Source organism: Lynx rufus, unplaced genomic scaffold (assembly GCF_022079265.1).
Source record: "Lynx rufus isolate CCGP_SWC_20201006 ecotype Redwood Valley unplaced genomic scaffold, mLynRuf1.p SCAF_9, whole genome shotgun sequence".
Classification (NCBI taxonomy): Eukaryota; Metazoa; Chordata; class Mammalia; order Carnivora; family Felidae; genus Lynx; species Lynx rufus.
In genome coordinates, this window is record NW_025814897.1 from 89614399 (window position 1) to 89758577 (window position 144179).

A 144179-nucleotide genomic window follows, 5' to 3' on the forward strand; every position below is an offset into this window, starting at 1 on the left:
TCCCTTCATAATCTCTGATTTACAAGGTAGTGCACTAACTGCTGAAACACAAAGTCTTTAATTAGTTCCTGTCCATAGGTGACTGCTTTTCCAACTGGAGTAACGGAAGGCAAATTTGGGGATTTTTCTCACTCCCCAAGTACTGATCTTACAGATGATTAAGTGTTCGCCCTTTTTCCCTGCAGCCCACTCAGATAAAAGCCAAGACCACCCCTACGAAAACATTTCCAAGGAGAGAAGTTTGAAAATATAATTTTGACAAAAAAAAAAAAAAAAGAATTAGCATCACCCAGGGATTAGGGAGCTGGCTTGAAGACCACACAGGAAGTCAGAGATTAACTCACAATTGACTGGATATTCCTTTTTTTTTTCTTTTTTAAAAGTTTCACCTTTTATTGCTGTGGGTAGCATATTGCATATGCACACTTTTTAGAAATTGTTTTGTTTTTTTGTGACCACATGTTCTTTAAAAAAGTTTTTTTAATGTTTATATTTATTTTGCGAGGGAGGGGCAGAGAGAGAGGGAGACACAGAATCCCAAGCAGGCTCCAAGCTCTGAGCTGTCAGCACAGAGCCCTGAGGCGGGGCCTGAACCCATGAACCTCGAGATCACGACCTGAGCTGAAGTCAGACGCTCAACTGCCAGAGCCACCCAGGCGCCCCTATGACCGCATGTTCTTGTAAATAACTTGCCTGGCATTTAATTTCCACATGTTAAAACAGGGACATCCACTGTCAGGGACTTTGTAGAAAGCCTCTGAAGAAAACCAAAACATGTATCTATGGAATCTTGAATTCTGAGTGTGAAGGGCATGGTGGTTGTGAGAATCAGGTATTTGGGGGCACCTGGGTGGCTTAGTTGGTTAAGCGTCCAATTCTTGATTTCGGCTCAGGTCATGATGTTGTGGTTCATGAGATCTACAGGCTCTGATCTGATAGCACAGAGCCTGCTTGGGATTCACTCCCCCTCTTGTTGTCCCTCCCCTGCTCATGCTTTCTTTCAAAATAAATAAATAAACTTAAGAAAAAAAGAAAATGAGGTATTTTTATTATTTGTTTATTATTTGTTTTATTCTTTGTTTATTCTTTGTTTATTATTTGGAGTTATTTAACACTACTAAGCAAGTAAAATACCAAATGGATGTAATTAAAATAGCTCAGTCAGAGCTTGTCTGGGGTTGTCCTTACACATACTTTTTTTTTTTTTTTTTTAAAGGGGAGAGGTGTTTAGAGCATTCCAGTATCAGTAAGCAGTGAATCACTCGTAAGAACTGGATGAAATGAAGATATTCGGAAGAGTGTTGGGCCAATGCACCATTTTGGTATTCATCTTCAATAGAGTTCTGAGCAAAAGAAGAGGTTCAGGCATAGAGGCTTTCTTCTTTATACTTCGGTAGGGTTGGGATTGGCCAGGGGATAACATATTTCACTGTGCTGACTTTAATAGGATAAGGTGTTGGCTAATACGATAACAGCATGAGAGGAGATTTAGGTGATCTCAGGGGCTTGGGGCAGGGGGAATGAAACCAGTCACTAAAATGACAGTCTAATGATATAAGAACGGGACCAGCTGAGGGGGTGCAAAAACCTTACCCGAAGCAGCGGACTTAGAAATTCTACACTGTTCCCTCTCAACTTCTAGATGTTTTTCTGAAATGAAATGTACCATGGTATGAATCTTACTAAACCCAGGTCATCTCTTTGGAACAGGTGAAGGGGATAGAAGTTGACGTCACAGGTGGAAGGGAAAGACAGGTGAGGTTATGGGGAAGCAGTTATCACCTATTTATACCACAGGTGAGTCTGGTGAGATGGAGTTAGATCAGAGTTTGAATCCCAACTAGGCCAACTTCGGGCTGGGTAAACTTCAACAGGTTTCTTCACCTCTCTGCACATAGGTTTCCTCATGTGTGTAGAATTCAAATGTCTAAGGGGCGCCTGGGTGGCGCAGTCGGTTAAGCGGCCGACTTCAGCCAGGTCACGATCTCGCAGTCTGTGAGTTCGAGCCCCGCGTCAGGCTCTGGGCTGATGGCTCGGAGCCTGGAGCCTGTTTCCGATTCTGTGTCTCCCTCTCTCTCTGCCCCTCCCCCGTTCATGCTCTGTCTCTCTCTGTCCCAAAAATAAATAAACGTTGAAAAAAAAAATTTAAAATATAGAATTCAAATGTCTAATAATTGAAGAGCTATCACCCATGTAATTAAGAGACACCTGTTTCTTCTAGGAATACAACATTTATTTCTACAAGTCCCCCACACACAGGTTGGTCTCAAATGCAAGCTTCCGTGTCCTCCACAGGAGTAGCAAGGAGTGTCTTCTGCCTTCCGGCAGTAGCATCTGGAGATGCCTTCCATGTGTTGCTAACCACAATGGGAAGACAGCACCAAAGCCAGTAAGTCAGCCCTCAAGATGATTCAGAGTTCTGGGGTAATTTATTATACACTCGTAAACAACGAATGCATTATTTTATTATGATGCGTGAGGTGCTTCTGTAAGAGAAACCTGAAATGTTGGAGTGGCTTTGGAACTGGACAGTGGGGGAAGCTGGAAGGACTTGGGAGAGAGTGTCAGCGAAAGCCCTTAAAGTCTTGAAGAATCTGTGAGTACAATCCTGATGGCCTTTGAGAAGGCTGTAGATGAAGGCTTTAGGGGAAATAAGGAAAAGGTTATTGAAAACTGGAGGAGAGGGGTCCTTGTAACACAGTGGCAGGAAGTTTAGCAACACTGTCATCTGGAGGGATGCAGAAAGTACAAAATGTGTCTAATTAATGGAGTGTTCTAGCTCAGTATATTTCCAGGTAGAGTGTTGAAGGTGCTGACTGATGTCTTCTTCCTTATTATAGCAAAATGTGAGGAGAAAAATCTAAAGAAGGACGAAAAAGAAGCCCAGAACTTGCTAGACTAGAAAATTCCCATCTTCTCTGGATGACGAATAATGCTGAAATGAAGAAATGGTTTCCACTCAAAAATAAACTCTAGGATACTTCAAGGAGCACATCATCAAATAATGGATCTGACAGTGTGGCTATAGAACCCATTGTTCAGACCTCAAAAAGATCTACAGCAGTGACTCAGAGAGAATCATTCAGACAAACAACAGGGATTCAAAGAAGCTGATGAGTGTTGTGCCTCAGCAGTTTTAGCAGAGGGACTCTCCAGAGTAGAGAAGGGCTTATCCCAAAGAGAAGGGTATGGGTATGGCTTCTGTCCAATGGAGTGGTGCCTCAATTACATTCATAGGAAACTCACAACATTTTAAAAGAGTTGTATTGAGAAATACAGAAATACTGCCAGCATGGACTAGGGGGACAGAGACAGTACAAAATGAAAAGGGGTCTTTCGGCCCCCTAAATTCTACTCGCAGGAAGCAGACTGATAAATTACTTAGCTGCACACATGGCTACTTTTCACAGAAAAGTTAAGATGACTCAGAAAGTGGAATGAAGAGCCCACAAGGTAAAGTCAAAAGCCATAGAGAGCCATTCCCTGGCATAAGTAGGACTGAGCTCTAATCAAAGAATTTCTAACATGTGTCCAACCGGATTATAGGATTGCTGTGGACCAGTGACTCCTTTGTGTCTCCTGTCTTTTCTCCTTTTTGAACTGGAGTGTCTGTACCAGTTATCCTAAGCCTGTCCCACCATCGTTAAGTTGGCAGTGTGCAGAAACATAATTATTCAGATGAAGGGGAACTATACTTGAGAGGAGCTGCATTTAAGACACTAGAAGCTTCCTCCATAGCTGCAGCTGATTTAAATGATAAAATTCTGGACTTTGAGCTGATGATGTAATGGGTCGAGACTTTTGGGCACCTTGGGAGGAAGTGAATGTGAATTGCATTTGAGAGAGATGTGAATCATTAGGGGTCCGAGGGTAGAACATGGTAGCCAGCATCAAAAATGACCCAAAGATCCCCACTTCTTTAAAAATTTTTTTTTCCCAATGTTTATTTATTTTTGGGACAGAGAGAGGCAGAGCATGAACGGGGGAGGGGCAGAGAGAGAGGGAGACACAGAATCGGAAACAGGCTCCAGGCTCTGAGCCATCAGCCCAGAGCCTGACGCAGGGCTCGAACTCACGGACCGCGAGATCGTGACCTGGCTGAAGTCGGACGCTTAACCGACTGCGCCACCCAGGCGCCCCAAAGATCCCCACTTCTTGATATTTATGCCCTTGTGTAGTATCTTCCCACAATGAATAGGGCTGATCTCTGTAACTAACAGGCTATGTCAGAAATGATGATGTGTGACTTCTGAGCTTAGAGCCATAAAAGACATCCCATCTTCTACCTTGCCCTCTCTCAGATCACTTGCTTTGGGAGAATTCAACTACCATGTCACGAGGACACTCAAGCAGCCCAGTTGAAAGTGGTAAGGCTTCCTGCCAACAGCCGAATAAGTGAGCTGTCTTCGAAGCAAATCTTAACATTTCTGGTCAAGGCTTTAAGTGACTATAGCCCCAGGCAACATCTTCACTGAAATCTCTTAAAAGATTGTGAGTTAGACCACCTAGCTAAGCGACTGCCATATTCCTGGCTCACAGAAATAGTAGGAAATCATAAATGTTTACTGTTTTAAGCTGCTACTTTTTGTGGTAATTTTCTAAGCAAAAACATTAATATAACAAAGTTTCTATCTCTGGATGCTCCCAAAGATTCCTGGGGAATCAGACCATTCTGATTTCTGTGCTGAGGGGGACAGAAGGTCCATCTCATGGAGTCAACCACACCCCATTACCAGAACTTTATGAAGTCCCTTTTTAACAATTCCAACAACTTCTGCCTCTAAGATCCTCTTATCGCAGAGAGTTCAAAGAAAGATTGTGAAATGTTAGATACTGAACTGCACAGTATGATCTTTTAACTTTCCCTCAGATAAAGTTAAGAACAAACAACAACAACAATAATGACAACAAAAGACACACGTCCCTCTCCACCAAAGACCCTGGACACAGAAATGTTCTCTTAAGACATTAAAAAATTGTTTTCACTGAAAAAAATATTTTCTAGCTGCGATAACATTATGTTTGTATAGGCAGCTGTTTCTTTTAAGCCTGGGGTGGTGGAAATTAGCAAGCAGGAAACACTATTCACTAGGTATACTATTGCTGATATTTGAGTTGACATTTGTTGACTTTTTTTTTTTTTCAGAATGATGCATCAATCCCTGTTTCAAATGCAGGCACAGAAATGATTTCCAAAGAAATGAACTGGAGAAAGTAGAAATGCGTATGGAATTGGAATAAAACAAACCTTCCTTCTGATCCCCCCCCACCCCCACCAAAATTCTATACAATTACTCTGAGGTTAAAAAAAAAAAAGATTTCAAAAACATAAGTCTTGGACAAAAGCTGCACACAAATGAAGCATACATTACATATGTGAAGACATTAAAAATGATTTTAAATGATTTTTACCTCACCCCATGCCCTGGCATTTTGTGAAACTCAAATGGAAATCCCAGCTCAAAATTATAGAAGTGAACAACGGAAAACAAACACCATTCCATTCCCCTCCATTCTGTTCAACCATACCTCAGCCTCTCCCTGGATTAGATCAAAATGTCCTTTTCCTCTCCTACATACAAAACAAAAGCTCTTAGTCTTGGAGAGACTTAGATATGGGGTAGAGGTTTAAGGGGGGGGTGCTTATACTACCAGCGTCTAGCCAATAATGCCTAATGCGTTAAAAATATGGTTAAAACTTCCTTCAAATATGGGCAACTAAATAGAATTTGAGCCAATAATAATAGTTAAAATGTAGTGACTACTTCTACAAGGCAGGCACCTTTACATTTCATCCACAAAGGAGCCCCAGCAGGTAGAGATTACCATTATTTCCACTTTATGTATGTTTTTAAAAAGCGAAACACGGAATGATCAATTAACTTCTTCATGATCACAAAGCCAATAAGTTGTAGTACTGAGAATTGGGAGCCCTCCGGCAGTGGATCTTCCAAAACTAGCTTTTAAAATGACACGAAAAGATCTGGTCCAATTCTTGGCACTTCAGAATCGGTTAATAAATAACAGTCCCTTTCATTTCTCTTGAATCCCAGTCTGGACCTGGGCGGTCTCCTAACATAAAGCAAAATGACTGCACGTTGGAACTCTCACTGGACAAATCCTCTCTCCTCACTTGCTTCACCTGACATCTCAGCCAAACCCAAGGCAAGCAAGCTCTCAGGAAAAAAAAGGCATTCAGGTTGCCACCCTAGAGATTCTGAGCCCCAGAGAAGCAGGAATGCAAATAGACTTTGCAAATAGACAAAGTATAGTATTGCTGTGGATCGAAAGTGTCTGTTTGCCCAGCCTGACTCTGAAATTCCCTGAGCCTGAAAGAACAAACACAACCCTTCCGGGGGCCCTCATAAAATCCCAAGCGGTCAGGTTCGGTCTGGTAAACAACACTCAGTCCTAGCACCTGGCGGAACACGGGGCGGTGGGGACTGGGACCGGCGGCGACCAACTGGAAGGACAGAGACTGAAATCAATACCCACTTACACCTGCCTAGCGGCCTTGAAAAGTCAGGTTGACACCTACAGGGAGGGACCCTGGGAGGCGGGGCCCGATTCCCGCCTCGGGAGTGAGCGGGAGACCTCCTCCATCCTCCCCCTCCATCCGGGGCTGCCGAGCTCCCCCCATAGAACGCGGAAAAGGGCCCTTGCCACTTTAAATGACTCAGGAAGTGAAAAGAGACCGCTGACAGGGAAAGGGAAAGCAGAACCGGGGCGGCGGGGCTGGCGGCGCGGCGATCTCGCCCGGGGCAGCGCGAGGCAGGAAGGCGCGCGGCGCGGGGGCCGACGGGGGCGCGGGGCCGCCGCGCCGGAAGTACCCGCGCCGCGGGAGGAAGCGCAGCGGGCGCCGAGCGGCGGAGCCGGCGGGAAGGCCCCTCGCTCCTACGCCTGGCGCGAGCGGGCGGCGGCGGCGCCGCGGCCCCAGGCCTGTCCCGAGACCCGGCGCGGCCAGTTCCTGGGACGGGACCCCTGCGGGGAGGAGGACGGGAGGAGGCCCCGCGGCGAGCTCGGAGGCCCAGCGGCCTGGGCCGCGTCACCGCAGCCACATGGCCTCCGGAGTGGGCGCGGCCTTCGAGGAGCTGCCGCACGACGGCACGTGTGACGAGTGCGAGCCAGACGAGGCCCCCGGGGCCGAGGAAGTGTGCCGAGAGTGCGCCTTCTGCTACTGCCACCGCCACGCCGAGGCGCACAGGCAGAAGTTCCCCAGCCACCACCTGGCCCAGTACGTCCACGGCGCCGCCCCGGCCTGGACCGCTGACGCCCCCGCGCAGGGCGACGCGAAGGAAGATGCCCAGGCCAAGGTGGAGAATGAGAGGGATGTAGAGAGCGAGGTGGGGGAGGAGAGCGAGTCCGAGGAAGACAGTGAATCCGAAGAAGAGAGCGAGACGGAGGAAGAGAGTGAGGATGAGAGCGATGAAGACAGTGAAGACGACAGTGAGGAAGAGATGGAGGATGAGCAAGAGAGCGAAGCAGAGGAAGACAACCAAGAAGGAGAATCTGAGGCCGAGGGAGAAACGGAGGCAGAAAGCGAATTTGACCCAGAAATAGAAATGGAAGCGGAGAGAGTGGCCAAGAGGAAGTGTCCGGACCATGGGCTAGATTTGAGCACCTATTGCCAGGAAGATAAGCAGCTTATCTGTGTCCTGTGTCCGGTCATTGGGACTCACCAGGGCCACCAGCTCTCCACCCTAGATGAAGCCTTCGAGGAACTAAGAGTAAGTATTGGGAGTTGAGAGCGTAGGTCTAGAGGTCAGGACACCTGGGTGTCAACTCAGGTGGCCCACTTGTGGCCACGTTCGCTTTCACCGTAATCCTAAAAGCCAGTCTATGCAACTTGTTGGGAGCAGTGCTTATTCCCCCTTTTTGGTTGAACTCCTTTGAGAATCAGATGAAAGTTCTGGACTCTGACCCAAGGGAAATATATGTACACACAAAGCTTAGTGTACACTTTTCTCTGGAAAAATTGCAAGCCACTGGTCCCTGGATCCCAGGTGAAGCATTCCTTGGGAGTTTTGACTCCGTGTAAGCCAGTTCCCACAACGTCACCTTGTTGAGCCCAGTGCCTTGACTTGGTAAGGCCGTCTCTTTGCCTGCTTGAAAACACGGGAATCTGTGGTTTGGCCAGATGAGTCCAGGTAGTTCCTCTGTAGTGAGGAGACCCTCGGAGATGGTGGTATCCTATTAAGGTCATACGCACCCTGAGTTTCTTTTAGGTTCTTCATGTGTGATACTTATTTGGAAAGGAAGATGAGAGGTTGGAGGCAAACTTGGAATGCAAGTGGGAGTCCCTGTGTGCTCCGTCTTGATGGGAGGGCAGGACCTTCTATTTTTGTACCTTGCTAGTCCCCTGGACGTGTTTGGAAAGTAGTAGACATTAATCAATATTTGCTGGGCGAATGGATTTGCAAGTGATTTGCCTTTTATTTATATTGTGGTTATTTACAGCCAGTGAGAGAAATCGCTGGAGTTAACTAGGGAGGAAACCAAATGATCAAGTTATTAGTGAATGTTGTCATATTATGATGACTGGTTTCCTTAAGCAACCTTGCAATTGCTGGCAATGGAATAACAAATACTTGGTTAATGAGTATCTCTTTTATTGAGATTTTCCCTTTTTTATTGTAAAATATGCAGTGTGTGAAAACGTGCACAGTCTAACAAGTCATTATAGAGCAAATTCTGATGTGACCTCTATCCAGATTAAGACATAGGATATTAGTAGCAATATTGAAGCCCAGTGTCCTTTCCAATTATAACCAGTTCCCATTCCCAGTAACCATTATCCAACTTCTGAGGTGATATTTCCTTGCTTATCTATCCATGCATCCATCCATCCATCCATCCATCCATCTGTCCACACATTCTTAAACTTACTTGAACTTGACACAATTGATATATCATTATTGTGCATTCTTTTGAGTTATGCTTCATTTTTTCAACATTGTGTTTCTGAGATTTGTCCCGTGGGTGGCTGTGGTTTGTTCGTTTCCATTGTTGTGTAGAATTCCATTTTATGACTGTGCCACAAGTTACCTGTTCTGTGAGTGATGGAAATTTGACTTAAAAATTCTGGAGTTTCTGCCTATCATAAACAATGTTGGTATGGACATTCTTGTTCAAGTCTCGTGGTGCATATCTGCATATGCTTAAGTGGAATATAAACCTAGGAGTTAGGTTGTCCGGTCACAGACTGTGCATATCTTAAATAATACCAGATGTTGCCAATTATTTTCCAAAGTGGTTGTACCAGTTTACATTGCCAGGAAGAGTATGTGAAAATTCCTGTTGTTCTGTATCTTTAGGACTTACTATTATAGAATTTAAAATTTTTGTCAATTTTGTGGATATGTGATAGTATCTTCATGTGGTTTAAATTTGTATTCCTCTAGTTACTGAGGACTTTGTGTATCTTTTGTATTTCTCCTTTGGTGAAATACCCTTTCAGTTTTTTTGTTCGTATTTCTATTAGGTTGTCTTTTTCTCATTAACTTATAGGCGTATTCATGTATTTCTTTGACTTCTTTGTTGTTTATATGGGTTGAAAATATCTTCTCTGTTTTTTAAATTCTGTCTTGGGTAGAAGTTGTTCATTTTAATGTAGAATTTATCAATAATTGCCTTTATTGTTAGTGCTTTTGTGTTTTATTTCACTTAGTATTGATTTCTGTGTGGCGGAAGTAAGGACTCTATTTCATTTTTTCCCTATACAGGTAGCCAATTGCTCTAGCAGCATTTATTGAAAAGTCTGCCTTTTCTACATGGATTTGCTATACTACCTGCCTATATGTGTGTGAATGTGTTTCTTGGGTCTTCTATTCTGTACCATTGATCTGTTAGTGTATCCCTGTGTGAAAAACATGTTTTCTTAGTTATCATAGCTTTGTAACAAGACTTAATATCTGGTAGAGCAAGTCCTTCCACTTTGTTCTTGTAGATGGGTATCTCAGCCAGTCTTGGCCTTTTATATTTCTTAGAACAAACTGTAGCTTGCAGGACATTTTTTGTATTGCATTTAGTTTATAAAGCAATATATGAAGAATTAACATCATTACAAGATAAAGTCTTCTGGTATGTTTATTTTGGTCTAAATTGCTTCATGATAAAGTTTTATAGTTTTTTTTTTTCTGAAAGATCTTGTACCTCATTGTGAAATTTATTCCTGGACACTTAAAACTTTATAGTATTGTAAAAAAATTAAATTTTTAAAAATGTTTATTTACTTCAGAGAGAGACAGAGCATGAGCGGAGGAGGGGCACACACACACACACACACACACACACACACACACGCACGCACACGCACGCGCGCACACACAGAACAAAGCAGGCTCTAGGCTCCCGAGCTGTCAGCACAGAGCCCTACACGGGACTGGAACTCACAAACTGTGAGATCCTGACCTGAGCCGAATTTGGATACTTAACCAACTGAGGTGCCCCCCAAAACTTGTTTTCTAATTGTATATAGGAGTATGATTAGCTTTTATGTATTGATTTTTGTGTTAAAATGTCTGCTAAATTCTCTTAAATATTCTAATAACGTGTAGATTTATTCTACATACATGACCTTATTATTTGCAAAGAGAGACACTTTTTGTTTATTTCCAATCCTTCTATGTGTTTTTTCTTGCCTATTGCTTCAGATAGGACCTCCAATATAATGTTGAATGTAAGTAATAGTGGGTATTGTGGTCTTGTTCTAATTGATGAATAATTTACAACATTTCACAAATAAGTGTGATAATATATTTGTATATTATATATATCACAGATATATTTCATCAGATTAAGAAATTTCCCTTTTTTTTTTTTAATGTTTATTTGAGAAAGAGACAGAGAACAAGCAGGGGAGGGGCAGAGTGAGAGGGAGACACAGAATTGGAAGCAGGCTCCAGGCTCTGAGAGCCCGACGCGGGGCTCGAACCCACAGACTGCGAGATCATGACCTGAGCTGAAGTCGGCCGCCCAACCGACTGAGCTACCCATGTGCCCCAAGAAAGTTCCTTTTTAATCCTAGTTTAAAAATTTTTCTTAATATTGAATGGATACTGAATTTTGAATGGTTTTCTTGCATCTATTGGGATGTTCATGTGATTTTACTTTTTTACTATGTTGATGTGGTGAATTATATGAATTGATTTTTTCAATTAAATTTAAAAAAGTAATATGTTCACATGTCTCAAAAGTCTCTTGTTCACCCTTGTACTTTTCACGTGGTGCCCCCCCCATGACTATTGGTAACCACTTCTATTAGTTTCTTGCTAAGTTTTCAAATGTTCTTGTATTTGTACACAAAAACACAGGGGTGTGCATATATATGGTCTTATTTCCATCCCTTCATGTCATTATTATTATATTTTACAATTAAAGCAACATTGCATTTGTGTGAGAAACACAACTTGGTCATGATGAAATATCTTTATGTTTTTAAATTTGGTTCATTAATAATTTACCTGGATTTTTTCACATATTTATGGGAGAAATTAGCTTATAAATTTTTTTTTGTACTGTCCTTACGAGATTTTGCTATCAAAGTTATGTTGGCTTCACGAGTTGTCAGCACAGAGCCTGACACAGGGCTCAAATCCATGAACTGTCAGATCATGACCTGAGCTGAAGTCAGACACCTAACCAACTGAGCCACCCAAGGTGCCCCCTTTCTATGGTATTTTTGATTATGGATTCAATTTCTTTAATGATAATAGGTCTGTACAAGTTGTCTGTTTTTCCTCAGGTCAGTTTTGAAAAGTTACGTTTTACCATAAGTTTGTTCATTTTGTCTCACTTTTTAAATGTATTAATATAAATTTGTGAATCATATGCTCTTATTGTCTTTCTTCATATTGTAACTATTCTCTTTATTCCTTTGAGAACAGTGAATATGTTGGTCATAATCTGTTTTTGATTATTCTAGTATGTGAAGACTTTGTGGATCCAGTATGTGAACACTTTGATGGTGTTTTTCATGTTTATTTCCTTTTGTGCTTTTTTATGTCTGCATAGCTTCTCAATGCCTTTGAAAAATTATTTGTGGTGATTTCCCAAGCCTTGGCACGAAGCTGTATTCTTCGGCATGAAGCTATACTCTTCGAAAGAGGATTTGAATTTGCTTGTGCAAAGGCCTGAGGGTACAATTTGTTTAGAACCCCCTTAAACTAAATTAATTGCTTGAGATCTCCTGGACCAAATTTTTAGGAGGTACCTGCCCACGTTTACAACTTCTTAAAGATTCTACTTTCATCCATTCCCACAGCTCCTCACCCCCTTTTGTTCAGCTCCAAGGCAACACTCCCACAGTCCCCTTTGGAGGGTGAGATAGTGAAAGGTTTACTTTAGTTTGTCTTTACTCTAGGATTTTACTCTTTGGCAGTTGTGAAAGCATCCCAGGTCTATGTGGATAGGGTCTCTTTTAAATGTCTCACTCGGGGAAACCTGGCTGGCTCAGTTGGTAGAGCATCTGACTCTTAATCTCAAGGTCATGAGTTTGAGCCCTACGTTGGTATAGAGATTACTTTAAAAAATAAAAATAAAAATAAAATGTCACTCTGAGCATGTCATCAACTTTGCTTTCTCTTACCTTCTCCTCACTTTGCACCCCCATTCAAATGTACAACGCATTTTATTTCGGATCAGTGAATGTGCTCAGATCAAGAGCTGCTTCCCAGGGACACCCTGGTAGCTCAGTCACTTAAGCATCGGACTCCTGGATTTGGCTCAGGTCATGATCTCATGGGTTCAAGCCCTGGGTCGGGCTCTGTGCTGGCAGCACAGAACCTGCTTGGAATTCTCTTTTTCCCCCTCTGTCTGTCTCTCCCCCACTCACACTGTCTCTGTGTCTTTCAAAATAAATAAAACAAAAAACAAGAGCTCCTTCCTGTACTCTTCTTATGTTAACGTTGGAGTATTGCTAACTAAACTATGGACATTATTACAGTTCCACCAGTTTTTCCTTTAATGACTTTTGTACCAGGATCCTGTGGTCACATTACATTTTTTGCTTTTGATGACCTTGATAGTTTTGAGGAGTGCTAGTCTGGTGTTTTGTACAATGTCTCTTAGTTTGGATTTGTTTGATGTTTTTCACATGGTGAAACTGGAATTAATGGGGTTTTGGAGGATATAAATTATCTCTTTTGCTTTGCTTTTTTACTTAGTATGTCTGGGAAATAATAGATAAATCTGTTTGTTTATTTATTTACAGCTATATATACTCTGTTGTATGTCATTTGTTAAATTCTTTTTTTAAAATATTTTTTAAGTTTATTCTTGAGAGATAGAGAGAGACAGAGCATGAGCAAGGGAGGGGGAGAGAGAAGGGGAGACACAGAATCCGAAGCAGGCTCCAGGCTCTGAGCTGTCAGCACAGAGCCCGACGCGGGGCTTGAACTCCCCGAGAGAACGCGATCTCACGAACCGCAAGATCACGACCTGAGCTGAAGCTGGACGCTTAACCGACTGAGCCACCCAGGCGCCCCCATTTGTTAAATTCTTAGTTTATAATGTATTTTTCAACTCTAGAATGCTTACTTGTTTATTTTTAAAAGATCTTTTAAAAGTTCTTTTGGGGTCTGATTTTATGTCACATTTTCATAATTCTTCTCATGTCTCATGATTTTTCATCTAATACTAGATATTGTGTTTAAAAGAACTGGGGACAGTAGTATTTTCTTTTTTGTCCCTCAGAAGGGGTATATGCTATTTATTCTATTAGGCAGCTAGGATGAAGGGCTAATTATTTTGATCCAGTAAATATTTGAGCTTGATCAGAGCTTAGTTACAGCTTTAGTTTCAGTTCACTCTGGTTTCAGATGTTTTGAGGCCAATGCACATTTGCTTATTGGAAGAGAGTAAGGCTCTTGGAATATTAAAAGTAGCATAGCATGGGGGCACCTGGGTGGCTCAGTTGGTTAAGTGACCGACCAACTTCGGCTCAGGTCACGATCTCTCAGTTCCTGAATTCCAGCCCCACATTGGGCTTTGTGCTGACAGCTCAGAGCCTGGAGCCTGTTTTGGATTCTATGTTTCCCTCTGTCTCTGCCCCTCCCCCACTCACACTCTGTCTCTCTCTCTCTCTCTCTCAAGAATAAAGATTAAAAAAAATTTTTTTTTTTTTTTAAGTAGCACAGCATGGGGCGCCTGGGTGGCTCAGCCGGTTGAGCGTCTGACTTCGGCTCAGGTCACGATCTCACGGTCCGTGAGTTCGAGCCCCGTGTCGGGCTCTGTGCAGACAGCTAGGAGCCTGGAGCCTGCTTGAAATTCTGTGTCTCCCTCGCTTTCTGCCCCTCCCTCACTCATGCTCGCGCGCGCTCTCTCTCTCTCTCTCTCTCTCTCTTTTCGTCTCCCTCTGTCAAAAATAAATAAACATTAAAAAAATATTATAAAAGTAGCACTGCATGATGATGGTGCGAGAACAGGATCCATGTTCCACTGCATTCATTCATTCAGCGAGTATTTATGGAGTATAGGCCAAGGACAGGTGCTTTCTAAGTATTGGGGATATAGCAGTGAGCGGTGGAAAAAGTCCCTATATCTGTTGCAGCTAAGAAAATAGAGAAAAACAGATAAGCAAATATACATGTAATAAGTGTTGTAAAGAAAAATATAAAACAGTGCAGGATTAGAGAGGGACAGAAATTAGCTTTGCTGCTTGCTTTTTGACATTGGGCAAGCTGTGTAACAGTTTGGCTATACTTCTGTATCTCTAAAATGGGTATAAAGTTATGAAATAAAGTAAAATCGGATTTGGGGGCATCTGGATGGCTCAGTCGGTTAAGCGTCTGACTTCAGCTCACATCATGATCTTGCAGTCCGTGAGCTCGAGCCCCGTGTGCTGACAGCTCAGAGCCTGGAGCCTGCTTGGGATTCTGTGTCTCCCTCTCTCTTTGCCCCTCCCCCGCTTACACTCTGTCTCTCTCTCAGAAATAAATAAATGTTAAAACATTTTTAAAAATAAAATATGATTTTGATGTGAATAAAATGGTTTAGCTTGTGATAAGACACTTTAACAATGCTTAACACATTGTAAGTTCTCAGCAAATGTTAGCTGCTATTTTTATTATTAATATAAGGAATGTAGTGAAATATACATCCTGAGTTGAGAGGAGTTTGTATAATATATGTTTTGGTAGCTTCATGCCTAGCCAGGCTGTGAGTGTCTGGTGTTGGTGGTAGAAGGCCAAATTGTTGCCAAGGGTTGCTGACACTTAGAGGAAAGCAAACTTAAGAATAGACAGAGAACCAAGGCGGTTGTCAAGCAAGAGGGGACTGAGGAGAGGTTATTGGAAGGCTAGGCCAAAAGAACTAAAGTGAACACTTTGAAGGGACAAGATTAACACCTAGTCCCTGAAGTGATTTTTAAAGTCTTGCCTTTTCTCCTATGCTGTATTTATTTCCATTTGGATCTAGAGGATTCTGTCTTCAAAGAATTTTGTGGGTCCAAATTTGAATTGAACATGTGTTCCAGCTTTATCATAGAAATATAGTTAGTTACACAGCCCAAATTATGATCTCTCATCTGGGTCATAAAATCTCGTCCAGATATGCAGGTTTCTCTTACCATAATTTCTGGCCCTGAAAATGGGTCATTGGGTCTGACAAAGGAACTCGATCTGGCTTATGGATTTAGTCACATGAAAATTCTTATATTGTCAAGGGGATTTGCATTCATAGCTACGTTAATGAATCATTTTTGTTAAACAAAGAAGTGCAATTAGATATACTCAGAATTCTAGACCAGTAGTTTAAAAAATTGAACACAACTTACAGTAGGGGAAGTGTGCTTTATACTGTAACCTTGCTTAGACACACGCACATACACACTCCTTTAACTAACTCAAATGGAACATGTATGGCTTACCAGATATGATGTTTTCTGTTTTTGTTCTGTTCTGGATTCTCCTGCTAAGTTGATTGTATTGCACATTAATGGGTTATGTCCTGTGACTTGAACAGTACATGTCTAGCTCACTCGAGGATCACTGAGGAAAAGGTAAGTTATAAAATGGCTGAGACAAGTGGTGCAGAGTTCAGCAAGTGCTTATGAGCATCTGTAGAATTCTTTTTTTTAAAAATTTTTTTTTAATGTTTATTTATTTTTGAGACAGAGAGAGACACAGCATGAGCAGGGAAGGGGCAGAGAGAGAGGGAGACACAGAATGTGAAGCAGGGTCCAGGCTCTGAGCTGTCAGCACAGAGCCCGACGCGGGGCCCAAACTCACGAACTGTGGGATCATGACCTGAGCCGAAGTCGGATGCTTAACTGACCGAACCACCCAGGCGCCCCTAGAATTCTTAATATGGCTTTATTATGGATAGATCAAAGGATTTGAAGCCACACCCTCTGCCCTGGAGTGTGTCTTTAAGATGGGTATTTGGGGAGAAGAATGTTGGGTTAAGTGACATTGGGAACAACTGCAGAGAAGAGCTGGTGAAGGGGCACTAGTAGTGGAAGGTTAGAAGGATATACGCATATGCTCAGAACAGCTGCGGCTCTGGAAGGCCTGGAGTTGGAGGTAGTTCACTGCTACATCCTATAATGGTGCATGACTCCGGCTCTCCAGTCAGCTCATAAGAAGCAGCTCTGGTAGGGAGGCAGAAGCTTGAAGGTCTGCTGAAATGGACCTGTTTATATTATTTTTAATTCTCTGAAAGATTTGGAATATCTTTTTTTTCATTTTTAATATTTTATTTATTTATTTATACATACGTTTATTTATTATTGAGAGACAGAGCATGAGCATGGGAGGGACAGAGAGAGAGGAGGAGACACAGAATCTGAAGCAGGCTTCAGGCTCCGAGCTGTTAGCACAGAGCCTGATGCAGGGCTTGAACTCACAAACCCTGAGGTCATGACCTGGGCTGAAGTCAGAGAGAGTGCATGCACACGAGCGGGGGAGGGGCAGAGAGAGAGGGAGACAGAATCTGAAGCAGGCTCCAGGCTCTGAGCCGTCAGCACAAAGCCTGTCGTGGGGCTTGAACCCACAAATCACGAGATTATGACCTGAGCTAAAGTCAGATGCTTAACCGACTGAGCCACCCAGGCACCCTGGGGCTAACTTCTAATAAAACCATGAAGCATTAGCTGTGTAGTGGTTCAGTGTCTTATTTATTTGTTTAGAATAAGACAAACTAAGATTAAGGTAAAGAGAATGACTTCCTACCAGTTCCACCCCAGTGGTTCGTTCTGTGAAAAGTTTGTGAGAGGCCTGTAGTTCTGGGATTCCCTATATGAGTCTGTCCTCCAAAATGTACTTTCTGACGCTGTAATAAGTCTTAGAGTTCTGCAGTGAAGAGGACTGACAGGGCCCCAGCTTTCATGGACTTTACTCTCTAGCTGGGGAGAAAGAAAGGTAATTTTGGATGGTAGTATGTAGTATGAAATCTTTGTCAAGTCATAGTAGTCAAAGAGTTAGTGGCATGGCAGCAGAGGGTTATATTTTGATGAGGTAGTCATGGAAGGCATCTGTGGGCATATGACATTTGGGCAGAGACCTGAATTTATGAGATCTAGGGAAACTCTTCTGTTGTGTTACCAATTGAGTACTGCTTTTGCAAAGTTCAGTGATTCGTAGCAGATATGATTGCTTTGGTTCATATAAATTTTCATAAAGGGATAGTGACTCTTGAAGTAAGAAGAATAACATTATTCTAGCAGTTGTAATGTTCTGTTAGCACAGAGAAAATATTACCCTATGGAGGGAGTATGAGCTTATGGGGATCCCTTTTACAACACTTTATTAGGGGATTCAACATCCCCTAAGGCAGTGCTTCATTAAAGAGAGCCTGGAGGGCTTCTGCAGGGTTAAATGCAGGGAAAAAGCCATCTCAGTGTGTCCTGTTAAAGAAATGGACTTTTTGTGCATGAAAGAATGAAAATTATACCTTGTGATATAAGAATTAAAAAAAATTCCAGGAGAAGAGTGGTTAAGGTAGAAGGAATGGTGAATGCAAAGGTTCTAAGGTAGAGGTGAACTTGGGGTATTGAGGGACAACAAAAGGTCCTTATGAAGTAGAGTGGAGTGAAAAAGGAGTAGAAGGTGAGGTCAACAAAGTAAACGGTGTGTTCCTTACCTCGGTGCCATGTTTCTGAATCATCTGTGGAGGTGATTGTTTAGAAAATGCCTGGATTGGCTCTATCCCAGCCAGTTAAATCAAATCAAAATCTCTGGGAATGGTCAAGTATTTTGTAGAATGTCCTTTACTCGGATTTGTCTTGTGTTCGTCTCGTGATTAGACTGGAGTTAGTAGTTTCGGGAAGGAAGACCGCAGAGTTAAGGGTACACACTATCAAGATGACTTATCACTGTTGGTGTCTGGGAGACAGAATGGATTAATAGCTGGCAGTTATATAATAGGTGCCAGGCACTGTTCTAAGCTCTTTATATATATTAAATTGATCCTTGTAACAACCCTGGAGGTACATTATTATCTCTATTTTAAAGAAAAATGAAACTTAGTCATAGAGAGTTCATATAACTTGCTCAGAGTCCTACAGTTGGAAAGTGAGCGAGCTTGGCCAGGAGTCTTAACAGCTGACTCTTCACAGAAAAGGTCCAGGCTTCTCCTTTTCTTTCTCCCAAGAATCCAGTGCCCTTTTTCTCTTCCCTGACCTTTCAATCAAAAAGGAATGGGTTGGGGTGTTTGGGTGGCTCAGTTGATTGAGTGTCTGACTTGATCTTGGCTCAGATCATGAGCTCATGGTTCGTGGGATCGAGCCCCACATCTGCACTTTCAGTGCAGAGCCTGCTTGGGATTCTCCCTCTCTTTCTCTCAAAATAAATAAATAAACTTTACAAACAAAACCAGAAAACAAAATAGAGTGGGTTAATGGGCATTTTACATTTTTAGATTATTGCTTTTCAGGGTAAAGTTGCTGATGCAGTAGTCTTATAGTTCTTAAACCCCTCTGAGAATTAAGGACTGTGTGCCTGTGGCACCAGCTTCTCTTAACTAGAGCCTGTAGCATGGAAGTCGCCCTGCCTATTCACTGGTGCACCCACTTCTCTTCCCTTGCGTCCGACCCAGGACTGAGAAGCCAGAGGTGGATCTGTGTCAGTGCTCATTGTGTCTTCTGCTTGAAATAACAGTTCAGCCTGAGATGACCAGCTCAGTTTCACATTCCTGTCCCTGTTGGTTATTTTAATATCCAGAGCCAGAGTCTAAATGTATGTGACAGGAAGAAGCACAGATGCTCACGGACCTCTCAGAAGAGGGGAAAGAATATATACAAGGAATAGGTGAAATGAAAGCTTTAGTCCTGATATGTGGGGTAGAGATGAGAATGGGGGAAGAAACAGAACTGTGGCCCTAGGAGACTTAAATCCTTTGTATGTGTGTTTTGTTTTTGGGGTGTGTGTGTGTGTGTGTGTGTGTGTGTGTGTGTGTGTATCACTATGATCAGGATCAAGCCAACATGGCATCAAAGAAAAAAAAATACCAATATTGATACCCTTTTCAGATGTCACAAAATAAATCAAGAATGAAAAAAACAAAATTCTTCAAATATGCTAAAGCTCTCTCCATAATGTAGGCCAAATAACCATATTCTTATTCAGCATTTCATTATGTGCTAAACTGAGTTCAGATGTGTTTAGATAGTTTTGATCAGGTAGCAGGGTAACCCTTTAACTTCAGTAAAAGATTAAAGGAGACATTCATTTTAATGTGTACAAACTATAGCATATAGTTAGCTTATTGTTAAAGACTGGTATTTTTAAGTTAATCTTATTTATCTGAGTAATTTTTGAGTCATTTTGGTGAGCTGTATGATGTATATTGAGAATAAAGACAAGTTTTTGACATTAGGAAGCTTATAGTCTAGTAGGAGAGATAGTCTTCATGTGCTTGTTTGTGTGTAAATGTTAGAGGAGAGGTACAAATAGTATGCTATGGGGGCTCAAAGAAAAGAGAAATTAATTTCATCTGTAAGCATGGAATTAGGAAAGATGTCTTGGCAGAAGTGGTATTCGAGGTGGAAAGGATGGATAGGATTTTACTAGGTAAATACAGACTAGATACTGTTGGGTACCCCTCCTCTATATTCCCATAGCAACAGCCTATGCACATTTACTGTGGTATTAAATACCGTACTGTATCAGTGTTATATCTTTTCATGTCTAATGTGGGTTATAAACTCTTCTAGGGCCACTCTTCTATGTTATTTATCTTTGTGTTCCCAGTACCTAGCACAGTGCCTGTTGAGTAGTAGATGTACATATAATATTTGGTAAATACATGATATGAAATATCTAGTCCTAGGGTGTCAATGAAAAACTGAAAGAGACAGTATTGCATGATTTAGTATATCAGTGTTTCCATTAATTCAGCTGCATCTAAAATAATGAAATAATTTGGAAGAATCCCAAATAATAGCAAAATCCAAAATAAAAGATAGATGTTTATTTCTCCCTGTGTCAAAGGGATGTGGATGTAAGCAGTCTAAGGCTAGTATGGAGGAACTGTGAAGTTATTAGGAATCTAGGCTGTTTCTAGCTCTGCTCTGCTACTTTTAGGGTGTAGTCATTGTCATGGACCAAGGTGACTGCTGGTGTTCCAGCCAGCACATCCACGTTCCAGGATAGCAGGCACAGGAAGGTGAAGAAGGGAACGCCTCTCCATTTTAAGGAAACCCTCTAGAAGTTGTATACATTGCTGCTTATGTTTCACTGGCCAGAATTCAGTCCTGTGGCCTTATCTAGTTGCAGGGGAGATGTTTTCTCTAGGCTGTGTCCAGCTAAAAGCTGGGGTCTGTTACTAAGGGAAAATGGGACAATAAATATGAAGGGCCAAGCAGTCTTGCATCAGTTGGCTTTGCAGTCTGTGCGTTTGAGTACTTACTAGCTGTGTCGTGTTGGATAATTCACTCAGTGTCTCTGAGTCTTGGTTTCCTCGTCTGTAACATGGGCATAATAATTGTTTCTCCTTATTGGGTTATAGTGAAAAATAAACAAAGATCATACATGTAGAGAGGCTAGCATAGTGCCTGGAATATAATAAGCCCTCAGCAATTGGTAGCTCTTATTCTTATTACCATTATAAAGCCATCTAAGGTTCCGTTCTGAGTTCAATTCCAGACCGATTAGTCTGGCAGCAGTAGAAGTTCTGGACACCCAAGTTTCTTTGGGTGAAAAGTGTTCAGCCTCCTCTCCTTCTGCTCCTTCTGCCTGCTCTATTCTGGTGGCAAGATAGTCTGGTGAAAACCTTATCTTTGAGAAGAGGCTCCTGTATGTTTCAGTGTCCTGCTGGTGCCTTATGCACTAGCTAACCAAAACACAGCTGGTAGGTCTAATTTTAGGTTCACAAGTCTTGCTGGTTGTCCTCTTTAAATTCTGTTTTACATTCTGAACTGTGGGAAATTTTTATAGAAGCAGAGGGGAGGCAGAGGCAATACACCCTTTACTTTCTGGTTAGAAAATAGCCTCCATTTTCTCTCCAGTAGGGGAGAGGTAGTGTAGGCACCCCTCTGCTCTCCTCTCTGTTCTTTGGGTCAGCCTGAACCCTGGTGGGACATAACCTGTGTTGAGTGGTAGACTCTGACTTAACGTGCACGAAGAATGAAAATGCTAATCTTTGGCTGAGGTTATAAAACTAAGGCGGTCTAGAAACTCTTGTCTGCTGTTGAATTTTGAGGCTCTTTCTGGAGATGAGAATATAATAATAATAGTTACTGAGTGGTTTTAGGTCAGGTGCTTTTCATTCATTATTTCAGTTGATCTCGGTACAACTCCCACAATAAGTTATATTATGGTTCTCATTTTACAGATGAAAAAACTGATACTCAAAGAGCTTGAGCTTTGCAGAAGGTCACCTAGCTAATAAGTAGAAGGACTAGCATTTGAATCCAGGTCTGATACCAAAGTACATGTTCTTTCCACCACCTCCTGTTGCCTCTACTCCCACGTTTTAATTATTCCCACTTACATTTAAACTTGAATGTTGTACCAGCACATTCTGATGTTTACCTTCTGTATGAAAGCATTTAATACTTTCTGAGTATTCTAAAACTGTTCTTTCTCTTCTATCTGAAGTTTTCCTCTTAGATATTTTACAGAGTATTTTGATTAATAACAGATCATTTTGTCATTTTTTTTCCATTTATCACTTCTCGAGTCTGGTACTTGGTACTTCGTAGTCCCTCAGTATGTTGTTATTCAATTAATAATAACAAACAACAGTAACTAAAACTTATTGAGAACTTAGTATGTGTCAGGTTCCTTACTATAAGCTTCCCACGTTATCTTATTTAATTTTTACCACCGTTCTTTGAGGTAGAGTACTTATTGAGATGTTTTTATGTAGAGTTTAAAGTTAGTGGCATGGTGATTTTTTTCTTTGCTCTATTCGTTTAATCAGGTGTGGAGTATTTTTGGACAGCAGGGAATTTAGCAGTAAGTAGTTCTAAGTCCCTGCTCTCATGGAGCTCGTATGGTATGAGCAAAACAGACATGAGGAAGTTCAACAGTAAACAGTATTTCAAATAATGATAAATACTGTGAATAAGAAACTAGGAGAAGGAGAGGAGACTGACCAGGATGGGGAATGAGAAGGAGGCTATTTAAGGATCTGAAGAGTTTTTCGAGGGTAGTGACTTGGGTAGAGTTAGAGCCAGTGATGGGAAGATCTGGGGGCATAGTGGTTTATGTGGAGGGAGTAGAATGTGAGGAGGCTCGGTACCAGAATAAGCTTGCTGGGAAGATAAAAAGGATGGCTGGAGAATAAATGAGTAAGGGTAGGGGATGAAGGAACAATAGTAACAGATAAGGTCTGATTACCTTGATGAGGTAGGCCATGATGAGGATTGAGTGCCATAGACTGTTTAAGAAAGGGTGTGAGCAACATGGCCTGTGTTCTTACAGTTTCACCACGGTGTCTGTGTGGAGAACGGCTGGTAGGGTATCGAGAACGGGGGCGGTGTTACTGCTTGGCCCGATGAGTAGTGTGGACGGTGAAGAGTAGTTGGAGGCGGCAGATGTTCTAGAGTTAGGTTTAGAAAGACTTGGTGGTGGGTTCCTTAGACCAAGAAATAATTTTGGATCTGAGCAACTGTATGAAGGTGGTCGCCCAACATAGGAGTGGACTTGGAGCTGGAAAATCAAGTCATGTTGAAGACAGTAAAGAATTTTTATGCATGGCGTGGTGATACAAAAACTCAGCTTTATTTCCTTTTGACAAGACTTTGCTTTCTGATTTGACTCCTTAGGAGGACTTGTTGTATATTCTGTCTTTAGTCCTCTTCCACTGTTTTTCCCAAAAAAACTCTTTTTGTAAAAATAACAAAGTTGGGTTGATTTTTTTTTTTTTTTTTAAAGCATGTTACCAACACAAGGCCAGTGGGATAGGAAAAAAACCAAAACAGCCAGCCAGTGTGCTTTCTGAACTTGGTATCTTCTGATTTTTTTGTAATGCAGAAGTCAATACTTAGGAACCAGTTGAGGATGTTTAAGTGATTAACATTTGCATTTCTACTGACAGATTGTTCTTTTGGTGTCCAGCTGGTTATTGGCATTAGACTAGACTAACTCCCATAAAACTACAGAGATACTTCTTGTCAAGAGACAAAAGTCAAGAGATACTTCTTGCTCTGATGCCGCTTTCACCTACCATATTCCACCTTTGTTTCTGCCCTTACACTTTTTCAAAGGACATTTACATTAGAATGAGCTACATTATTTTTTTATTTTGGAGGTGACTGGATGGACATGTGTTGATGAGGTGTTCTCAACCCCTGTGAAGAAAGACCTCCCAACTTTTGGTGTTCAAATACAAGGACCCTTAGAGGTAGAGAACTTTCCAGTGTTGTCTCCAGGGATAGCCACTTCAGATGTCTGCATGACCAGGAAGGTAATGTAAATGAGAGAAGCCAATGAGGGTGACTATGGCAAACTGGAGAGAGCTTGCCTGGTAGAAGGCAGATAGCTGCTCCTTACTCAGCCGGTTGCTGCCTTATGAGAATGGAAGCCCAGTATAAATCAGGTCTTTTAGATTTTCCAAAGAAGCTAGGATCATGTTTTGTCCTCGACAGAACACGATTCTAGCTTATCTCCTGATTTTTAAATGCTGGCAACTAATTTAAAATTCCCAGTATGCTATGTGGGATAACACTCTAAAAAGTAAAAAAAAAAAAACAAAACAAATTCTGTAGGCTGCAGGCTACAAATTTGTAGATTCTGATTTGGTCCATATTCTTTATTCACATATTGAGAAACAGAAACCCAAAGATATAAAATGACTTTCCCAGGCTCACGCTGTAGTTAGTAGCAGAAGTAGGACTAGAACCTGGGTCTTCTTTCTTTGTGTGCAATTGTCTTTGCACTAGGAAAGTTAAACTTTTTTGGTGCTCTGAGGAAAACTAAGCCCCTTTCCCTAGAAAAGTGCATGTACATTCCAAATTTTGCATACAATTTTAGGGATTTCTAACTCCCTGGAATCTTTACATGAACACAGGTAAAGAAACCTCTCTAGTACCTGCTGATTCATATGTTTGCAGTATAAGGGGAACAATGCCCTAGTATTTATTTAAGCAAACTCATGTAGAGAGGTACTTAAGCTGTAGGCCTATCCTCCCTCCGTCACTCCCGCCTTTATGGATACTAAATCTTAAATAGACAATAGGAATACGTTTAGCTAAATGTAAGACCCTTCCTACTACTCTCTGCAATACCAGCACTTGCAGTCTTTTCTTTCGGGTCTTTTACATACATACATAGCGCCCATAAAAAGTAATAGTTTTGTTTGTTTTTAAATAAATGATAGGTATACTGTGTTCCTTTTGCAAGGTTTAAAAAAAAAAAATCATTATGTCTTGCCTTGAATCCCAGTATATAGTAGAGTTCCTAGTTTCACCAAAGCCCCTCATCGCTTCATATTATCAGTTTTTTAAGTTTATTTATTTATTTTGAGAGAGAGCAAGTGCACATGTAGAGAAGAAGCAGAGAGAAGAAAACAGACTCTCAAGCAGGCCCTGTGCCATCAGTGCAAAGCCCAATGTGGGCCTGACTCCGGAACCACGAGATCATGACCTGAGCTGAGCTCAAGAGTCTGACGCTTAACCCACTGAGCCACCCAGGCACCCCCAGAACTTTTTTTTCAATGTGATGAATAAAAAATATCTTAATTGCAAGAAGTTTGAGCATCTTTTACATCTTTTCAGATGTTTATTAGCCATTCTACATTTCTGTTATGTTCTTATCCTATGTTTGGATTTCTCTGGGGCATATTTGACTTTTACTTGTTTATAGGAATCCCTTTTGTATTTTCTTATGTATTTTTGACACCAATCTCTTCTGTTATATATATATATGTATATATATGTATGTATGTATATCTCAATCTTTTTCATTTGAATCATTCTGATCCTGGTTTTGCTACTGACTAACTTTGTGATTTGGGGGCATCATTTGGGTATTCATTTGACTTCCACAGAACCATTTTTTCACCATTGTAAAGTGAGAACGTAGCACCTCTTAGTTGCTGTGTCACTGTGAAATGCCATTGACAAAGTGTATGAGTCGTGTGATTTTTGGGTTCCTCATGTGATTTCCACGAGCCATTTTCTTGGCTGTGAAGTGTGAGTATACTAGTTTTTAAGTTCATTGTGAAATGCCAATGAAAGAGCATATGAAAGTGCTTTGGAGAGTAAAGAACACCTTCCAGTGTAAGGCATTTTTCCTTTCTTTGGCTTTATTATGACTCACCCCTATGAGCTGACTTTTCTGAAGGATGTTACATTTCCACAGATTGATCAAACTCTTAAGAGTCGGGTGTCACAACATAGCAATTGTCTCTTTGTGTTCTACATTCTTTCAGGGAAGGAAAGAGATGTGTAAACAAGATATGCTTACATTGAACTCCTGTGTTCTTGGAAGGTATTGGGTGGGATGGAGGTGGAGGGGAGCAGTATCAGGAGACTCTCACTTTGCCACTCAAAATGCCTGCTGAAGGAGTGACACAGTAGAATCTGGCCATTTATGGAACCAGGTATCTACAGGGTTAGAATTAGCCTGCCTATTCTTACCGTTATGGTCCACTTCTCAAATAGAACACAGCTTCATAGGCAGTAGTTCTATCCCCCCACAGTAGGGAAGTATGAGGGTATAGTTTCCTATCCTGGTTACCTTTTGCAAACAGATGATCAACTAAAACATACTACCCTATGCTTTGGGGACATGCAAATTCAAATGCCACCTCAGACCTAGATAACCCTGTGTTTCTACCCTACGTAGCATACTGTAGAGGGCCCTTCCTTTCGCCATCCCCTTCGTGACTACTCTCCCAAGTATCCAGGACTCAAGAATTACCTGATGAAATATCTTGAATCTGCTTTCGAGGCCTGTAGAGCCTCTTTCTGAGTCTGTTCCTCCGAAGATGGATCAAGCTGTTAGATTCTACCCCTGAATGTGTATAACTAGATCCCAGATGTGGCCAAGGGTGACTCCTTGAGAGAGATGTTCCCAGAGCTTGGGTGCACTAGTTTTCACATCTGTGCACAAGGCTTTTTCAGGTGCAGGAAGGGACTGGTGTGTGGGGAAAGAAACGAGGTGAATCTGGGGCCAGGGTCTTCCACTTGGACTTTTGCCCCAGCCTTGCAGCTGTTGGGGGCAGGTCTGCCCAGAGGAGCCTCTCCCTTCTAACCATCTGCTTATTTTATGGGGGGGGGGGGAGGAAGCCATTGGGTCATGTTTTCTTCACCACCCATTTAGAGGCTGAGTATAGCTGGCTCAATATAGACCCCAGTTAATCTCTGAGAATAATTCTCAAAAAGAGTGGGGTGGGGGTGGAATGGGTGAATTTCCTGAAAGGAGAATATCTGTGCATCTTCCTCTGTCTCTCCCCTGGGTAGGCAGTGCTGCTGATGCTTGGTGAAGAGGAGGAAGGATTCTGCTGACACACTGTATTTTTATGAGAGAAGGCTAAGGGTTCCCTTATCTCTCCACACAAGGCACGTCTGCCTGCAAAGGGGCTGTCTGCTTCTTAGGGATTCCTTCGTCGTTCCATTTCTTTTCTGAATGTTTTAAGGCACAGTTTTGGTGCATTCCTTTCTGTTGTCTAGAGCCGGGGGGGAAGTCATAATATATCAGGGCTCTTGCTTAAGAGCTTAAATTGGGCGCTGGCAGCTGGGATGTGGGGGAAGAGAGCTTTCCAGGGACAAGTGACCTGCTTGTTCAGCCAATGAGAAGCAGGTTAGAGAAATGATATCACCAGACAGACTTTATTGTTTGATCATCTCATAAAAGCAGGATTGTGTCTGGCGACTTAACCCTTTTTTAGGTATTTCGGTCTCACCCAACTCTCTGGTATGTGACCTCTGGATTCCTTTTCCCAACTGTCTGCTGTGAGACCACAGAGATTAAGGATTTAAATTGGTGATGAAATTTGGAGAGTTGTGAACCATCATTTTAAAACTACAAATTATTAAAATTTAGAACCACAGCTAGGATGGAAATGTCAACTACTCTGTGTTTAGAGAGCACATCTAAAGCAGATACCAGTCTAGTCGTATTACACCAGGCTTTTACTAGATAGACTTGGAAGAGAAAGAGAGTTAGAGGGGAAAAAACATTGAGCCTTTAGTCTATTTTAATCTACTTAAAGGGGTCTTACTAAGTATTTCCTGTTTTAGAGGAATTGGAATTGGTTCTGCAAATTTGGAAAATATCACTGATTCTGAGACCAATTTTGAGTAACAGATATTTGTAGTGTTTGTTTATATTGTACCTCTTTATTATCCTTTTCCCCATAAAAATGACCGTCATTTTACTTCCTCATGCTTCCTTTTCTTCACTGGTAAAATGCGGGTGATGATCCTACCATATCCCACAAAGGAGTTGAGATAAAATAAGCTAATTTATGTGATTTTAGAGTGTGCTACACATGTATTATAATTAGGTCATTCATTTTTTTCAGATTGCATATTCGTTCATTTGTTCAGTAGACTTTTTCAGACCCTTCTTGATGCTGGGCATAGATGCAGAGATGGATGTAGTTCTTACCCTTAAGGAGTTTAAAACATTATGAGGCAGATAGACAACAATAATAAAAGTGTCTCATGTATCTGTTGCATTTACCATGTTCCAGGTCCTTTTCTAAGCACCTTAACATATACTAGTTCATTTAATCTTGATATAACCCCATGAAGCAAGTATTGTTATTAGCTTCGTGTTATAAAGGTAAAGAAATAGAAGCGTAGAGAGGCTAAGTTGCCTTGGGTCACACAGCCAGTGGTAGAGTTGGGACTTGAGTCCAGGCTGTGTGCCTGTAGAGTCCATTCACTGAGTCTGTGTTGACCAACACAGTACTTACTAGCTATCTATAGTTTTCGAGGGCTTGAAATGTGGCTTGTCCAAATTGAATTGGGCTGCATTTGTGAAATACACACTAGATTTCGAAGACTTAGTATGAAAAATATGTATAAAATATCTCATGTTGAAATTACATGTGCAGTGATAATATTTTGGGTATTCTGAGTTAAATATACTAGAATTAAGTTCAATTTATTTTTGTGGCTACTAGAACTCTTTTTTTTTTTTTTAACATTTATTTATTTTTGAGAGAGAGAGAGAGACAGTATGAGCAGTGGAGGGGCAGAGAGAGAGAGGGAGACACAGAATCTGAAGAAGGCTCCAGGCTCCGAGCTGTCAGCTCAGAGCCTGACACGGGGCTCAAACTCATGAATCGCGAGATCATGACCTAGGCCGAAGTCTGAGCTTAACCAACTGAACCACCCAGGCCGCCCCTGTGGCTACTAGAACTCTTAAAATTACATATGTGGCTTGCATTTATGGCTTACATTACATTTCTCTTGGATTGTGTTACTCTAATCGTTCTAATGAAATAACAATAGTAATAGACATTTACTGAGCACTTACTAAGTGCCACATACTGGGCAAATACCTTTACACTGTTCTAGTGAAGTCTCAAAATAATGCTGCTTATTATCCCCATTTATAGAAGGGGAGAAGGTTTTGAGAAAGTAATTTATCTGAGGTTAGTCAACTAGTTAATGACAGACCCCAAATTTGAAACTTACATGTCTGACTCAAAAGCCTGTACTCAACAGCACACTGTAATACCATTTGAAATCTCGGGGCATTTTCTTTGTTTTTATTTTTACAAGAATATTTAATACTGCATACTTCTGTAATTGGCATGTAGAAGTTCAAAATAAAAACCACTAAGTCATAAAATGGACATCCCAGATCAAAATCTCTTTTCAGACCCTCAGCCCTCAGTGAGCACTGGCGCAGTTGAACCCTAAGATGAAGCAATGTGTCAGCCTGTACAAATTGCATTTAGTTTTCATTCCAGTAGTTCTCTCAGGTCAGTGGGCAATTTATGTCCCGACCCTCTTTGTCCAATAGAGGAAGAGGGACAGTGCAGCTTTCCTTAGTCGTTTAGTTCTCTTGGCTAATAAGAAGAAAAAATTGCTTTCCATTTCATTGTCCCATGAAATGCTATTTGTGTTTGAAAGAGCAACAAAACTCTGTCTAATGACCCCTGACTTTTCTTTCTTCTAGAGCAAAGACTCTGGCGGACTGAAGGCGGCTATGATCGAGTTGGTGGAAAGGTTAAAGTTCAAGAGCTCAGATCCTAAAGTAAGTATTATTTTGGAATTGATCTGGTATTGGTACTCCAAGTATTTCGTTCTCCTTGAGCTAAGTTCTAGGGATGTTAATGATCATCTATCTGAACGTCGCATCAAGATCTAATTAAGTCTGCCTATCAGAAGCATTGTTCTCATATGCCTAGAGATAAGTCATCTGTTTTTTCCCTTCTCTGTTTTATGACTTACAACACATAATCATTAATTGTTTTCTCTGAACTGCAGACAAGTGCATTTTTTTTTAATTTTTTTAATGTTTTTTATTTATTTTTGAGACAGAGACAGAGCATGAACGGGGGAGGGGCAGAGAGAGAGGGAGACGCAGAACCGGAAGCAGGCTCCAGGCTCTGAGCCATCAGCCCAGAGCCTGACGCGGGGCTCGAACTCACGGACCGCGAGATCGTGACCTGAGCCGAAGTCGGCCGCTTAACCGACTGAGCCACCCAGGCGCCCCGACAAGTGCATTTTTAATCTTCCTTTAACAGGCCTTTGAGACTACTGTCCTTTGTGCCCATTTAATTCAGCCAAAGGCATCCGAGGTACTGATCAGCTTAATGCTGGGGACTGGAACAGGCTCCAGACTTTTCCAGTTGGTGTTCAGCACTCGCGTCTTGTCTCTCTGCCACTTACAGGAACCAGCTGCCACCGCGAATGCTTTTGTCCTCATGACCTCGAGTCTGGTCTGGGAAATGGTTTCAGCTTCCCAGCTTTCTTTGCAAGATGTTAGGAGCGGTAGGATTGATATTCTGGGAGATTCCATACCAGGGTGGGGGTGGACTGGGAACTGAACATGCCGGAGGGATTATGACTAACACAGCCTCCCTTCTCCTACCCGGAGACTTACTGTGGCACTACTTGGTATCGATGCCAGCTGGCTCTCCTGACAGTCAGAGCCTCTCACAATTAAATAGGGAAAAGAGCACAATTATTTTGTTTCACGTTTTGTATCCCCCACCTTTTTTTTTTTTTTTTTTAATTTAAAGTTCTTCATATGGTGAATAGACTAGCATTTTTTGAGTACCCACTGGGAGCCAGACACTGTGCTGGGAGCCTGACATTCCTTTTTTAAAAATTGTGGTACAGGGGCACCTGGGTGGCTCAGTTGGTTAAACGTCCAACTTCGGCTCAGGTCATGATCTCACGGTCCGTGAGTTCGAGCCCCGCGTCGGGCTTTGTGCTGACAGCTCAGAGCCTGGAGCCTGTTTCAGATTCTGTGTCTCCCTCTCTCTCTGACCCTCCCCCGTTCATGCTGTCTCTCCCTGTCTCAAAAATAAATAAACATTAAAAAAAAAAATTTAAAAAAAAATTGTGGTACAATATACATAATGAAACTTACCCCTTTAACCATTTTTAACTGTATGGTTCAGTCTCATTAAGTACATTCACATTGTTGTCCAACCATCACCACCACCGCCGTCCATCTCCAGAACTTCTTCATCATTCCAAACTGAAACTCTCTGCCCATTAAATGCTTCTTATTCCCCCTGACTTAAATTCTTGTGATTTTTGCAACAACCTGGTAGAGTAGCTTATTATTCCCATTTTATTGATAAAGACACACTGAGGCTTAGGGAGGTTAGGGCCATTTGCCCTGAATCTAGTATAATTTAAAGCTGCGATTCATACTGACTCCAGTAGCTGTGCTCTTTCTTTTATGTCATGCTGCAGACCAAGCCCTGGGATTCACCTCCTTTCTATCCTCTAATCACATTGTGCCTCGATTTTCTAATCAGAAACACTATCAGGGCAGAGTCACAGACAATGGTAGGCTTTTCAAAAGGTGGCTGTGGTCCTGAATCTGCAAAATAATTTTCATATAGCATCGACAGCATTGGAACATTGGTAATATCTCTTATCTTCTGGTATAGTTAGGGTTCCAGAGATAGAGAGGATCTTGATAGAAAAATATTGGGGTAGCCTTCATCAATTTTCTTAGCTCAGAGTAGAAAGACCCCTGGTATGAGTAGTTTTCCTTAAGTGAAGATGAGCTAATTAATTATTAAAGATTACTGAAAGCTTTTTTTTTTTTTTTTTAACTGAGTTTCTCTGGTTTCTGGGGCAACGTCTATCCTGAAGGAGACAACTGTGTTTTCTGTTTCTGCCACACCCACATGCTTGTGGGCAGTGATGGAGCAAGAGGATGTGTACAGATTACATTGAGTGGCTTCTGTGCATGATGATAATACAAGTAAAGTGCTTTGGGGTCCTTTATGGATGCATATAGTGCTTCTAATGGGAAGCTTGCCAGAGGTGAAAAAATTGAGTGGTCCCATGGGAGCAACTCCTGGAAGCCTCAGGATTTTCCCATGATGCATCATAAGCTAAAGGATATTTGTTAGGACCAGACTTGATCTTGGATATGTGCATACACACTCACCTCTTTTATCTTCTCTTTATCTTGTCCCAGATTATTTCCACCAATCTATTTTATTTTCAAGCCCCATTCCAGTTTCCCATATACATATGCTATATGGACCCAGAGCTAGCTTGAAGAAGGACCACTGTAATTGCAGAATGAATGTCAGATCACTAAGGGGGGTGTGTGGGAAATGGGACACTATGTATATAATTTTTGCAACAAATAAATGGGACACTATGTATATAATTTTTGCAACAAATAAATGGGACACTATGTATATAATTTTTGCAACAAATAAATAGTCGTCTTCCGAGAGAAGTTTTTAGTTTGTTCTGCTTTCCCTCAGAACTCCACCATATCTTTTTTAAGTTGGCCTATTTAAGAGGGACAGAATCTCTCAGGCTTTATGACCTGTCATTTCCTGGCACAGGAGCTTTTCATAGAAGCACTGATTTGAGTCATGGAGCACTGAGCACTATCTCTGCCTCACTTCCTCTAGAATTCCCTAAAGCATCACAAAGCTTCATTAGTCCAGACACTGAAATCTACAGGGGACTGAGTTAATTTTTACCTCTGAGTTTTGTCAGAGAGGAGTGGAAGATGACTAGATTAACCATTTTTTAAAATTATAAAATAATATATGCTTATAGATTAAAAAATACAGATATCCATAAAGGAAAAGTCAAGTGAATCTCCCCCAAGCTAACCACTACTAACAGTTTGGTGTGTAACCTTCTAGACAGTTTTTCCATGTGGAAATATACTTCTAAGATTTTTTTTTACAAGAAATATATTATACCTGTGGTTTTATTACACAGAATATCTTGGGTATACTTCTGTGTCAATAATGTAGACTTAATTATTCTGAATGAGAAGCCTCATTTTGTCCAAAATATTTGTCCGATGACCCTTTTTCTTTCAGACCAGTGGTTCTTAACCTTTAATGTTTTAAAAATCACCTGGAGGACTTATAAAATACAGAGTGCTGGGCCCACCCCCCATGGTTGCTGATTCAGTGGGTCTGTGGTGATTAGAGACTATGGTGGACCTTAGTGATTTTCCTTCCCTCTTGTTTTGATTTTTTTTCATTCCTTTCAGCAGATGGCCAGAAGAGCCCTTATAAATAAATCTAAGCGATTTCAACTTCAAAAAAAAAAAAAATGAGATACATAAAACTTCAGACTTAGAAAACAAACAAATTGAGCTGAGGGGGCAGAGGAGAGGAGAGGGAGGTACACCGAGGCTGCCTGAGAGGACAGGATTCCTGTAAGGCACCATGTCCAACAGAGGAACACCAAGGCCCGAAAGAGGGAGAAGAGTTCTGGTCAGGATTTAAGAGGGTGACGGAGGCTCATGCCATGGTACAGGAGTGGGCTGAGTTCTAAAACCAGAGGACATCAGGGGACACCAAATTCTAGCCACTAGGGGTGAGCCTGAGGACAGGAATCAGAGCCAGTGGCGGTTGGGAAGTAAGGCACAGAACCCGATTAAGTTGTGTGCATGCATGTTGCTATGGTGAGCCCTGTTTTAAGGGTGCATATCTCCGGGGATCTAGAACTTTGTTTACAATGGAAAGAGACTATTTTTAGTAACAAGCAATCTTTAGTTTGTTTAATTGGAAGTGGTCTTTTAAATAATAAGGCATCCTGATGTGTTTGATACGAACCAGTTTGCAAACAAATTTTTTTTCCGTCCTACTTTTCAGAAACATTTATTGCACAAAGCAGGATTTTTATCTGTAGATTTCTTATATTTATGTTAGACTTCAGGGAAATTAAAACATGTAGTTAATCGTGTGTGTGTGTGTGTGTCCGTGTGTGTGTGTGTCCGTGTGTCCATGTGTCCGTGTCCATCCACACCTGGATTTTTAACAGCTTGAAAGCATTCTGAGTTCTTCACAGCTCTCCTATGAAGTGACTATGCAATAATCTTTCATAGTCTACCCAGAAGAAACTAAAACTCAGAAAACACATTGATTCCTTTCCCTTTCTTCCCCCTGTCCAGCCTCTCAGAAAGCATTGAACCAAAAGGATAACATGCTAAACTCAGTCCAACTAACCTCTTATTATGCAGTTAATAACAGCCACTCTATTAGTGGCTTTCTCTATTAGTATTGATTGCTTTTCTTTCCATCTAAGATGCGCTGTTCATTGTTTCCTATGTCTGGTGTGCTTGAAACAAGTAGTTAAAAACACAGTTGTGTCTCAAAAAAATCATACTAATCTTTAAGAAGTTATTCTCAAAAAAGTGCCTTAAACTCAAGCCAAATGGCTCACATTCTTTCAGACTGGAGTGGGATTAAACATGGGAGCTAGCCATACTAAGACTGCCTAAAGCATAACAGGGTTTTTTTTTGTTTGTTTTTTGGTATTTTCTTCAGTTTCTAAAGGTGTTCGTACTAAAGTGTGAAACCAAAGAATTGTCTGGCCACGTGAAATTAAATATATCTGAGAATTGTCCTATTTTTAGTTAGCATTTACATAGCATTTTATAATTGCAAGAGAACTTTGCAGTCCATTTTAGTAGCTGATATCATTGAATGGAACATAGCCCAGTCCTTCACTCTACTGTGCTAATCAGACTCTTGTTAAAATGGTAGGTTTGGCATGTACAAATAGAAATGGATGTAAGCAAAATCTAACTTAAATTCCCGTTGTTAGTGTCTTGTTATTCACCAGGGTCAAGCCAGGTCTCGGTGCTGTTCCTTGCCCTGCCCTAAGACAGAAGCATTCACTGGGACAGTGTTTATTCAGCCAACTGAAGCAGAGAATTGAGATGCCTCAGTTATCAAGATGATTCATTCAAAAGTGATTCTTTGGTTGGAAAGCAATTAGAATTACTGACCTATTTCTGCACTTTTCATAAAAAATAAAGGAAGTTGTAAGTAGTAATCTTGAAGTGTTTTGTTGTGTTTTTTATCTCTGTACCCTCAAGCCCTAGTCGGGTACCTGGCCCATAGTAATAGATACACATTATCTATTACAACAACAGTATGAAAAGAAATACTATCCTTTGCCCTGTTCTATGGGTAAGCACTCTGAGACTTAGCGGGGTTAAATAGCTTGCTAGTAAGTGATGGGAGCAGGACTCCACATTGGGGTGCTTCCTGTTCTTACCCCACACACGGTTGTTGAACCCACGGATGAGTAAACGTAGATAGATGTGCTGTCGTCCTTAGCAGTATGACTCTTCGCTGACTATTTTTCCCTCACATTCTTCTTTTACCTGCCTTTACCGGGTCGTGCAGCCTACAGCCCCAGGGTCCGAGGACTGGAGGATGGCCTTTTCCAACAAAAAGTACGGGGAGGTGGCAAAGGAGCCATGACAGCCCGGAGCATTTAGCCCTGACTAAATGAAGAACCCAGGCTGGTGTTTCAGCATTTGCCTGTTATTGATGTAGAACACCAAGTGGGAAAAATGCCTGTGCTTTCTCAGGTCTGATCTAGGCTCTGAGGCCTAGAATCCACTGGGAAACAAACGTGGCCCTTTTCCTCCTCTGTGGACACTTGAGCAGCAGAAAGAGGAGAAGCATGCTCTTTATCCTCCTTCACTGTCCCCCTGCCTTTATCAAAACAAAGAGAGACAGCTTCCCTTTTTCCCTGTCCGCCAGTTATCAAAATAATACATTCTCTCTGTAGAAAAATGTGGAAAACAGACAAGCATCAAAAAGAAAGGAAAAAGCCTTATGCTATTTGCAGTGGTTTGTAAGCTTCGAGTGCCTCTTTTCTTGACTGCAGATTCTTGAGCCTCACCCAGAACGTCCAACTGGGTAGTTCTGAGACTGCTCTTGTGATACACGGCCTGCATGATTCTGGTGCACATGGTCACTTCTTCACACTTGAGGACACACGTAGGAGAAAACTGGTTAACGGTGCTTGGTCTTTCAAATAGAAAATTAGTATTATTGTCTTTCTCTGTGTAGCTGTTATCCTGTGTGTATCTATGTGTATGTATTAGTGTGAGTGTGTATTTGTGGGTGTGTGTATGCATGTATATATACACACACACACATGCATACATAGTTTGTATCCTGCTTTTTTCATCTAACATCATCCCTTATAAACATTTTTATCATTTGAATCCACTTCAGTCTTTGAACTGTTACTTGGAAAACTAAAATCCTAAAGGCCAGTCTGCCATTATTGCCAAAGGGAAGTTTTATCCAGTAAGGCATTTCTGTTTTCTTCCTAATAGCATAAGCAGATTCTGTTAATTTTTTTTTCAGGCAGGCCAGTCACCGTGTAAGATTATTCAGGTACAGTGGAAACTGAGTTAATGCGAAGTCAGGTACGCAGGCGTGCAGTCAGCCCCAAGCCGAGCTTTTGACAGCATCTGCCTTCCCACTGGTCAGGGTGTCTCACGTGATGTGACTAAACGAATAAACGTAGGGCTGAGTGGAAAGTCTGAGGCCATCTCCAGTCCCCCGCTTAACAGCTGAGGAAACTGAGGTGCCAGGACCCCCTGCCGGAGGTCACCCAGGCAGTGATAGCAGAGCCAGAGCTGGCTGGCAGTTGTGAGGACTACAGGGCTCTAGTTTTTCCAGTAGAGAGACGTTTTCAACTTGGCAAGGGTGTAGAAACATTGGAAATGGTACAGTCACTTTGGAAAACAGTCTGGCAGTTCTTCACAGGGGTAAACAGAGTTGCCATAGGACTTAACAAGCCCATTCTTGGATAGATACCCAAGGGGAATGGTAACAGGTGTCCACACCAACACTGCACACCAGTGGTCACAGCAGCATGATCATACCGTCTGGGATGTGGAGACCACCCAGTGGATGACCGCGTACCTATAACCTGGTATGTCCATACAGTGGGATGCTGCTGGGCGACACACAGAAATGAAGCACCCATTGCAAGCTGCAAAAAGGATAGCCCTCGAAAATGTGATGCTAAGTGAAAGAAGCCAATCCCCAGAGACCAGATAGTGTGTGGTCCCGTTTATATGACATGTCGAGAACAGGCAGATTTATAGAGGTGGGAAATAGACCCCTTGTTCCCTGGGGCTGAGGGAGATGGAGAAATGGGGCGGGGGTGACTGGTAAGGGCTGGGGGTTTCTTTTCGGTGTGATGAAAATGTTCAAATTGATTGTGGGATGATTGCACAACTGTGTGAATGTACTGAAGACCACTGAATTACATCTTTAAATTGGTGAGTTGTATGATTATGTGAGTTCTATCTCAATAAAGCTTCTGAGAGAGGAAGAAAGATTTCTGTCCCAGTCCCTTTTTTCAGCCCTTCACTTAAAAGCATCATCAGGGAATAGTCTGTCTTTCTCCCCAGACAACGATGAGGGGCAGAAACCTGATGTCAGCCTCTGTCATGGGGAGGCAGTATTCTACAGTTAGTGGAAACTCAGGCTCTGGATGGGACCGCGGCTGGTCAGATTACCTCCAGTGTCCACCGCTTTTCCAGCCCAGGCAGATCCTGTGCTTAATCTCTTCATTGCTCAGGTTTTTGTTTTATTCAGCTGCAAAAGATGGGATAATAGTACATACTTCATAGGGTTGTTAGGAAGATTAAGTGAGATAATCCATTTAAAGTGCTTTGTACAATATCCTGTGAACGAAGGCTGCTGCTAGATTTCTCCTAGTCCTGAGAACCACTGCTGCTTCCAGCGGAAGGCTATGGGTATGTGGGGGCCGTGTCCCAAGCCACAGTTGAGGAGGCCTTCTGATCCCTGTGGAGGAAAGTAAGCCACCTGTTAATACCTAACTAGATTCTATACTTTGATCAATTAACGCTTCCCAGGATTAGTGACACTTTTAAGGGCCACTGCTACCTCTTTTGAGCGATAATGGCATGCAGTTAAGTTGAGTTAGATCTCCCAAGTTGGAGCCCCTTGGTATTTCTGGCTGGCTGGCTGGCTGGCTGGTTGGCTCTAGGCCTTGCGTGGCCTCCTTGCCTGGCGTTAGTTCAGTGTAGCAACGTGGCCCGTTCAAGTTGAGGCACATATCTCTGCCTTGGGAGTTTACAGCTGTGTGTCCATATATTCCCAATAGAAATAAGAAATCAGTGCATAGAAGCAGTTATGTTTATTGTTGTGGAGCAGACTCTGTAGTTAGCAAAACTGCCTGGTACCAAATTAAAAAAAAAAATAAGAGTCACAGAAGAAATTAAGTGTCACATTTAAGAAACACATTAGGAGATATGTCTCGACTTTAAACACCACTGAGATTCTTTTTCTCTTCCTACTTCCCCCTTCTCCTGCAGCTTTACCCTTTGGCCATCCTCTTTCTATTGGAGCACCAGAGCTCCTAATTGAAGTACTGTACAAATCAACTCTGGGCATTTAAAACTACGGTAGGCATGGTTTCTGAGCTGCCTGGTGGGCTAGAGCATTGTTCGAAAGCAAAGGGATTGAGCTTTAAATGGCTTAATAAAATTAATACATTGTGATGTCCTCTTCCCCCTGCTCCAGGTCCTGTCTGCACTGACGGGAGACCTGATAATATACTCTCTGCCAAAGCCTGAAGGACTTATTACGTGACCAGTGTGGAGAGGGGAGTGGGGCTGTCAGGGCTCCCCCAGAGCAGCCACACTTCATGTTGCCAGCGCAGGATTGTATTTGACATTTAATTTAGGAGGCTGGGTGCCTAGATATAAAACTTTATTGTGATAATACCGATAAAAACCACCCAGACTTTTATGTAATGGCCTCGGCCTCCTCCTTTCTCCCTTCTTCCCCTTTTCCTGTTAGTTCCACCTCTCATTCGGCTAGGAAATAACACTCAGGTCTGCTCAAGTAAAAAAGATGTTTTCTTTGATCTCTTAAGGCTAAAGTTACAGAGTGTGACTCTCAGTCTACTTCAGGTCTGTATGTAGATGCTTGTGTGTATATATAAAATGTAAACTTTGAGAACCACATCTCTCCCCTGACTGCATTTAGCCAAATGGCAAAACCCGTCTGTGGCTGTGTAGAGAAGGTCAGTTAAACCCAGTGATTTAGTTGATTACTAACCTTTGTTGAATGGCTTCTGTTTACCTCTGCGGCTGGTGAAATAAATTCTATGATAGATCCTTAATTCCTAACTCAACCTGATTAGCTAGACGGTATAATCCCCATTTTACAGAGAAGGAAACAAAGATTTAACAGGTTTAATGACTTGTCCAAGGTTAATGATGCCAATAAATTGCCTTTTTATGATTGCTATGTGGAAATATTAGTAGTTGTAGGAAGTTACTAACTTTTACTTATAGAAATGGGTTGGGAAGAGTATACCAATAGAGAGTTTGTTCAGACTTCCAGGGAAAAAAAACCTGTCGAGTATGACGTGCTTTCTTTACTTCTGCGGCGTAAGGGCACAGACTTTGGAGTCAGATGACCTGAGTCCTTCTGGCACTTGTTACCTGTCCGTCTTAATTTGTCTGAGCCTTTAGCGTCACCCATAAGCTAGGACTAATCATATTACATTTTTATTACTGAGTACCCTGAAAACGGAAACTTTTGAGAAGGAGATAAGAAATAATGGAGGATGGTTAGAAGCATGGCCTTGGGGGGGGCGGTGCCTGGGTGGCTCAGTCGGTCGGGTGTCCGACTTCAGCTCAGGTCATGATCTTACAGTTTGTGGGTTCGATCCCCGTGTCGGGTTCGATCCCCGTGTCGGGCTCTGTGCTGACAGCTCAGAGCCTGGAGTCTGCTTCGGATTCTGTGTCTCCCTCTTTCTCTCTGCCCCTCCCCTGCTCATGCTCTGTCTGTCTGTCTGTCTCTCTCTAAAATAAATAAACACGGAAAAAAAAAAAAAAAGAAGCATGGCCTTGGGGACCGAAAAAGTATTTTCGCAACTGTACTTAGTACCTTAGAACCCTGTGGTTCTTGGGTAAGCAGACTGTTAGCTGCTCCAGGGGTGTAATAGGGCTTCAGTCTGCAGAAGAGAGACAATATGGTAGAGGTAGGTTGTGAGATTGAGGCAGACTGTGCTTAGGAGCTGCGGGGCAGAATGTGACCTACCCTTCCCGCATGCTGTGTTTTGCCCTGGTGTCACTGAAATAGACTGTATCTGATCTTATCAAACTAGAAGAGACAAACGTTGCTCCTTGACAGCTGGCCTGTGGCCATTTACTGAAACCAAGGCAAGGAGCCCCTGATTGACATCCTTACTTTTCCTGCCTAGGTTGTATGAGAAGGTCCTTCCTGTGTTCCTTTGGGAAATCTGAATCTGCTCTCCCAAGGGTGTACGTTCTCCTTCTGTAAGAAAACTAACTGGGGGCTCTTTGTCTGTGAGAGCTCAGTGGGTACCGTGTAAAAGGCACACAATACATGTTCATGGTTACTGTCATCTGCACCTGCAGAATAGTTCTGCTGATGTTCCTGTGTGCCCGGAGAATACGAAGTTCTTTCTGTGTATTGTGTAGACTTCACAAAAAATATCTGTGAGAAAGATATTATTACCTCCGTTCTACAGACGAAACTTTCACCTTTCTGAGCTTCAGAAACACAGTTATTAGTCAGTACTCAAACCTGTTTCTCTACCACAACAGACTCCGTGAGGTTTACCGTTTTGACATGTAGCAAAGGAGACCTGCGTCTCAGTGCCCTTTCCTCGGTGTTCTTGGTGGTGTGCCGTTGTTTGGTTTTGATGGCGAACAAATAACTGTGGTTTTGCAAGGAGAATGCTCAAAAAGGGAAGTGGAATAGAGGAGGAGGGCTAAGTCTTATTTTAAAATTGCTTTAATCTTCAGCAGGTAATATAGGCCTACTTAGTATATTCAAGTCTAAAAGGGTTAAAAATAGTATTTCTGTTTAGTTATCCCTGAAACTTTCAGTGTCAGTTCCCACCTCCCACCTCCTACAGGATAATTTCTGAGGCAAAAACTGTCTTTTTAGCTTATGCACAGGTTAAGATGGAAGAAAAGCAAGAGAACAAGGTAAACTGGAAGCTCTGGCTCTTACTCCTGTTACAGGTCCTGGGTGTCTCTGGGGGACTCCTTCTTTCACATTTCTGTGGGTGGGGGGGTCACTCAGAATTATTTTTCTGCTCACTCAGGAAGAGTTGTGTTCAGAAGTTTGTGATTGCTTTCTTTATTGCCAGCCTGGGGTCAGGCAAGGAGAAAGGCCTCTAAAGAGCAAGCAGTAGACTGAGTGGACTCTCAGTGAGCCTAGCATTCCCGTTGAACTGTTCTCCGGTGCCTCCAGTTCAGCACCACTGGGTTTCAGTGACACTGGGTTTCACATCAAGTTGTCATGGCAATAGAGTCATAGCAGCTGACAGCATGAACAGGCAGCCCTGGGAGGAGAGGATGCTTGGCGGTGGTGCCACAACCATCGTGGCTAGATCTCCGTCTCTCACAGTAAGAGCTGCTCACCAGTCTGCTGTGACCATGTCTCTCTCAGATGACTGGGGGCACACAGTTGCTGTCTGCTTCACAGCTGATTGGCAGATTCACTTCAGTTGTTTGTTAGGACCTTTCCAGTACAAAGCCTTTAGGCAGCACGGTCCTGAGCCTCTAATGCTGTGAGTGTATGTGCATGCGTGCGTGTACATGTATGTTCATATTTGCATTTGGGGAAGGGAAAACCATGAAGGAGGAGATTCAGAAGAAGCATAGAACAGGTTCATATGCATGAAGCTGTTAAAGAAGAGAGTACTTAGGCTCAGGTACCAAAATTTACAGTCACAGGAAGAAGCACTCTAGCATAAAATGAAGGAAGGCTGGAGTATTCTGACTGGAATACGGGGTTCCTACCTGAATCGAAGGTAAACGCCAAACCAAGGACTGCCTAAGACGAAGCAAAGTCTAAACACCAAGGAGGAGGGAAGGGAGGATCAGCCGGAATTTCTCTGGGGCTTAGGATTCTGGTTAGCAAGTTTGAGGTACGAGTGAGAGTGGGACTGAACTAAAGGGCCTGAGGGGGGTGGGTGGCAGTTGGAGCTAGAGTGAAGAGTGTGGGTCTGGAGACCGGGTATAGGTATTTGGTGGAGAGTCATGGACGGGAATGCAAAGAAAGGGGTTTCCATAGATACAGGGCAGACTTCTTTAGCCACTGTGGTGGAGGAGAGGCAGATGTGGGATGGCTTCTCACATTTAGTCGGAATGTATTGACCACCATTTTGTGCAAGAGCCTAAGCAAAGGTGTCATCGTTTCTTCTCTAGATACTAAGTCAAAAGACCTATTATCTGGTGGAGAAAATAAAACTGAACTCCAGAGTTTAGAGCCTGGCTGATTTCCTAAACCCTGGTGTCATTAAGGGGGAAGGCAGGGAATAGGACAAGGTCTGAAGGGAAAATATGGAAGAATAATATTGTGGTTAAAAGGCAGATGTGTGGTCAAACTATGTGGGTTCAAACTCCAGGTCTGCCACTTACTCTATGTGAGTTTCTCACCCCCTCTGGACCTCAGTTTCTTTATTTGTAAAGTTGATGGAATAATAACTGCCACCACTTGGTATCGTCATTGTGATGACTAGTTGAAGGAAAACACGTGAAATGCTTCCATAGTACTTAATATCTGGCCACTCAGACCAGGCAGCAGGAAAATGTTGAGGAGGAGGAAGAGGTCTCAGTTTGAGGCTTAATGGTTTGAGTAACAGAAAAGCACCCAGGTAGAGCCACACATCAAAAGGAATTGCGACACTAAGAGGTCTGAAGAGAAAATCGAGGTTTGGGAGCCATCTGTGTGGAGGCAGTAGCTGAATTGCAAAAATGAGATGAAATGACTAAGGAGGAAGGTGTGGAGAGAAGGTGGTTTGACCACAGAGGGTGTTTGACGATGTCTGGAGGTGGGGCGCGGCGCTACTGTCACCTCCTGCGAAGAGGCCGGGGTGTTGCTACGTATTTCACAAGGCACAGGACATTTCCTCTACACGAAGAGTTGTCAGCTCCGAGTATCAATAATGCTGAGGTTGAAAAAACCCTGGTTAGAGGAGTTTCTCAATCATAGTCACCTAGAGAGAGAGGGTAGAACTGCAGGGAGGGAGCCGATATACAGAAAGCCCGAGAAGTCCAGGGTCACAGAAACCCTGGAAGGAAATTAAAGACTGAGGGACATGGGTGGTGTCTAAATGCTGCAGACAGGTGACTAGTGAGGTTAAATGGAGTTGGTGACTAGTCGACTCTTTAGTGGTGTTCATGAGTGGGTTTTAGGTGACTTTCTAAATAAGCTTGGTGGTTAAAGGTAGGAGAGAGGGTAATTGCTTGACAGGGCAGCATTGTCAAGGGAAAAGTTTATTTTATTCTCTTCTTTACTTCTTGTTTTTGTGTCCCCTTTAGAATTTCTATAGCAGATTCCTAGTCTCCCAAAAGCCCCTCTAGTTTTGGCAACAAATGTGATTAGAGACAAATCCAAATTGGTGAAGCACTGCTCCAGGAACGTTAAATTTATGCAGTTCTATCATTTTAGAGATAAAAGGGACACCGTTTGGCTTTTCACTTTTAGTAACTCAGGAGCCTGGGGTCCTGAGAGATTCATCGGTGATTGCCCCAAGTCACCTAGTTGGTTGGCTCCAGAAGACAGGACTGACTCCCTCAGGGCCTCTGACTTCTTATCCTGAGTGCTCTCTTCTGTGCAACTACTAGAGTTGCTCTCTCATCATCTGATACTGGTTCGCAGGGGCTCAGTTTCCTTTTCAGGGGCATGGTGCTCTGTGGGGTGGCTGTCAGGGCACTGACCTGGAACAGGGGCGACTGAGGCGAATCTTGGCTCCACAGCTTAGCTGCTGCCTGACACTGGGCAGGTGACTTAATCACTGTGGGCTTCAGTTTCCCTTAACATAAAATGAAAATGTTATTACCTACCTGAAAGTTAGACTAGAAACACTTGTAACAGCACCTGGAACACTGACTACACGTGGTAGCTCTTAGTATTTTCATTGTCATTATTCATAAGGCCCTGTCTTTGTCATGGATTAAAGGATCCGAGAATGTCCAATGATGGAATCAGGCCAAAGTTAGGCATACCTTCTCTTTTCACCCAGTGTTGCTTCTAACTCCATCTCCCACTTTGTAATAAAAGCATTATCATGAGGCTTAGTGCTCCTTGGTTATATGAGGTCCTGAAGCAGATGTCCCTCTGACGTATCGTTAGGATGTCCATTTCTCATTGATGAGCCTGATACTTCTCTAAAATATGTGGCTTCACACTTGGTTACTAATCGGATCAGTTAGATCTTTTTTAGAATTTTTCAAGACGCTGAAACCTGCTCGTCTGAGGAGCCTTGGGAGGACTGAAGCTCCCATGGAAGAACCTTCAAATGACGGGAGTAGCATGTACTAAGTGCTTGACTGTTGTGGAAGCCACTATTTTAATGGGCTTAAGTTGAAAAGGGCTTAAAAAAAAACCTTTGATTTCTTATAGAAAAGGGAAGTCCGATTAGGAAGGAAGGGTCCATTATTAACTGGGAAGGCAAAGAATGAAAATGTTGATGTGCTTGAGACGTGGAAGAACTTGAATTGGCCTGGCCCTTTGGATGCTCACTTCACCCCCCAGACCTTTTCTAGGCTCCATTTCAGTGGCTATTTAGTTTTGTTTTAATTGTTTAACTTTTTTTTTTTAAATAGACTTTTAAAGAACAGTTTTAGATTCAAAATTGAGCAAAAAAAAAAAAATAACCAAGTTCCCATATACCTTCTGCCTCCACACACTTAGCCTCTTCCACTCTCAATGTTTCACACCAGAGCGGTAGATAAATTTGTTACATTTGATGAATCTGTATTGACTTATCATTATCACCCCAAGTCCATAGTATACATTAGGGTTCACTTTTGGTGTTATATATTCTGGGGGTTTGAATGAATGTATAGTAATATGTTATCTCCCATTATAGTATCATACAGAGTATTTTCACTGTCCTAAACATTCTCCATGTTCTGCATATTCATCTTTCCTTCTTCCCGGAATTCTGACATCCACTGATCTTTTTGCTGCCTCCATAGCCTTTTCCAGAATGTCATGTAGTTGGAATCATACAATGTGTAACCTTTTTACATTAAATTCTTTAATTCAGTAAGATGCATTTAAGGTTCCTCCACGTGTTTTCATGGCTTGGTAGTTCATTTCTTTTTAACGTCGAATGGTATTCCATTGTGTGAATATATCAGTTTATTCATCGGTTCACCTACTTGAAGCCATCTTGATTGCTTCCAAGGTTTGGCAGTTATGAAGAAAGCTACTGTAAATACCCCTCTGCAGGTTTTTGTGTGGACACAAATTTTCAGCTCCTTTGGGTAAATACCAAGGAGCATCATTGCTGGATCATGTGGTAAAGGTATGTTCAGTTTTTAAGAAACTGCCAAACTCTCTTCTAAAAGTGGCTGTACCATTTGGCATTCTCATCAGCAACGAATGAGAGTTCCTCGTGCCCTACATCCTTGTCTGCATTTGGTGTTGTCAGTGTTCAGATTTTGGCTATTCTAGTAGGTGTGTAATGACACTTCATTGTTTTAACTGGAGTTTCCCTAATGACATGATGTTGGGCATCTTTCCTATGCTTATTTGCCATCTGTATATCTTCTTTGGTGAGGTGTCTGTTCAGGTTGTTGGCTCCTTTTTTAATTGGGTTGTTTGTTTTATTATTGTTGCATTTTAAGACTTCTTTGTATATTTTGATAACGGTGCTTTATCAGATGTGTCTTTTACAAACATTTCTCCCAGGGGGCGCCTGGGTGGCTCAGTCAGTTGGGCTTCTGACTTCGGCTCAGGTCATGATCTTACAGTCTGTGAGTTCAAGCCCCAAGTCAGGCTCTGCGCTGACAGCTCAGAGTCTGGAGCCTGCTTCAGATTCTGCCTCCATCTCTGTCTGCCCCTCCCCTGCTCTCACTGTGTCTCTCTCTCTCAAAAAAAAAAAAAAAAAAGAAAAAAAAAACCCCGAATACTTCTCCTAGTCTGTAGCTTATCTTCTCCTCCTTTTAACAGTGTCTTTCACAGAGAAGTTTTTAATGAAATCCAGCTTGTCACATATTTATTTCATGGATAATGCCTTTGGAATTATATTTAAAAAGTCATCACCATGCCCAAGGCCATCTAGATTTTCTCCTGTGTTATCTTTTAGGAGTTCTATAGTTTTGCATTTTACATTTAGGTCTGTGATCCATTTTGAGTTAATTTTGGTGAAAGATGAAAGGCCTGTGGCTAGTTTAATTTTTTTTTTGCACATGGATGTCCAGTTGTTGTAGCACTATTTGTTGAAAAGACTCTTTTTCCATTGTATTGCCTGTGCTGCTTTGTTCAAGGGGTTTCTGTGGGTCTATTTCTAGGCTCTCTTTCGTGTTCTATTGATATATTTGTTTGTTCTTTTACCAGTTCCACACTGTCTTGATTACTGTAGCTTTATAGTAAGTCTTGAAGTCGGGTAGTATCCTCCAACTTTGTTCTTCTCCTTGGATATTATGTTGACTCTTCTGGGTCTTTTGCCTCTCCATATAAACTTTGGAATCATTTTATCAATATCTACAAAATAACTTGCTGGAATTTTTATTGGCATTGCATTGCACCTATGGATCAAGTTGGGAGAACCGACATCTGACAATATTTAGTGTTCCTATCCATGAATATGGATCTATTTAGTTCTCCTTTGATTTCTTTCAGTAGAATTTTGTAGTTTTCCTCATACATATTTTATTAGGTTTATACTTAAGTATTTCATTTTGGGTTGCTATTGTAAATGGTATTGTGCTTTTATATTCAAACTTCATTTGTTCATTGCTGGTATATAAGAAAGTGATAGACTTTTGTATATTAACTCTGTATCCGGCAACCTTGTTTTAATTCCTTATTAGTTCCAGGAGTTTTTTGGTCAGTTCTTTGATATTTTCTACATAGACCGCTATGTTATTTGTGAACAAAGACAGCTTTATTTGTACCTTTATTTGTACCTAAATCTGTAAACCTTTTATTTCCTTTTTTGTCTTCCTGCATTAGCTAGGACTTCCAATATGATGTTGAAAAGGAGCTGTAAGAGGACACATCCTTGCTTTGTTCCTGATCTTAGTAGGAAAACTGTAGTTGCTCATTATTAAGTGTGACATTAGCTATAGATTTTTTGTAGGTGTTTTTTATGAAGTTAAGAACGTTTCCCTCTGTTCCTAGTTTGTTGAGAGTTTTTAAAATCATAAGTGGAACTTAGATTTTATCAAATTATTTTTCTGCATCTATTAATATAATCATGTGACTTTTCTCCTCTAGCCTGTTGACATGATAGATTATATGAACTGATTTTCAAATGTTGAAACAGCCTTGCATACCTGAGATAAATCCTGCTTGGTCATGGTGTGTAAGTTTTTTATAACATTGTTGGATTCAATTTGCTAACATCTTACTGAGGATTTTTCTTTGAGCTTCATTTTTTGTTAAAAATTACTGTTCAAGAAAAGTGTCACACATTATTATAGGAAATTTGGACTGCAAGTGAAAAAAAAGAAAAATACTCTTAATCCCATTGCTCTGAGGTAACCACTCTCCAACATTTTGGTGTATTTCTTATTGTCTTTTATAATAGAAATATTAATAACAGCAACAGTAAATATCATTATTACTTCATTGAGTGGATACTTGAAGTAACTAATTGATAAGTGAGGTAGAGATCCCATGGTGCTGTATTTACACAACGGGATAATGAAAGAAAGTAAGGATATACATGACTGCTTTTGTCTAGAGTCTTTTGATGAAGATAAGAAAAATGGTTTAAGGAAGAGATTAAATATTCACCTTAATTACCTTTTCTATACCCTCCTCAGTGCCCCATCGTAATATCCAATCAATTCAGGCTTCTAACCAGGTTGTCAGGAAAATACTTGACCTCACTCAGAATGTGAGTAATGGAATGTAGTTCATAGTTTGTGTCTGCTGTGTTTCTAGGCTGCTGGATAATTTTCCAAGCCTTAGGAATGAGCATTGGTTTTAGTCACAGGTAGTGGCTATTCTTCTCATACACAAAAGACACTGAAAAAGGACTTTATCCTCCTCATTGATGAAGCTCTTCCCTCACCTGCCCTCACTGGAGCCTGATAGAGATTTGGACAGTGCTCTCATGCAACAAAATGCCAGAATAAATACTAGAGGCTATATAGAAGCCTGAACTTTGAGATTCCCAACATGAAAGTTTCCATGGACACTGGCATGCAGGGAAGGGCAGTGTGCTGGTGGGAGTGAAGACAGATTGCAGCATCTGAAAAAATTCCATTTCGTGCTTTTTTATTTTTCTATTTTAGAATTGTAGTCATTCAGAAAAGGAAAGGGGGAGTAAAAGTGGACTTCTTGACCTTTGGGGGAGGAATTTAGAATCTTCACAAACCATTTCATACAGTTAACACTTTTTTAGGTCATTTTTGGAGTAGACCCTTTAAACTTACTTGCAGGAAATTTGTCTAGTAGAACAAGTATTTCTGACTCTTCAATCAGTGTAGACTCTGATGCTTTTCTTTTGTGTAGCTTTCTTGCTCCTGACCGTGTTCCATCTTTCTCAGTTCCCGTCAGCAACACTTTTCTGGAACAAATCTTTCTTAAGCTATGATGCTTTCTAGTTAGTGTGCTTTTTCCCTTTTGAAAAAATAATCTGCCTATAATAGAAAAATAAACATTGGTTTGTTACAAGCCAGCTAGCTAGGAGTTAATGGCTTATAACCCATGTCAAGCATACTGAATGGTGTTGTTTTTAAGTACAAGCTCTTAATTCAAGGTTTTATGTGTTTAATTATGTATGTGTAAAGTGCCAGTCTGTATGCCTCTTGGGTCCAGCCTGGCTTGGAAATATTAACTATGAGAGCATATAGATGTACCATGGGATAAAACTTAACCTCTTCAGATGTGCATCCTTTATCCCAAGATTCACTTGTGGGGAATAACATCTCAGTGGGGATAATATCAGTGCTGCCTGTTAACCAAGGAAACATCTCAATTAGGAAGAAATAAATTTGAAGGATCTGAAGCAGGCAGAAAGGGATCATTACAGGCGATAATGTTGTCACACAAAATATACTGGGGTGGACCAAAGGAAGTTGATTTCTAAACTTGACTTTATTACTGCACTTCTGTGTGTGTGTGTATGTGTGTATGTATTACCTATAAAATGAAGAGGTTGGACTCCGCTCTGATGAGCTCAGATCTTCACTTGTTATAACTATTCACAAATAAGCCATCGAGTTTTTCAAATTACACTGCTGTGTTTAAGTAATTTTGGTAAAATTCTATGTTTAAATAATAACATAGTTTCTCACCCTAATGCAACCATAACAAAGATATATCAACTTGTGTGTAACCCATGGCTTTTAAGTTTCAACAGCTTAGGGGCCAGTTGACCAAAGGAAGCAAAATCCTTTTAGGGTTTCATTTATGTAGAGGACCCAGGTACCTCAGGGGAGATTTTGCTGGAGACCTCTACCAGTGCCCTAGGAATTACTTTAAGGAGGAGGAGGAGATTTTTCTTTTAAGCAGAATAGTTCTATTTGGAGTTCTGTTATATTTTAGGGTTCTACATTAAGATTTTGTTTGGGGTAAGAGAAGTTTTGGGCTTTAAAAAAGTTTAACAATTACTAGTAGATCCTATAAAAAAAGGAATCTTTTACATTGCCAATTTCACCGTTCTGTGATACACCCACCCTTCTCTTCTCTGCATATGTGGAGTTTTCTTTTTTACTAACACTGTATGTAATACAGTTAGGAATATAAGACTATCACTCTCACCTTTGGGGAGCTATAGGATAGAGGCTGAAGAAGTTCCGAGAAACCCACTCAGAAATGATGTCAGTAGAGGTGCTGACAGGAGGAGTCTGCTGCTCTTGGAGAACTGTGAAGTTTGTAGCAGAATGGAGTTTTGATGGCAGGGAGGTGTAATAAAACTTGAAAAGGAATTTTGAAAGTTGTTTCACTCCTGCCATTGGTAGGAGTCCTTTCTCCTGACTACTCAACCTGTCACAAGCCAGGTACCCCGGGAGTCCCTTCTTTGGCCTCTGAATTTGAATGGATGCTAAGGCCCATAAATCTGTTCTTATCATTTTGAAATAGGTTCGAGAATGCCTATTTGTTAATTAGTAGGGAACGGGAGTGAAAAGGATAAAGGTTTTATGGAGTAGGTTATTCTGCCTTCAATTCTTATTTGTGGATGGTCTGAATAAGATAAACTGTACAGAATAAATGTTGGAAAACCTATGTAAAGCAATGGGAAGTCGAGAATTTGACTTTTTTTTTTTTTTTAAACCCATGATTTAGTCACCTGCTGCAGTCTAGTCACACCTTTCCTGACTGATAGCAGCTTCTGACTCAAACCACATGTATACGTGAGGGCTAGTAAAATAGGTTGTGAGTCAGTTTTTATTGTGTTCTCATTTTTAGTCACTTGTAACTGTTGAGCAATTTTTTCAGGCACTCAGAAAAGTTCATCTCTTAGCTAAAACTTTCTAGGTTTAGTCTCCAAGAGAAGGTCTTAGATCTTAGAAGATGTAATTTATTTCAAGGTTACAGATTCATTCATAAAAGATCATCATAAAGTAGAAGAGCCTTGAAATAAACACACTAAAAATAAAAAGATATTATATAAATAAACACAAATCACAGTTCTCAAATCTGATACAGAATTTGCAGGGACATTAATAACATTTAACACTCCCCCTCCCCTTTTCTTTAGCACGGGGAGAGAGTATAATGAATTCCTGAGGGCTCATGTCACTTAGTCACTTGATGTGTGAAAGGATATGGATACTGTCATACAGGCTTTATTTTGTATTGGTGTTCTTATGGCAGTGTTACAAAAGCTGCTTAAAGTATCAGGCCTCCTTCACTTTTTAAGAGCTAATTAAAAATGGCCCCATCTTTCCCTCTTCTTTAGACTTTCTCTTCTTCAGTCTACTTTTTAGGTTTTCCCAGTTTGACTTTTCCTTCCCAGAGACTATTATAGTGAACAGAGCACCACTGGGAACAGGAAGATTGGTGTCCCCTGCATCTTTTACAAGTCCCCTGCAGCTGCATCTGTCTCCTTATCTGTAAAAGAAAGTTGTCACGTAGGTGACAACTACTTTCTCTTTCAGCTCTAAAATTGTCTACTGGCCTTTTTTCTGTCCACTGCTCTACCTTTTCCCTATTCCCTACGTTAGCTATTCACCATGCATAGTGGTTTGAAAGTACTCCTCAGATAAACATGGTCGTTGGGAAACATCAGTAAGTGTAGTTACTGGTAAGAGACAAGAGTTTAGAAGTTCTTGTTTTGGTAGTTTCTCACTTTGTTTACCTAATGCCCTAGCCACGTATAGCCTGCAGCCATATTTTATTTGGTTGGCTCGGTGGTTGCTGCAAAATAAATCTGTAATATAATTTTACTCATCAGAGAATAAAAATTTTAAGGCTTGACATTATCTAATATTGGTGAAGGTGTAGAGAATGCTTACTTTCACACATTGTTGTGGGAATGAAATTGGTACATCTTTTTTTGGAGGGCAGTTTAGCTGTATCAGTCAGTATTTTTAGAGTACATATAAATTGATTCGGTGACTCCAAAAGCCTCTTAAAAAAACTCATATGCAAATACTAAGAGATCTATCCAAGGATGTTCATTACTGTGTTGTTTGTAATAGCAAAAGTTTGGAAATATCTTGTATTTCCACTAAGAAGGAAAATATTTAATGGGTATGTTTGACTTTTTATTTATATATGCAAGTATTCATATTGTATACATCCATATCATACAGACATTTAAAATAAAACAAATGAAGTTGATCTGTATGTACTGACATAATTTAAATAGAAAAGACACATAACGTATGTTCACTATGACCCATTTATATAAAAAGAACATAATTGTATACATATATGTATATAACTGGATAGGAAATGGCTGGAAGGTTACATACCAAACTGTTAACAGTAATTACCCTCCAGAGAGAAAAATGGTATTGAGATGGAGAGAGAGGAGTAAGTTCATTTTTTACAATTTACACTTACCTATTAAATTGTAAAAAGTAATATGTATTATTGGTATAAAAATGAACAAAAGGAAAAGCAAAACGGGAAGGATACGGAATTACTTCGTAAAGATTATAAAAAAGGCAAAAAGATTAGTAAGAAATTCATCGACAACGTCAGGCGAACATTGTTTAGGGGATATTCCTAAAACTTCAGGATCAGATAGGAAACGCTTTTGGCCAGGGCGGTCCAGCACTTACAGTAGCAGCTCTGCCGTTCCATTTCTCTGTGTGTCCAACTCATTATTCTTACTTGTCTGTGTTCTGCAGGTAACCCGGGACCAGATGAAGGTGTTTATACAGCAGGAATTTAAGAAAGTTCAGAAAGTGATTGCTGATGAGGAGCAGAAGGCCCTTCATCTAGTGGACATCCAGGAAGCAATGGCTACCGCTCATGTGACTGAGATACTGGCAGACATCCAGTCCCACATGGATAGGTTGATGACTCAGATGGCCCAAGCCAAGGAACAACATGATACCTCTAATGAATCAGCTGAGCCAAAGGCAGAGGTAAAGGAGAATGCCTGTAATTATTCGTAGCAGAAGTTGGAGGAAACGGACTGCCGTGTTTGTTAGCTCTGGAAATTCTCCTTTGTGGTCCCTAAACATGAGTGAATTGAAAGCTCAGATAGGGTGTGAGTGTTTAGATCGGTGTATAAACCAATATGGAAGTATTGGCTGCTAGGGCCTACACCCGGCAGCTGGAGCTGGCAAAATATTTGTCTACGATGACTTAAAGGAGTATAGTCGATAGGGCAAATACTAATCACAGTTAAGGAGGGAAGTGAGAAATCAGAGTCACAGAAGAAGGCAGTTGACAGATTTTCCAGTTGTGAAATGAGCCTCCAAATAAAGTCATCACAGGGATGACAACAAGGTGAATGAGAGTAAGTCAGGATGTAGGGCATAAAGCAGCCCAGAATGAAAGGTTTTGGACTGATTTTGTGAGTAGTGAAAAGGAGCCTCAGCTTGGTTTTTATATGGTGCCAACTGCATAAATTGGGGGCATTAACTGTTGGATTAAGAGAGGCATGTGGCACTGGATCAAAAAAGGTGTGAATGAGGGGCACCTGGGTGGCTCAGGAGAAGTAGGTTAAGCATCCCTACTTTGGCTCAGGTCATGATCTCGCAGTTCGTGAGTTCGAGCCCCGCGTTGGGCTGTGTGCTGACAGCTCGGAGCCTGGAGCCTGCTGGGATTCCACAGCTCCCTCTCTCTCTCTCTCTCTGTCCCTCCCTGGCTTGTGCTCACTTGCTCTCGCTCTCGCTCTCTCAAAAATAAATAATAAAAATTAAGAAAAAAAAAAGGTGTGAATGAAGGACACAAGGTATATGTTGAATCACTACAGATGTTAGTCACTGTATTCATTGTTATTTTGTAACAGGCAGAAAAGGTCTTAGGCATTTTACCAAACAACATATTCTGGCATTTAGAATATAATTGTAAAATAAAATTTAAGACAGCCATTTGAAAAAATATTATGGAATTTATATTTCAGCCACTGTTGAAAATTCTGGTCAAGCTTATGCCAGAAGGGTAGGCCCTTCTAGAAGAAAACCTAGGGCAGTCCTGTGGACTTTCCAGGACTGCTACTGACTCACTGAGCTTACTGCTTAGCTAGCAGGCTTGCCTTGGCCCGGTACAGCCTAGCCACAGAATACACCAGACAACGGAAGAGCCAAGGTATAATCCAGGAGGCAGGTATTGTCTGAGCCTACCTGACAGAAAATGTAAGAGACTATTGGACAGTTATCTGCTTCACTCACCCAAGGTTCTTGATTAATTTTCATCCGTGTGTGAAAGGGATAAAATAGGTCTTGTTCTTTTCATTTTATCCTCCCCAGAATTAAGAAAGTGTGTGCCTAAGTAAGTTTCTAGCTAGGAAGAGAGCAGTTTATATTCATCATTTCACTTAATTCTTATATCAGCATCCATTATCTTTGTTTTACAGATGGGATATTGAGATACAGAGAACTGCAGAGATGCTGAGCCAGTATCATTTAGTTAGTAGAAAATGGAGCCAGGATTCAGATCTAAGTCCATCTTGTCCCAGTTGCCTGTGTGTTTTCCCTACTGCATGCTGTATGCCAAGTGTCCCATTTGTTTATGTGGGGAAAATGAAGAGAATTAGTGTCCTAGACGGCTTTGCACTCCTAAGATCTTTTATAGTGTCGAGGTGCTCACTTTGTATCTTAAACAAAAAATTCAACCAGAGTTAACTCAAGGGATCAATGACCTAACTCTGTCCCAAATTCTCTGCAAATCGGACCCCCACATTTTTGTGTGTGTTGATTAGGTTGCTTTTTCAAAAGTAAAGATTTAATTTTTAGAGATATCTCTTTTATTTTCATTTCAAATAATGAATTTAGTCCCTCCCCTGCATTAACTGCCCTCTAAGCACGTCAGCTGCTCAGCTGAGCTGTGCTTGTTAACTCTGATGGAATTACTCCTAGGGATGCAAAACCGACAAGGCCTAAGGACCAGGCTGTGGACAGAATAAGCTGTTAAAGACAAAAAGTAGCATTCAGCTGGCTAGGGCTTTTACAAAGAGCTGTTCTCATCTAATAGCCTCTTGTTCCAGCTAATCTGGTAACTTACTGATCAGAGCAAATCCCCAGTACCTCTCTTTCACTCAACAGAGGAATTCTTTTCTTCCTTTTGCATGTTCTAGATTTTTTTTTTTAATCATCTGCATTTGGATTTGGCCAAAAGATTCTTCCCTGCAACATTTTATTAGAAATTTTCAAACATATCGCAGAATTGAAAGGATTTTACAGATTACACCCTATACTTCCACCTAGATTCTACCATTAACATTTTTTAATTAACATTTTAATATTCCTGAATCATGATATATACATAGCCATCTTTCCAGCCTTCCAATCTTCAATGCATCTTATTTTTTGATGCATTTAAAATCAAATTGCAGTTTCTGATTCTGAACAAGATAGAGTAAACATATTTCACTTTATTCCACTAATCACAGCAAAAATTCCCGAACAAAATATTCAAATCACCTACCAGAAGACTCTTAAAAGCGTGGAGAAAAGATGGTCCTGACTTGGGATCTTGGGATCTTGGGATTTGAGGAACTACATGGCAGCGAGTTCTCTGGGATTTTTCTTGCTTCCGTATATCCTGGCCTGGGTGCCCTGCAAACTGGAAATCCTAGTGAGCACAGACAAAAAGAAAATCTCCAAGAAAAGCCTGCTCTCTTTAGTTAGAGGACTAGGAAAAAGGGCACTTCGGCTATAGAGAAAGCTTTTGACCATCTTACATATTCTGAAAACACACACCAGGAGTAATGCTGCACCCCTTCCCAGCCCCAGATGGCACTGCAGTAGTGGAGCCAGTGGAGTGAAAACCTATTTTTTGTCCTCCCCTGCTTTTCCCTGGAGCCTCTAGGTGAAAGACTGGCTTCTGTCATCACCCCTGCCCCTCTCAGTAGTCAGTGGTGCCCATCTCCCATGGAGCCTGTGGGTAGAACTCTTACTTACACCCCTGCCCTGCAGCATCAGGAAGGAAGTAGTGTCCCTCCCCTATGGAGACTGTAGATGGAGTTCTAACTCTTCCCTCCCCACCCCTACACTAACTAGACAATATACCTCCCTAACGGGGGGGTCAGCGCGTAGAACCTCATCTTCCACTCTTACCCGGTAGTAATGAATTGGTGCCCCTGCTCCAGCTAGCACTGTGCTGACTATAGCATGGAGTTTTGTCATGTAGTGGGGCAGACCAGAATAGCACTGCAGAATCTTTTAAACTAAATTGATGTTTGAACCATAGTCCACAGACCTGATCTAGGACATGTGTTCTGATTCTTTTTTTAAAAACCATAATTTATTTTTATTTTTATTTTATTTTATTTATTTTTAAATTCAAGTATAGCTGATGTACAATGTTACATTAATGTAAGAGGACATATGTTTTGAATTTAAATAGGTTGACGTCTTGCTAGAATAGAAGATTTAAATAGGAATCAGATTCTTAAATACTCAAATGTTCAGGATACAGTCCAAAATCACTCATTATACCAAGAACCAATAAATCTCAATTCTGAGAAAAGGCCACAACCAAGATGACACAGATTTTAGAATTATCAAAGGATTTTAAAGCCACTATTTAATGAAAGTGACTCAGTGAGCAGTGAACACATGCTCTGGAAACAAATGAAAACTAAAAAATCTCAGCAAAGATATAAAAGATATAAAGAAGGACCAAATGAAAATTTTAGAACTGAAAAATACAGTAACTGACATAAAGCATTCACTGGATTGGCTCAGTAGCAAATTGGAGATACGAGAGGAAAGAATTGATGAATTTGAAGATATAGATCCAATCTGAACAACCAAGAAAAAAAGAAAACTAAAACTGAGTCCCAAGGACCTGTGGGACAATAAAAAAAGACCTAATATACACGTCACCCACGTCCAGGAGGTGAGCAAAAAGAATGTGGGGCTGAAAAAAAAATTGAAGAAATAATGGCTCAAAACTTTTAAAATTTGGTTGAAAGACATAAACCTAGAGATTTAAGAAGTTGAATGAGGGGCGCCTGGGTGGCGCAGTCGGTTAAGCGTCCGACTTCAGCCAGGTCACGATCTCGCGGTCCATGAGTTCGAGCCCCGCGTCGGGCTGTGGGCTGATGGCTCAGAGCCTGGACCCTGTTTCTGATTCTGTGTCTCCCTCTCTCTCTGCCCCTCCCCCGTTCATGCTCTGTCTCTCTCTGTCCCAAAAAAAAAAATTAAAAAAAAAAAAAGTTGAATGAACCCAGGCAAGATAAATCTAAGAAATTCATACCCAGACACATTAAAATCAAACTAATGAAGGACAAAAAAAATCTCGAAAGCAAAGTAGCTACAGAGAAATGACACATTAGCTATGGGGAACAATAATTTGAATGAATGTGGTGTATATAAGATAATTTGTTCTGTATCGAAGTGATTATATGGGTGTTTTAAATTATTTTATTGTAATGGCTGATTATATTGATTAATTTTATAATATTAAATCAACCTTGCATTTCTGAGATAAACTCCCTCTTGGCCATTATGTATTTATTATCTGGGTTCAATTAAAATTTTTATGTTTGTGTTCAATGAGGGATATTCATCTGTAGTTTGATATTTTTATAACATCGTTGTCAGGCTTACATATTAGGGTTAGCTGGCCTCAGAAAACAAGCTGAGAAGTATCCCCCCCTCATCTTCTGAAAGTTTGTGTGTGATTGATGTTATTTCTCCCTTAAATATTTGGTAGTGTTTACTAGCAAGATCATCTACCCTGGAACTTCTTAATGTAAAGGTTTTTGATAACCAATTTAATTTCTTTAATATAGAGCTATTTTGGTTTCATGTTTATTTAAATTTAATTTGTGTTGTATTTAAGTTGTGTTGTGTTTATTTAAATTTGTGCTGTAATTTTCACAGAATTTGTTGTTTTCATTTAAGTGGTAGTTTTTACTGTGAAGTTGTTCATAGTGTTTTCTTGTTATTTTTTTAACTACAGCATCTAGAATGATAACCTATCTTTCATTATTGATAACTTGTGATTTTTCTCTTTTTTTTATTGAGCAGTCTAATTGCTATTTTATTAATTTGGTTAGTGTTAAAGAACTTTTTGATTTGCTAATTTTATTCTTTCCTATTTTGTTTATATCTGTTTTTATTTCCTTTTTTTCTGCTTAGTTTGAGTTTACTCGTTCTTTTTTCTAGCTTTATGAATCATTGATTTTACTACCTTTTAAAGTCAGTTTTCAAACCTGTACATTTCTCTCTAAGCACTGCTTTAGTTGAATCCTAAACTTTGGCTGTGTTCTATTTTCAGTATCATTCAGTTTGAAATATTTTTCATTTACCATGTGATATCTTTTCTTTACTCACTGATTATTTATAAGTGTCTTGTTTAGTTTCCAAATACTAGGGATTTTCCTACATGTCATACTGTTATTCATTCCTAACTTTTTCCATTGTGATGATCAGAGAACATGTTCTGAATGATTTCAAGCTTTTAAGATTTATTGAGACGTATTTTGTGGCCCAGCATATGGTCTATCTTGGTAAATGCATATGTGCACCTGTTTTGTAGTTTGTGGTTGTAGTGTTCTATTAAATATCACTTAGTGCTCAAATAATTTATGTTTTTACTTATTTTTGTGTCCAGTTCTATCAACTGCTGAGAAGGGTTAAATTTCTAAGGATGATTAAGGAATTATTTATTTCTCTTTTTAACTCTATCAATTTCTTGAGATATTTTGGAAGTCTCTTCAAGCAAATACATGCTTATGATTGTTATGTCTTTCTGATGAATTGACCCTTTAATCATTATAAAAAGTCCCTCTTTTTCTCTGACAATACTCTTTGTATTCATGTGTATTTTATCTAACATTAGTAGAGCTGACCCAGTCTTCTACTTACTGTTATACATGGTATGTTTCTATCCATTTGTTTTTGGTCTATCTTTTGTTAAAAGTGTGTTTCTCTTAGGCAGCGTATGGCTGGGTCTTACTTATTCTTTCATCTTCCGGATAATCTCTGCCTTTTAATTGAAGTATGCAGCCCATTAACATTTAATGTTATTACTAACCTGGTTGAATTTAGGTCAGCCATGATTTGTTTTCTGTTTATCCCTCTATTTCTATTCCTCTTGTCTTTTCCTGTCTTCTTTTGGATTTTTGAATTCACTGTTAATTGAATTCCATTTTAATATATTTTTTTGGGCTTTTAGCTCTGTTACTTTATTCTTATTTTGTAGTGGTTTCAATGGGGATTATAACATATATATTGTGATGTATGTAATATATGTTATATATATGTATAGATCCTTACATTTTCTGTCTACTTATAATTAATATAGTACCACTTCTTATAAAATGTAGATACCTTGAAACTATATAGGCCAATTCTCTTTTTATGTCCTTTATGTTATAGTTATGTCATATGTAAAAAATCTACATTATAAACACTACAAGGCAGTTATAATTTTATATCAAACAGTCACATGCTTCTAAAGAAGTTAAGGAAAACAGGGGTTCCTCGGTGGCTCAATCGGTTGGGTGCCCAGCACTTGATTTCAGCTCAGGTCATGATTCCGGGATTATGGGATCAAGCCCCACGTTGGATTCTGCTCTGAGCGTGGAGCCTGCTTGGGATTCTGTCTCACTCTCCCTTTGCCCCTCTCCCCCACTCACACATTCTCTCTTTCCCAAAATAAATAAAATTCTTTTTTTAAGTTAAGGACAATAAAATCATAATTTTGTATCTGTATATATCTAGTTTTTAAGCAGGTTTGTGATAATAGTTGTGTAACTGAATTTAAAATTATTGAATATACACTTAAAACAGGTAATTTTATGGTATGATAAATTATACCTCAGTGAAGCTGTTAAAAACAAAAATTGTAAATATTCTACCTGCTCAAGTGCCATTTGCCTTTGATTTATGAAGATTATTTAAAAACCCGTCCATTAACACAGTGTGCCTGTTTTAAGAAATCTTCAGTAGGATCAATTTGATTAGGCCAAGTAGAATCACAGAGCTTCTGGTTGAGGAAGTCCAGAGATGACAAGGTTTTTTAGTGGCATTTCTTTTTAAAAACGCATTTCTAATAAATCTTTTTGGGTCCTCTTATAGAATATAGGGTACGGGAGGAATTTCAGTACCACTCCCATAGGTCTAATGGGAGGTGCTCTTTCCCCTCTTCAAATAACTAACTAAATAAAGTTGTTTCCTTCTTAATCACTATAGAATATTAAAAACTTATAGACAGAGCAGAAAGTAAATGCACTAAATTGGTAGTTATCATTGGGCATTTTTTCCTTTTTTCTTCTTTTTTTGGTGTATGTTTTTTCCCCCAGCTTTATTTTATTTTTTTTTTAATTTTTTTTTCAACGTTTATTTATTTTCGGGACAGAGAGAGACAGAGCATGAACAGGGGAGGGGCAGAGAGAGAGGGAGGCACAGAATCGGAAACAGGCTCCAGGCTCTGAGCCGTCAGCCCGACGCGGGGCTCGAACTCACAGACCACGAGATCGTGACCTGGCTGAAGTCGGACGCTTAACCGACTGCGCCACCCAGGCGCCCCTCCCCCAGCTTTATTGAGATAAATAGACATATATGTAAGTTTCAGATGTACGAGTGTCATGATTTAATACATACATATATTGCAAAATGGTTGTTACCACAATAAAGTTGGTTAACCTATTCATCCATCCCCTCATGCTCTTTTTTCTTAACATTATATATTAAATTTCCTCATATTATTAGAAATTCTTCATAAGCATAATGTTTGAATCTCAATGATACAAACTTTACTTAATCTTAGGTTACTTCTGACTTCTGACTACCATTTATTACATTACAGGGCATAAGTCATAAGTAATTACTGAGTCAAAAGTATGGGCATTTTTTAGGCTTTTGTACCTATTGTAAAGTGTCCATAGAACAGTTACATCAGTGCAGATTTTCATCATCAGTTTTGACAGTCTGTCGTTTTTTGCCTGAATTTTATCAACTTCTTTGCCAAAGTCAAGTACTTTTCAAGTATTTTTATTTGCACGTCGTGAGTACTTCCATCTCTTGTCTAGTTGGGAGAGAAGAGTACTGAGCTACGTGAGATAATTTTAGAAAAAGTTCCAATGAGCAAATAATTAAAAGTGATACGTGCATACCCTAAACATTTATTTTAAGCTTGAAATACATATCTGTATATTTCTTTGATTTTGAGTCAGGTTCTTTTCTTTAAGAATATGGGTTTGCCACGTGGAGTGGAGCATCATGTTCCTGGCATAAACCACATCCATACTGCACTGTTTATAAGGCCCAATTTCAGGATAACATTTGAAGCAAACTGAATGTAGAACCCTAGACTTGTATATTTTATTTTTGCTAATATTTTGCATGTGTCTCACCTACACCGGAGTTGACAGCAGTTTTTAAGTAACTCCTCTTCATTCAACTTAGTTTTCATGGAAGCAGCAGTACCCTCCTTCATTCACTTTTTGCTATTTAGTAAGATGTGCTGTCCTAATTACAAGTTCAGCTGACATAAACAGGCTTAGCAACAAACTTGCTTGATGCTTGGTGAACATACATTTCCTCTGGTGGAAGGAGAAACAAGAGGTCGTAGGTACTAGAAAGTAGCTGACCAGCCAAGAACATACAGGATATTTGATGGAGGGATTGGAAAGCACTGCTTAATCTAACAGGTCATTTAAAGAGAAGCTGTTGTTTTGCAGGCTTTCACTTCTAATACTCTCTGACACCAAAATTCACTCGCAGTGGGGGTAGAAATTAATCTTAATTCCTACTTACATCTTGCCTTCCTTCCTTCCCATTCTTGAATAATTATTACACACCTTGTGCTGTGTTAGGTGCAACGAATAAAGAGATTAACAACACACAGTTTCTGTTCTCAAGGAGTTAAAATCCAAAGAGGGAGCTACTGTATGGTACTGTCACTGTTGGTTTTCTGCTAGAACCAGCCCAGAAGTATGAGCCATGGAAATATGGAGGACAGAGTAGGATTACCTCGCCCAATCTGTCAGTGAGGGAAAATTTCCAAGTGAGGCTTGATCTGACAGGATGGATGGGAATTAGGCTTTCATAATAGGAGGGACTAGCATGCACACTCTTACAAGGAAGATTTGCAGACTTCTGGATGTCTGCTGACCTATTCAAAATTGCCCTATGTGTGTGTGTGTGTGTGTGTTCTTTCATTTATTCATTCCTTCAACAGTTGAAACGCTCACCCTAGTCTTTCTCCATGCTTTGTGAGAGTGATTATTGCTTCTGAAAAGCCACATATCTATAAGCAGAAATGAATGAATGTAAAAGCACTGTCTTATGCCCCATCTTCTCTGTCCTTTCCCACTCTCCCTAGAGACGTTATTAATCAATTCAGGGAAAGTACAATAATGGGCACCATTTGTCGAACACTTATAATGTACCAGACACTTACTCAGTTCTACATGTTTTCTCATTTATTTTAACCCGTATTGCCACCCTGTGAGGTAAGAATTAGGATCCCTATGTGTAGAGCAGGGAACTGAACCTTGGGGAGTTAAGGCCAATTGCCAAAAGCTTCACTGTTGGAATTGACGGACCCGAATTTGAGACCATGTTTCTCTAAGTCAGAAACCCCATCTCTTAACTGCTGCGCCAAGATACAGGATTGTGAGGAGGACTGACTCTAAATCATGGGAGAGTTTGGCTACTTTTTTCCAAAAGATTCTCCTAGACAATTACTTTGAACATCCAAAGATAATTGAAAAATTGTATTGAGGTTTAATTAAGTCATTGATAGTTATGTAACTCATATTCAATTTAAATTCTATGAAGTTTTTTCTTACTAGATTATAGTTCCCATAAGACCTGCTAGTCGATCAAAATGCAAAGAAAGCTTCCAACACCCCTATGCCCTCCTTCCACCGCTCGCCCCACTTCTCTCGTTGGAGTGTGGATGATTAGTGCCCTGACCAAGACTGCAAGTCCTTCGCAGTCTGCTAAAAATGCCCTCCTTCTCCAACCTCCAGTGTATCGTCTGATTTAAATCACCTTTCTGGCTACAGCTGTCCTTTTAGGCTTGTGCCCCGGCAGTCCCCCTTGACCTCAGTCGCACTCGCAGCCCTCCAGCCCCACACCACCGCCACCTCCCCTGCCTGGAACACACACAAACACGTCCCCGTTCTCTAGTTTCATTAAACTCAAAATTCCTTAAAAATACTTTTTTTTTTTTTTTTTTTAAATTGCTATGCCTTTGCTCTTACTAGTCTGGTGCCCTTCCCACTCACCTTCTGTTGTCAACTTGGGAAAATCCTGCTCATCCTTCAAGGGCCAATATAAATGTCACCTTCTCTGTGAAGCCCTCCCTCCCCCCTTCCCCAGAAGAGGCAGTGTTTGTCATTTCCCTTCTGACTCTTAAAGCAGTCTGTCTATTTCTTTGGTAGAGCCCTCGACACAGTTCATTTTCTGTCTCTTTTTGTCTGTTTCCCCTGCTCCTGAATGGGAGCTCCTAGGTTAGATCATTATTTATCTTTCACCCTCAGTGCCCACACGTAGTAGTTTCTTAATGATCATACTGAATCGTTACTGATATTGATACTAACCTTTATTAAGTGCATCCTATATCTTAGGCACTGTGCTTGATGTTTATACATAAATATTTCCCTGTTTAATCCTCATACTCCTTGTATACTGTATTACATCTTGTTTTACAAAGTAGGAAACTGAAGTTAAGTGAGGCAAAATAACTTGACCAGGGTGACACAAGTGGATGGAGTAAAGATTTGAGAGTGTCTGACTCCAGAGTTCATTCCTTTATACCGACAGAAACAGTCAATCTGATACGTTCCCTGGGGACTTACCAACAACTAGGAGATAGATTCTCTATTGAGACCAAACCTGAATGGCTAAAGAGAAGCATGTAAAATACCCTGTAACCAAAAGGATGAGTGAGGTCCCTTGGAAAAGGCTTGAGAGTCATTTGAAAAATTTTGTTTATCCGCAAGAAGAGGCTCAAAGGACTCTGTTCTGATCACTGGTAAAGTTAGGTTCAGAAAATCCAGTACCCAGACAAATAACCCTCACACACTGTTTTTGCAGACAGGGATGAGAAAAAGAGAAAAGCCGGTGTTGGGCTGAAGGATGTTGTGGATCATCAAATGCCAGAGCTACCCTTTTACAAAGGAGAAGACCAAAGGTCCAGATTCATTAATTAACTTGCCCAAGGGCACATAGCTAATAAATAACAGAGCTGGGCCTAGAATCCCCATTTTTTGAGTCCCAGTTCAGTGCCCTTTCTACCATAGTGTGCTCTATATTAGAGTTGCTATGTTCATGTTTGGAGAAAAAATGCTGGACCAAGGCAGAAATGAGTCTTTGAAGGAAACAGCTTGATGCCTTTGGAGCTGGTCAGCTTTTGCCTAAGACCTGCTGCTATTTTTGGGCTCTCGGTTTGCTCAGAACTAAATACTGCCAGCCATACAAATAAAAAGGCAAGGCTATTATTTAGGCCTCCTAGGTCTGTGCATTCACTTATCTGCTTGCAAGGGCAAATTATCAGTTCATCTCTGCTGGGCAGTTCGAGCATAGGATTATATTAGCCCTTGTCTTAGCCCTTGGACATCTACTGGTATGTCTCTGTTAAAATAAATGCACAAGCCATGCTTCTGCGTTGCCAGAGGAGAGGGAAAAGAAGGAAAATAAATCTGTCTCTACCAATGCCGATTTCTAATGCTGTTTCTTTCTGTTTCTTTCAGGGTGACGAGGAAGGACCCAGGTAAGATCACATTATCGCTGCTTGTCTGTTCTCAGAAATAAGTAGAGTGACATTTGTGGCCTTTTAATGCCCCATGAAATATGGACAGCCAAAGAACAGCACAGAAAAGGGCTCAACATCTTAAGCCGGGGCTTTGAAGATCTTATTTTGTAAGGCTCCCATCTCCCTCCCCATCTATGCCATTTCCTGCCTGTAACCTTCAGATAAAGGTAGACTTTAAAGCATGTAATGACAGTAACTTCAGAATACCTTGTTAAGAAGAGTAGGCACTATATTTGAATGGTAATTCGGCTCTCAGGTGGACTGCCTAGATAAACTTTTGCATTGTTCTTTCTTGATTGGAATTGGATTGCTTTTTTTTTTTTTTAATGGGCTCTGGATCCAATATTCTTTATTTCTGATCTATAACATCTTTGTGTCTGACTACAGACACCTATACCATGAATCCTATGATATTATGGAACTTCGGTTAGGAAAAAAAAAATCCTTTCTGCTTCTGTGTCATCACATGAGATTTGAAAGCGTGTTTCATTATTGCCTCAGCCTTGCAGTAAATCTGGAATTTGGTTTACTTACCTCTGCTGTCCTGCTGCTCAGATGGTGAGAACGGGCTCTTGGAAATGCTGCAGCTTGGCCATCAACACAATCAGGGGGCTTCTGTGCAAAGTAAAATACAACATCCAGATGGGTCCCCTGTGTCACATAGGATCAACAAGGACTGTTAAGGCTAGAGATACCAGGAAGTTCATTTAGGCCACTGCTATTCAAGCTTTAGTTTTAGAAGAAGTGCCCTTGTTTTCAAATGAGCTTTTGAGTAGAATCCCAATGTACAAACCTAGGGTTCCTCAGAACTCAGTTTGAAAATCACTTATCTAGTTCAAATTTCTCATTGAAAGAAGCTAAATGACTTGTCCAAGGTACCTTACTGGAATCAGCGTCTGGTCCTTCCTTGGTTTCATTTATAAACAAACAAACAAAGTTTCTTCTTCTTTCTTTTTCTGCCCCCATATCCTGAGCCTCTTCCTCGGTGCCATGTTACCGCACATCTTATCTCTCCTAATGCTTTGGAACTGTGCTTCTCAGCGTAGATCTAGCTCCTTGTCTACTGTGGCTAAAGCCACAGGCGCCCTGGCTTTAAAACTGCAGAGCCTCAGGAAATTTCTTCAAACTCCTCTTCCCAGTTGTTCTCAGGAACAGACTTCTGTGTTGTGGTTCACTTATTTCCTCCCTCCCTCCTTGCTTCCCTCTTTCCCTCCCTCTCTTTAAAAAAAAAAAAAAATTTTTTTTTAATGTTTATTCACTTTTTGAGAGACAGAGTAGGAGCAGGGCATGGGCAGAGAGAGAGAGAGAGAGAGAGAGGGAGACACAGAATCCTAAGCAGGCTCCAGGCTCTGTGCTGACAGCTGAGAGCCCAACGCAGGGCTTAAACTCACAAACCATGAGATTGTGACCTGAGCCGAAGTCAGATACTTAACCAACTGAGCCACCCAGGTGCCCCGCCCACCTTTCTTTTCTTATGACCTACTATGTGTCAGGCACCGTGCTACATACTGGGTATACAGTAATAACTAAGACAGACATGGTTCCTATCTTTGTGGGAGAAACAAGCGTATAATCGGGCCCCTACACTGTGGGTGAAGTGCTATGATTAAGGGAAGTTTAGGCTGCTTTAGGAAAGCTCCTAAGTCAGTGTTGGAGGATAAGGGAAGGCTTTCCAGAAAAGGTTATATATGAACAGAGCTCTAAAAGATGAGAAGGCAGGCAAAGGAGGAGGAGGAGGGGGTAGGGTTGTTCTAGGGAGAGAGAACAACTTGTGGGAAAGCTCTAGATAAGAGAAGTGTGGAGCAAAGAAAGCCGAATCCAGATCATTTAGGGCCTTGGAGGCCACCTATGGTGTATGAGCACTAGCTTGCCGGCAGTGAGAAAGCATTAAAGAATTGTAAATGGGAATTGACCCCGATAGATTTGCATTTTGGAAGTCCCCCCTGCATGCCTGAACTGGAAGTGGATTAACACCAGAGCCTGGGAGCCTAACTCCACATCTTCTCTAGTTATTGACCGGGTTTTTACCATTTTGCACAGACCTTCGGTTTCAACAGACTCTAAATTGTCTCCTTGGCACTCCATCTCTCCTACTGTCAAGACTAGCTCTAGCTCCTGAAAATCTGGGCCGAGTACAGCCCTGAACCTTCTTCATCCCCAGAAAGAACATTCAGACAAGACCAAATAATGAAAACACCTTAGCAGAGGTAATGTGGCTTGGAGGAGCCTGATTAGGATGAACACACTTGTCTTGTCTTCATGGGTACATGTCAGGGGCATGTTGAGTAGAAGAATACAGGGACCTTATGAAGAGAATACCTCACTTCCAAGATACTATTTAGTGTAAGATCCTGGTTGTAGAGTTTAATTGCAGATACCCTCGTGTCATTTTGACAAGGCAGTCGTGAAGCATAGTTTCTTTACGAGCAGCCACGAAGTCAAGCTGTCTCCCTAAGCGAGGCTGTCATGGATGTTAGCAGGGACTCTTTTGGACCGGGACTCAACAGAACCCTCTTGTGGTATGATGAGCACTTGAAGAACATGTTCTGATTTGGCAGAAAGAGAAAAGAGGAGTCAAATTTTCTTCTTAAACTTTAAATTTATACTCGTTGGTTCCATTCAGTCTGTGTTGAACTACCATTTGGCTCAGTTAATTCCAATTAACACTTCAGGGCGGATTGCCTTTGATCTGAAATTTCTCTCATTTATGATATACACTTCACCATCCCAATAAACCAAATTGAGTTTTGTTCCAAAGGCTCCTGTGTTGCTGACAGTATTAAATGAGAGTTTGATGTGTGAGGGAGACAGAAAGGAAGTGCGGGTCTGCCTGCACAGGGGACAGAAGAGGAATGAATCAGGAGTCTCTGCATCCAGGTCTCTTGGATGGTTATACCTGTGTCTCCTTTGCTGGCATTCTTTCCGTACAGCCGCTTCCCCACTGTCTGCATGGAAGTCCAGCCTCAATCCACAGTGGCGGGAACAAAGGAGATTTCCTGTCCTGTTGAAACGTCTTCTGTTTGTAACAGAGGTCTCTCGGCTGGGGTCTCCCTGCCTTCTTCCTCCTTTCCCTTCTGACTCCCCAAGCCATTTGACATGACATGTCTCAGAATTGTACTTTTGGTCCTGTCTGTTCCTTGCCCTGAATTGTATTGTGTAGTTGTCCTACTAATCAATAACAGTAATAATCATAGCTGTCACTTACTGAAGGTTTACTAGGTACGGTGTTTTTATATATATCCTCATTTAATCCTCATGTAAAGCCTATGATGTGGTTATTATCTCACTTGTAAATTTCCTCACTTGAGGAAATTAATGCTCAGAAGGATGAACTTGCCCTAGATCACAGAGCTAGTAAGTCGCAGAGCTAGGATTTGAATCCAGTCTGGCTTCAGGGTTCATGCCCTCCACCACCATTTGGACTATCTGCCCTCATCGGCCAGCGCACTGCTTTTCCTCCCCGAAAGCTGTGAGAGCCGGGAGGCTTCATGCCTACTCCTCGGGGGATCACCTTGCTCTTGTTCCTCTGACCTGGGAGGTCTTGACTTGCTTTGACACTGAATTGCTGGGGCCTCTTTTTTTTGCAAGCTGCCTCTCCCCTCCTTAGCCTCTGTCATCCTAAAAGGATATTTCTTCGCTTACCCGCACACAGTGCCCTTTCAGGGTCAGCAGCAAACGGGGCCCTTTCAGACTCCCTGGGGAGCAGGCGGCCAGGCCTTCCTTTGACCCACTCCCCCCACCCCGCCCCCGCAGAATCGGCCGCATGTTGCCCCTGCATCTGGTGGTCTACTCCTCAAATCTACGTGATGGCTACATAGATGGTGAGGGTCCTTGGAGGGCGTGGAGGAACAAAAGTCCTCATGTGTACAACATGGATATTACCCATCGTGGAGTCATCTTTTAAGAGGGTGTCTTTGAAGCCCAGAGTGATTTTTTTTTTTCCAAGCAAAAAAAGCAATTTACACTTTTGGCAGCAATTTTCTGTCTTCTCTGTGCTATTACGGGAGATCTTGTGTTCACTCCCTCACAGATCGGCTCCTCAGCGCCTGCTGGAGCCCGCTGAGAAGTGATATATATTCCAGGAGAGGGGGTGGCAATAGATGCTGCTGCCTTAAAGCTGTTTTGTAGTGGGAGGAAGTCAGAGAGGGAAGGACCCCGAAACTCTTGTGCTCGGAGGAAAAAGGAGCAAGATCAATATGAAATCTTGATTTGTTATTGAGGTGTTCTGTGATTTTTTTTTTTTTTAACATAGAGGAAAATGGCTTTTTAATAGTAACAACCATATTTGGGACTTCTGTAGAATATTTCATCTTCAGAGCTGGCTTTTATTCAGGCAAAAAGCTCCCGCTGAGATCAGTGTGAATCTGACCCGTGCCGATTCTGTGATCAAACAGGCAGCGAGTTCTGAAGGAGTAGGAGCTCAAGGAGAGTCAGCAGACCTGCCTTCTATTCTTGGTCTGCCTGAGACTGACTGCGTGACCTTGGGCTAGTCATTCAACCTCGTTGCCTCTGTGTAGTCTGTTTTTATTTCTCTGTAAACACTAGCCTTTCTTCCCCCTGCTCTCCACCCAGTTTTTGGGGATGTGGTTGTGTGAAGAAATACAGTCTTATATCACATATGGAGTGGAAAGAATCTGCTTCTTAGAGATTCTGTAATTTAGTAGATTCTCAAAAAAATCTTCTGAATTTTGTTTCTTTAAAAATCTTCTTGGGGCTGTATACAAGGTACTCTTCCCCACCCCCAAAATAATAACCGTATGTTCTTAGACATGACATCTCTCCTCCTGACAACTTAGTTTGTAGAGATAAAAGAGAACTAAATCAGTGATACGCTTAGGTTTCTTTTGTCCTCTGATTGCAAATTCATGACTTGGTTTTTGCACTGTCTTCATTTCAGAAGACCTAGCTCGAAGCCAAAGAAAATGGCTCAGATACTTGTGACATGGGATGGAGTGATCAGGGCTGCTTATTATACAGAAGTGGGGTCCCAGCATCTAAGCTGGCCTCCTGTACAGAGAATCTCTTAACTGTCTCATTTCCCTGTCACAGAACCTGGGTTGACTTTGCTTTCCCCTGCTGATGTGGATCGTTTATCCCCTACTCTCCCAGGTGAGGGATGGAGTTCTGCTGTGCATTATGCTGCCTCTCAGTAATAGAAGCTAACGTAATTGATTTTCAGATATTTACCCATGATAGTCACTTTATCTTATTTTATGCATATTGGTATACAACCAGAGGATGCAGGCACAGCTGGAAAATTCAGCCAGGGTGCCTCTGGTTTACCTCCATCGGCCTCACACTAGAAATGGCGGCCAGGAGCAGCTGCCTGCCTTTTTGGGCTGTGCATATCGCTAGCAACAGCAAGAGCCCCAGTGGGAAGGGGCCGGGTGTCCCTTTGCATACTGTGGTTTTACTGGGAACATTTACGTGTGTTACCTCATTTATTTCTCATATCAGTCCTCATAGGTGGCTAATCCATTATCCAGAGCTGCAGAGAGGTGATACCTACGTGAGGTGACACAGCTGAAAAACGGTAGCACTGGTGTTCAGACTCCAGTAGTCTGACTCGAACATGTGACTCTTAACCACTGCACCGTCACAGTGCTCGGTAAGAAGTATGTTGGATGTAGAGTAGGGTACAGCCAACGCAGAGCAGAGAGTCAGAAAAGATAACATTTGTGCTGGACTTCGAAGAATGGGTATGGGTAGGCTTTTCCAGGTGGAGAGGGTACAAAGGCCATCCAAGCAGAGGGACCAGCATGTCTCAAGGCTCGGAGGAAAAACGCATGTGCTGTGTGAGGAATGGTGAGCCACTGCATGACCGGACTGTGGCAGGAGGTGGGCCTAACAGATGGGTGGGTTCACCCTGCAGAGGGTCTTGTGCGCTATGCTGGGATGCCAGAAGGTTGTCCTATCGCTTTGTCCTTACTATAGAAGAAGTGGACAGACTTCTAAATCTTGCGGGTCTCTTCCTGTAGTTGTATCTCATGATTTGTTATGGGTAAATTGTTTGCTCTCTTATGCCTCAGTTTCCCCATCAAAATAACACATCCTGTTAAACTTAAAGACAAGTACGCCGTGAAGCATTGAAAGTGTGTTCTTTCGGGTTTCTTTTTTTAGATGGAAAAACAAGCAGCTGAGCTAAAGTAGCTGAAGAGGGAAATTGTTTGATTTGTGTCTTATAACCCTATTTTGACAGCGCCTGCCTTCCTCAAACTTAAAATCGGGTTTGGAAAGTAGTTACCTAGTTCCAAATTAATAGAGAAAAGGAGTACTAAAGCCCCGACATTTTCCAAATAGATTTAGGACTAAAGATATTTTTTAAAACCTTGTCAAAGAATTAAATCGATGTCACATTTGTCCCGGAGTTAGATCCGGTGCTGAAGAGTCTGGCTGGAGCCTACTTCTCTTCTTCCTTGTTTGTCTTCATAGCCATTTTGGACCAGCAATTAAACATAATTCGTTTGAGGAAGTCACAAAACTCCAGTCTGTGTTTTAAGAATAACTAGATTGGATGTCATTGCCTGTGCCCCCCTCCTGGGGCAGCCATGTAAAATTGTCGTTAGTGGTGTCTTTTTCATTTTAGGAGAAACCAGCCAAGCTCTAGCATCTTCTCACTTGCTCCCAGTGAGAGGCACGTAAGAGGTCAATAATTCCATTTTCCCAACAGCTTCCGAGGATCTTTCCTTTACCCAGAAACCCGCAGCATCCATGACAGATGCTGGGAGCAGAAGCTGGTGTGTTTTTGTGATTTGGTTTGTTTTTGTTTTCTTTTCTCCTTCAAAGATGATGTGAAGTTAAGAGTTAATAAGCGTAGGTCTCTTTAAACCCAGGGAGGTAGCTTCAGGACAGTAAGAGGTGGCCGAAGGCCAAGATGAAACTTGGGTACCCTAAATGGTGAGGTCTTTGCCAAGGACCAGTGTTCATGTATGTGCCTGTTTGGACCTAGGACCTAACTATGAGCGTGTGTATGTTCATAAAAGAAATACTTCCTTAGCCACAAGCAGGGGTTTCAGGGAAGAAAAGCACCTTCTTATATAAATGTCTCATTCCCCCCACTGCTTCGCACCGCTGCCGATTGTTCCCCGTAGGTTGTGGTGTGGTTGTAAAGTGGAAAAGCATTTGTTTCCTTGGTGAGTACACGTCTCCTTCCCCTCTGGCTCCATCAGTTCTATTTAAAGGAAAGTGAGGTGGAGCATGAGGAACACAGCCCAGAGCAGGAGGGGATGTGAGAACTACGGCGAAGGTGGGAGAGAAGCATCTCTCAGCTGCCCCCCGGCTGCTAGACGCGTCTCGGTGGAGATGCAGTGGGGTGCTGTGTGGTCCCCCACACCTGAACAGGTGCTTCCACCTGAGGACCAGTGAGAGCCGCCCAGGCGGCCGGCTTTGCCTTCCACGCTTGTCCAGGACTCACAGTTCTTCGGCAGCAGGGGCGCTGCCTGCTTATGTGCCCAACGTTAAACAGGAGCCGGATCTGCATAGCGTACTCAGGCATTGAACACAGCTCTGTGAGGTAGAGTTATTCCATCCTTTTTGCAGAGGAGGAAACTGATATTCTAAGAAGTTACATGATTAAGCCATGGTCACACCGTCAGAAAGTGAGTCCATCGGGACTGGAACCCAGATCTGTCAGGCTTAAAATTCTGTGCTTTCAACCACTGCGCCATACTGCCTTTCTAAGGTGATGCAGGATTCGTATCTTCCAACGTCTTGGCTGGGAATAAGTGACAAGGCAGCAGGGATTTGGCATTTTTATCAGAAAAACTTTTCATTTTCTTTGTTGAATGGCAACAAGCAGTTTGCCTGAGATGGAAGTTGAAGCGGAGCTTGCCAGGAAACTGCCTGAGGGGAAACGAGCCAGAACTTCTCTCCCCAGACAGGTAAACATGAGTTTACTCCCTGGCTTTTGTGGAGCCAGCAACTGCCATCGCCTTTTCTGAAAGAGCCACTGTTCACCCAGTGGCAGGTGCAGGCCAACTGTTGTCATGGCAACGGCAGGAGAGGCGAGCAAGTTTAATTCCAGAACTGATAATTAACTCGGGGGTGGGGAGGGGGGTAAGGAGAGGAATGGGGGGATAATTGTTTCAGGAGGGAAAACTTAGCAATTACCAGCAAGCTGCATAGATGAAAAGGCCAGACACAGATGCCCCTGGAATTCAGTGCCTATCCCCTCTGGTTAGGAAGTTTTGATAACTCGTCCCCAGCCAACCAAGACACTTTAAGGAACCAGATGAGGAAAGAGGAATGTTACATAGGCTGGGAAGAGAAATTCAGGGGGTCAGGTGAATGACTACCCTAAATGACGGCAGCCGTCTAGAAGCAATCCAGAAATGCCATCTGAACTCTGCGGGAAGAATTCGTGCTTGGGGAGAAAGCAGGGCCCATAAAGCACACCTGTTTTGAGTTTGTACTTCTATGTATGGAATGAGGGACAGGGGCTTCATAGAGAGTGAAAGGAAGACTTGTAGAGACAAGGCACTTGTTGAGGCACTTGATCATTGTGGCTGTTAGTCTGTAAACCCTCAGAGATTGTAACATTGAAAGTAAGCTAAGCGTTCCACATGGATTATCCATCTCATTTAATCCTTACAGCCGCCTAGCGTGAAGGTGTTTGTTATTCTCCTAAAAGAATTTGAATATTCAGTACCTTGCCAAGGTCACAGAGCTAGTAAGTCACTGTGCTGAATCCTATTGTCCTATTGATTTGTATTTATAAAATAAAACCTATATTACTCTATAGGGAAGAATCAGACTTAAGTAGATATGAACACTTTACGGTAAAAAGGAAGATAATACTTTTTTTTAGTGGAGGTAAGGTGAGCTACAAAATAAAAATTACTGAATGAGAAATATTGGAGAATGTCCTGTCATGCTTCTGAGATCTGTCACACTCCTAGCTCACAGATTAACCCTGTGTCTCCAGTTCTGATCGGGGAATAAGTGTGAGTCATGGTTCCTTCCTAACTTGTTATATATTTTTTAAAATTATTTTTTTGCAGATGTGGAGCTCGAACTCATGACCCCAAGATCAAGAGTCACATGTTCTTCTTTAGGGGTGCCCGGGTGGCTCAGTTGGTTAAGTGTCCGACTTCGGCTCAGGTCACGATCTCACGGTTTGTGGGTTCGAGCCCTGCATCGGGCTCTGTGCTGACAGCTCGGAGCCTGGAGCCTGCTTTGGATTCTGTGTCTCCCTCTCTCTCTGCCTCTCTCCTGCTCATACTCTGTCTCTCTCTCTCAAAAATAAACAAACATAAAAAATTTTTTTAAAAAAGTCGCATGCTCTTCTGACTGAGCCAGCCAGGCACCCCACTGATGTATTTTTTTTGAGAGAGAGAGTGAGAAAGACTGGGCACACACAGGTGGGGGAGGGGCAGAGGCAGAGGGAGAGATTGAGAATCTGAAGCAGGTTCCACACCCAGTGCAGAGCTGACGCAGGGCTTGATCTCATAACTGTGAGATCATGACCTGAGCTGAAATCAAAAGTCGGATGCTTAACCAACTGAGCCACCCAGATAGATACCCACCTAATGATGTATTTTAGTCAAACTTCCTTGGTTTATGTATTTTTCATTGGGAAAAAATGTCATACGGTATAGCAAGACTTTCCTGTATTCTGTGAGTGTGTGTGTGTGTGGGAGAGAGGTGTGTGTGTGTGTGTGTGTGTGTGTGTATGTGTGTGTGTGTGAGAGAGAGAGAGAGAGAGAGAGAGAGAGAGATGGGGGTGGGTGGAGAGGGAGAAAGGACCAGGGAGAGAAAAATTTTGCTTTAAAATGATGAGTTTCAGGGGCACCTGGCTGGCTTAGTCGGTAGAGCATGAAACTCTTATCTCAGGGTCATGAGTTTGAGCCCCACATTGGGTGTAGAGATTACTTATGAGACAACAACTAAAGTGATGAGTCTCAGTGGAAAGAGAAACCTAGCATTTATCCAGCAGTCTCTTCAGAGCACCCACTTGCTTCCAGGTGTTGTCTTTGGTGCTAGGAGTGTAGTTGCCAACAAAACATTCAAGGTTCATGTCCTCAATGAGGTTATATCCTAGACTCTCAAGTAAGGATTGTGAAATGAAAGTGGTATATAATTTAAAAACACATTTTAAATAAATCCATTAGCCTCTCTCCTAAAACCAATTATAGGAAGTCAAACTTGTCCAGTCCTTCTGACTGGGAGGAAAATATGCAGAAAGTAGAATAAAAGTGAAGTATATGTTGATAATCACCACTTAAAACTATGAGCTTCCCCTCGATTTTCCAGAAGTTTGACGAACTCTCCTAAGTTGATGTTGCCTTTGTAAGTGAAACAATTAATATCAAAATTTGGGAGTTCGACTGACACAATAATTATGCTGGAAAATGTAATTTTGCCTGCATAATAGAGGTGGGATTATTTCAAGGAGATCTCATTAATGTGCTGCTCATCAACAAAGAGCAGTGTAACCTTTCTCTTATTAGGTTAGTACGGGGTCATGATGCAGAAGGCTGTGGGAACAATTCTCAGTCTTTTGTTCTAAGAAAATAAATTAAGCACTGTCTAGAAGTCTAGATATGGAAATTGAAATCATTGAAGACAGAAAAACAGTGTGGCCACTCATACTGAAATCAACATAACCTTCTTTCCTTTCTGCGAGTTTTATTCCTTTACCCATTTGTTGAGCAGATTTTACCAAGTGTCTGCTATGACCTAGGCAGTGCTAGATGTTGGAGCTGTCGTAGAAGTCAAAATCAAAACCAGCTCTTGTTTACGTACAGTGGTCGGTCTCTCCTCCGCATTTCAGGGGCGTACATCTGCTCTGTCTGCTCATCTCTCTGCAGGCGTAAAGAATCGGCAGCCTACTAAACAACTGCATGTCATGTGCAATTGTAGATGGAAATCCCCCAGTGCAAGGCTTCCCAGATATAGTGGACTGAACACTAATTTGAATTGTTGACTTACTCTTCTAAGGTAGAGTTCCACGTCCAGTAAGTGTGGAACATGCTACCCGTTTACCCACATCTCGGAGCTCCACAAGTACCGTGCATGGTATGATGGAGTTCAAGCAGCCTTGTGATAATGAGACCTGCCTCCTTGTTTAACCCAACGTTCCCAAACTAATTGATTATAAGGCTCTTTTAACTCCTATCATATAAATATCCCCCAGAACAGTGTTCCTCACCTGGAGGAATGCAGCTCAGTCTCCACTAGACGATGAGACCGGATGCTGACAATTGGCCACTCAAAGAGGGCAGGAGACCTAAGGCAATATATATTTTTTTTTTTTATTAAATTTTTTTTCAACGTTTATTTTATTTTTGGGACAGAGAGAGACAGAGCATGAACGGGGGAGGGGCAGAGAGAGAGGGAGACACAGAATCGGAAACAGGCTCCAGGCTCCGAGCCATCAGCCCAGAGCCCGACGCGGGGCTCGAACTCACAGACCGCGAGATCGTGACCTGGCTGAAGTCGGACGCTTAACCGACTGCGCCACCCAGGTGCCCCTAAGGCAATATATTAGGAGTGTACATCTCTCAGGCTGAAATCTCCCCCTCATTGTACTTCATGTCAAATAACTGGGATTTCTGAACTGCTTTCACTGATGTGATTTATTTCCGGTACAATTGGAAATGTAGTTATCAGGGGTACAAATAATTGAAGCTGATATACATTCTTGGGAAAAAGAAACCTAGAAAGGGCCACTGGGATTTTTTTTTTAATTGACATGAAAAAAGATAAAACCTGGATTTCCATAATTCCGTTAAAAATAAGACATCCAGGGCGCCTGGGTGGCGCAGTCGGTTGAGCATCCGACTTCAGCCAGGTCACGATCTCGCGGTCCGTGAGTTCGAGCCCCGCGTCAGGCTCTGGGCTGATGGCTCAGAGCCTGGAGCCTGTTTCCGATTCTGTGTCTCCCTCTCTCTCTGCCCCTCCCCCGTTCATGCTCTGTCTCTCTCTGTCCCAAAAATAAATAAACGTTGATAAATAAATAAATAAATAAATAAATATAAGATATCCATCATAACTAATTTTTTTTTGTTCTTTTCATCTTAATGTATTTCCTTTCACTTTTTAACAATAAAAAAGTTGTGATACCGGTGTATATCAAGCACCCAGCACCTTGCCTAGAACAGAGTAGACCCTTAAATATTGGTTGAGTGAAGGAATGAATGAATGAGACAATGATTAAGGACATTACTAAACACAGAATAATCCAGAACAAGGTCATTTTCGTTTGTTTGTTTGTTTGTTTGCTTTAAGTCAGTGTATAAAGTGGGCCTTTCCTTTTATCACATGATGGTGCCTTTTATATCCAGTAGCAGTCATGTGCTTATCATAGTTTGGGAGCAACTAAGAAAATAACATATATAAGAGTGTTTTGCAAACTGTTAAGTGCTTCACCCAGGGAATAGTTGTATTTTGTATTTTACCAATGATTATGGAAGTGCTCAGCATTCGGTCTCAGAAATTTCCCTGATATAACCAAGCACTGATGCCAGATGGATTATACATCAGGATCACAGCATTTTGACTTAAAGGCCCAAGAGACGTTGGCAACAGGACTAAGATGTCAGGCCTTCGGGAGAACCTCTGCCCATCCGCTTTCTCCTCAGCCTTCTAAGGGCACCCTCTCTGTCTGTATTGAGAATCGAGTGAGCATATATGTGAATGATAGTATGTGAGATGCAGATAAGAAATGAGAATGATGCTCTGTGCCCTTCAGAAGTATAAAGCGTGAAGCAAGCACAGTAGGATTGGATGGTAGAAGATGAAGTCTTTGTATAACGGTATCTGTTAAGACATAATTGTGTTTACAACTTGAGGTTCGTATGTGAGTCATTTAAATAAACACCAGGATAAATAAACAAACATTTACCAGAAGTAATGAAGGAAACAAGAAGATTGACCTTGATTCACCACCTTTACAACTTACGGGGTATGCACAGACATCTCATTTCCTTATACTGACAAGCCTGAGAGGTGGTTTTGCTGTCCTCACATTACAGATTGAGGGGACTGAGTGAGAGTAAGTGACTTGTCCGGGGTCTCCCAGCTAGAGCTGGTAGTGGAGAGGGTCCGCGCCATTGGAAGTAAGGCCTTCTTGTTCTGTATTCTGTATCTTTGCTCTCACAGCTACTTGGGTTCAAAGGATAATTCTTGTTTTCTCCTCCCTCTCCAACGTGCTTCTGCCCTTGACTTCACCTTCTCAGCTAATGGCATCATCATGTCTCAAGGCAGTAACTTAATAATATTCAATATCTCTCTTTTCTTCACACTCCATATCCAATTAGTCAGCAAATCCTGTCAGGTTTGCCCTCAAGTATACATCAGATCCAAGGACTTCTCACTACCAGCCCACCTCCTGTTCCAACCAGATCCTTTCTCTCCAAGAGTCCCCCTGCCTTCCCCTTGTCACCATCCTTATCTGTCCTTCCCCTCTACCTCCAACTGCATCCTTCACATAGAGCCGAGAATGATCTTCTGGGATGTGAAGATCAGGCGGTTTTGTCCACTCAGAGTCCTCCAGTGTGAGTTCTGTCATGTCTGCAATTTGCCCCAGAGTAACTGGGGGAAAGGGAGCTTGTAGAGTCCCACAAGACGTGGCTCCCACCTGCCTCTCTGTCCCCACACGTCTGCCGCTCACCCCAGGCTCGCTTTAACTACACTGCATTCTTACTCTTCTTCAAACAGGTGTGACGTGTGGCATTCCTTCTGGCTTCAGGGCCTCTGTGTGGTGTTCCCTTCTGCCTGAATGTTCATCCCCAGATCTTCACACATAGCTCACTCTCTCACCTTATGTAGGCCTCTTGAGACCTCCATTCCTTACCCAGCTTTGGGTTTCTGCACATACTTATCATTACGTGAAAATATGGTATGTATGTGACTTATTACTTTCTTTCTTCCTCACTGTACAATAAGGGTCATAAGGGGAAAAGCCTTGCCTTTCTCACCACTGCATTCTCAGTGCCTAGAACGCTCTAGGCACACAGTTAAGTTTTTGAATGAATAAATAGCTGTGCAAAATCCACGTTCTGAGTTGTGGTGGGAACCCTGGTTTGGAATAAGAAACCCTTAGATTCACTGGAAGGCATTTTCAGCCTATCCCCTTGGCAGGCCATTCACCATCAGCTCTTACTGGTGAGTCTGCTTTTGTTATCCACAAAACTTCACAGAATGAGCGTAAGAAGGTCATAGAATCTGGAGTGGGAGGAGTAGGTGGAGATGAAACGAGCAAATGTGTATGCATCCTCTGAAAAGACGTGGAAGAGAAAGCCCTTATGTGACTTTCAGAGCTCTTGAGCTCTGTACCCATAAGGCTTGGCAGAGAGTATTCTGGCAACGCTAAAATTGTAAGCCTAGGCCCTCTCATTCATCCTCAAACCCTGCCTAAAGAACACCAAGCCATAGAGTTCCCAAATGATGATGCAAAATAATGCTTATGCATCATAATTTTTGCTTACAACCCACTGATAACTAAAGTATCTAGGGGCAGTTTTCCTTACACGGGGCTACCTTAACAATGGGAAAATCTTCTCTTGATTATATTCAGTCTTATTTTGTTTCCCTGAACATGCTTGTGTTTAAATAGATGAGTAACACTGTCACTTCTCAGACCAGATCTAACCTTTATGCAGTTTGGAACGGGAAGGCCTCATCCTCTGCAGCTACCAAATTGATTTAAAGGAACTGACCCTCCTGTCGTAACACTGTGTGTCTACACCACAGGGGGCTAGGACTCCTTTCAGAGACCCATACCCTGCTGTTTTTCTGGCCCTGGACACTCAGCCTTAATGTGGTCTCTGGTTCCAGCCTCCTTCTCCTCGTACCTCCGCTAAGGGGCCGTCTTGCTCACCCTCCGACCGATATAGGCACTTGTCATCGTGAACCATTTCTTTCTCACTAGAAGCTGACTGGTAATGCAGTGAAATTTCTAGTTACTGTAAGTTGTGCTGACACTTTTAGCATGAGTCTTGCGGCAACGAAGGGCCTTACCAAATAAATAAAATCTGGTTGTTCACATAAAAGGACAGGGGGATGGTTTGTGGGTGAAGAGGAAGGACCGGACTGTTCTCAGAGCCTAAGTTGCTGCTTCTAGCACCCCAGATTGAGGGGAAGAAGTATAGATGGGGAGGAACCGTTACCTGCTTCTGCAGCAGGCCCTGGAGGCAGCCTGATGGCTGGGGACACATTGTAGTCCCAGGAGGAGTTTCAGGAGAGGAAGCTGCCTCTCGAAAGTGCGGAGCTGAGAATCCTGCCTTCCTCCTCGTGCTTTGGGTTCTTTTGTTCTTCCTGACCTGAATCAGATTACAAATGTTGGATCTAGGTCAACGTAATAGTAACAGTGTAATAGGATCCACTCACTGAATACTTAGTAAGTGCCTAGTAAGCACTAAGCGCTCTGCTCTGCCCTGAGCCTTCAGGCTTGGTGTTAGTGGTCATCTTTCAGGTGCATAAAAGAGAGCTAAGTAGTTAGTTAAGAAGTTCTCGTAAAGATGCGCCGGTAAGTAAAGAGCACGGGCAACAGTCAGCCTCCTTACAGGCCTCGTGGAAACACCATTCTGGATCTCGTGCCCCCCTCGTGGCCAGTGTCCGGGCCACCTCTTCAGCAGCAGCTTCTCTTGCCGTCCCTCCAGGGCTCGGCTGTTACGGAGACTCCGCCATCTGTCTGCTTTTTACCCTGTGCCGCGTCTACCCTTCCTTCAGGGCCCAAATCAGTTCCTTCTTTGGAATCCTCCTGTGGTCCTCCAGCTTTTATGGTTCATTTCTGGACTTACCACTTTCTCCTCTGTTTTGTAATCACGTGTGTGCTGTGTCACACCAACAGCCTGTGAGCTTTGGAATGGCAACGTCTGTACTTTATTTTTCTTTCTCTCAGGAAGTCGTAGCAGGTCTGTTACACTTTTCGCTAATGCTATACCTGAGCAGGATTTTGCCACGTTCCAGACTGGGAAAGTGACTGACCAGGACTGGTGAGCCCTTGGCCATCCCTTGGATGACGATGATCATGGCCATAATAGCTGACACTGATGGAGGGCTTACTGGGCGCCAGGCACTGTTCTGAGGGTGTTATGTGTCATGATTTCGTTTAATTCTTACAACAGCCCCTTAGGGGTAGAGGCTGCTACCGTCCCCATTTTCCAGACGAGGAAAATTAAACATGGAAAGATGGAATAATTTGTCCAAGGTCACGCAGCCAGTAAATGGGAGAGAACTAAGGTTTGAACCAGAGCCATCTGGACACCCACCTGTCTCGATTGCCTTCTCAAATCACCACTGTAGGCTTGCGCTGAAATAAATAAACAAAAATTTTCAATATTTAGCAAATAAATATTAAGTAAATGAAATTTTTCCCATGCACATCTACTCTAATGAGGGGTTTTAACCTAATTATTCAAGGCTAGTTCCTTTGCTGTTCTCACTTAAAGCTGCACACTTGCTCTGTCTGCTGTGTTTCAGTTTCTGGGAAGGGCAGCGAGGCGGCAGGGAGAGCTTTGGAGGGAGTAAACTGTGTTCCCAGGACTGTGGCAGAAGAGCCCCTGGAGAGGTTTGGGCAGCGCTCTTTTCCTGTCCTTGGCAAGTAACAGGCGACAGAGGTGCTAGCATGACCGTAGCCGCCCATTTGGCTTCAGACCCGTGTGCCTTGTGCATGATGAGATTGGAGAACAGCAGCCTATCTGAGCCAGCCCCCGTGCAAGCTGCTGTCTGCAAAAGCAGGGGCGATCTCAGATGTATCATCGCAAGATAGTTCCTAAAATAAACAGACTTTTTGTTCTGACTCCTGCTTTTCCAGCTGAGGCCTGGCTGTTTCCTCTGTCTTTTTTTTAAAACAATCTTTCTAGAAGGCATTTCTCTTCCTTCCTGCCTTTGGGTAATAGGGCTGACATCTGGGAAGAAGGAAGTGATCGACTCCTTCAAAGGTTATATCTCCACCAGACCCGAAAGTTGTTTAAAATTAAGTTGTGGCCTCTGGGGCTCTGAGTCAAGGTGAGCAGTGCTTGGGCCAGACTTCTGACTCCCACGGGGCCAGAAGCGAGAAAGTGAGCTCTTGCCCTGCATCAACCATCGTCAGTCAAGGAAACAGGTCTTTACTGAGTCTTAACCAGGTGCTTAGGCTTGTGGTAGCATGCGGGTTGCTTACAACCAAGAGGAAATGGGGAGGATAGTCAAGATTGGAATATACGAAGTAATTAGACAACAACAGTGAGATAATACAGACTAAAAACCAAATGTGTGTTTTAGACTCTCACAGTTTTAAGAGTTCTTAGAATCAGCAAGATATACTCGTTAAACAATTACGACCTTGGGATCAGAGGTTCTGGGTCTGAATTCCTAGCCTTATACACCTAGTGCCTGTATAGCCTAGTCCTCTCATTTAAACTCCCTAGGCTTGGTTTTCTCATCTGCAAGATGGAGATGCTAATAGTGTCTAAAATATGGTTGCTGCGAGGATTAACGAGATGATATATTTACTCAGTTAACAAAAAAGGGCTGTTGAGTGCCTTCTTTGTTCAAGGCAGTGTCTAAGTGTATGGAGTTTGCACATGTCCCTGAAATCCCAGTGGCTACAACACAGGTGTTTATTTCTCTCTCATAGTCTGTGTCCATGGGGGATCAGCTTTAACTCTGCTCCCTTCTTCATTCTAAGGCCAAAACTAAGGAGCAGCTCCCATGTGGAACATGCCTGAAAAGGGAAAAGAGCAATGCCAAAACCATGCACCCCACCCCTGTAGAGCAGGGGGTCACCGTTGGGACAGTGCACAGAGTGATTTCAGACGGAGAGAAGAGTCCTGATGGCCCAAACATTGTTGCAGTGATCTAGGTCCTGATGGCCCAAGCATCGTCGCAGGGATCTAGGTGAAAGATCTCGAAGTTCTAGGCCTGGATAAGAACAGGAGCGGTGGGGAGAAAAGGATAGGTGGGGCAGCATGGGCTGGGGAGGTGGAGAGGACGTAGCAAACGACCGTATTTGAGGAGTAAAGGAGGAAGAGGGAGCTAAATCGGGAGCCCTGGCTTCCATGCCGAGCCCTGCCACGACTTCCTCACATAAAGTCAGACAAGTCGTTGAGCTTTGCTGGCTTGCGGTGCTGGAGTGTGAACTTTAATAAAAGGGGAGACCTGAGTCTGATGTGACCCCTGAGGTTCCTTCCAGCTCTGTCCCTCTGTGGCTCTAAGACTACAAGGTCTTTGTCTTAGGAGGCCACAGACTGTGGGGACCCAGGCTGTTGGCAGGGAAAGTTGGTTTGGAAAGGAAGACGTTGTGAGAACTCCAGTTTGCATGTGTCTCAGCCCCCTGGGTTCTCTGCCTTCCACTGTGCCTCTCTGCTCATAATCTTCACTTTCTCCTGGGCTTTGTTGTGAATCCAAAACAGGAGATAGGATTTCTTTTTTCATCTCCAAAGTGGGATCTGTGGACACACAGGGCCTGAGGTCGTGGGACTTATGTAGCTGTGTGTACAGTGTTTCTCCAGTATCTTTGGTATCCTGGCATCTTTATACGCTTCTTCCAGCGTATTTCATCTTATGAGACCATCTTCACGATGTCAGCCTGGGGGTCTGTTTGGGGAGAAAACTTACTGCCTCCTGCCCCATATATCCTCACGGCGAGAAACTTCTGCCAACACTTCCTCTCGAGGGCATGCTTCTGCCTCCCTTAGCTTCTACTGGCCCCTGCCCTTGGGAAGAGGGGTAACTTGTCTGACTGGCAAGAGTCTGGCGGTCATTTGGCTTTTCTTCTGTGTTGTGCAGGGCGAATATGTTAACAGTCACTGCACTGAAAAGACAACATGGCCATATCTTTCTCTCTTCTCTTTTGCTTTCTCAGTTCACCTGGTTCAGGCAGGATGGGGATCCCTCGCTCTTCTGCTCTCCTTTGTGGTAAGCAGATTAGGAAGGAATTGCCTCTCAAGGACACAGATAGGTCTTTGTTCCAGCTTCCCTATCTGTGGTGACTAGATGAGTGAGTCACTCCTGCCCTGCAATTCAGGTAACTTTGAGATAGTGGCCTGGTGGCAGGAGGCACTTTGTGTAGCCTCAAACACGGGTCCGTCTCAGGCAGCACGGAACTTTATTAATTGGGTCTCCATTAACAAAAGTAGCACCTTGATGGCAACTTAGCTCCTTAAGTCCCTGCTGTCCTTGTTTGAAATGAGAATACAGTGAAGAAGCGGCACCATGAACTTCCACAGAACACTTTCTGGCATCATATCGCGGTTGGTAAGGGCTTTCAGACCCCCTTCCTCAGCTTTTCCAGTGGGCAAGTGCAGCTGTTAGAGAGGGGACTGCTCGTCACCGTGCATCACAGCAAGTAGTGTGTTTATGAAGCTGAGTGGCCATCAGCCAATGTCTGCTTGACCCGGAAGCTGTGTTTCTAGGAAGCTTAGTCCAGCTCTGTATCTGGCATTTTAACCACTTCAGCCAAAATGCTGAGTTTGCTACTTTTTTCATGTGGTCATTTCAGTTAAATGACTACTTTGATTTTTCAGTATTGACTTTATTGTGCAGTCTAAGTTCACCAAGGATGACAGTTGTACCTAACAACTTTGAGGTTTTTAGCCTCTTTCCTATCCCTAGCACCAGGCAGTGTTTTGAAATATGCCTTTTAACTGGCAGATATTTAAGTCCTGACATGATGTTGGCTATCTCATGATTTAAGCCCTTGGTAAGCATTGTGCTTTATTCCGTGAGAAGAGAGTTTTGCCAACGTTCATCCTTCTGATTCTAAAAAGAGCATGGACATAATAGAAATAAACTTGGCATATTTCGAAGCTATTTTGGGGGCCTTTTCACCTTGGAACTTTCATTCATTCATTCATTCATTCATTCATTCATCCATTCGCACATTCTCTCCCTCTCTGTGCAGAGAAGGAGATTAGTTTCCTTTTAACAGTCTCTTCCAATTTCAGCAGTTCTGTGTTGTAAGCACAGCTTCCTAAGTGAGACTGTTGGTAATGAACAGAACCACCCAAACTAGTTCAGACAGCACAGCCGGCTTCGGCAAGGACATGGGGCATTTCACAGAACCCGATTGAAGGAAGTCTTCCTGTGCCTGGTGGAGACAGGAGTGTCAGCTGGTCGAGACTCTCCGTCTCTGTTCTTCGTCCCTGTCTTCTTCCTGCCTCACCTTCCACCTGACAGAGCAGCCTCCTGTGCTTGCTTCTGTCCCTCCTCTTCCCTTGTAATTTCAGCTCGCCCTGGTGCCACTGTGGGCCCAGCTGTATGGCAGTTTTCTGATGCAGGATTCAGTATTGCCTCATCACAGGTCTCAAGAGAAGACCCAGCTAGTTCATGTCTATTAATTATCTGCCCTTGAGTTAGGTGGTCGTACCTCACCCAGACAGGGGGTGGGGGGGGGAGGGGAGGACGTGTGGTTTGTAGGGCTTCTCCACAGGAGGGGGCAGGGCAGCAAAGTGAGTTGGGGAAGGGAGGCACAATTGAATGAAATTCTGCTATGCTCCCCTAGAGAGACAAACTAGTGCATAATGTAGGATGACAATTTAGCTTTTCCTAACACGGTTTTTGATAATTAGACAACAGAGTGCCCATCGCAGACAAGTTCCATTTCTTATTCACCTAACTGTTTCACAGAATGAAACACTCGACCAACATACGGTTCCTAATGGCACCCCTGTCTCTCATTTGCTGTGACTTCTTACAAGCCAGGGTATATGAGAAAAACTATGAATCTGAAGTCACAGGAGTTACTGCCATCTCTTGCTAGTTTGGTGACTGTGAACTAGTTCCAACTTCTTAGATTCTGTTCCCTTATTCACAGAATGGGGTTGACTTGCTCCTCACCAGCCTCTCTGGGTGCTCTGTGAGGAGCTCATGGTAAACGTGTGTTGGATAATTTTGTGAATAGTAAAACACTATACAGATGAGTTCAGGTATTAATAAATTATGTTAGAGATGGGAACAAAGATACAGTTTTTTGTTTGGCATTTAACATGAGGTGCTATGGAATAGACCGTCTGTCATTTGCTTACCCAAGGAAGGTCGTGGCTTTAGGCAAGATCCCTAAACATCAAGTTTCTGGCTCTCCACCTTTAAGTCTCAGGGCTGTCGTGAACCACTTGGAGTTCGTTGGATGAAAGGTGTAATGAGAGGTAATAGGTGTATGCTTCTTCATCAGTGTGCATATCATCATGGTTCCTGGTCATGATAGAGGGCCTTTTGTTCATTTCGGAGGTGGAATTGTTTTAATCATTATAATGGTATTACATGGACTGTTATCTGGGGTGCTTTTATTATCTGGGTTGCTTTTAATTAGATGGTGATGGTGAGGAAAAAAACGTGGATCACAAATTATTTCCATTTTGCAAACAAGTAAAAGAAACAATGAGTCGTAGGTCACTCAAGTAGTAAGTTGAAGAGCTAGGATTCAGTCCAGTTCCATCTGATTCAAATTCCCACATTTTTCTATGTGTCACTGGCACCAGATCTTAGAGCCCACTTTAATCCAGTGATTTCTAATGGGGGTTCTCAGATCCAAGAGGATCTATGAAGATAGAAATAAAATTGTAATGGGAAATCTTAACATTTAACTATAACAGGATTTTGAGTTATGTTAGCTATTTCCCCTCCTTCTGACCTAATTTGTCAGTTATTGATTATTTAATTAATACAAGAAAACTAATTAAATTTTCAAAAATGCTGTTTGTTAGACAAAGAGTTTCAGATTCTGAAGCTCCTGAAAGGTATATAGGGGTCATTGGTGGTTAAAAAGATTGTGAAATATAGTCTAATCCAAAGACTGCAAACTGATGGGTCATCAGCCAAATCTACCCTAAGGAAGTGTTTTGTTTGGCTCCTAAAGTATTTTTTATGAATACTTTTATGAATTACTGACGAGCATTTAAAACTTGGACAATTTTACCTCAAAAACCCACAATTTTTGACCAATGGAATAGAATAGAAACCCCAGAACTAGACCCACAAACATATGGCCAACTCATCTTTGACAAAGCAGGAAAGAACATCCAATGGAAAAAAGACAGCCTCTTTAACAAATGGTGCTGGGAGAACTGGACAGCAACATGCAGAAGGTTGAAACTAGACCACTTTCTCACACCATTTACAAAAATAAACTCAAAATGGATAAAGGACCTAAATGTGAGACAGGAAACCATCAGAACCTTAGAGGAGAAAGCAGGAAAAGACCTCTCTGACCTCAGCCGTAGCAATCTCTTACTCGACACATCCCCAAAGGCAAGGGAATTAAAAGCAAAAGTGAATTACTGGGACCTTATGAAGATAAAAAGCTTCTGCACAGCAAAGGAAACAACCAACAAAACTAAAAGGCAACCAACGGAATGGGAAAAGATATTTGCAAATGACATATCGGACAAAGGTCTAGTATCTAAAATCTATAAAGAGCTCACCAAACTCCACACCCGAAAAACAAATAACCCAGTGAAGAAATGGGCAGAAAACATGAATAGACACTTCTCTAAAGAAGACATCCAGATGGCCAACAGGCACATGAAAAGATGTTCAGCGTCGCTCCTCATCAGGGAAATACAAATCAAAACCACACTCAGGTATCACCTCACGCCAGTCAGAGTGGCCAAAATGAACAAATCAGGAGACTATAGATGCTGGAGAGGATGTGGAGAAACGGGAACCCTCTTGCACTGTTGGTGGGAATGCAAATTGGTGCAGCCGCTCTGGAAAGCAATGTGGAGGTTCCTCAGAAAATTAAAAATAGACCTACCCTATGACCCAGCAATAGCACTGCTAGGAATCTACCCAAGGGATACAGGAGTACTGATGCATAGGGGCATTTGTACCCCAATGTTCATAGCAGCACTCTCAACAATAGCCAAATTATGGAAAGAGCCTAAATGTCCATCAACTGATGAATGGATAAAGAAATTGTGGTTTATATACACAATGGAATACTACGTGGCAATGAGAAAAAATGAAATATGGCCTTTTGTAGCAACGTGGATGGAACTGGAGAGTGTGATGCTAAGTGAAATAAGCCATACAGAGAAAGACAGATACCATATGGTTTCACTCTTATGTGGATCCTGAGAAACTTAACAGGAACCCATGGGGGAGGGGAAGGAAAAAAAAAAAAAAAAGGACGTTAGAGTGGGAGAGAGCCAAAGCATAAGAGACTGTTAAAAACTGAGAACAAACTGAGGGTTGATGGGGGGTGGGAGGGAGGGGCGGGTGGGTGATGGGTATTGAGGAGGGCACCTTTTGGGATGAGCACTGGGTGTTGTATGGAAACCAATTTGTCAATAAACTTCATATAAAAAAAAAACCCACAATTTTTAAAAAAAAATTTTTAACATTTTATTTTTGAGAGATAGAGCGTGAGTGGGGGAGGGGCAGAGAGGGAGGGAGACACCGAATCCGAAGCAGGCTCCAGGCTCTGAGCTGTCAGCACAGAGCCTGATGTGGGGCTCAAACCCACAGACAGTGAGATCATGACCTGAGATGATGCCAGACGCTTATTAACCAACAGAGCCACCCAGGCGCCCCAAAAGAAAACAGATTTTTAAAGCTTCTTTTGGAAATTCAAAAGTTCTGACAATACTAGATCCATATTTTTCCATGATGTTGACCAGCTGGCTTCTTAGATAGGCAGGTGCTTTCCAATTTACCAGTGTTCACCTGGCCCAATTTATTCATTTGTTTTGTGCTTTGGTCTTTTTTTTTTTTTATAAGTTTATTAGGGAGAGAGAGAGAAAGAGCATGAGCCAGGGAAGGGACAGAGAGAGAGAGAGGGAAAGAAAGGATCCTAGGCATGCTCCGCACTGTCAGCACAGAGCCCGACTTGGGGCACGAACTCATGAACCGTGAGATCACTACCTGAGCTGAAATCAAGAGTTGGACACTTATCAACTGAGCCACCCAGGTGCCCCATGTGTCTTGGCCTTCTTATGCTGCTATTTTAAGGTCTTTCATGCCCACTTGTCTATTGGCTCTACTGTGTCTTTGAGAACAGGAACCACATTGTCATCTTCAGTTCAGCAAACACCATTGGCATCGTTTGGGGGGTTGGGAATGAAAAGAACAGTAAAATGGAGGTCCTACCCTGAGGAATATCACAGCTCAGCATCGTCTCTTTTTAATTCATTAAAGTACCTATCACCTTGGTATGTACAAAGTGCGGGTTCAAGACCTACTTGCTAGAATATGACCTCAGAAAGACTGAGGTCAGAGCACTGACCTGCCATTTATTGCCCACTTAAGCTATTTAAGTAAACTCTTCGGCTGCAGTTTTCTGGTCTCTTAAATAGGGATAATCTTGGTGCCTGTGGGGTGAAAAGCAGATTGAATGACCTGATGGTCATCAGGGGTTAGGCATGGTGCCTTACATTTAATAACTGCCAGTGTATGGTGACTCTGATTACTAGGGTTAGACATGCAGTTGGCACTCAATTAATGCTTGTTGAATTAACAAGTGAGTGGGCAGAATAAAGTGTAAAGAATTAATATGTGTTTAAACAGGCAAATAGCTGTCAAGGATGATGTCACCAAAAGTGTCTCTGGCAGGCCTGGAAACCACAGATTTTTGATGGCTTTGAATGTTCTGGTTTTAATGAGCCTAGAGAAAGCGCATGTTGTGGCAGAATCAGCACCCAAACTGCTGTACAACACATTTATAAGCTTACCTCTGTGGAATAATGTCAATCCCAGGTTAATACAAGGTGATACAAAGTTGAGAAGAGAGGAATAAATCTCCAGTAATCTTGCAAGGTAGACTTGTACTTAGTGTTTTGAGAATGTACCCAGGACTTCAGAGTTGGCCTGTAGGCTAAGACTCCCCGAAACAGCAGGTTGACATTATCTCTGTGAACAAGCATCGTGGTTGCTAAGGTGACGGCCTGAATGGGAAGAAGCATTAGGCCACTTTCCCAGGGCTCCTGGACTGCTTGCTTCTCTTTTTCACAGCCTTAAGGGACAGGCAGAGGGGAATGGACTTATTTACTCTGTGTTATTACTGTCTCATATAACTGTTACACTGATCCTGTGAAACAGTTTATTATACAGATGACAAAACTGAAGCTCAGAGAGATTAAGAGACACGTTCCAATTCTCATACATCTTGTAAGCGGCAGGACAGGACTCTGGCTCTTTCCATAACCTCACAGAGCCTCTCAGAGCCAACCTCACCATCTCTAAGGGTTCATTCTGGCCACCCAACCCATTCTCATCCCTGCTCCCAAAAGGAAGCTCAGGTAAAGGCCAGCAAAGTAGATTTACTAAGGGAATACACACTGCTCACTTTCTTCTTACTCATTTTCGACGCATGATTATTTAGCACCTACATTATGCCAGGAATAGCTGCTGTTGTAGAGGATACAGGGTGAACAAGCCAGATAAGAGGAGGTCCCTTCCTTAACTCTAGTGGGAAGAGGCAGACAAAAAACCAAAAACACTAGTAAACCACTAAATAAAATAACTTCAGATGTCAGTATTAGGAAAGGAAAGAAGGGATTTGATTGAAAAGGACTGGGGAGAAGACACTACTGTAGATAAGGTGTTCAAAGAAAAGCTGAGGAGGTCACTTCTGAGCTGAAAGCTGGCTGCACAAAGGAGCCAGTCAAGCACAAATGGGTGTGGGGAGCGTTGCAGGCAAAGGGAACAGGAAGTTCAGATTAGAGGCTGGCCTCTGGGGACTGTCACAGGAAGACCACTTCACCTTTTAGACTTTTTTTTCTTTTAATGTAATGTGCTTAACAGTGGAGCAATGTTTCTGATTTATAATTTGAATGACAATATTATATTATTTGATATTATTATTTTTCTAGATATTTCGGCAGTGCGGCTAGTAAACTTACTTTAAAAAGCCTGTGAGCTATACAAGTCAGGGACACAAGCTGGCTTTGTAAGAAGAAGAAACCTCTGTTTCCTGGCAGAGACCCACATACCTTAGGCTCTGCCTGGGCAGTGGCACACTGCATTCAGGGATGGTAAGGACCCAGATATGGCAGGATCAGGGGGAGGCCTCCAGGAACCCCGATCACACAGACGGCACTCGGACATCTAGGAAGGGAGCCACCCGATGATGAGAACACTTATTTTGGTACCAAACGAGGTCATTCCCGGGATGTTTTTGGTTATCCCAACGGGTAAATTCTAAAACAACAAGGAAATTAAAACAAAAAAACTTTTTTTTTTTTTAGGAAAGTGTGGACTAAATACAGAGCATAAAATAATTTAGGAAGTAGAAGGAATGCCGTGAACTCAAAAAGGTTCAAGGGGAATAACTTCCGAAACATTAAGAATCACTGCCTCGACCAGTGCGTTCCCAGCCTCTACACCCTGAACGTAGTAATAGGAATTAGAAAGCTATTTGCAGCGTTTCAGGAATATGAATGGCTAATAAGGTTAGACAGGCTATCATTCACTCCGCGCCCTTTTCGGTCACTCTTACATTGGTTCCTTCCGTATTGCAGCAAATCCTTAATGAGTTATCCACTGTGTGCCAGGTAGTATGCGAAGTGCTAGGAAATTTTTTAAATGACTAAAATAAGAATCCTTGCTGTGGAGACATTTTAAGCATCTGGAGAGCAAAGGGACAAGTAAATGGATCATTACAAAGCACTATAACATGTACTGATAGAGGTGTTTATTTTTTTTTTTTAAAAATTTTTTTTTTTCAACGTTTATTTATTTTTGGGACAGAGAGAGACAGAGCATGAACGGGGGAGGGGCAGAGAGAGAGGGAGACACAGAATCGGAAACAGGCTCCAGGCTCTGAGCCATCAGCCCAGAGCCCGACGCGGGGCTCGAACTCACGGACCGCGAGATCGTGACCTGGCTGAAGTCGGACGCTTAACCGACTGCGCCACCCAGGCGCCCCAGATAGAGGTGTTTATGGAGTGCTTTGAGAAGTCCACACAGTGGGGCAAATGCTAGCCATAGGGTCTTGGAAAGCTTCCTAGAGGAGGGATCACTAAATCTAACTTTAAAGGACATATATAAATTAGCCAGATGGGTCGAAGGGAATGAAATTCTTGGCAGTGGAAGGATCATATACTTAGATGCAAGGCTTTTAATTCTCTAGAGTGCTTATGCATTGTATCAGAATTGTGTTGGGCTTTGAGTAAAACTCTGGTATCAGTAGCTTAAGCAAACAGAGCTTTATTTGTCGCACGTATTACGTTTGGAGGGAAGTGACTGCTGGCTTTGGTTCAGTAGCTAATGATATCAGTCTGCCACATGTCTCTGAGACTCCCTGGACTTGTTGCCATACGATCAAAACGGGGCTATGGCTTTGGGTATCATATCTGTGTTCAAGCATGAAAAAGGGGTCAGAAAAACGGCCATGTCTGTCTTAATCAGAAAAGTGAACATCCCTCACCCAAAGCAGAAGACTTATTCTTCTGTGTCATGGGCTTAGACCAGGCTACATTTCCCCCGCCTCACCCTGCGGTGTATGCACATACTTAACCCTTCCACCCTCCAGAGTGGAAACCAGCAAGGGAAGCAAGTTAGCAATGACTAGATCAACCAAACAGTGGTCTGCCAAACACATTTCATTTTACTTTTCCTCATGATAAGCTCAAGAGTAGGAGAAGCAGGTGTTCTTGGCTCCACTTTACAGAAGAAGAAACTGAGATCATGAAATCGCAGAGCTGTACCTTTATTTAGCAATAACAACAACAGCATGAGGGCTGATGTTGATTGTGTGCTTATTACACACCAGATTATGCGAAGCACTCTACATTGTTCTCTCATTTCGTCCTCGCAGCCCCAAGAGGCAGGCTCTCCTTACTTGATAGATGAGCAGTCTGAGGTGTAAGATGTTGACATAACCTGCACAGGGTCACAGAGCTAGCCTGGAGCAGAGCCGGGATTCCAGCCTCAGTCCTCCTAATGCTCTTCTTGCCTCTTCTACCTGGAAACTCTCCGAACTTTCTCCCCGTGGATCCAGTAAATGTGCCATCTCACTGACATTGCCCAGAGCCCTTGAAGCCATCCCATGCCCCTGTTACTCTTGTTAATTTATTTGAGCCACTCCTGTTTCTTCATTATTGCCTTTATGGACAGAGAATCCAGCAACACATTATTTCAAATGTTCTGCCATTATGAATGCATTTCCTTTCATTGTAATAGCACCGACCATAATGAGTACATTTTGTATTCGTGCAGATGTCACTGGTGTTTTCGATGCTCCATTCTATTTTATGTTGGAAAATGAATACTTAAAGTATTGCCCAGGCTCCCATTACTCCAGAGGAAATGAGGGACACCCGGTGTGTATGCATATGTTTTTGCATTCATGCAGCAGATAGAATGTTTTGGTCAGAATGAATTGTGTGCCTGAAATGAGTCTGGCCCTTTCCTGGAAGGACACACTGGAGGTAATTTGCTGTGCCTATCGGTGAACCTGTGCAAGCAGGTTTCTCTATGAATGAGTGTCTGGGCCTACTGAAGGGACACAAATTATAGTCAGATTTTGTTAGAAAGGGAAGAGGGAAAGCTTAGCTGATTGAGGGATCCAGGTCCTGGGGTATCCCGAGAGCTTGCCTTCATGTGCACAGCCTGCAAGGTTGCTGATGTGTTCAGTGCCAACAAATCACCCCATCAGCCAGCCACACACTATTATAGCCTTTTTGACATTGAGGGTGAGTAATGAGACAGGCCAACTGGGGAGCAGAAGGTGCTTGGTTTGGGGCTAGTTGTGTGAACTGATCCTTACCTTGAGAGACTATCTGTGAGGTGGAGGGATGATGATAGGCATAGAGTATGAAATGCCAAATTGTGGTAGAGTGTGGCTTCTTTTTGGAGAGAGGCTGAAGTATTCAGCTGTCCAAGAAATGGTTTTCCCTACGTTTGAAACAATATGTGGGCCATAAGTCTCTAGACATTGGACCTGTCTGTTGGGGATACTTAGGGTGGTATCTTTTCAGATACATCTATGCCAAACATATCCTTTCCAAGGCTTGGTATTGAGGTGGTTACAGGGCACCCTGGAAGATAGCATGTGAGCCCCATTATTAGGAATCTTCATTCAGGGCTTCTAGGAATTCAAAAGAAGCTGACTTGGTGGTTTACAGAAGAGTAGCCTAAATTTCTGTCAAATCCCACATTTTTATATCACACCTATTCCAGTTGCCCTTTAGTAAAAGTTGTGTGCTCAGTTTAGGATTCCTGACTTCATATACACATGTATATACAGTATGCACATAGATTGGGGGGTCTGGAAATGTTTTTCTTTTAGCAAAAAAGGGAAAGACCCTTTCTAAAATTTGGTGTGGGGGAGAGCAACATTTTTATATCTAAGTGATCTTAAATCTCACTAGCTTCTTATTGCTAAAAAAGAAAATCTATCAGAATCTAGACTGTAGCATTTCAATATTTGTCCTTTTCTGTTTCATAGGCAGTGCTTTCCCCTCCAAGTTTCTGCAGCCTTAATTTTTTTTTTCAACGTTTATTTATTTTTGGGACAGAGAGAGACAAAGCATGAACGGGGGAGGGTCAGAGAGAGAGGGAGACAGAATCGGAAACAGGCTCCAGGCTCTGAGCCATCAGCCCAGAGCCCGACGCGGGGCTCGAACTCACGGACCGCAAGATCGTGACCTGGCTGAAGTCGGACGCTCAACCGACTGCGCCACCCAGGCGCCCCCTCTGCAGCCTTAATTTTTACACAATTCATCACCTGACTCTTCTGTCAACTTAGAACACAGACTCAAAAGAACTAGTTTTTCCAAATCTTTCTAGAAATATGAACCTAGAGAAGACCAGTGCAGTAATCTTAAAGAAGTTATTGTTCTTTACTTCTTTGATGACAAAAATCTACTAACACTGTCCTCTATGGAAAATTCCGTTTTACAGGAAATTCTGTTGGACCAAATACATTATTCAAACACAAATGTACCTTGGGGCGCCCAGGTGGCTCAGTTGGTTGAGCATCTGACTTTGGCTCAGGTCAAGATCTCATAGTTCATGGGTTCGAGCCCCATGTCAGGCTCTGTGCTGACAGCTTAGAGCCTGAAGCCTGCTTCAGATTCTGTCTCCCTCTCTCTCCACCCTTCCCCTGCTCACACTCTGCCTCTCTCTCTCTCAAGAGTAAATAAACACTTAAAAAAGAAAAAAAGAAAACACCATGAACGTACCAGCTCTGAGTTGAATCTCTGAGTCCCACATTCTCTATTATTACAAACTCAAATGCCCATACTGCTCGCCGCATCCTCTCCAAGAACACAGCAAGAGGCAAACATTTCAGAGCCACAAGGCTGGGCAGTCTGCCCCATTGCTCACCATTTCCTCAGGGGCGGTGACTTGTTTTTTGTTTTGTTTTTTGTTTTTAGTTTTTATTTATTTTTTGAGAGAGAGAACAGGGGAGGGGCAGGGAGAGAAGGAGAGAGACAATCCCAAGCAGGCTCCACGCTGTCAGTGCAGAGCCCGACATGGGGCTCAAACTCACAAACCGGGAGATTGTGACCTGAGCCAAAATCAGGAATCAGAGGCTTCACTGACTGAGTCACCCAGGTGAGGGGCAGTGATTTCACTTCTGCCCTGGGGCGGGATTGGTCTGAAGGGAGTGCAGGAATGAGGGTGCAGATAGAAGCTGTCTCCTAGAGCAATAGCTTCACGTCTCCTCCTCGGACAGACGGTAGAAGAAGTTGCAGTTTACCAAAGAGCGCTTTGGAATCTGAAGTGTAGGAGACCGAAGCCCAAGAACCTCTGGGTCAGAGGTGTGCTCCGCTGTGGGGCCAGAGTGAGGAGCAAGGGTGAGGACACAGTATCAGCCTGGTTCTCTTTCAGTTCACTGCTACCTGCTCGGTTAAGCTGGCGGGCAAGCCCGGGAAGCAGCCTGAACTGCTCTCTGGGGGAGCTGCTGATCTTAAGAGAGTTCCTCTAGCAAATGTGCCTTCAGGGGACCATATAACCAGATGCAGAGCCTTTTGCGTTAATTCATCCTACACATGTCTTTTGCCTCCTGAAATGTTCAAGGTTCCTGCCATATGCAAACACAAGCGTCTGGTCTCTAAATAGCTGTGCGTGTAGTCCACTCTAAGATGATTGGACAGCAGGGGGACCGGCCCCACAGAGACTGTGGCTCCCTCTTCCCTGGACTTAAGTTGTCTGTACTTCCACTGCCATCCTTTGGTTACAGTTGTCCTTAGCCGTGAAACAAATTCAGGGTCTTTACGTTTTTCCTCAACAACACGTGGCACCTACTGAGTGAGAACAGGATGACACCAAATCTTTGTATTTTCTAGAGCTGTTCACTGAAATAAAACAATTTATAATAATAGCCATCATTTATATGGACCTTGTGCCAGATACAATGTTGAGGGCTTTAATAAGGTATTTTATTTAGTGCTCACAACTACTCTACGATGTAGGGGTTCTTGGACCCATTTTACAGGAGGGTATTAAAACGCAGAGGGGAAAGTGACTTTCCCAAGATTCTAGTATCTACTTACTTCAGAACCCAGTCCTTCCCTTTCAGATGGTTATTGCCAACTAGAAGAGTGAAGAAAGATGTCATCAAAGAGATTCTGTTAGCCCACTTAAGATAGATAGGTTTCCTCTTACTTTAATCAGGTGGATAGGAAAGGCCATGGTGCTCTATAGACCCAGAGCTAATTAACCCAGGGGTGACAGGTACCAACAGGTAGGTCAGCACAATGCACACCTGGCAAGGGTCACTGCCCCGCCCGACATTCTTTTTGGTGGGAAGAACACTGGTTTTGCAGTTGGGCAAATCCGGGCCCCAGATGTGATCAAGTCACTGGCCTCTGTGAGTCTCAGTTTTCCACATCTGTGAAACAGGGCATCATAATGCCTTCTTCCCAGAGATGTGGTCCAAATGGGATGGGAGAGTGTATGTAGCTGCCAATTGTAATGCATGCTCCTTGGATAATTTTTTTTAAGTTTATTTATTTATTTTGAGAGAGAGGGAGCTCAAGCATGGGAGGGGCAGGGGGTGGGTGGGTGGGGAGGCGGTAAGAGAGAGAGTCCCAAACAGGCTCCACGCTCCTCATGGAGCCCAACGTGGGGCTGTCTCATGACCGCAAGATCATGACCTGAGCTGATATCAAGAGTCAGACGCTTAGCCAACTGAGCCGCCTAGGTGCCTCTCATTAGAAAAAAATTTTTTTAAATACATGGTTGCTTAAAATGTCATTTTACTGTGTGTTAACAGACTGTTTCCCAGGCACCCTGAAGTGTTTTGGCCCTGGCAGGAGAATGGTTGCGACCCAGTGCTCTGCAGCTTCCCCAGAGGCGGGTTCATTCTTCAGAACCAGTTCTAATTTTTATGGCCTGTTTTTCCCTCCAAGGTGGGAGGTAGGCTGAAGCCTTCCCTCCTGCCCTTTTATCCTATACCCTCCCTGAAGAATTCTCCCACCTCCCTTTTGTGATTTCCTTAAGTGCTTTTAATGGCCGCTTGACACTAGAAAGATATTCCCAGCAGGCACTCCATCTGTAATGGCTGCTGGCTGCCTGATGTGAACTTGCGGCTGACCTCTGGGAGAGCAGTGCGGGGTGAGCAGGGAGTCAGGCTCTGCTCCAGCAAAGCAGGGTGGTGGGTCCCTGAGCAGCCGGCAGGCAGCTGGAGGAATGGCCGCAGATATTTGCTTCACACCTTTGCCACCTCTCTCCTGCACGTCCGGAAGTGTCCTCGGCAGAGGATTATGGTATGGGTAGACTCCCACATTCTTGGCACCAGCCACAAACAAAGCAAAAACAAGAACAGCGCACAGAGGGCTGCTGGAAGTACATTTCCGCGGTGGCTCTGGGTCGGCGCTGTGCGGAGCGGTGCGGTGTCCTCAGGGTCATCTGCAGTCGCCAGCGCCAGCCAGCCATTATTCCACCGCCTGCCACCTGGGGGCCCACACTGCCTCCCACTCTTTTTTAGCCTTCTAAATATGACTGTCTTCGTCAAGGGGAAGGTGATGAGGTGCAAGAAATGGAGGAAAAATGCAAATCCCTTGTGTCTTCATTTCGCAAATAGACACACAGCTGCTAAGCAGGGTTGTAAGCGTTTAGTCATAATACGTGCCCTCGAGCAACAGCTCACTGTCTAGAGGAGAAAAAGCCAAGTATCATACGGGGTTAATACCACCCCAAGAGACACGTGTGGTGGCCAGCGACCAGTGCCTGGGGAAACAGATTTCACATTAAATCGTGTGTGACTCTCTTGTACCTGCTGGGCTGTGCCCTAAGCCACACAGCCAGGACTTTATAAAGAGGCTTCTGTGCCCACCACTGTTCACAGCCTCCTTCCTGACCTCTCAGCCCTGCTCACCTTGTCCACTCCCGAGCCTTCCTGGACCTTCTGAAGTTTGGACCTTGTAATGGATTGTCCTGTTCATGGACCTGGCTTACAGCTCACGGCTGTCCCTCTGCCCCTCTTGCCAGCTCCAACCCTTGCCCTGCGTCCGTGGCAGTTGTTCATGCATATTTCCCCATGCAGGCTGCTCCTAGGTCTGCTGGTCTCACCAGCCCCTGGGATTCTACATTTGTACCACCCCCCAACCCCCTACCGTGAGCAGGGTCACCACCAAGTCCCAGGCTCTGTGAGCCCGAGAGCTGAATGCTGAATGGTCTGTGCAGGCCAGAAGGGTCGGGACACCCTGCATGGAAGACGTAGCCTGGAAGGCTGGTTCTGATTTGGGCAGGGAAAGGGAGAGGATATTGCTATTCCAGGCTGGAGCAAGAGAGGCCCTTGTTATGACTTGTTAACAGCTGTTAAAGCCGTCAGTGTGAAGGAGGAGTTTAGAACTGGAGCTGCCACAGAGATTTAAGGATTATCTGTGGATTTCAATGCCATTACTGTTCTTTACTGGAGGGCAAGGGAGGGGGGAGGTTGAAACGAAGGAGAAAATAAAGCCTCTAGTGCAGAGTTATGTCAGATTCATGGAGTTTTACACTCCTCCCCCAGACAGTTTTTGCATTCCTATGGTGGGCCTGATTTGAGAGTCTGGTCTTAACCCCTGTCAGGAGTGCCCTTTATAAAGCCTTGATATGACCGTTCATTCCGTTAAGATGAGTAAGAGCTAAATGGGTGATCATCTTTTCTTTAACATGGACCGCGGTTCCCGCCGTGGTTGCTAGGCCCCTATAGATGATCTCACCCCATTTCCTTTTTTTTTTTTTTTTTTTTAATTTTTTTTTTCAACGTTTTTTATTTATTTTTTTGGGACAGAGAGAGAGCATGAACGGGGGAGGGGCAGAGAGAGAGGGAGACACAGAATTGGAAACAGGCTCCAGGCTCCGAGCCATCAGCCCAGAGCCTGACGCGGGGCTCGAACTCACGGACCGCGAGATCGTGACCTGGCTGAAGTCGGACGCTTAACCGACTGCGCCACCCAGGCGCCCCATCTCACCCCATTTCCAAAGCCTGGTCTGCCATCTCCACTGGGCAGGAAGAGGCATGTGATTAGCCACCAGAGTCCTCCGGCCCAGCAGGGCTCCAAGGCCTGTCGGACATCAGATGACATCATAAGAGCAACAACAGGAGGCAAAGGATGGGTTAACCTCATTGTGGCAGACATTTTACAGCATCTACGCGTGCCCGATAATGACAGCGTATACCTTCAACTTGCACGGTGTTACGTGTCGATTATATCTCGATAAAGCTGGGGGGTGGGAACCAGACTCCAGAGAGCTTGGGGAAGCAGTTTGGGAAAGCACTGTTTTCCAGCTGAGCACAAAGCAAATGGTTCCATAGGCTCTGCTGAAACTCTATCTACAGAATTGTCATTTTTTTAACCTTTTTTTTTCTTTCTCGTGTATATTTCAGTCAAGGGCCCTAAAAATAGTTTTTAGAGAGGAGTGGCTTTATTGTCTCACAGCAAATGTTTTTTCATTTAAAAACAGGCCCTGAAAGAATTCTCTCATCTTTTCCCCAAAGTGGTTAGCTGGCATATTTATTTCATTGTCATTCCCTCCCTCCACCCCTCAGTGCCCGGCGGAGTGAAGATCGCAGTGGAATGTTTTAAACAGTGAGTGGGTGAGTGGGCGGGGAAAGCACAAACTCTCTACACTTCCTGGTAATGTCTCATGCTGGTGTAGAAGAGCCATCAGACATGTGTACTATCCTATACAAAACAGAATTCTGATTGGGACGCAGAAGTGAGAGCCTGAGCTGTCATCTGATCCAGGAAGGAGGAAGGGAACGGAGCAACGTGGAGTGAAAGTCTGCTATGTCAGGCACTATCTTGCACACCGTTTCCTGAGAAGAGCGGTTACTTAATGAGCATTTACCATGTGCCATATGCTTTTACATTCATAAAGAACCTGGAATCATCGGCCCTATTTTACAAATGAGGAAACTGAGGCCCAGTGGAGTAAGTTTTGCCCAGGGGACCCAGTTAATAAGTGGAAGGACTGAATTCAAACCTTGATTTCTCTGTCCTTCCTGCTCCTCTCAGTGTGAAAGCCAGGGTGGAAAAAGTCTGACAGCAGGGAGCCATCTAGATTGCGGACAGATGTCCCTCAACTCTGTAGTTTTGGAGGGTGACTGGGCCTTCCTTGATACTAAGGGGAACATTCCCCTGATGCTTTGGGGCGTTTGGATTATCTTGTTCTGGCTGGCCCCAGCGGAGAACAGTTGCTTTTCAGGTATCATGAATAAATGTTCCGACATCTGATTTATGTTGGGCCATAATCAAGATGTTCTGCAGATGGATAGAACAGGTCTGAAGAGGTGGGACTGTGTCATTTGAGTGTTACAGCAGAGCTGGCTTCAGAAAGAAAACAGGAGGAAGGCAGAAGATGCCTTTAATAATCTTTATCTGCATCCTTCAGCACCCTGCGCTTACACCCTAGTCCTGGCCCTGTAAAGATGATAATTTCTCTTTCTCTCACAAAACTTAACCATCTACCTTGTCCCGTCAGCTTCTAAGATGTCAGCTGGCTCACCCAGAAACTCATCTGTGCTCAAGTGGCATACGTGGTCCCATGACCTACCCTTGTCTTACAATAGCTACTAAGTTTTTCACTCTAGAGACTCAGCCAAAAGTGTCGTACCTCAGACTAAAGGAACAACGTCGATAAGGTCTTCAGGTTTAGTGGCTTATGGGGAGATCTTTTGAACATGACAGGGGCCGTAGCTGCCTTTTCCATGATGTCATGTTGGGTACCTGTGACTTTCCCCAGTGCCTAGGGTAGCCCTTTGACTCAGAGCAGTGGGCTTTGTTCAGCCTTGAGAGTGGGTGATGGCATGCAAAGAGCGGAGACCTGCAGCACTCGTTCCTCTTTTCTCTCTTTGGTCTGGCTCTCCGGTGTGGTGTGTCCGTGCACTTTGGGTCATCTTCCTCTCTCCTGGCCAGACTGGTGCCCTCTCTCATCTGACGGCACTGACGTGGAACCTGGGGAGAGCCTCTTGCAGGATGCGCCGAACGTAAATTGGATGGGATGTTCTCCTTGGCTCTCTGTCTGCATCAATGGAGCAGATTCCTACGGTCCAGATCTTGGCTGTACTGTGAGCTTTTGGAACGTTGGGGTAGGGATAGCTTTCTTACCTTCTCCACTTCCTGGGGGGCGGGGGGACTCCTAGCAAGAGTGTTTACTGCAAGGGCAGGGATAGGACAGGGTAATAAAGAGGCAGGGAGCCAGGCCTCCGTCTGAAGGGTTCCTTTTTCTAAACCTCTTCTTAGTTATGCTCATTTCAGAGAATATAAGCTGGCCGGATGCCTGAGTTGTTAATTAGGCATAAGACACCGCCTTGTAGTTTACTGTTTCCCTATTTCAGAGCCCTCTCACTGTCCCTGGCATAGGCCTTCGACTCCTGGACAAGTGAGTCTGGCTTTGGCAAAGAGGGAGTCGTGGGCTCTGCTTGGGAGCAAGCGTCTGTTCACTCCAGACCCCCAGCATCATACATTGGCAACTGTAGTGTCCATCCAAGGGGAGTCTTGGACTTGCTCTAATGGTGCATAATCACATGTGAGCAGCTTGATGCCTGCCTGGCCCCCATGCAGGCTTTATATTGAGTTACTGCTGAGTGTTTTTTTTTCCCCTAAAATTCTGCTTGCGCTGCCTTGGAGAGTGTCACACGGAACCCAGGCTGAATATTCTAAACATAGCCCTGGTTCACATTGTGGAGTGCTGGCCGTGTGGCAGACGCCATGTGGAGCCCTGACCCCCTTCTCGTCTCCTGCTTTTCCCCACCCACATCCCTCCCATCTTCTTGAGAGACACTTTGAACATGACCCATGAAGATAAGTGTTAGGAGCTGCTGCTGAGATGCTCTTTCCCTCATGCACCCTCTCACACGTTATCTCCAGCCGCTGGGAACCTCCCACAGCTCCCTGGACATGCCGAGCTGCTCCACATCTTCAGGAGTTTGTTCAGGCTGTTCCCTCCACCTGGCGTGCCCTCCTTCTGGCCCCGTAGGCTTCTTGGAAACTACCAGTCCATCTGTCAGCACTGAGTGGCGGTCTTTTCGGTCTCTGTGAGCAGAATTTACCATCTCTTCCTTGTCTCATAGCACATAAGGCTGCATTCTTTGCCAGTCCGTGAGCTCCAGCCGAACCCCCTGTTTTTCCATCACCGGCAGGCAGTAGGGGCTCAGCCGCCGTAAGATGAAATAGAAGCAGTTGGCTTTGGGATGGGAGTACTATGAAAACTGTTGAAGGCGGTTGAGTGCTCGTTACTTGTCAGTAAGTACATTAAACGCCCTACCTATGACCTCATTTAACACTCCTGGCAACTCTAGGAGGGAGATCCTGGTATTTCCCCTTCTTGAGCTGCCCTCCGGCACCTATGCGCCCGTCATTCTCTGCCCCAGCGTCCTGTTTACCTTCTTCACAATACTTTCCTCTATCTGAAACGATCTGTTTCCTTGTTTCTCAGTTGTCTCCTTCACCAGACAGGAAGTTCCATGAGAATGGGGACCTTGTCGTCGTGCTCACTGCTGCAATGCCAGCATTAGTACAGTGCCTAATACACCGTGGGCACTCGGGGAGCGTTTGTTCGCTGGAAGAGCAAAGGAGTGAATGAAGACGCCCCGTGTCACAGATAAGCAGATTGAGGCTTAGAGAGGTTATCAGATAGCTTTGCCAAAGTCACCCAGCTTAGAAGGGCTTGGTTGGGAATCCTGGTTTTATTCCAAAGTGGACGATCCTCACAGATGATACCACCCTCGTTAGGCGTTTTCCAAGGAGACAGATCTTCGTGTTCCTAGGAGAAAGTCTGCTTTTCTGTTGGATACAGTTACTGCCTTGAAGGCCATTCTTCCCCATCTTCCACTTTACCTGCTAAATCCTTTCTCGTAGGCCAGTGCAGGTTGTGTGAGGTGCTGTGTGCCAGCCGTCAGATGCCTCCTAAGTGCCAGGCATGTTGCTAAACACCGGGGATAAAATGGCGAATGAGAAACAGATTCAGCCTCCCAGGAGCCCAAGTGGCAAAGACACATTTATAATACAACCGCATGAGGGCTGTGCTGAATCCCTGAACCCCTGGAGGCTGTGGGGGAGAAGCAGGGATCTGTCAGACCACCTTCATCACTGGCTCCCTGCAGGCAGATAAGGGGGTGTCAGCCCAACTTAACTCAGATGTTCTCCTCTAGGGGGTAGAGCGGAAATCGGCTGAAACCTTGAAAGGAGCATCCTAATTAAAAGGGTGAGAGGTGGATGCCTCTCACCTCAGGACAGACAGGATTGAAACTGAAACCAGTGTCTGACCCAGAGACATCCTGCCCTAAGTCCCCGGGACGGTGTCTTGGTGGCGGGCCCTTTGGCACGACTGTTGGCTGGAGCCCACAAGAACCAAGGTGAGCATCTGAGGAAAATAGTGAACTTGCAGCCAGGGTCCTACAGGGAGGTCACAGGCGGAGAGACTGTCGGGATGCCTTACAGCAGGGAGGAAGGTTTCTGGTCTTTGATGTCCAAACTGGAGTGTCAGTGTCCAAGACCTTGGACAGATCTTCAGCGGTCAGCAGAGCTCACCGCCCGCGCCACTGGGAGCGAGGAACGCAGCCAGGCTGACTTCACGTGCACCCTCCTGTGCCTCTGTCACCCATCACCGAGTCCCCTGCCCAGCCTTGGTCGCAGTTCCAACTCCGCCTACCTGTGGGACTTGGGGATGTCACTTCGTTTCTCTGTTCCTCGTGTTTCTTCATCTGTAAAATGGACTGCTGGTGCTGTTAGGGCTCTTGCTACAAACACTGAACGTGAACATGTTGGAGAGGGATTAGTTCAGTGCCCAGCAGATAATAACGATGGCCTCCACTTAGTGAGTCCTTACATGTGTCACTATCTTCATTTCACAGATGTGGAGACGTCGGTTTAAAGAGGCCTCCCACCCACGGTCTCATGCTGATGTGTGTGGACCGGGGCCTTGAAGCCCTGTCTCCGGTTCTTAGCTGTGTGCTTTTCCCACCGTCCCTACCATCACAGTGGCTAACCCTGCTCTCCCACTTCTGGACCCGTGCCTCAGCTGGTGTTTCTACAGAGGGAGGGAGGAGAACTACGAATAAGGCCCCCTTTACTTCCACCTTGGCCTGCTTGACTCTCTCCCTCTGCACACCATTAGGGGAAGGGAGGATAGCTAAAGTTGAGAACCCAGACCTGCCTTGAGCACAGCTCACAGCTGGATTGTGGAGGGCTGGAAGTTGCCAAACATGCAGCTGTTTTATAAGGAGGCCAGATGAGAACATTTCCTCACGCGGAGGAATTGGCTCTTCAGATTTCCTTGCTTGGGGAGGACTGGACTTGAGCTTGCTTCTGCTCTGCCCTCAGTGACACAGCATTCCTTGGACACACCCATCGTTTACCAGTAAGGCTTAGTCATTTGTAAGAGTAACCATGTCTGATACAGCATTCTCAGCCACACCTGGTGCCTCCCCCCACCCCCTTGTGGTTCTGTGTGCCCGGTGATTGCAGTGACAGAAAAGAGATAGAGCTTGGGCTCACCTGTAGAAATCAGCTGTCCATGAGATTCCTGGGAAGTATCTCTGAGACTGGCAAGCTGCCCGCAGTTAACCTGGGAAGGCTTGGAAGGTTTCCAGAACAATAATACCTCAAGGAGTTATTTTGATAATTCACTGGGTCATTCATTCAAAAAATATTTGGTGAGGTTTCCCTGGTGTCAGGCACATTATCCGGTACTGGTGATACAGCAGGGAACAAAATACTTAAGGACGCTTAGCATCTCAGAGTAGCTTTAGGTAGTGACAGGTGCTGTGGAGACAATACAACAGTCTGACGTAATCGTGCAGGACTGGGGTGGCTGCTCTAGACTGCTTGGTCAGGGGAAGCCTCTGAGAAGGTGACATTGAAGCTAAGACCTGAATGTTAAGGAGCCAGTCACTCCAAGCCATGAGGGGAAGAACTTAGGGAATCAAAGAGCAATGCCAAAGCCTTCATGCAGGAACAGGCAAAGCCAGTGTGGCCAGCAGGTGGCTTGAAACGGGTTAGAGAGGGAGGCAGAGGCCAAATCGTGCAGGGATTTGGGAACGATAGGCTTTCTTCTAAGGCTATGGGAGGCCATTAAAGGAGTTTTAAGTGCGGCAGCGCCATAATCTGTTGCACATTGAGAAGTATTACTCTGAATGCAGCTTGAAAACTAAGCAGTAGTGAAGTAAGGGTAGAAGTAGGAGGACCAGTCAGAAGGCAAGGGCAGTAGGTCAAGCAAGAGATGGTGGTGGCCGTGGAGAAGAAGAGGGAACCAGCATGGGATGGATTCTGCAGTGTGAGTCAGCAGAACTTGCTGGTGGACTCGATGGGATAAGGAGAGGGTGCTTCTAATGTTCTGAGCACAACGGTCAGCACATGTGATGCACTTAATAGGCTCTAGCTGTTTGCTGCCATCATTGACAAATGGCCAGTTACCAGACACCCAAGGGAACAGGCCCGGGAAAGAATCTTGAACTCATTCAAATGATGGCATGACGCCTACAGCACATGTGTGATGTCCATGTTGGCTCTTCTCTTTGTTAATAAATGGCATTTTTAGAGAAAACGGGGCCTGCAAGTTTGACAGTGTATTCAGGAACCAGAAATGTTGATTTCCAGTTCATCTCACCGCCATCAACTCACTGTATGAGCGTCAGCCTCTCTTAGGCTTGATTTCTTCATCTAGAACTATGAAACGTATTGAGCACTTTCTGTGTGCCAGGTACCATGCCACGCCAAGCACTCTGTATATGCTCATCTCCGCTTAATCTTCCCTGCAACTCTTCCAGGAGGGCACTAAATTGTTCTCCATTTCCAGGTAGGAACACTGAGCTCACGATCCCACAGCTAGTAAATGGCAAAGCTGTGACTCAAATCTAGGTGCTTCTTCCCTTAAATCCACATTTATAACCCTCTGTGATATAAGAAGCCACAGTGGGTCTTGAGAATTGGTTTGCTTCCAGTTTTCAACTTCCGGACCTCAATTCAGGGTCACCGTGGGACTCAAAACTACTGAGAACTAATCTGGAATACTTAAAAAAAAAAAAAACGCCCACAATTCATACAGAGATTAGAGATTAGTGTCAAGTATGTATTTATTTATTGATCCTTTCTCCCTCTCCCTTTGGTAACTTGTAAGATACAGCAGCTGAGGCAACAGGAAATTTGAAGTCCAGCGTTTTATGAAATCTTATGTTTAAGATTTCTGTGAAAGGAAGCTGCTTGAGTGAGATTTGGTTTCCATTATTCACTTGCAAGAAAAGATGAGAAAATGGGGTCAGGGGGATTTCCTGAAGGTGCAGGGAGCAGGGAAGGTAAGCCCTTGGGCTATTTTCTGCTTCCAGCCACCCCACCCTCTAGAGTTGCCTGGCTCCTAATAGGGGTTTAGGAAAGGTTCCCTTCCAGTCCCCACCACTGGAGGTCATCAGTTATGTGACATCCAGTTGTGCTGGGGGAAGAAAGGGAAGCTGGGGGAGGCCCACAGAAAGACAGAGAAATGCCCCCATGGCATTTTCCTCTTGAAGTTCAATGGGAAACTGAATAATAACATGGAAGCCATTTCAGAGAGGAGATACACACACACACTCATGTACGCTGTGTGCACACACACCCCCATTCTCAGACACTTTGCAACTGCCCAGTGTTGGCAAGAGTGTAGGGAAAGGGGCACTCTCATACCTATTTGAGTAATGATTGTAACTCAGCCTCTGATAATTTCTGAAGGACAGTGTAACAGTCGTAGATCAAATGCCTTTAAAAGTACATCTCCTTTGCTTGTTGGAGAAAAACCTGATTCTAGGACTGGGGAAGGAAATACACATCATGAGCCTGGAGCATTTTGTAGTGCCAGAAAGTAAGGAAGTGCTCAAAACAAACCCCCAGCAAACCCCTCACTGATGAGGGCATGTCAGGGGCCATAGGAGCTGATGAAAAGAGCTCCCAAAGGCCAGAGCTGAACAATTTGACCAATAATAAACAGAGTAGTATTTATTGGTTTATAATCCAAAGTGTAAAACTAAATATCCATGAGTCCATACTGATAGAAACTATTGAATAAATAAAGAAGAGACAAATCTCATGTTCAGAAGAATTTACAATAATGTGTGCAGACACTCTGCCCTGATTGAGGGAGAAAACAACTCCTTACTCCGTAGGTGTGGTTTGCTTATAGTGACTTCCTTCCAGAATGTACAGTATGGGAAGTAGGGAAAGAGTAGCTTTCCGGTGAAAAACCTTAACAAGCACAGCCTGGGCCAAGCAATCAAGGTCAGCATCAGCAGTGCTAAGTCCTATTGCTGGCGACCTGGATATGTGATGAGAATAACAGGGCGTCTCTATAGTTCTCAAAGGCCCATAACCATGACTTAATCATGACAAAAACATCAGACAAATCCCAGCCAAGGGACAGTCTACAAAATACCTGGCCAGTACTCCTCGAAACTGCCAGTGTTGTCAAAGATAAGAAAGTTGAGACACTGTCACATCCAAGAGGAAACTAAGGAGACATGATGACCAAATGAAATGTGGTACTTGGGTAAAATCTGGAACAGCACGAGAACATCAGAGAAAAACCAAGGAAATCTGAATAAAATACAGACTTCATTTAGTGCTAGTGTGCCAATATTGGTTCATTGTAAAAAACACACTTTACTGATGTAAGATGTTAATAATAGAAAAAACTACATGTTGGAACCCTTGGGACTATCTTTGTAATTTTTCTGTAAATCTAAGGCTGCTATAAAAAATAAAGTTTATTTTAAAAACATGCCCTGTGACCCAGGTGTTTCCCTTCCTTCTCCTTTTGGAAATAATTAAGGATGAACCTGAAGATTCATCCACATAGATATGTGTCACAGAGGTGTGGGATAACAAGTGAGGATTAGAAATAATTTAAATGTCCAGGTACAGTAAATCCATACAATTCAGTCTTGGATCACAATCTTATAGACATGTATTTCCTTTCTTTTCTAAGTTTATTTACTTATTTTGAGAGAGAGAGAGAGAGAGAGAGAGAGAGAGAGAATCCCATGCAGGCTTTGTGCTGACAGGGCAGCGCCCACACAGGGCTTGACCTTAAGAATGGTGAGATCATGACCTGAGCCGAAACCAAGAGCCAGCCACTTAACTAACTGAGCCACTCAGGCGCCCCTAGACATATATTTTCTTGATAAGAAAAGGTATTTATGATTGCTAGTTGAGTGGAAAAAGCAGATTCTGAAAGAGCCTGTGAAGCATGTATTTTTATGTATGCATGAAGGGGTAAAGATAAATATCTTTCAGTGTGTTAAAGGTAATTATCACTGATGCATAATGCTATGGATTTTTCTTTCTTTCCATGGAAGCAGTATTTGTTACAGAAAGTACAGATCAGCAAAAAGTAAAATGTTACTTTCTGAATTTAAAAAAAAAAAAGAAGGCTGGAAATGATTCCTTTATGAATCCAGCCGCAGCAACAGGAGACTCCATCCTAAGAAGGGAGTTCTGAGGGGCGCCTGGGTAGCTCAGTTGGTTAAGCGGCCGACTTCAGTTCAGGTTGTGATCTCATGGTTCATGAGTTCCAGCCCCGCGTCGGGCTCTGTGCTGACAGCTCAGAGCCTGGAGTCTGTTTCAGATTCTGTGTCTCCCTCTCTCTGACCCTCCCCTGTTCATGTTCTGTCTCTCCCTGTCTCAAAAATAAATAAAATGTTAAAACAAAAAAAAAAAAGAAGGGAGTTCTGAGAGTAGATGGGGCATTGGCAGGCTAGTGAGTGTCTCCCTACAGACGTGCACCACCTGAACAGACCTGCTGGAACTGCCCCCTGCCCCCCCCCCCCCGCCCCGGCTCCCATAGAAATAGGCCACCACCCACTTAGCCCCTGTGGAGTGCAAGAAGGGTAGCCACCTATAAAAACAGCACACAGGTTGCAGGGTGCAGGGAGATCAAGCTGGCACTGTGGTCAGAGGGTGGACCCGAGGCCAGGCTGGAGACCCAAGCCTCTCTCAGAGGCGCCCACACTGGTCTGTAAAGGTAGAGGCAGCTGGAGGGCTGAGATGCAAACCCAGTGTCTGTTGCCTTCTCCTCCTATAGTAATCCTACCCTTACCTGGCACTGTCTCATCCTAAAAAGAATTTGTGTGTACGTTCCATCGTATTACAACAACCCTTGGAAGTAGGTATCATCCCATTTTTCAGGGGAAAAAAATTAAGCCTCAGAAGACTTCATGGCTATCACTTACTGACTGCATAACAGGTTGTCAAAAGATACAGGCTTATGTCACACCTCTTACCCAAGCCCAGTTGCATATCTCAGGGTTCTGGAGACTGCATAATCTAGAGCCACCATTTACCAACTGGGTTTACCCTGAGGAAGTTACGTACCTTTGCTTGGCCTCCATTTTCTCATCTGTAGAATGAGGATCATAATACCCATCCAAAAGCTACTATTAGGGTTTAGTGAGATTGTGTGTATAAATTGCTTAGCACAGCGCATGGACCATTAAGTCGGCCCTCTGTGAATAATGGTTATTATTGAAGAGAAGGTTCGTGGGATAAAGTAGAATGCAATCTGGGGAGAAGGATCCTTTTCCCCGTCTTTCCTGTGATTTGAGAAGGAAGATGCAGCAAGGCTGGAGCCACCTGAGACTTTTTTAAGAGCCACGATGAACTGACGAGTCAGAGGGCTTTTGCTCCCACCAGGCTTTAGTTCTTGGCTCTCTGTAGTGGGTCCTAATCAAGCAGTGCTATTCAACAACCTGCTGTTTGGACCCCGCCAGAGAAAGAGGTGAAGGAACCTGGAACATTTAGGCCAGCCTTCAGATTGAGCTGGAGAGGGACAGGGAGAGGGACGTACACAGGAAGCAAGAGAGAAAACAGTATAAATGAGAGCCAGTTAATTAGCTCAGCGAGCCTGTGTGTCAGAAAGGAGCTTGGCTTTTGTCCGGTTTGGACTTTTCCTAAATGTCACTTAGAACGCGATGCATCCTGATTGCCCAGAGTCCCCCAGCAAAACCAGGACTAAAACTTTGAAGTCCTCTCGTGTTTTTCTCAGTTAACCCGGGATAAACTGAGGACATTTCACTTCCTGTTGTATTCATACCTCACTTAGTTCCATAGGCAGCGGCTAAAAATCGAAGTTCTAATTCTTTACAGCACGGTGACCCCTGCTCACTGGCAGGCTAGGGCAGGTGACAAGGGGCACAGATGTGGCTGTCCCGCTCTGTCTGGTGGAGGAGTGTTCCTGGATCTGGGCGTGCGGTCCACCCCCGAAGCCAGACCGGCCACACGCTTACTGGAACTGGGCAGCCACAGCCTCAGGTGGCTAATGGAGGCTGCCGGTGAGCTCCGTGACGATGCCTGTGTGGCTTCACTCTCGGAGACTACTGAATCTGTCTTCTCAAATCTAACCTTCCTCCCTTGTTGATACCTCTTAATTTCTCTATCCTCTCGAGTTGAATAATCCTTTTACGGCAATAATGAATTAATAAATAGCCAAGGACTCAGCAGATAGGAGCGATGCCAAATCAAATTAAGTTGTATTATATTCTCAGGAAAAGAAGCTATTAAACTCGCGAGGTCAGAGTGCCGCACACCTCATTTATTAACGTCCTCTCATAAGCTGCCATCTCCGGAGACACGAGTGGAGAGGCTGAGCTCCTATCCGCGTGGACTGCCTGAAGAATCGCCACTCTTGTCAGCAGGTGTTCAGGGGCTGCGTGTGCCGGGGGCTGTGTGGTACCCCTGGCAGATCCCTCGATTTCACGCAATCCCTCCTCCACAGTGTGCCTGGCTGACCAAGGGGGCACGGCCTTCTGCTGGCTGGGGCTTCCTAGTCCCATCCCAGCCCCAACCCGCCGTGACCCTGGCTCCCCGGCCAGGGGTGTGTCAGATGGCATGCCACTCTCCCAGTCCGGATTTAGGGGCTCTCGGTTCCTTAGCGAAACTTTGTCTCCTACCTGCTAAAATTATTTAGAAAAAAATTAGGTGCCAGGGCGCCTGGTTGGCTCAGTCGGTGAAGCGTCCGACCCTTGATTTTGGCTCTGGTCATGCCCCCAGGGCGGTGAGCTCAAGCCCGGTGTTGGGCTCTGAGCTGAGTGTGGAGTCTGCTGAGGATTCACTCGCTCTCTCTGCCCCTCCCCCACTCATTCTTTTTCTCTTTCTCTCTCTGCCCCCTCCCCCACTCGTGCTGTCTCCCTCTCTCTTTCTCTCTCTCTCTCAAAAAAGAAAACTTACATGCCTCCTTGTCCAGTTTAAAGTTAACTCCTGAAATTACATATCAAGTATAGATAGTTCAAAGGGTGTGATATCTGACACGTGACATGGGATGAGCCTTGCCCATATTTTTGGCAAAGCTCTGGCACTGCCTATGAAGTTGATGGGCAAGATTCGCTACATAATCTAACTGGCAGAGGTCTTTGTGGTCAAACCGTCCAGCCAGATCAGTCTTGCTTTCTGTCAGACCCAAGTCGGATTACCTTTTTTCAATTCAAATAGCAGTACATACATCGTGACAAGCATCTGACTTCTGAATGTGAACCCTTAGGTCTGTGGACAGACAGACAGGAGCACACAACCTGGCCAAGAGTTTGTCGCCTGGGCAAAATGAAGGATTGTGTCCTTGATTGTGTCTTGCCTTGCTCTCCTAGGACTCTCTTAGAGGCAAGGAATTTGAAAATTGTCCCCTGGTAAGAGTCAGGAGGGTGAGAGGCGTGCATTTATTTTCTGAAGGGCAGGACGGTGATTGTGCAGGCGGGAGTGGCCTACAGTGGGGACTTAAGAGATCACGGGCACGTTCTTCGACAAGTGAGCTTTGTTGGGTTAAAAAAAATTTTTTTTAATGTTTTTATTTATTTTTGAGACAGAGAGAGACAGAGCATGAGCAGGGGAGGGGCAGAGAGAGAGGGAGACACAGAATCCAAAGCAGGCTCCAGGCTCTGAGCTGTCAGCACAGAGCCCGACGCGGGGCTCAAACCCACGAACCGCGAGATCATGACCTGAGCTGAAGTCGGACGCTCAACCGACTGAGCCACCCAGGCGCCCCGACAAGTGAGTTTTAAGAAAGAGTACACATGGAAGTTAAGGATCTAGACCTGTAGTTTCTTAAAAATCACACATGCCCTCATACCCCCTGGAGGATCATTATGTACCACAAGGATATGTGTGCCCCAGTTTAAAACCCCTGCTTTTAGCTACAACAGCATTCTCCAACTACGTCAGTCTGTGACTGCAGCCAGTGAACTAAGCTTCACTCGGTATTTGTCTTCACTCCTGTTTGGCAGAGACCTGTCAGCTGGAAGGGTCAGAACCACAGGACTCAGCCTTTCTTTCTATTCAGTACCTGTATTTCGTCAGGTCTGAAGCTGTCATTAAAATAAAAACAAAACTCCTCAAACAAGCAAAGAAAGGCACTGTTGCTCTCCAGAAACGTAAGGGCATTTGCGGATAGGGACACATTTGCTCCGGAGTGTAGTGTTTCAGATGCCAGGACCAGGAACATTGAAGGAGTTAGGAGGAGGCGGGAGGTATTGATTCAGGGACAGAAGGAAGGTAGGTTGAAGAAGGGAGCCCACGTTTTTAATCATTTATCTTACATAAAATACATAGAACTTTCACAATAAACCTGTAAGATTAGATAGAAATACCATGAGGAAAACAGACTCGGAGAGGTTGAGTAACTCACCCAAGCCCACAGCTCATTAATGCCAGAGCAGAGATTTGAACCTAGTTCAGTCTTGGTGACTTCAGAGTCCTATAATGCTGCCTCTCTCATTGGTCAATACCTACGATAGAGTGGGCTGTCTTTCCTTTTTTTTTTTTTTAATTAAGTATTTTATTTATTCTATTTATTCTGGAGTAGTTCACGTGAACAGGCTGTCTTTCTAACACCCTTAGTTCATTCTCAAAACAACAACAATGACATCAATAACAACGCGGACAATAGGAGGAATTTCCGTAACATCTGAGTACCAATCCAATTATAAATCTAAATCTAAATGTGATCAGCAGATGTTTCAAGAGGAAGATGTTAAGTGGCTGAGGTAGAAGGCTGTGTTACTTCCCTAGGAGAGAGTAAAGACTTTCATAGACTGTTTGAGATAAAGTCTTATGAACACATACCAGCTTATATACAAAGTGAAGAAGCGTTCCGGAGATGCTATCTCATACTAATTGGATTGTGTAACTTTCCAGAAGAGACCACACACAAAGTGAGCAAAGTTCTGTGCTACCGATTCACTTCAGATCCTTTTTCTTCTTCATTATTGTGAAAAAGAGCTGGTTTGTTAATTGTGAAAATAAACATACTGTATTTAGATACAAAATTTCTCTCTCTCTCTCCCTTCCCCACATTTCTCTCCTTCCCCTCTCCCTCCTCTCCCCCCGCCCCTCATCTGCAAGGCTGTAAAGTCTATGAGGACAGCTACTGTGTCCATCATTCATTGTTGTGCCTAGCATCATGCCTAACACATAGTAGACAGTCAATAAGTATTTAGCAAATGAAAGAATCAGTGATATGCCAGAATCTAAGATCTCATGCTTCTAAACTAGGAGATGAACTATATCTTTCAGAGTCCAGAATAGATCTCTTTTAGGGTCATGAGAAAAGATTCTGTCAGTCAGGGCTTCTGATCCTTTCCCCAAGCCAACCCTGCAAGTCTTAGAATGAAGAACCTAGCAACTAGAAAAGCACTCAATTTATTTTTAATTTTATTATACTCAGTTTGGGAGGAAGGGTTGTTGACCTTTTTGTGAATATGATGAAAATTATGGCCTTTCTGAAACAAAGGAACACACAGACAAAATTTGATGTACAATTTAAGTAGGTTCATGAACCCTTTAAACTATGCATCTCAAGTTAAGAATGCTAAAAAGTGAAATGCAGCTTAAGGAAAGGGCACAGTCAGCCTGCTAGACCTCTCATATTTGAAGGAAAGTTGACAAGAGAACAATAAGAGCTTGCTTTGGATATAGTACCAAAGGGGAGACTATGGCGCCAGTTCCAGCCGTGCCTCGATTCTGGTGAGACACTTTCGTAAAAGACCCTTTGTTCCCTTTGGGACAGATGCCACCAAACACTACTCCTGAATGACAGTCCACTGTCCAGCCCTTCCTAGCGTGCACCCTTCATCCTGTGATTGGACCACAGGCAGGAAAAGGGGAGAAATAAGGCAGAGTTTTGGATAGTGCAGGTTGCTGAGTTTTTGGCTCCTAGAGTACACTTACATTAATTTCAGGCTCTGTGTCTCGAAATGTTTTTGCTCTTAGCGGAAGCACTACAAGTCTGTTGCCTGGGATATTTTCCTTTCTCCTAAATGGATGCAAGCAAGCACAGATTTTATATGGACGTAGGTAATCTGTCACGAGATAAAACATTTCTAGGTCACAGCTGGGAGTGGATGCACCCCAGACCTTCCCTTTTCTCCAGCTCCTATCTGTACCGGAGGAAGATTTTTTTTCTGCCCTTGTAAGCACCCCCCACCCCCCACTTCACTACTTCAGATTTCATCCAGCCCATACTAATCATTAAGTTTTCAGGACACAGACCTCACTGGTGACTGAGGATTTTCTACCTCTCAGCTTCACTTTCTTCATCTGCAAAGTGGGGATAATGCCACCCGTCCCTATGTTCTGGGATCATCGTGAGCAGCGCTTAGCTCAGGGTCCCTGGCACACAGTAGGCACATGATCAAGTTGACTCGTCTGATTTTAAGGACAGTGGCCTCTAGAAGCAGAGGAGGAGAAACCAGGCAAGTTTGCTCCTTATGCCCTTTGTAGTGGGCTCACTTCTGCCCCTGCCCTTTTCTTACCCAGTCCCTATATCAACAGTGTTCCCTTCTGGGACCAAGCCAGGGAGGCTCTAACCTCAGGCGCCCGAGGTCCTAGCCATGCCTCTGGGATTCTCAGCTCACTTTTTTGGCGCCTGAAATATCACTGACATTTAGGACAACCTGGTCAGGGCAGCAATAAGTATTCCTTTCAGCTCCCTCCTTTCCTCCCTTCCTGTTGTTTTTACTTCTCACTCCCTTTTTTTTTTTTTTTTAATTTTTTTTTTCAACGTTTATTTATTTTTGGGACAGAGAGAGACAGAGCATGAACAGGGGAGGGGCAGAGAGAGAGGGAGACACAGAATCGGAAACAGGCTCCAGGCTCTGAGCCGTCAGCCCAGAGCCTGACGCGGGGCTCGAACTCACGGACCGTGAGATCGTGACCTGGCTGAAGTCGGACGCTCAACCGACTGCGCCACCCAGGCGCCCCTTTCTTTTTTTTTTTTTAATTTTTTTTTTCAACGTTTATTTATTTTTGGGACAGAGAGTCTCACTCCCTTTTTGACAACAACTATTTCTCGAGCACTTCCCTGTGCCTAGCACAATACCAACGCTAGATACTGCTAATAAAATATTAGATACTGCTAATAAAATAAACAGTGTTGCTACTCTTGTAGGCTCCAGTCAGAGGTAGAGTGGAGAGTAAATAGCAGACAATTCATAGGATGTGATAAGGGCAATTAAAAAAATAAAATGGGGGGATGACCAGGGGATCCTACTTAGATAGAGTGAGTACCTTCCCTGAAGAGGTGACATTTGATCCCTGTGACTGTCCTAGGGCGGGACTTGACACGTTGGCTTGATTCCAAATGAGAAGCGCTGTTGGCCAGTGCAGAGACAGAGCTTCTCTTTGTTTTTCTCTCCTAACAATAGAGGATTTAAGGCTTAGGGGAAGTCAAACTGCTGATTTTTACTAGCTTTTTGTCAAGTAAGCTTAAAAAATATTATGACCTTCACCTGCGCCTTTATAGCTATTCACTTACTGTGTACCAGGCATCGTGTACTTTACATATATTATCTTATTTATTTAATTCTCCAATAACCCAGTAAAGCAGGGTTTATCATCAAAGTTATCCTTGTAGTCAAAGAAATCAGAACCTAGAGAAGCTAACTAACTTGCCCATGGCCAACGGCCCAACGGTGGTAGCTGAGGACTGGGGTCCAGGTGGGTCTGAGAACAGGGCCTGTGCCCTCAGCCAGTAGACTAGGCTGCCCCCCTTCTTGTGAGGCCGTAACTCACCTGGTTCTCCTTTCCTCTGCAGCGGTGCCAGTGAAGACGAGGACACATGAAGGCTTGCTGTCCCCAGTGGAAACTCCTCCCTCCCCCTGTGTGTATGTGACGGCGTGTATGTAACGGCTTCTGATTTCTGTGAAAGCTGCCCAGCAACAAACGTCCTTCCACCGGATCCATCCCCAGGTCCACAGCAGGCACACATCTGTCCAAGGGATGACCAACTTTATTGTCACTGACTGTGCTTGTCATTCTCTTGTCATGGTAGGTCAAGGAAAAGTGCCCCTGTGATCAACCAGGAGCAGTTAATTAAGAAGCGTCCTTCAGGTAGTCCCTCAATGGCTGCTTTGAACTTACTCAGGAAAGCCAGCCCTTGGAACATCGTATACCCAGACAGCATCGCTTCATCTGGAAGGATCTGGAATAATCTTGAAGGGCAGTCAGAACTTTTTCCCTACCTGCGAATAAAACCCCACTTTATTTATACTGAAGCATGAAATAATGGGGGAGGGGCAAAGTAGGGCTCTGTAGATAGTTTCTGAAAGTCCCATTATACAGTTGTGAAAATGTGGTTCCATGAAGTAAGATAGGTGGCCTGAAGATGGGGTTGGAGAAAGAGTTAAAAGTTTGAAATACAGAGATATTTTTAGTATATGAGGTTATCCAGCACTTCAGATCCATAATTCAGTGCTGTGGAAATGAAAAAAATGATTGAAGAGGTGGAAAGGAAATGACTTTAAAAAAAAAAAAAAAAAGGACCAAAGAGATCTGATTAAAAGTTGAAATCAGTATTTCTGAACTCAAATTGCCTGAGTTTCCAAAATAGTCACTAAAGGATCTGATGGAGCCTGAGTTATTTGGGTGAATTCTGCCAGTTTTCTGGGTCTTGTCACAACATGAAGTCTGCAGTGTATATTGCAAAGTGGGAATTTTTCAGTGTAGGTTTTTGGTGCCCTCGCCCCAACCCCCTTGGCCTCATTTGGCTTAAATGCAGTGTAGGGAGAGTTCTTATCGCTCTGGTGTGCTGAGTCAAGCCCCGTCTCCCAGCAGGTGCACCCACCTTTCACTCCAGCTGGAACCCCTCTTCCCATGGCACCCCACCCACCGGCCTTCGGACCCTCTCCTGCAGCCAGGCTCTCCCCTCTCGAGTACCATGAGCAGAGGCACACCGTGGTTGTACTTCCAGCCCTTCCCCACTCCCGAGTCACATTTCCTTACCATCAGGTTTTCTATTCCCAAGTAAGCCATGATTTCTAGGGAGTGCAAACCCGCAAGCTAAAGAACCTGCATTTTCTCAGACATCAGTTTATGGTTTGGAGTTAGGGGATGCCCTTACTTTTAGATAAAACAGTTAATTATGAAATAGAATGTTCGTACATGCAGTTAAGATAAAATGGGACACTTCCCAGGGAATTCTTATTTGCGAGTGGGGTGTATGCATTCCCTGTCCTCTGCCTTTAGCGGTATTTTGGTGTTCACTCCCGAGAAGTACAATCGGAACTGTATCCACGCAGCTGACTCAGGGCCTCGACTTCTAGTTGCCTCCGCAGCGAGCTGAAGGCATCTGCCCTGGAGAAATCCCTCTCCTCCTGCCTGCCTGTGACCTGTGTACCTATCACAGAGCTTTAGGGCCAGCTGGTTTGTGTGTGTGTGTGGGGGGGCAGTTTTGAGGCCGAAGCAATACTTACTGTAGGAAGCCTATTTATGTCATTGTCCAATCCTGTGTTTGCTATGAAACTATTTCTCTGAGGCCAGGAAGCTACTGGGCATATCTGCTTCTGGGTTAGGATTACCCTGACTCACTACATATGTTAGGACGTTGGGACCAAGAGTCCTTTGGGCAGTTAAAAAAAAATAACATATATATATATATTTCTCTCAAACTGGTGGTCAATAAATGGCTAAGACAGTTTTGGTGCTTTCCCTATCTGCCTGCAAAGACTGGAGAATTTGGCATACCACTAATGACAACCCCCAGCCTCACCCAACAGAACTCCCCAAAAAGGACCAGGGGCCACTCTTACAAGAGTTTAAGAACCAACAGATTAAGAACACTTGAGGATTCGGATGCTTGTGTTCGTCTTTCCCCAATAATTATTGTTGAATCTCCCAAGTAGTAGCCTTATCTTAGCAATGGACAGACCATTGGCTCCTCCACACCTGATGATATGTTATTACTTAAAGTCAGTTTCTGGGAAACTCGAGCATGTATGCGGTAGATACGAACAGAAGTATAAAAATACATGCCAGCCTATCTCCGTATGTTATCATATCTCTGTAATCCTCAAGGAAAGCACTTTCGCTTTTACTTAGGATTTCAGATTTGCTCGATGGGCTCCTGCTGTCTTCAGCACCTGATAAAACTTTAACCAGGGAAGCATTAAACATGGTGCAACAGCTTCTGCCCAGGCTCCTGAGTTCCTGCCAGCAGCATTTATCAATGTAAGAACGAGGATGCTTCCTGCAGTGGCACCAGCCCCCCCGCCCCCCGGAGCCAGAGCGTGCTGCTCAGACTCAAGCCCCAGCAGGATGAGGCCTTACTGCCAGGTCAGTAACAGTTAGAGTGCTCGAAAGTGTGTGCTGACCGACTGCAGGCTGTGGGGGGAGGGGTGGGTGTTGCAGAAATCCCCGGGGAGAAGTCACCGAGGGAGGCAGGTCACGAGTGTGTCCAGAACGAATTGGGTCCCCACAGCGATCCCTGGCTGCTTTCCAAAGTTTGGTTCTCTGGAGGCTGAGAGTGGGTTTGTCCTTTGATTTGATATCATTGAATCCAGGGCGATTCTAAGAAGTCCTTAGAGTCTCAGCTGTGGGGGGAGAAATGACCTATATTGAGGACCAGCTGTGAGCCAGGCCCTGCCCTCAGCCCCAGTTTCTCAGCTGATAAAACGGATGTGGAGTGGAAGACCCCGTTGCCCTGAGTTACACAGCTAGAAGTATTGGCGCCAGATTTTGAGCCCAGCTCTCCCTCACTTTGTGGTGGTCGGTGGCACATCGACGATACAGAGGGAGGAGGAGGCCTCAGACCCCCCCCCCCCACTGCAATCCGACCATCCCACTTTATGGATTCTTTTCCAAAATTACATTTCATGGCTATCCTTTGGGCTCAGAAATGGCATCGAGGTAGCCTCATTCTGCCACTGTAGCAGATACGTGAAGTCCACATTGCTAACTTGAGCCTGCCCCCAGGAGTTGGGGGAGCCTTTCCTTTTTGGCGCCATCCCCCAGAAATGAGAGTTTTTCTAGGCCTTCAAGAGTATAGAAGTTCTTAGAAATGGTCCAAGTGAAGAGGGTTCTGCTAAGTTTATTTGAAAATCTCTGCTGCTGCACTGCCACAGAGAAGGCAGTCTTCCTATTTTAGCCCAGCCTGTCCTGTGCTCTTTGACGATGTGTTAACTCAAAGTTCGGTGAATCTAGACTTTCCTGCTGATACCTGCTATGGACATGTGTACACACACACACACACACACACACACACACACACTGAGTACATATGTATATGTAAATGACAAGGGTACATGCATAGACCCTCACACACACATAGTGGAGGAACTCAGGGGAGACCGGGGCGGCCCCCTCCTGATCTTGTGTACCACAGCACCACCGCGGAGGCTTCTGCCAGCCCCGATCACAAGTGTCACCACATAGTCGGAGCTCAGGAGCTTGCTTACAAGGTGCTCACGAGAAGAACAGCTCCTTGGCAGAGGTTGTCGGCTCCTAAAGCACAGGGCCAAGGTGGGCTCCAGCCCTGCTCCGAGATGTCTAACGATATGGGAAACGATAGCCCAGCCATTTTGAGGACCCAGGAGTCTGCCCACTCCAGTCAGGACTGAGGGCACAGCTACAGAGTTTGTGACTTGTGCTGGTGGCAGGGTATAGGAAGTCCTCCCCTCCCCCCACCTAGAAAGTGTTCTCTTGCCAACACCTGAAGTTTCATACGCACATAATGGCTGTTTAGTACATGCTTCATAATCAGAAAATCGATTGCATGTTTGCTGTGTGCCTAGCCCATCTGGACTTCCGTTGAAAACACAAATCTCTTTAGGGATGACACAGCCCAGACTTAAGAGAGAGAGAAGAGACTCGAGATCTCATTAATATGGCCTACACCCAGCAGTGCTCTGAAGCCCCCACCCAGCCCATTCCCAGACTCGGGCCCAGGAGGCCTGCCTGGTGGAAGAGTAGCATTTGGAACTGAACACACACCAGAAGCAGCACAAGGAGTGCCGGGGCAGGAAAATGAAAACAAATTGAGACACTTGTGGGTATAAAGGTGCAAAACATGCCACAGAGCCCATGCTGGGGTTGATAGGACCTTGAGGGGACAGTGGACTTATATTAACAGGAATCAAACCTGACCAGTCTTTGTACAGTGACAGGCCATACTGCATGGGTGGGGACAAGCAACGAATCCGTTGTCCTCTGCCTGTTTTCCTGTGCACAGTCACATTCCCTCCTTACCTTCTCCTTCCACCCTTCACGTTAAACAAGGGAACACTCGCTCTTCCAAGGGAATTACACATTTGAGTTAATGTTTCAGTATATCATTTTCATACTGTAAATTATTTTGTAAGAGAGATTTACCGCTATCCCAGGATGTTTGGACTCAGCGCCCCTGTGCATTTGGAAATCAATAAACTATTACTGGAAATACCATTCGTCTCTGAGAGTTGTGCACAAAGGAGCCTGCTAGGTGTAAATATTCATGATGATCTCCATCCTTAACTGTGGGGATGTTGGAGACGGTGATGTGTGGTTATTAGATACGGACGCTCATTTACTCCTGACTTCTCCAGAGTGGTTTTGGAGATCTCTGGGAAGGGGCAAGCGGATACACTTAAAGTCGTCGTTATTTACAGATATGTTTTCTCCTCAAAGTAAAACAATCCATGCCTAGGTTAAATTTTCTGAGCAAAGTTAGATTATAACCCAAAGAATACTTGATCCTGAATGATGTTTTCAAGTAATATTAAAGCTTTACAATTTGGATTAACCAGGGGGCACATCAGATTTTAATTTTTATATTTTCTAGAAATAAAAAATCTTTGGTAGAGAAAATTACAGGTAGGCCAGCAAAAACATCTTTGTGGAACCTTGGAGCTATACATGCGTGAGATATATATATATATATATATATATATATGTATATATATTTATATATATATATGTATATATATTTAAGTAGGCTTCACGCCCAGCATGAAGCCCAACACAGGCTTGAACTCATGACCCTGAGATCAAGACCTGAACTGAGATCAAGAGTCGGACGCTTAACTGACTGAGCCATCTAGGTGCCCCCCAACTTCCACCTGTGGGGGCTGCAGTGAAACCAAAAGTCATATGCACGGAGGCAAAATGTGAGAACCCAGGAGAGTAGACACTTTGTGAACCAAAAGTGCAAGTCCTGCCTAAAGGCATTACAATTCACTGTATAAAAACCCCTCCTAAAACCCACCACCAGGCGTGTCTGGAGGAGCTGCGATTTATGAACCCTACTCTGAATTTCCTTTGAACAAATTTGTCTCCATCAGACCTCGTTAGTTAGCTGGGGGACTGTGTGAACTTCGGAGAAATTGTCCAAGATAGGGAGGCGAGTCGGTCACTCAAGGTCGCCCGGCGAGCCACACCGACAGAGCCAGGACAGCAGACTCTCTGTCTCCTGTAGCGTCTCCTCCTTTCCCTCTCCGGTTGCTGAGGCCATTTCTGCCTGGTGAGACGGGGTTGCCAAGCCCTGTAGCACTCAAGAGTCTCATGTTTTAACAAACCACAACGTGTTTGGAGGTTTCCTTCCCTACTGCCTGGTGCCAGTATCTCAACACCACATCCCATTGCCCCATCCCTTTCTCATTTTATTGTCTTTCCCTCGGAAAGCTACAACTCTACTTTGTTTCATTGATCTTTGCTTGGTCCAACTTCCAGGTGGCCCCATTTCCTTTACACTCATAAAAGGGTGAAATTGCAGCTTGTCTGGGACATCTCCTGGCCCGGGAGAAAGCCAGGCTGCCAATCTTAATAAGGGAAGAAAATATCACAGAAAAACAAAAAACCGAAAAGACCACTTAAAGTCAGTAACTGGCTGTACCGAGTATCCGTACTTGTTAAAAACTGCAATCTCCAGTTTTAAATCCTTGTGTTAATAATACTAGCTACCATTTAATGAGCTCTTTCTCCGGGCCAGGCACTGGCCTCGCTGCTTTACACATTATCTTATTTAATTCTCAGAGCACTGACATTATCATCTCCTATTTTCTTGCACCAGAATCAGATTTAGAGAGTTAGATGCTCTGCCCAAGGTCACATCCTAATAAATGAGAAGCCAGGATTTAAATCTAGCTCTAAAAGGGTTCACAACCCCTTGTCTTAATCTTTCACTCTCAGTGGCACAGAGTCTGCCTTGTGTTGGTGAATAACACCCCGACCACCACACATACAGTAAGGCCGTGGGGCAGCAGACTTGGACCTTTTTTTTTAGGTCTTGCTCTGTACAGTCTACAGATGCACAGGGTACATAAGGGAAGGAGGGCTAAGGATGGCAGTGGAAACCTCTTTTAACCTGAAACTGCACTTTGGGAGGGAGGGAGCTATTAGATTTTCTTAGTCTCCTTTATTCCAAGGCCATAAATCGTGAAATCATCAGAAGAGGCAAAGCCGTGGCTTCTATCATAGTCTTAGAATCCCAAAAGTCAGCCAGCTGTGACACTGAGTCTGTAATTTAATTAAACATCTTGAAGATGTCTCCAACAGATTGATGTCGGGCCAGCTTCATATTCTTGGAGAGGACTGCAAAAAGAGCTTGTCTATTTTACAGTCCATTTACTGAGTGTCGCCATCGTGGCCACAGCACACAGCAGGCCATTTGCCTTACAAAAATGGCCCACAAACTTCACACCAGTTTGGGGACTCAGTAGCTACTCATTTACCTACAGCTCAGCCATCTGTCGGTTTCACTTATCCTCATTTCTGGAAGATGAAATCCAAACAAGTGCTCTGACCATGAGTAATTGAGACAGAACTGGAAAAATCTGGAACCTCTGCTGGACCCACTCACAAGTGACTGAGCATGAGGAAGTGACAAGCTAGGCCTCTGACCAGTTGAAATAAATGCTACAAAGCAAATACGTAAGAGAAAGGCCATACATCCACCCATCAAGCCTCTTCTCAGAAACTATTCCTACATCACACGTAGTTCTAAATGTTTGACATCTGGTTTTCAAGCCTACCACAGATTAAATAGAAGGGTGAGAAACAGACTCCTAGAGGAAACTTAGGTCAAGAAGGAAAAAGCAATAGAAAACACAAAAACATGTAAGTATACGAAAGAACTCAAACTGCGCTATTTAGTGCTCAGAACAGCTCCACACACATCTCAATTCCTGAAGGGGATTGCTGTATTATAGGACAATATAATCATATTCAAAACGATGACCCTGAGCATCACACCTAGAGAAATGAAATCGTGCCCAGAAAGAAGGCAAGAATTTACATATCAAACATCTTAGAGGTGTTCATATCATAAATGGTACAAAACAAAATAAAACAAACACCTTTAGGGGTTTTAGGAATAAACCTCTGAGCATTTAGCTAAACAAAACATCCCCCCCTACCTGAGGTTTTATTGTTCCTTGAGCCTCTAGTGTTTACAGAGTTTTTGCCATAACTTTGCAAGTGACTTTCATGCTACAGCGCTTTGCATATAATGGCATGAACAATGGAAGTGCCAGGCTTCCAATGTGATGAATAAAACTAATAACCAGAATACAGGTCAAATTCTGTTACAACAAATACTGCTACTATAAAAATCACTTAAGCATCCCTGTTATCTCTAAGGCCCTGTCAATTGCCCATTTATTTCAAGCAATAGTCATTACAATCAAATTGGAGTATAATAAAAAGAAACCGGACCCTCACCACAACTTGGATGTAACACGATTTAACCTGTAGTAACACATTCTCCCTTGTATTTCTCCAGTTTTTCGCTGCAAGAAGAATAAACCTTACGTAGACATGGTACCAGCCTGGGAAGCTGGTGTTGGGTAGTTGTTGCTAAGAGAAGAAAACTCAGAAGAAAGGACACACAGAGTTGTGTGGCAAGCCCTCTCTAGGGAATTTGGTCTCCAGGGCCACTTTTGACCTTAATCCTCCTTGGAGCCATCAACCACAGAGTTGCTCGCTTCTAATAGTGGTGTAATGCATATATTAAGCCCTGGAATGAAGACATGATTCATTTCCCATGGATCACTGAGCACTTTGTGGCAACCTAGCCCCGTTCTGATGACCCTAAGATAAAGAAATCCAGAAGCGTGCGACTTGAACCATCTTTTCTCCCATGATGCACTGCTGTCAACACCGCATAATTGTAAAAGCCCATGCCATGCTGATTATATATAGAAATGATCTAAGTCAACTGCATTCCATTTGGTATACAGGCAAGGATTTTTCCATGCCTATCCATCTGTTGCTGGTGGCAATGATGAGTTTTGTCATTTGCTCCTTTTTTTTCTTCCTTCCTTCCTTCTTCCTTTCTTTCTTCCATCCTTCCTCCTTCCTTTCTTTCTTCCATCCTTCCTTCTTCCTTCCTTCCTTCCTTCCTTCCTTCCTTCCTTCCTTCCTTCCATCTTTCCTTCATTCATTTGTTCCTTCCTTTTTTCCTTCCTTCCTAACTTCTTCCTTCCTTCCTTCTTCTTCCTTCCTTCCTTCCTTCCTTCCCTCCTTCTTCCTTCCTTTCTTCTATCCTTCCTTTCTTCCTCCTTCCTTCCTTCTTCCTTCTTCCCTCTTTCTCTTCCTTTTACTTAAATATTTATGACTACATTGCAACCAACATTTTGCAACACCCTCAGCACAGAAGGGATTAAGTCATAATTCACATCTGAATAGTACAATCAGCAATAGGAAGAGCAGCGGGGAGGAAAATTGTTCACCTTTTCTCGATGTTATAATGCCTGGCTTGGACCCCAGATTCATGTTATACTCTGAAGAAGTTCATAAATTCTGGGCACTGCTCAGCTTGGGGAGGCAGGCAGTATCCCTTCACACCTCAGGGTGAGATGAGTGGTCTGTTGAAGCTCTGCCATCCCAGAATGTGTTCGCCTCTGCTTGTTTTCTCCCCCCAAGCCAGAGTGTAGTTAAACATTTACACGTCCCAGGCCGGGAGACCGGGTTCAGGAGAGCTTGAATATTTTGCTTGGCTCTTGACGACATTGAGGCCGAGTGTGGTTCTCCAGCTTCAAGATGTCAGTTTGCTGCCTCGCCGTTTTTATTAGAATATCTAGAGATTGCAGGTGTTGGTTAGGAAATAATTTTTCTGCGTTTGGTTTCTCTCCACGCATTTGGCCTTCCGGGACCTTTCGGACCAGGCTGGATGGCTGTATCCTGGTACCAAATTCGGCCTATTCCAAATGGAAAGAACCATGATAGAGGAGCAAGACTGTTCTTGGGCTCTGCGGTGGTGGCGGTGGTGGTGATATCAGTGGAGTGGTTATAGGTGGAGGTGATGATAAAGAAACCACTAGTGAGAATAAAGATGGGTATTTTCTCAGCTCTTAAACCAATTTCCCACTTGCTAACAGGTGGGTTCTGATCTATTTTCCCTAGAAAACACTGGCCTATCTGATCAAACAAGGGCATTCTTTCTGAGATCAGACCTTATGGGCACTTATGACCAAACTATACTTGCCTATTAATTTACTCAAAACTGGGTTGCCTGCTAAGCCCCCTTCCCCACCTCTGGCATAAAAAACAAGACATGTGGAGGAAGAATTAGATCACCTGGAGTCCAGTGTTGCCTATGGCTTAGTGGTGCAAAGAAGCCAGGATTTCTAGAAGTATCTGTCTTTTGCCATTTCTGAGATGGTGAGAAAATCTATCCGGAGTGTTTATGCCCCTCTTGATAGCCAAGCCATAAGCTTCCTTTTATACTGTGCTATGAGCTTAGTCACTGCCCCCAGAAAAGACAATTTCACGATGACTTACTTCCTCATAATCATTGGAACAGTCTCAGGAGGACACGCACACTGCTGCATTCCTTAAGGCCTGGCACATTGTCAAGTGGTAAACTTGTGGAGCAAATAAGAGACCTGGCCTGGTTCAAAAGGCTGTCAGAAGTGATCCAGAGTTCAGGCTTCCCCTGGCCTTTTATCCTCTCACCCTCTTTCCTCTGTGCCTCCGCCTCCTTTCCTTCCGGTCTCTCCATCTGGAAACCATGAGCCTTGTAGACTCCAGACACAAATTCTCAGATTTCAGATGTTTGGGAAATTTCTCTGCTTGGGTCATTCTTCAAGAGTAAGAGAATTCAATAAGGGCGGAAAAACAGCTGAGACCCTTCCACAGAAAACAAATAAGGGACGGCCATCCCCTCTGCCAACTCAGCGCCAAACCCCCAGCAATAATCTAACTTCAGAAAAAGTATTGAGATCCTCCCCCCCACCCACCAGAAGAGAACAGAATAGGAAAACAAAATGTCCGCTCATAAAAACATACTTTTCTCCCTCGTGAGGCATAAACACAACTGGCATCAGATAATACGACGTAATTGATTTTGTGTGTCTTACTGGGGAAGGGAAGGGTCTCTGGAGAGTAGACCCACCAGTGGTGGAATGAAGGGAAAGGTAAGGTTTAGCCTAAATTGTTAGGGAGAAACTGTTAACATTACGAACCACTTGACTCCAGTGTTGAATCTCCAGGACGAAGAGCAAATGTGTGGTCTTTGGAAAATGAAACGAGGCCGCTCCTGATCCTGGGTTTAGAAACAGACAAACTTGGCTCTGGTACTGGCTCTGTCCTTGACTCTGAGGGATTAAAGGGGAAGCTGGATCTACAGGGCTTAGGACAGTACCTGTACTTAGGAAGCGGTAGCTTGTGATGACTGCTTATCGTGATGACCGTCATGCATCCGAATGGAGTTTTCTTGGGGCCGTGGAAGATGGAGCTTGCCCTTACGTTGCCCCACACTGGCTCCTCTGCTCAGCCTCCAACTCTTCCCCGAGGCCACCGCATAGCCCTCTCTGCCACACCCATCCAGTCACACTTTCGTATCCGTATCTCAAATTACATGCACTTATTTGTTCATACAGTAACTTTTTGAAGGTTGTCTTGTTTGTTCACTGCTGTATTAGCAATGCCGACAAAATTGCCCGCCGCAAAATAGATGCTCGAAAAATACTCGCGGACTCTGGGACTAACGTCTTGATAGCATTCATATCCAGTTACTCCAGATATTACATCTTGATGCAGAAAACTGGGCGACGCCCTTAGCGACATCTTTGCCAGCAGGAGTGCCCAAAGCATGTGGTGCCACCAAAAGGCACTTGCTTTTCCCAGGAGGAGGGGGACGAGAGCTGGGAAACCTAGCTGCTGTCCCTGCTGTGCAGCGTTTGGCCGGTCAACTTCCCAATCTAAACACTCCTAAAATAGGGGTAGAGTCTCTTAGATTGGATCTCTCTACCTCTTCCAGCTCTAACACTGTAAGATCTTAGCAAAGAGAGAGGGGACAGTAGGAATGGAAACATCCTGCCTCTAAGAAACCCCAACTCTTCCTCCCCTCCATGAGCGTGCATGTGTATGTGTATGTGCGTGTGTGCCCGTGCATATGGGTGATGTGTATGTATGCGTGTCCACGGGTGACTGTGTGTGTTCACACATGTGCACACACTGGGGCTATACCGGGAGAACCGGACTCCAACGTAGACTTTATGGAGGGCAGCAATTCCCCAAGTGCTTTGGACCGAATATTCACGTACCCCCCAAATTATACATTGCAGTTCTAACCCCCAGTGTGATGGTATTAGGAGGGAGTGTTGGTGAAATAATTAGGTCATTAATGTGGAGCCCTCAGGAATGGGATCCATGCCCTTAGAAAGGGGACCCCAGGGAGCTTGCTCCCTTGCCCCTTCCTCCACGTGAGGACACGCTGAGAAATGGGCAGGCTGTCACCTGGAGGAGGCCCTCACCAGCCCCTGACTGTGATCTCAGACTTCTGGTCTCCAGGACTGGGAGGAATCAACTTCTGCTGATCAACCATCCGGTTTACGGTGTTTTGTTCTAGCAGCCTGAGCAGACTGAGACACGAAGAGCTCATGAGCCATGAAAAAATGCACTGTAGTCAGGTAACTTGGGAAGTGAAAGAGGAGGCCACACAAAGTCCCTGTGGGACTCCTTAGACCTTCTAATATGTTCGTGAACATCACGGAGCCTCGAAGGGAACTGGGTATGGTGTCCCGGCATTCCATGTAACAGTTATAGAAACAGATTTAGAGAGGAGTCCCAATGACCTCATTTAACTGGTGAGAAAATGGGCTGAAAGGGAATGAATGATTGGCCTGAGGTCATTGGGGAACCTGAGTTCTTATCTAGCTTTGGCCATGATCTCCCAGAAGAGAAAGTCTGGTCAGTGACCCAGGAGCCCACATTAGAACATTCTGGGAGACACCCCACGCTTCCATCTTTGGTCCCAAAGGGAAGTGAGCTTTCCACAGGCTGGCGTTTCTAGCCTCGGGGCTCGCACAGACATTGGTGTTTAGCACAAGGAAATCTTTCTCGTCAGAGCGGCACCATCTGGAATATGAGGTGCAGCTCTAACAAGCTGTGGTTCTGTCTCTCTCTCTCTCTCTCTCTGGTTCTCTTCCTCCGACCCCCACCCCCACCCCCATTCTCTTCTCCAGGCTGCATCCTGGGGTTACTGTTGTGGCAAGCAAAGGCAGCACTGGCCTGCTTGACCAAGACCTGTAGCCCCGCGATACACCAGGTGCAGAGGAAGGTGCTCGGTAAACCTCGTGCACTGGCAGGACCCTTCCATCCCAGCTGACTGGTTACCTCCATTCTCAGGACTAGGAAACTGATGTGTAAGTTCATTAAAAATGGAGGTCTGTGGGGCGCCTGGGCAGCTCCGTTAGTTAAGCTTCCAGCTCTCCATTTCAGCTCAGGTCATGGTCTCACGGTTCGTGAGTTCAAGTCCCCGCATCGGGCTGCGGGCTGACACTGTGGAGCCTGCTTGGGATTCTCTCTCCACCACCACCCCCCGCCCCTCCCCCACTTGCACATGTTCTCTGTCTCTCAAAATAAATAGATAAACTTCAAAAAAATGGGGGTTTGTGTCTGGTCTCTTACAGTGGACCATGGACCATTTTCAAATGCCTTCTCTGGCACTTGGCATCAGTGTGGTGGTGGTCAGACGGGGCTGGGAAGTACCCGCGAGAGTGAGTGTGTGTAATACAAGAGGGAAATGTGGTTATAAAAAAAGACTTGGCACCCCTCTCAACTGCCGTTCTTTAAACATGAGGTCAACATTTTATTTCGAGGATAAGATGGTCCGCACCTTTCTCTGGGTGTGGTGTGTAGGCGTGGGGACGGGGTGGGGGGCATTGGAGGCCATGCCCCCAAGTGCATAACACACTCCGAAACAAAAGCCCCGACCCCCTTTTTAGACAAGACCATTTAGCGACCATCTGTTGTCATTCCAGCATCCCCGTTTACAGGGTCTCACCCCTCCCCCTCACTTCCAAATGGCTTTTCAAAGTATTTCTTCCAACTCCACGTAGTTGTCTCCCTGAAAGGAGTTTGTATAAGTGCAATGTTCCATCTCACTACAACTTTAGTGAGGTTTTTGCACCCCCTCAACAGAGCGGTCACGTGTCATGCGGGGTGTGCGTGTGCGTGTGTGTGTGTGTATCATCAGGCTGGTGATGCAGTCCTGACCCTGTTCCTTGTACAGAAAGTGTGCGTGACACCCTCTGTGCACTTGCGGGCTGTCTTGTACAGAGTTCATGCCCTTCCGAGGAAAGAAGAGACACAGGGTTGTATTTTCTTAGGAGATTAGTAGATCCACTGCAATGTAACGAGAGCATTTAGCAATGGTAAGAAATAAATACCCCCCACTTGCCGGAACAGCTGTCTCCCCTCCGCCTCCTCCTTCTCACCCCTTTCCTTAGTGCACTCTGACCCTTTCTCTCCCAGGAACAAAGGCACGGCATCCACAGGAGCTCGTGGACACAGCATGTCTCAAAGAAGCCATCACCCCCGTGGTCCCCGGTTCTCCTCACGACAGTTCACGCTAATCGAGGGATTCCGTTTCTAGGAATGCACAACGCTACGGCCTTGAACTGGATCTACCCCCATCCCATTTCGTGTACTCTTAGCCTGACACAGCAGAACACTGAGACGGCCGGTTAATTTAATTGAGAGGAAAACCACTTCAACCAGCTGTTTTGGCAGAGGTTAAATAGAACCAGTACAACGTTGACTGCATTATGCATCTAAAAGAGAGGTTTTGTGGGCATAGCTGGAGTAAAATCCTCTCGTGACCTTGAGTTTAACGTCCTTGTATCAACACCAAACTCAAAGATTTGTCAATGAAGACTCAAGATGACAACACTTCCAACAATCAGCTTCCCACTGGCTTCTTCTCATGGACAAGTTCATTATGCCTTTTACTCAAGCTTTCTCTTCCTGAAATGGAGGTAGGAGTGAAAAATGGATCAGGAAGCCTGGGCCTGGCATGTCTTAAGTCACTTTAAATGCGTAACTTACCCGCCCTGTGTCTTCATTTCTCCATCTCTAAAATGGGGATAATAATAGAACCTGACATACTGATGAGAATGATCAAATAAGATAATGCGTGAAAAGTGCTTAATACGTAAGTAAAGTAAGTAAAAGTGCCTGGCAAATAGCCCTCAGATAAAATAGTTATAATCAATATTAGCATTACTATAACAAATTGATGAAGTATGAAAAAAGATTTTCAAAAGAAAATTTGGTGGTATCCAATCCCATTTCTAGATCTAACAAAGAAATCTGACACATATACAAAGCTTTTTGCATAGAGTGTTCATGTAACATTGTTTCTAATGGCAGAAATGTGGTGATGACTTAAGTATTCATCAACAGGAGGATAGCTGAGTATTTTAGAGCCTGACCGTGTAGAGGAGCACCATACAGAAAATTGAGGGTGGGTTTCTTACTGCCTGCTCAGTGCAGCCAACAGTGCCTTTGAAAATCACCAAGTTCTCCCTGTTTAGATTGGCAATCACAGCTTTCCTTCCTGTAATCACAGAACATTCTCGGGGATGCTAATGAGATGATGATTTTGTTTTACTGGGAAGAATGGATTTGCATCACTCAAGCCAAACTGAACAGGCACAAACCCTGAAGAGGAAGGGTTGGCTGAAAAACACCCTTAATCATAGCGCAAGACCATTTTGTCTCTGTGACCTTCAGATCATGGGGACGCTAGGACCCAATGAGGTAAGGCCCTGACTTTGGATCATTGGAAACCCTCCTCAGAGCTTTCTGGCCTGAGCAAAAGAAGAAGACTTCATCTGCTCGACCATGTTAAAGCAGAGAAAGTGGACTGACTCTCCCCGTCCCTCATGGCTCCCCACTCCCAACTGCTGGTTCTGCTCCCTGGGGTTTACCTGTTCACTGCAGCCAAAACCACTAGGTTGGGAGTTGAGCTGGCACGTCAGCCACTTTGCCACTCTCCAACCTCTGCTCCTCCAAAATGGACTCCCCATTCCTGCTCTGATTTCTACCAGCCAGGAACACTGATTAAGCTCCTCTTCCTCGGAGCACCTGGGTGGCTTAGTTAAGTGTCCGTCCAACTCTTGATTTCGGCTCAGGTCATGATCTCGTGGCTCATGAGATCAAGTCACATGTCAGGCTCGGTGCTGGCGGTGCTGAGCCTGCTTGGGATTCTCTTTCTCCCTCTCTCTGCCCCTCCCCCGCCCATGCTTGCCCTCTCTCAAAATAAATTAACATTAAAAAAAAGTCCTCTCCCTCAAAACAAGAGCTGTGCTCTCTTCATCAGGGGTTCTTGTCTTGTTTGGGTTTCTTCTGTGCCTCCCTGGGCTGCTGTGTGCTTCCTTTACCCTGGACTCCATTTTCCTTGCGGAGGCAGGTGCCATTTTACTTCAGTTTCATGACAGAGCAGGAAAGAGCTCAGCCCACAGAAGGAAACGCATTGTAATTCTAGGCGCTCCTTATACCAGCATATCCCACCTCCTAGTATAGTGGTCCCATCACATATATTATTGAGCACTGTATTTTGACCTTCACTCTTCAGAGGCCTTCCTCCTTGCTTTTGAGAGGCAGAATGAAAAAGCTGGGGGGAAAGCTTTTTCCCTGTGAGAAGTGAGAGCATGCAATCAACAATGAGTTTGAAAGCACAGTGAAGAAAAAGTGTCACATTCTATGTGCTGTTAGCAACCAAGGGGGAGCTGCTCTAAACTGCCCTGGAGGGAGATTATGATCCCTGGTTGCCCCTCAAGAGCTGTTGTTCTCCATTCGAGGTCGACCTTTCTTCTTCCTCCCATTTTGGCACACATTTTGATGAATAGTGACACCTAGATATAAATTAGGCCACACTGAATCCTTGGCTTCTCCGCTCTCTTGCCCCTGTAGCTAATTTCCCCATTAACAGGAACCAGACTGCGTTTGCCCATGCAGTACCATATTAGGCCAGCAGGGGTCTGACATTAGTTGCTTTTAACCCACAATGACTGACTCCCTCCCTGGTGATGGCTCTGTGAATGAACTTGAAGTGAGAAGCAAAGGGCCATGGTTTGAGATAGCAGAACTCTTAAGTATAAATAGTGCATCCATTTCTTTAGTAAGACTATAAACAGTTCATCCCACAGGGCCCTGACGTTTCCTTATCCAAAATGAAGTGCCCGATTTAATCCGGTTTTCATGTTTACCCAGAAAATACATTCATAAAGGTAGCTACCTTAATCAAGGAGATTGGGCCATCCAGGTTTCTGTCCAAAACAACCCACCAGTTGCTGTTCAGTCCCTAAAGATGCTGTGAGGGCCAAAATTGTTGTTAATCAAAAAGTATCAGGATGCCTGGATGGCTCAGTTGGTTGAGTATCCGACCCTTGATTTTGGCTCACGTCATGATCCTAGGCTCGTGGGACTGAGCCCTGTGTCGTTGGGCTCCACATGAAGTCTGCTTAAGATTCTTCCCCTCTCTCCCTCTGCTCCTCTCCCCCGCTTGCACTCTGTCTCTCTCTTAAAAAAAAAAAAAAACAACAACACACAAAAACAAGACAAAAAAAAAACCACAAAAAACAAAAAACCCAGTATCTAAAAAAAGCAAATCAAATGTCTCCAATTTGTAGACACTGTTGTAAAGAAAAACATGAATTTAGTATTTCTGGATCACTTTTTAGTTTGGTATTTCAAACAATGAGTCTTCATGATTTCCTTGAATATATTTTTATTGTGGATGATTATTAGTTATGATGATTATTAGTTACGATAATTATTAAATACCTAAGGAATGTATTGGGCTTTCCAGTTTTCAAAGCCCTTTCACACATTACCTCATCTGTTCTTTATTACAAGAAAGAAATTATTAGCCTCATTTTATAGCCAATGAAATTGAGGCTCAGAAAGGGGAAGAGTTGCCTGAGATCACACAGCTAATTACAGCAGAGCCGGCAATTTTTCATGCCAACGCAGCGAAGTCCATGTATATTAAAGGACATTTACATGTGCAAACATTTATATAATGCAACCCTATTATGAATTGTACTTTTTTCAGCAATTAACCTAATTTTACTTATTAGTATCTATTTATATCTTGTTGCTGTGCTGGAAAGTAATAATACTGTAATTTCCTTACATTATGGAGTGCGTGCTTTTTATTAAGCTGCACGTTCTCTCCCTTCACGTAGCCTATTTCTATGTTCTGCTCTTTGATGAGATGGCAGGAAGTGGCAAGACTCCGATCCTGCAGGATTCACAAATCCTCCCTATCTTCAACAGGCCACCTCATGCAGACCGAGAAGAACAAACTGTTTGCAACCAGTAGGGCTGGTGCTTGTCTCCTGGGAACCGGGACCCGTGGAGGACAAGCACAGAGAGGCTAGCTTGCCCACCCTGGCGGTGCTGGAGCTGAGACCTGTCCCACCACGTTCGCAGTCACTGGGGGCACCAACCACAGGACACCTCCGGATGGTAGAAACGAGTAGCAGGAAGGGCTGTAAACCGTCCCTGCCGGAAGCCCGGGTGCTGGTGAAGAATAATGAAAAGGGATAGGTTATTACGCCCTGGATAAGAATGGAGGGAAAAAGACTTTATGGATTTCAAAGCACTTTATGGACAACATTATGATTTTGATACCAACCACTCTGAGCTGCTCGGTTCTCTCAGAATGTCGCTTCTTTTTCACCCTTCCCTTTTATTTCCAAGTTTAGTGACCCAGACAACATCAAGGAAAGGGATCTTGAGCCCTGTGATCTGCGTGGCCTCCTCTGCCACCTGTGCCCGCATTCTGCAAACTGTCACCAAACGGGGCACTTGGGGTCCCGCACCCCACGGCAGCTATGCGGCTGCTCCCGGAAGTGCAGCGGGCACCGCCCCTTCCGGGACTGGAAGCGCCCTCGCCTCCCGGCTCACTGCCCAGCCCGATTGGCCTTAAGGGAAGCCCCACCCCCTCTGTCAGTGAGTGACTCAGAATGAGCACGTGACCTGCAGGGGCTTCTGGGAGATTTCCTCACGCATACAAGAAAGCCGCGAGGAGGTGCTGTCTTCTTTTCTTGCCGCCAAGCAATGCCTGAGTGTGATCCTATCTCCTGAGAGGGAAGCAGACGTAGGGCGTGCAAAGTAGAAGGCCAGGTGACTTGGGACTCGCTATGACTTGTCCACAGAGCGCTCTAGCGGACGTAAAGCTCTAACCTTCACAGCAGCCCTGCAAAGGAAGTCTGGTTCAGGCCTTTCTGCAAATGAGGAAACCGGGGCTAAGGGAGGTACAGAGAGGTGACTTAAAATCAGTTAAGGAGTTAGAGTTCAACCAGTTAGAGTGAAATCAGAGTTCAACCCAGCCCAGAGCTATCTGCCCCCAACACCTGGTCACCCTTCATCACCCTGTTGATCACTTGCCCGGGGGGGGGGGGGGTTAGAGCAGACCCTTCTGCACTAGTCTAACCAGGGAACTCACACACCCCAGGTATACCTCCTTCCCTCCACCCCACCCTTCTTCCCGAAACTCCCTCTGCTCAGAATGCCCCTGGTCGTCCTCTCCCGCCAAGGAAATTCTTTCCATTCTCCAAAGGCCACCTCTAGGTTGAATTCCCGTTCTGCCTGCGAAGCATGCTACATCTCCTCTAGCCCGTGTAGCGCGCTCCTGCAGCTGAACTTCTGACCGCTTCATCTGTGCCCTAGGTTTGGCAATTCCCCGAGTTTGTGTCATTCTTTGGGTTTTGATTTATCAACATTTAACTCTTTTTTTTTTTAATTTTTTTTTTCAACATTTATTTATTTTTGGGACAAAGAGAGACAGAGCATGAACGGGTGAGAGGCAGAGAGAGAGGGAGACACAGAATCGGAAACAGGCTCCAGGCTCCGAGCCATCAGCCCAGAGCCCGACGCGGGGCTCGAACTCACGGACCGCGAGATCGTGACCTGGCTGAAGTCGGACACTTAACCGACTGCGCCACCCAGGCGCCCCTCAACATTTAACTCTTACGGTTGACCATCAGGTTCTCCTGAGGCCTATTTCCGGCTTATATATGCATCTCCATATCTTCAGGAATGAGGTCTGACGTCAGGGGGGTGTTCCTTCCCGCAGGGACCTGCATTTTCTGTGTCTTTGTTCCCTCAGTGCTCTGTGAGCCAAAGAGGCTCTTTCCCTGTCCCAAGTGTAATTAGTTTTCACCCTCTAGATCTTTGCTCAGGCCATTGCCCCTGACTGAATACTGTCCCTTTCTTTATTTCTACCCTGGAGTATAATAATGTCTCCTTCAATGACCTGGGGACTGGATGAGGGAAAGATCCTAGTCAATGTCATCTTTCTATCCTCACAGAGCCTGACACATAGGAGACGTTCACTCAATGTTGAATTGACTTCTGCTCAGATTTGTGATTGGAGCTTCACGTATTAACAGGACCTAGAGGAAAACTTTTCTTTGGACTGGATCTCCCAAGGAGGTAGTTTTTTACAGTCAAGGTGGTATCATACTTTTCAAAGCTATGACTTATCAGTCTCTCTCATGTATTTTAAATAACACTTTAATTTTGGCTCTTGACCGTAGGCAGTGTTACAAAGCCTAACTTTTTTACAGTCTGTAACACTGATAAATTAAACCCAGGGTGTGCACATGTGTGGTAACACCCCCACCCCCAACACACACACCCGAAAAGGCTCAGACAAGGCTCGAGGAGTGGGGGTGCAGGATGGGGGGGGTAATAAAATCCATAGACACCTCCAAGACCGTGTTGCATTTAACAACTTTGACCTTTTCTGACCAGATGTTAGTAACAAGGAAATATGAGACACCGAAATTTGGCTCACTCTCCCTGCCTTAACACCAGCAGCCGATAGCAGAAAGTTGAGAATATACTCAAAAGGCACAGAAAGATTGAACAGAGCTCTCATCCACCTACTTCCCTCCCCTGCCAGCTTTGAGTTATAACAATAATAGGAAATGAGGGGCACCCAGATGGCTCAGTTGGTTGGGCGCCCGACTTCAGCTCAGGTCATGATCTCATGGTTTGTGGGTTCGAGCCCCACATTGGGCTCTGTGCTGACAGCTCAGAGCCTGAAGCCTGCTTCAGATTCTGTGTCTCCTTCTCCCTCTGCTCCTCCCCCACTCGTGCTCTGTCTCTCTCTCTCTCTCAAAAATAAATAAATGTAAAAAAACATAAAAAAAATAATAGGAAATGACTCTATGTTTTAAGAAATCCTCCTGGAGAGACAGTATTGCCTAATGGTTGAAACCACGGGCACTGGGGGCAAAAAGACCTAAGGTCAAGTGCGAAGTCTACCACTTTCAACAGAGGGTTATCTTTTTCCTTCTGCCACAAGGATAGAGCCCTCGTGAATGGCTTAGTGCTCATAAAGAGATCTCTCATAATTCTCCATGACTTAGGGCCATCTCTTTGCTTGGATGCCACAGTCTGAATCTTTGTGTCCCCCAGAATTCAAATGTTGAAATCGTAACCCCCGAAAGGGATGGTTTCAGTAGGTGGGACCTTTGGGAAGGGATTCGGTCATGAAGGTGGAGGCTTTGTGAAGGCCGGATTGGCACCCTCATAAAGGAGATCCCACGTCTCTCTCTCCCTAGCCCGTTCTGTCATATGAGGATATGGTGAGAGGTCTGCAACCAGAAGAGGGCCCTCATCCAACCAAGCAGGCATCCTGATCTTGGACTTCCAGCCTTCAGATCTGTGAGCAGTGAATTTCAACTGTTTATAAATTTCCTGGCCTATGGAATTTTTTTTTTAACAGCAGGGCAAAGGACTAAGGTGAGCTTTGAGCACATTTCTGAGCCTCTCAAAGCTCTGATTTCCTCATCTATGAAAACCTACCTCACCAGCGTTTGGTCTAAAGTTATAAATGGAAAGATGTTCTACGAACAGGAGCTCATAGGATCTGCACACGCTCTGGCCCTTTCTCTACTGGAATCTCATTTTGCAAACAAGGTGGGTAGAGAGCCACTTTCTCTACTGTCTCCTGCCACACTCAGAAAAATAACACAGAGAGCTGGTCCCTATAAATGAGGCTCCTTCTCTTTCTTCCTCTGGGGGTTCACTGCCTGCCACACTGCACATACCCCTGGTGGCTCTCTCTGTCCTTACTCAAGGCACTGCAGAGGAGTGGGTTAGCATGTGGGCTTCAGAGACAGATTGTAAAGGTTTGAATTCTGGCTCCATCTGGGCTGTCCAACCTTTTCTGTTTGCCCTAAACTGTCCCAGTTTTAGCACTGAAAGTCCCATATCCCAGGAAACCTCTCAGTCCCAGGCAAAGCAGGACATTTGATCATCCATACTCCACTACTTAGTAGGCTGTGGTCCTAGCTAACATTCTCTCTCCATACTTTGGGGATTTGAACAATTGTACACTCATCCTTGGCGTTGGAAGGAAAGGAGCGAGTGTCCCACAGACTCACTCAATGTTCACGGTCTAACCCCCTAAGTCCACCAAAGGGCCCACCCCCAGGAGGCCTAGGCCCCATCTCAGGCAGAGATGCCCTCAAGAAGCTTTGAAGTGCCTGATCTCAAGTTCATCTCTCCCCTTCTGGTGGGAAGGAGCTTTAACTGTGCTGACACCCCCACCTGTGTGTCTGAATCCACCTTTAAATCTATACTCTCCCCAAGTGAGAATGAACCCAGGGACAGGGGAGACCATTGGGGTTGAAGGAAATGAGAGGAAGTATTTCTGGGATATCGGGTGGAGGCTGGAGGTGAGGGGAAGGTGAACAGAAATGGGCCGGCTGCTTCTCTTTAATGAGAGCGGAGCGGTTGTCTTCCTCCGGGGTGCATCAACACACTAATGAACGTGGAAATCAATCCTTGTTGCTGTGCAGGGGGTTGGACCAGGTCAGCCAGCAGCCCAGGCTTTACGACTCAACACCCCACAGGGAAGCTTCCGGTCCCCCTTCCAGGTTGACATTAAAATAAGAGGAGTGGCCACCACATGGCTGGCTGTGCCAAGTTACGTCTCCCAGGGTGGCCTTCTGCTTTTATGGCTCAGCACTTTACATTTTGCTGGGCGTTTAGAATTTTGCAACAACTCTTCAAGGTAGGCAGTATCAATATCCCCGTTTTCCAGATGAAAAAAAAATCTAGGCCTAGAAAATCAAAGGGATTTCTACAGTGTCTCGTAACTACCATACAAGCAGGGATTAAGAGCAGTGGTCTTCAAACGTTTCTATCTCAGAGCCCTATCAGGAAAATATTCTGAGCAATAGCTCCAAGACACATGCATAAAATTCATTTATAAAATACAGTCGTGACTGTTGTATTAATATATTAAATATACAGTAAAACATGAAAATAAACATTAAGAGCACACGGGATCAGGGGGCGCCTGGGTGGCTCAGTCGGTTGAGCATTCAGTTCTTGGTTTCAGCCCAGGTCATGATTCCAGGTCATGGGATCAAGCCCTGTGTCAGGCTCTGCGCTAAGCATGGAATCTGCTTAAGATTCTCTTTCTCTCTGTCGATCTCTCTCTCTTTCTCTCTCTCCCCCGCTACTCCTCGCCCCTGCTCTCACTCTCTCTCTGTCTCTCTCAGAATAAAAATTAAAAAATTAAAAAAAAATAAATTAACTTGAAAAATAGAAAACTTTAAAAAGAAAAAAAAAGCATGAATGAGATCAGACACATTAACAGAAGGTCAAATGTTTGCTTCTGTCACCCCAGTAGATCATCTTGTATCAGTGATGTGGGCACAGCCCAAACACCTACTGCAGCCAAGCTGGCAATGTAAATAAGTGGAGTGGCCTGGGTGTAAGAGAACCTATGGGAAAGCAGATGAGGAATGGCAACGGATTTGCAGCCTCAGTGTTGGACAGTAGGGAGTGGTGAGGACTAGGGCAAAATGAGAGCAGATCTCCCATTTAAAGGAGGTAGCTGTCACTCAGCGTTAGTCGATTGTTGCCGTATGAGAATATGGGCCCAGGGTTTCCAATCTTCCCATTTTTCGATAGAAGTAGGAAATTCGGGTTTTTATGTGAAATGGCACACAATTTTAAGCTGTTGGCCACTGATTTCATTTTTTTTCACAAAATTTCGGGGTCCAAATGGGTCAAAATCAGCTTGCAGTCCTCTGAAGGGCAACCGTGAGAGTAAAAGTAGGATCTTGGCCTTTGTATCCAGTCTTGATTTTGAATCCTAGCTCTACCTTGCACAAGTAATTTAACCTCTCCATGCTTCTGTTTTGGAGCCAGGCAAATGGAAATAATAATACCTTCCTTTGAGGGTTATGATGTGTGCGAAGCATTTAGGACAGTGCCTGGCACATAACAGAGGCTCAATAAATAATACCCGTTGTCAGTGGGGGCCCACCTAGTACTCAGCCCTGCTGATTGCAGACCTAATTTTCTTTCCACTCTTAAAAAGGCTTAAACAGAATACCCCCAGCCAACTTCCAATCTACGTTTTGCAGAATTCATTCTCCTGCCCAGAAAGGCAGTGCTTTCCACCCAGGTCTCCTCACTCCCGAGAAGAATCCAGAAGCAAAAGGAATGAGCAGGCTGTCTCTCAAGTAGGCTGCAGTAGGAGGTGGCAAGGAGCTGGGAACGAGCACTGGAATGGGAGTCAGACGGTCTGAGCACTAGTCCTGGCTTGGCCGTTCCCAAGCCATGTGAACTTGGACACAGGACTGAACTACCCCAGGCCTCTGTTCTACTATGCAGAAGTGGACACTAATGTCCACCTGCCCCCAATGCAACCCTCCCCCAACCCTTCCCCTCCCTGCTTTGTGCCCCCCTGGGGTTTGACCGCAGTAGGCTCCCCCCTCCTCTGGTTCCCAGGAGGGTTTGGCAGATGAAATGCACCAGCAGGTGAGCAGTGGGGGGGAAGGAAGCAGAGGCAGAGTGCTCATTCTCTCTGTGCACAGTGGCCGGGGGCGGGGCTCCCCTGTGTGAGGCCACAGCGCCTGCCAGGACATCTGCTGTAGCTCCAGCTCCTGCTCTGGCTCTCATCTTGTGGGGGATCCACTCCCTCCCCTTCCCCTGTGCCCCCCAGGGACGGCAGGGCTCCCCAGCACTGCTGGCGCAAGGGGGACTCCGGCACCCATTGTTGGTTTCCCTTAAGCCTGTCACGCCTGTGTGAGTGGAGCCTCCTCAAGCCCCACCCTCACCCTGACGGCGCCGTCTTTCTTGCCGAGACCCCGACCATTACACATACACAGCACGTGTGTTTTTACCTTGGAGCTATGGATGCGGAAGGCACTCAGTGTTGCTGGAATTAATTTGAAATCATAAGCTTTTCTGCTTCAGCCTCAGGCTGCCAGAAAATCCAATTATCCAGATCCCTCATTCCCCGAGTGCCCCGTCCATTGAAATCCATACACACTGATGGGCGATTTGTTCATTCACAAATGTTTGCCATGCAACTCTGATGGGCCAGGCCCTGGACCAGGTTCTGAAGATCCGGGTGAGAACGAGCAAGCAGTGTCCTTGTCTTTTTTACAATTTATATTGGGGCGCCTGGGTGGCTCAGTTGGTTAAGCGTCCGACTTCAGCTCAGGTCACGATCTCACGGTCTGTGAGTTCGAGCCCCGCGTCGGGCTCTGGGCTGATGGCTCAGAGCCTGGAGCCTGCTTCTGATTCTGTCTCCCTCTCTCTCTGCCCCTCCCCCGTTCATGCTCTGTCTCTCTCTGTCTCAAAAATAAATAAATGTTAAAAAAAAAAATTTAAAAAAAAGAATTTATAGTCCCATGAAATCATATGGGAAATGTTACCAGAGGGACAACTCTGACTGGCCAGAGTTCCCTGTGGGTCTGAGGACCCAAGGGTGCTCCCATGGGACTCTATGAATGTGTAGTTAGTGTTTGCAGCCAGCAGCATGATTTACTGACCCAACTCCTGTTCAGAACTTGTAGCTACCTTCTACTTGGGCAGCTATGGAGAACAGCTTTGGTTAAAAAGACAAGCATAGGGTGGCACAGTTGGTTAAGTTTGATTCTTTTTTTTTTAATGGTTATTTATTTTTGAGAGATACAGACAGAGCATGAGTGGGGGAGGGACAGAGAGAGAGAGAGGGAGACACAGAATCTGAAACAGGCTCCAGGCTCTGAGCTGTCAGCACAGAGCCCGACGCGGGGCTTGAACTTGGGAACGGCGAGATCGTGACCTGGGCCAGATTCGGACGCTTAACCGACTGAGCCACCCAGGTGCCCCATGCAGCCGACTCTTGATCTCAGCTCAGGTCATGAGCTCACAGTTTGTGAGTTGGAGCTCTGCATCAGGCTCTGTGTTAATGGTACAGGGCCTGCTTGGGATGCTGTCTCTGCTTCTCTCTGCCCTTCCCCTGCTTGTGCACTTGCTCTCTCTCTCTCTCAAAATAATAAATTAATTTTAAAAATTTTAATAAATAAAAAATAAAAAGACAAGCATAAATCATCAGGATGGGGCTCACAGGGAAGTCTTTGATTTTCTTACAAATAGAAACAGACTCTGTGGCTATGAACCTTTGCTCTCTTTCTGTCCCTTCCCTTTTACCTACCTAGAACAAAGGTACGATATTTGGAGGCACAGTGACTGCCTTGGGACTGAGATGACAAGCCAGCCCTCTAAGGGTGTCAGAGCAGGGAGACAGCAGGTATCACTGAGTCCTGGACTGCTTAGCTCCACGTTTGCATAATACCACTCCCATTTGTTCAAGCCACGGGTAGGCAGGTAGTATTACATCCATTCAAGGGAATCCCTATCTGGAGGAAATTCTCAAGATTGTCTGATCCAACTCCTTCCCTTATATATGGAAACTGAGGCACAGTGAGGGAAGGATCTTGCCCCAAATCCCACAACTGGACCAGAACTCGTGTCTCCCAGCCAGTCCCAGTGCATCCTTACAAGCTCCTACAACCTGTGCGAAGATTTGTGAGCTTTATGTGTGTGTTTCCACTGTTTGCCTAGTTCACAGGTCCTTTGGAAACAGATCTCATGTCCTTGGTCCTTCTTGGTCCCCTTAAAAAAATAACTGACATGCATATTCATGAGCAATAATACATGCTTCTTGTATAAGCCACTGAGTTGATGGGGGGGTGGTTGTTACACAGCAAGAGCTAACCAATACATACCATTTACTATAGGACAAATCTATGCTGAGAGCTTTACATAAATACACCAATTCATACAACAGGCCCACGAGGTGGATATTGTCGTCTTCATTGCATGGATGAAGAAACTGACATTTAGAATGTTTCAATAACTTGCCCTTAGTCACACAGTAAGAAGTGGATCCAGGATTTAAATCCAAGCATTCTGACCCTAGAACTATCCTAGGATCTCCTTTCCTTCAGTAGCCTCTGCCTTTTGTTCCTTGTAAGATCAGTTTGGCTGTAAAATCTTAGGACTTTTTTTTTTTTAAGATCTTGTCGCAGTACCCAGAACCTCTTGGGGGGACAAGGGATTGGATGCTTTTGGCCAGTGCCTGAGTGGACATCCTGAACAAGCCTGACTTGGCCAGCATGTCCATTTCCTCTTTCCCACAAATCCCGTTAGCTCTTCCTGCAAGGTTTGTCTGGATTCGGGACTTCTCATCACCTCTTTTCCTACTGGTACAGTCCAGCCCACAGCCCCATTTTACCTGGGTCACTGCAGCAGCCTCTTAGCTGGCCTCCTTGCCTCCACTCTTCCCCACCATGGCCCTTTTTTCATATTAGCTGGAGTGATCGTTTGAAAATTAAAGCCAGATGATGGCAGTCTGTGCTTTGATACCCTTTGTGTTTGTTTTAAGAGCTGCCATAACGGAATACCACAGACTGCCTGGCACACACAATAGATTTCTTTCCTCACAGTCGTGGAGGCTGGAAGTCCACGATCGGGGTGTTGGCAGTTTGGGTTTCTTCTTAAGCCTCTCTCCTCAACTTGTGGTCCTCACGTGGTCTTTTCTCTATCCCCATGCGTCTTTGGTATCTCTCTCTGTGTCCAAATTTCCTCTTCGTATAAGGACATCAGTCATCCTAGATTAGGGCTCATGGTAATGGCCTCATTGCAGTTTCATCGTCTTCAAAATCCGTCTCCAGATACAGTCATATTATGAGGTACGGGCAGTTAGGGCTTCAAGGTATTAATTGGAGGGGGGAGGATATAAGTCATCCCGCTTATAACACCTTTTAACAATTTCCCAAACTTGGCATAGAATCCCAGGTCGATACTACATCCTCTAAGGGTCCGTGCGATCTGGGCCACGTCTCCAACTTTATCTCCCTCTGCTCTCCCCTGTGCTCAGCGCACTCCGGTCACACTGGCCTCCTAGCTCCTCATCGCCACAACACATGCCCCTGACTTCAGGCCTTTGCACTTTCTACTTCTTTGCCTGGAACATTCCTTCACCCCCAGATATCTACAAAGGCTTACTCTGCCTTTGTACTCAGTTACTTTGCCCAGATATTGCCTCCGTGACAGTCTAGCTTCTTACTTTGCTTTTTTTTTTTTTTTTTTCCTTTGGAACATTTATTACTGCCTGTCATTATCTTATGTTTATTGTTCAACTGTCTGTCTCCCCCAGCAGAATCTCAACTCCAAGAGGCAAAGGCTTCATTTGTTTTGTTCCCAGAAAAATCCCCAGGGCCTAGCTACAGCAGTGCTACTCACAATATTGCACCAATAAATGTTTGAAGGAAAATGAAATGAAAGAAATGAATAAATGAAAGAAATGAAATAGCATGAAATTAATTGAATAAAAAGAAATTAAAAATGAAAGCCCTATGCAAGTAAGAAAGAAAATCGTTTTTCAGGTCACCGTGACCTTTGTTCTTAATTCCAATATTTGACCTAAGAGTTAACCGCTTATCTTCCAGAAGCTCAATAAGCATCCTAGAACATTTACCAGAAAGTCTCTCCCAGGCTGTCAGCAACTGATCCCAAATGCAGGAACCTAGAAACTTGCAAAGATTTTCTCCCTACTCTCTTCTTTATCACCTGCAACCAATCAGCCTACGACTTTGACAGTAAAGTGCAGATGGCCCCTGGCTGACCATGATTCAACACAAGATTTTTTTCTTTTTCTTTTTAATATAACTTATTGTCAAATTGGCTTACATACAATACCCAGTGCTCATCCCAACAAGTGCCCTCCTCCATGCCCATCACCCATTTTCCCTCTCTCCAACCCCACCCCCCCAACCACTCTCAGTTTGTTCTCTGTATTTAATAGTCTCTTGTGGTTTGCCTCCCTCCCTCTCCGTTTGTAACTATTTTTTTCCCCTTCCCTTCCCTCATGGTCTGTTAAGTTTCTCAAGATCCACATATGAGTGAAAACATATG

The 144179-nt window shown here is 43.9% G+C and overlaps 1 protein-coding gene across 2 annotated transcripts; it reads left to right on the forward strand.

Annotated features, from left to right (window-relative positions):
• Positions 1 to 6867: 6867 nt before the first annotated feature.
• Positions 6868 to 120128, forward strand: TRIM44 (tripartite motif containing 44). Of its 2 annotated transcripts, XM_047070774.1 has the most exons (5): positions 6870 to 7727; positions 29520 to 29597; positions 52122 to 52361; positions 64103 to 64122; positions 115507 to 120128. In XM_047070774.1, the coding sequence occupies exons 1-5, from the start codon at positions 7059 to 7061 to the stop codon at positions 115532 to 115534; spliced, it is 1035 nt and encodes a 344-aa protein (XP_046926730.1). In that variant the 5' UTR covers positions 6870 to 7058; the 3' UTR covers positions 115535 to 120128. The 2 variants fall into 2 exon arrangements, with proteins under 2 accessions (XP_046926731.1, XP_046926730.1); XM_047070775.1 differs by lacking the exons at positions 52122 to 52361; positions 64103 to 64122; positions 115507 to 120128 and adding an exon at positions 34625 to 34846 and having other exon boundaries at positions 6868 to 7727.
• Positions 120129 to 144179: the final 24051 nt, after the last annotated feature.

Excerpts from the sequence above, each read along its gene's own strand:
- TRIM44 (XM_047070774.1), top strand. The coding sequence starts at position 7,059 with ATGGCCTCCGGAGTGGGCGCGGCCTTCGAGGAGCTGCCGCACGACGGC. Across the intron at positions 29,598-52,121 it reads TCAAGAGCTCAGATCCTAAA|GTAACCCGGGACCAGATGAA; the intron begins GTAAGTATTATT and ends TGTGTTCTGCAG. Across the intron at positions 52,362-64,102 it reads CAGCTGAGCCAAAGGCAGAG|GGTGACGAGGAAGGACCCAG; the intron begins GTAAAGGAGAAT and ends TGTTTCTTTCAG.